Source organism: Oncorhynchus clarkii, chromosome 21 (genome assembly GCF_045791955.1).
Source record: "Oncorhynchus clarkii lewisi isolate Uvic-CL-2024 chromosome 21, UVic_Ocla_1.0, whole genome shotgun sequence".
Taxonomy (NCBI): domain Eukaryota; kingdom Metazoa; phylum Chordata; class Actinopteri; order Salmoniformes; family Salmonidae; genus Oncorhynchus; species Oncorhynchus clarkii.
In genome coordinates, this window is record NC_092167.1 from 29,183,429 (window position 1) to 29,305,324 (window position 121,896).

The 121,896-nt window shown below is 42.1% G+C and overlaps 5 protein-coding genes and 4 non-coding genes across 11 annotated transcripts; 2 read left to right on the forward strand and 7 right to left on the reverse strand.

The window, feature by feature from the left end:
- Positions 1–1,287: 1,287 nt before the first annotated feature.
- trnaw-cca (transfer RNA tryptophan (anticodon CCA)) lies at positions 1,288–1,359 on the reverse strand. The gene has a single exon. It is a non-coding gene; the product is annotated as a tRNA-Trp (tRNA).
- An 8,593-nt stretch (positions 1,360–9,952) lies between these two features.
- Positions 9,953–15,075, forward strand: LOC139378833 (mannose-P-dolichol utilization defect 1 protein-like). The gene is made up of 7 exons (XM_071121371.1): positions 9,953–10,119; positions 10,540–10,605; positions 11,777–11,909; positions 12,007–12,092; positions 12,258–12,376; positions 12,656–12,766; positions 13,547–15,075. Exons 1-7 carry the CDS (start codon positions 9,990–9,992, stop codon positions 13,667–13,669), a joined length of 768 nt encoding a protein of 255 aa, XP_070977472.1. The 5' UTR covers positions 9,953–9,989; the 3' UTR covers positions 13,670–15,075.
- Positions 15,076–36,823: 21,748 nt separating this feature from the next.
- LOC139379386 (transcription factor Sox-19b-like) lies at positions 36,824–39,988 on the reverse strand. Its single transcript, XM_071122193.1, has 2 exons — positions 39,106–39,988; positions 36,824–37,098 (listed from the first exon to the last, which is right to left on the reverse strand). Exons 1-2 carry the CDS (start codon positions 39,726–39,728, stop codon positions 36,858–36,860), a joined length of 864 nt encoding a protein of 287 aa, XP_070978294.1. The 5' UTR covers positions 39,729–39,988; the 3' UTR covers positions 36,824–36,857.
- A 19,618-nt stretch (positions 39,989–59,606) lies between these two features.
- Positions 59,607–72,943, reverse strand: LOC139378834 (eukaryotic initiation factor 4A-I-like). Its single transcript, XM_071121372.1, has 11 exons — positions 72,849–72,943; positions 71,462–71,513; positions 71,158–71,290; positions 70,451–70,590; positions 69,726–69,894; positions 69,128–69,237; positions 68,364–68,507; positions 67,324–67,461; positions 66,291–66,380; positions 65,632–65,711; positions 59,607–65,066 (listed from the first exon to the last, which is right to left on the reverse strand). The coding sequence occupies exons 1-11, from the start codon at positions 72,941–72,943 to the stop codon at positions 64,922–64,924; spliced, it is 1,296 nt and encodes a 431-aa protein (XP_070977473.1). The 3' UTR covers positions 59,607–64,921.
- On the reverse strand, positions 65,343–65,485 carry LOC139379680 (small nucleolar RNA SNORD10). The gene has a single exon (XR_011628421.1). It is a non-coding gene; the product is annotated as a small nucleolar RNA SNORD10 (small nucleolar RNA).
- LOC139379682 (small nucleolar RNA SNORD10) lies at positions 67,751–67,886 on the reverse strand. The gene has a single exon (XR_011628423.1). It is a non-coding gene; the product is annotated as a small nucleolar RNA SNORD10 (small nucleolar RNA).
- On the reverse strand, positions 69,408–69,550 carry LOC139379681 (small nucleolar RNA SNORD10). Its single transcript, XR_011628422.1, has one exon. It is a non-coding gene; the product is annotated as a small nucleolar RNA SNORD10 (small nucleolar RNA).
- A 1,196-nt stretch (positions 72,944–74,139) lies between the features above and the next one.
- On the reverse strand, positions 74,140–90,032 carry LOC139378837 (sentrin-specific protease 3-like). The gene is made up of 11 exons (XM_071121376.1): positions 89,840–90,032; positions 88,314–89,063; positions 87,860–88,018; positions 87,082–87,193; positions 86,047–86,194; positions 79,631–79,678; positions 77,984–78,061; positions 77,580–77,717; positions 75,668–75,751; positions 75,488–75,538; positions 74,140–75,201 (listed from the first exon to the last, which is right to left on the reverse strand). Exons 2-11 carry the CDS (start codon positions 89,023–89,025, stop codon positions 75,091–75,093), a joined length of 1,641 nt encoding a protein of 546 aa, XP_070977477.1. The 5' UTR covers positions 89,026–89,063; positions 89,840–90,032; the 3' UTR covers positions 74,140–75,090.
- LOC139378835 (acyl-CoA oxidase 3, pristanoyl) lies at positions 89,963–121,524 on the forward strand. Of its 3 annotated transcripts, none has more exons than XM_071121373.1 (18): positions 89,963–90,292; positions 90,794–90,941; positions 91,115–91,348; positions 92,006–92,080; positions 92,433–92,522; positions 92,785–92,928; positions 93,106–93,194; positions 93,612–93,708; positions 94,922–95,104; positions 95,703–95,825; positions 95,943–96,063; positions 96,627–96,749; positions 97,041–97,154; positions 105,302–105,417; positions 111,499–111,673; positions 111,933–112,000; positions 112,434–112,520; positions 120,784–121,524. In XM_071121373.1, the coding sequence occupies exons 1-18, from the start codon at positions 90,258–90,260 to the stop codon at positions 120,901–120,903; spliced, it is 2,142 nt and encodes a 713-aa protein (XP_070977474.1). In that variant the 5' UTR covers positions 89,963–90,257; the 3' UTR covers positions 120,904–121,524. The 3 variants fall into 3 exon arrangements, with proteins under 3 accessions (XP_070977474.1, XP_070977476.1, XP_070977475.1); XM_071121375.1 differs by having other exon boundaries at positions 90,240–90,434; XM_071121374.1 differs by lacking the exon at positions 89,963–90,292 and having other exon boundaries at positions 90,765–90,941.
- Positions 121,525–121,896: the final 372 nt, after the last annotated feature.

A 121,896-nucleotide genomic window follows, 5' to 3' on the forward strand; every position in this document is an offset into this window, starting at 1 on the left:
CAGGTGCGACCAAGGCCAGTGTGGAACAGGTAAGGGGTGTAGCTTCCCTCTGGGCAGGTGCCTAGGAGCCTTACACTGGGCGCACACCGAGCAGGAGGAAACATAAACCCTAACATCCTTAGCCAAGGTAGGTAACCAGTACCAACCGCTCAAACAGCGCACTGTCCGACCGATCCCAGGATCACCAGAGGAAGGTGATGTGTGGGCCCAATAGATCAACCGGTTACGGACAGCTCCCACACTACTGGCGCCACCAGGCAGGAGGCTGGGAGAATGGGAGTGGGATCCATGGGCCACTCTACTGTGTCATACAGCCGGGACAATGCGTCTGCCTTCACGTTCTAGGAGCCTGGTCTGTAAGAAAGGGTGAACACAAAACGGGTGAAAAACATCCGGGCAGGATGTACTCCAGATTGCGGTGGTCAGTCCAGATGAGAAAAGGGTGTTTAGCTCCCTCAAGCCAATGTCTCCACACCTTTAGAGCCTTTACGACAGCCAGCAGCTCCCGGTCCCCCACGTCATAGTTTCGCTCCGCCGGGCTGAGCTTCTTTGAGAAGAAGGCACAGGGGCGGAGCTTCGATGGCGTACCCAAGCGCTGAGAGAGCACGGCTCCTATCCCAGGTTCGGACGCATCCACCTTCACTATGAATGCCAAAGAGGGATCCGGATTGGCCAGCACAGGAGCCGAGGTAAACAGAGCCCTCAGGTGACCAAAAACCCTGTCCGCCTCAGCCGACCACTGCAAACTCACCGGGCCCCCCTTCAACAGTGAGGTAATGGGAGTCGCTACCTGACCAAAACCGCAGATAAACCTCCGGTAGTAATTGGCAAACCCAAGAAACCACTGCACCTCCTTTACCGTGGTGGGAGTCGGCAAATTCAGCGCTTGGGTACGCCATTGAAGCTCCGCCCCTGTGCCTTCTTCACGAAGAAGCTCAGCCTGGAAATGTCTTTATTATTTTGGAATTTCTGTGAGTGTAATGTTTACTGTAAATGTGTATTGTTTATTTCACTTTCGTTTATTATCTACTTCACTTGCTTGGTGAAAACCTTTCTACTGAAAACCTGAGCTCTTCGGGCTGTGTAACTGTATTATTAATAACATAGTTTGGCAGACCCTATACACAGTCTTTAGTTATTTACCCACAACCTACAAGGCTGAAGTGAAGAGCTCAGGTTTTCAGTAGAATGGCATTTCTACAGTGTCTTAACGGTATTCAATATTCAATCACAAATATGAACATCTCATAGAATTAGTGGGGGAAGTGATTGTCGGTCAAAACAGTTTGACCCCGACGTGATTTGAACACGCAACCTTCTGATCTGGAGTCAGACGCGCTACCGTTGCGCCACGAGGTCCATGCACAAATCATGCACTTGTCACTACGTCTCTCTCGCTCGGTCTCTCGCTCGGTCTCGGTCCCTCCTTCGTCATTAAATTCAAGGGCTTTATTGGCATGGGAAACATAGTTCCAAAATAATAAAGACATTTCAAATCTCATGTTATGTCTATATACAGTGTTGTAACGACATGCAAATAGTTAAAGTACAAAATGGAAAATAAATCAACATAAATATGGGATGTATTTACAATGGTGTTTGTTCTTCACCTGTTGTCCTTTTCTTGTGGCAACAGGTCACAAATCTTGCTGCTGTGATGGCACATTGTGGTATTTCACCCAGTAGATATGGGAGTTTATCTAAATGTTTTTTGTTTTTTTCGAATTCTTTGTGGATCTGTGTAATCTGAGGGAAATATGTGTCTCTAATATGGTCATACATTTGACAGGAGGTAAGGAAGTGCAGCTCAGTTTCCATATAATTTTGTGGGCATTGTGCACATATCCTGTCTTCCCTTGAGGGCCAGGTCTGCCTTCGGCTCAATAGCAAGGCTATGTTCACTGAGTCTATACATAGTCAAAACTTTCCTTAATTTTGGGTCAGTCACAGTGGTCAGGTATTCTGCCACAGTGTACTCTCTGTTTAGGGCCAAACAGCATTCTAGTTTGCTCATTATTTGTATCGAAATGCTTGTGCTTCTAGTCCGACAGTGCAGTAATATCTAACAAGTAATCTAACAAATTCACAAATTCACCTTATACACACAATGTAAGGAGATTGAATAAGAATATGTACATATAAATATATGGATGCGCGATGGCCGTGTGGCATAGGCAAGATGCAATAGATGGTATAAAATACAGTATATATTATTGAGATGAGTAATGTAGGATATGTAACATTATTAAAGTGCCATTATTTAAAGTGACTAGTGATACCATTATTAAATCAATTTATTAAAGTGGCCAATGATTTGAGTCTGTATGTTGGCAGCAGCCTCTCTATGTTAGTAATGGCTGTTTAATAGTCAAATGGCCTTGAGATAGAAGCTGTTTTTCAGTCTCTCGGTGCCAGCTTTGATGCACCTGTACTGACCTTGCCTTCTGGATGATAGCAGGGTGAACAGGCAGTGGCTCGGGTGGTTGTTGTCCTTGATGATCTTTTTGCGCTTCCTGTGACATCGGGTATGGTAGGTGTTCTGGAGGGCAGGTAGTTTGTCCCCGGTGATGCATTGTGCAGACTGCACTACCCTCTAGAGAGCCTTGCAGTTGAGGACGGTGATATAGCCCGACAAGATGCACTCAATTGTGCATCTGTAGAAGTTTGTGAGGGTTTTAGGTGACAAGCCAAATGTCTTTTGCGCCTTCTCCACCACGTTGTCTATGTGGGTGGACCATTTCAGTTTGTCCGTGATGTGTACGCCAAGGAACTTAAAACTTTCCACCTTCTCCACTACTGTCCCGTCGATGTGGATAGGGGGGTGGTCCCGAAGTCCATGATCATCTCCTTTGTTTTGCCCCAGTGTTGAGGATCAGCGGGGTGGAGATGTTGTTTCCTACCCTCACCGCCTGGGGGTGGCACGTCAGAAAGTCCAGGACCCAGTTTCACAGGGCGGGGTCGAGACCCAGGGTCTCAAGTTTAATGATGAGTTTGTAGGGTACTATGGCGTTAAATGCTGAGCTGTAGTCAATGAACAGTATTCTTACATAGGTATTCCTCTTGTCCAGATGGGATAGGGCAGTGCGCCGAGTGATGTCGATTGCGTTGTCTGTGGATCTATTGGGGCAGTAAGCAAATTGGAGTGGGTCTAGGCTATCAGGTAGGGTGGAGGTGAAATGATCCTTGACTAGTCTCTCAAAGCACTTCATGATGACAGAAGTGAGTGCTACTGGGTGATTGTCATTTAGTTCAGTTACCTTAGCTTTCTTGGGAACAGGAACAAGGGGGGCCATCTTGAAGCATGTGGGGACAGCAGACTGGGATAGGGATTGATTGAATATGTCCGTAAATACACCATACACTTAAATACACCTGTTTTAGTTTCTTTCTATAGGAGGGGAGCAACAAGATGGAGTCATGGTTAGATTTACCGAAGGGAGGGAAGGGGGAGCCTTGTATGGATGTTAGAGTAGCAGTGGTCCAATGTTTTGCTCGAGTGGGTGCAACAATAAATATGCTGGTAGAATTTGCGTAACCTTGTTCTCAAATTAGCTTTGTTAATATCCCCAGCTACAATAAATGCAGCCTCAGGGTATATGGTTTCCAGTTTACATAGAGTCCAGTGGAGTTCTTTCAGGGCCGTTGCGGTATCTGCTTGGGGGGGTGTGGGTAAAGCGGTCGATTGTAAGGAATTCTAGGTCAGGTGAACAAAAGGACTTGAGTTCCTGTATGTTGTTATGATTACACCATGAGTCGTTAATCATGAGGCATACACCCCCGCCCTTCTTCTTACCAGCGAGATGTTTGTTTCTGTCGGCGCAACGCATGAAGAACCCCGGTGGCTGTACCGATTCTGACACCATAACCCGAGTGAGCCATGTTTCCGAGAAACAGAGAATGTTACAATCTCTGATGTCTCTCTGGAAGGCTACTCGTGCCCTAATTTTGTCCACCTTCTTGTCTAGAGACTGGATATTAGCGGGTAGTATGCTCGGAAGCGGTGGATGGTGTGCTCGCCTTCTAAGTCTGACCAGGAGGCCGCTCCGTCTGCCTCTCCTGCTGCGACGATGTTGTATTGGGTCGGCCTCTGGGATAAGAACCACGCTAATACTTTGCACATGAACGGCCGCTCATTCTGAAAGAAATTGCAATGTACATATATACGCTTGTATGTCGTTGTTGTCTCTCCTTTGAAAACACTCAATCATCCTTTAGAGATCATCAGAGTCTCTGGTTAACGATCCTAACAGTCACAATGTATTTTGTGGTTGTAGGTGGTTAGAATGGATACTTCAGAGTACCATTCGGAAATGTTCTCATAGAATAAAGGTTTCAGCGGTTGTTGGTTTTCTCGTTCTAGGTTTAAGTAATTTCTAGCTGCAGACTAGTAATTCGTGTCGTCTAGAATTTGCTCATATTCTGTAATGATCGATAGTCTCAGAGTTGAACCATTTTCAGCCGTGTAGTCAAAACTACAGCTGTATGGTCTCTGTGGCCTATAGAATTGCAGCCATTCCAACGTGGGGACTCTGTCCCGGAATTCTCTGACTTGTAGCCATTCCAACATGGGGACTCTGTCCCGGTGTTCTCTGACTTAATGTATATTTTGTAGGAAGTGGGTTTTATACTCTGTGGAAGAAGGGGTGGTTCTATGACGCTTATGTGATGTCTGGGCTCACGGGGGTGTGGCCACTGACTAGTTAATCTTTATATGAAAATCCACACTCTCATTTAAAAGGTTAGCATCACGTTACATCTTTTCACAAATAGTTTCATGTTTAATCACAAACGTTTCACAATATTTAGATGTAAACCTGACAGATGGGAAATGTACACCTTAGATACAGTTATGTGTGTTTCCTGTCCTCCATGAGATCACCAAATGAAACACACTCGTCATGACTGTCCGGTAAGTGTCCACGGACCATCCCCAAATTCTCAAAGTATAAACATTGTTTAATTATTCCAACTTTTGATGTCCAAGGGCCTCTCTGTGTTCCACAGTTTACATTCCAATCTCAAACACTACAGAGCATAGGAGCAGCGTATTTTATGACCGACCATAAAACAGTCGATTTCCCTCTCTCCCACTCTATGAGAGAGAGCATGTTGTAGAGCGGACCCCCCTTGTATCCTGATCCTGCAGATCGTCACAGGAGAGTTATGACAACAGGTAACAGTCCAACCAGGATACCAATGAGCTTTATGGCCCATGTGGCATAAACATCTCACCCTATCTACCAGCCCATAACTGGTACGTCCTACCAAACACACACCATTCTGCGACTTCTCTCACACACACACACACTAAGTAATAGGTTTGTCATGTAATAATAATAACCTGGTAATATAATAATATAACCATGACGTGGATGGAAAAAGGTGTTCCTCTGATCTTCTTGATACTACCTCTGCCATATCATTCTCATACTCACACACACACAATAATCTGAGCCATTGACGTGGATGGAAACAGAAGTGTTCCTCCAATGGGATGATTAGGTTAGAGGTGGTCCAATATTTCATCAGTCTTTACTAATGACATGCAGCTGCCCTTGAGTAAAGCCAGTGTGTCCTATGTGTGCGGATGACTCAACACGATACAGCTACATGCAGCTACTACAGCGAGTGAAATCACTGCAACACTTAACAAAGAGCTGCAATTAGTTTCAGAATGGGTGGCAAGGAATAAGATAGTCCTACATATTTCAAAAACTAAAAGCATTGTAATTTGGGACAAATCATTCACTACACCCTACACCTCAACTAAATCTTGTAATAAATCCTGTGGAAATTGAGCAAGTTTACGGTGACTAAACTGCTTGGAGTAACCCTGGATTGTAAAACTGTCACGGTCAAAACATGTTGATACAAGGGCAACTAAGATGGAGAGAAGTCTGTCCATAATAAAGCGTTACTCTGCCTTTTCAACAGCTCTATCAACAAGGCAGGTCCTACATACAGGCTCTAGTTTTGTCGCACCTAGACAACCGTTCAGTCGTGTGGTCAGGTGCCACAAAAAGGGACCTTGGAAAATAACAATTGGCTCAGAAGAAGGCAGCACGGCTGGCCCTTAAATGTACACAAAGAGCTAACATTAATAATATGTATATATATTTTTCATGGCAGCTAATGGGGATCCTTAATAAATACAAGTACAGTGGCAAGAAAAGGTATGTGAAACCTTTGGAAATACCTGGATTTCTGCATAAATTGGTCATAAAATTGCATCTGAACTTCATCTAGGTCACAACAATAGACAAACACAGTCTGCTTAAACTAATAACACACAAACAATTATACGTTTTCATGTCTTTATTGAACACACCGTGTAAACATTCACAGTGCAGGGTGGGGAAAGTATGTGAACCCTTGGATTTAATAACTGGTTTACCCTCCTTTGGCAGCAGTAACCTCAACCAAACATTTTCTGTAGTTGCCGATCAGACCTGCACAACGGTCAGGAGGAATTTTGGACCATTCCTCTTTACAAAACTGTTTCAGTTCAGCAATTTTCTTGGGATGTCTGGTGTGAACGGCCCTCTTGAGGTCATGCCACAGCATCTCAATCGGGTTGAGGTCAGGACTCTGATTGGGCCACTCCAGAAGGCGTATTTTCTTCTGTTGAAGCCATTCTGTTGTTGATTTATTTCTGTGTTTTGGATCGTTGTCCTGTTGCATCACTCAACTTCTGTTGAGCTTCAATTGGCGGACAGATAGCCTAACATTCTCTTGCTAAATTTCTTGATAAACTTGGGAATTCATTTTTCCGTCGATGATAGCAAGCTGTGCAGGCCCTGAGGCAGAAAAGCAGCCCCAAACCATGACGCTCCCGTCACCATACTTTACTTTCAATAATTTTTTTAATTGTTTAAGCACACTGTGTTTGTCTGTTGTTGTGACTTAGAGGAAGATCAGATCAGACAAATTTGATGACCAGTTTATGCAGAAATCCAGGTCATTCCAAAGGGTTCACATGCTGACCTGTGTGATGTTATTATCAACATTATTACATTAAATTAACAATCAGCCAAGGTAGTCAAGCTTTTACCATGAACGTATTTCATTTAAAGGGACTTTGATAAAGAACTACAATCAGTGTGAGTGGATTGTCTGACACAGACTCATCTCCGCGCGAGTAGGATAAGGTTTACCTAAAGTACTTCTTCCCCCTCATTGCAACGGTTAGAAAGGTAGGCTGAAGGTTGGCTGTGCAGGTGTATGTGGATAGTCTGACACAGATTCAGTCCCCTTATCTAAGGTCAGTTTTGTATTTCTTCCCCCACAAGGAAGGTAAGCAGGTGCTGACTGCTGATCCTAGATCTGTGCCTGAAGGAAAACGCTCGTTCCAAATGGCACCCTATTGTTCTGATCAAAAGTAGTGCACTATGTAGGAAATAGGGTACCATTTGGGAGACATAGAACTTTATACCAGGAGCGTCCATATGGCTCCTCCTGGTGGACCCTGATTGGTAACCAATGTCCTGCAATGATGACATCAGAGGTGCATAGCACCCCCTGTCAGCTGGCCTCCTGAACAACTGGGTCCTCACTCAGCTCCCTCCAGCTGTCGTCATCGGCGCAACGCTCAAATAGGTTCCCGGCAACAAGCCCCGTGCCCATTGTGGTTCCCTTCACCAGAAGGCTCACATCTCGCCCTGTGTGGCTCAGCGTGGGTACTATCGACATCTAGTGGAGAGATTAAGGTATTTCAATGAGGTGTAGAATACTGTACAGTAGGTATGTATACAATCAAAGTGTATTTATTCACAAGATACAACAGATGTAAACAGTTCAGCTAAATGCAAATGATGCACTGTAAACTAGGTTATTGATCAAAGTGCTGGTGAATATTCATGGAAAACCATTGAATATAGTTTTTACACACATACACACACTTGCACAAACTCAAACCACTATTCAATATGATTACTGAAGCATGCTCACTACTGTATATGGATACCAGTGGTGGCTGGTAGCACCTTGAAAATGCACTATGCAGAAATCTCACCACCATTTCCAGGTTGCAAAAATAGTTTGCCTAATTTAAGTTTATGTGACAAAACAAGCAAGTATAGTGTAGATAATCATTGTACCATCTAAACCTCTTTTCCATACCCCAAAATATGTTATTTTCAGCTGTTTGAAGCTGGTGTACAATAGCAATAGTAAAATAAGCAAAAACTAGACTTAAAAATGGGTAGCATAGAAATAGCCCACATGGAACAGATCTACTGCTGTTTAGACTTGCGTTCAATGAGAATGACAGATCTATAACTCACATTTCTCCAATAGAAATCCCACATCACACTTGTAGGCGATGTCATGGCAAAGTTGGCTAGCTAAAGCCGCATTCAAGTGCTAGTCAGAACTAGGAAACTCTGACATTTCCAACTTGCTAACTAGTTGTAGTTATAGAGCCCCACAGTGGAGGTGTCATAATACCCATAAAACCTAGCGGTCAAACAGGGAAACGGTTCCAATCATTTTTCTACCATTAATTTTCCCCCATAGGGTATTTTAGATAAGCTTAAAATAAGGGCTGTGTTTCATGTAGGCTTACCCTGGTGTGAAGTTTTGATAACCATGTAAATCTCTCTTGGACAAGATGACTTTTATCAATAAATTCTGCTCTATTTACCTGTCCTATTCAAAAATGCTAATTAGAGTAAAATTAGACATCATGCAAAACTACAAAATCCCGGCAAGCTCCTGCCTATTTATTCATTACTACATTTACCTAACATTAGATAGTTGATCCAGAGATTCTTACCTTTGCCTCGATTGGCAGTCTCGTCCAGATCATCGTGGTATTTGTAGTACTCTATGATAGCCACATTGGCCGCTAATTAGCATTTCATTTTGGGGGGTGTAAATACATTTATAAAAGTCACTTTGTCCTAGAGAGGTTCACACGGTTATCAAAATGTCAATTCAGGGTAAGCCTACACAAAACACAGCCCTTTTTTAAAAAGTGTTTCTAAAAATCCCCTATGGGAAAAATGTATGATGGAAAAACGATTGGAACCAGTTCCCTGTTTGACTGCTAGGTTTTATGGATATTATGACTCATACTGCGGTAGTACAGTATTTTGTGTTTCAAGAGCTGAATTCTGGGTATTTTCAGATATAGATGTTATGTGTTAAAGATGCTATAGTCTCAAAAGTCGACAAACGTGTAAAACTTGGTCAAAACTTGTAAAGTGGTGGTCCCATGTATCATGAGCTAAAATAAAAGAGAATTTAATGTTCTGAAATAAAGCTGAAAATGTCCCAGTTCTTCCATGCCCTGCATACTCAGACATGTCACCAATTGAGCATGTTTGGGATGCTCTGGATTGCGTACGCGTACGACAGCGTGTTCCAGTTCCCGCCATTATCCAGCAACTTCACATAGCCATTGAAGAGTGGGACAACATTGCACAGGTCACAATTAACTATGCGAAGGAGATGTGTCGTGCTGCATGAGGCAAATAGTGGTCACACCAAATGGTGGTCACACCAGATACTAACTGGTTTTCTTTTCCACACCCCTACTTTTTTTTTAAAGGTATCTATGCCCAACAGATGCATATTGGTATTCCCAGTGATGTGAAATCCATACATTAGGGCCTAATTAATGTATTTCAATTGACTGATCTCCATATATGAACTGTAACTCCCTAAAATCCATGACATTTTTGCATGTTACGTTTATATTTTTGTTCAGTGTATGTGTAACTGATATATGCAAAGGAATACTACATGTTCGTGTTTTTAAATGTATGTAAATTGTAAAGTATTTTGTCTGTAATGGCTTGTTCGTTATGTGTCAGACCCCAGAAAGACTAGCTCTCGCCATTGGCGTCGGCTAATGGGGAACCTAATGAAATCAACAACAACAACAAAAATCAGTGAGCTCCGGAACCATTATCAGTGCACATGTTTCCGTCTAGCGTGAGGGAACAGTTATTAGTTGCACACTGCCTACGTCACGTCACAGTTCCACAATGGCGAGCCCTGTTATGGAAGAACTTCCAAAGAATTCTGTGTTGGACCCACTGAAGGGGCTCCTGCTCACTTATTTCATGCCAGAATCATGTTACGACGAGTTTTTCCTCAATTTTAACTTTCTGGATGGTAAGTCAAGTTCTTACATAATTGACTGACGTTTGATTGCAAGAGCTAACTTAGCTAGTTAACGTTAGCTAGCCAGGGCTTCAACGTTGAATGGATGAGCTAGCTAGGTATCGTTAGCTTGCAAGACTTACGTTTTTAATCGATATTTCACAATGTAACTTCAATGTTATCTTTTGCGTATATCCAGTTACTGGATATAAAGAAATATATTGGACGTAGGGATCGTACCCTCTAAACAGGCTAAAAAGACAGAAGAGGAGCTAACGTTAGTAGGTAGTTGGAAGTTTTGTTTTGACAGCGTTCAGAGGCGGGGCTATCTCATGCCAGTGTTCCTCAATAATTCTAGATAGGAGAAGAACGACATATCTATCTGTTCTCTCTGATAATACCCGTTCAATCGACGATTGTTTCTGTCTGCAGTGCCATGTCTAAAGATTGTGCTGAGCAAAGGTCTGGGCATTGGAATCATCCTGGGGTCTGTGATGGGTAAGATTAAGATTCTCTTTCTCCTCTCTCTATATCTCGTTCTCTCTATTTCAATTCAAAGGCCTTTATTGGCATGGGAAACGTATGTTTACATTGCCAAAGCAAATGAAGTAGATAATAAACAAAAGTGAAATAAACAATAAAACATGAACAGTAAATATTCCACTCACTCTCAATCTTTATCTCTGTCTCTCTCTCCCTATGTGTGCAAAGCATAACTCTCTGCCCCTCGCTTATATACAGGTAACTGCCAAAATAAAGGAAACACTTGAGTAAATGATACAAAGTACTGTACAGGTGTGGTTCCTGAGTTAAAGGCCTCCGACTGTTAAATATCCATCACTAGCACATTAGAGGCTGCTGCCTATATACAAAGACTTGACATCAATGGCCACTTTAATAAATGGAACACTAGTCACTTTAATAAAGTTGACATATTTTGCATTACTCGTCTCATTTGTATATACTGTATTATATTATATTCATCTGTATTTTAGTGTATGCAGCTTATATATTCTTAATTCAATTCCTGTACTTAGATGTGTGTGTGTTGTTGTGAAATTGTTAGATATTACTGCACTGATGGAGCTAGAAACACAAGCATTTCGCTACACCCACAATAACATCTGCTAAACATGTGTATGTGACCAATAACATTTGATTTGATTAAGCAATTTACATCCCATCATGCTTAGGGTCATGAATAAAAATGCCCAGTTGCCCATTATTTTGGCTACCGTGGCTAGAAGAAGATATGGCAATGACTTTTAAAGAGGGATCTCAAAGGAGCATAGGGGGTTTAAAGTGTGTGTGTGTGTGTCTGTCACCAGATGTCAACGGAATTGATTCTGGAGCAGTGCCTAAGACGGCGTTTTCCACCCCCGTCAAATAAACACAAAATTATGGAATTTATTGTGGAAGAATGGTGCCGCATCCCTCCAATAGAGTTCCAGACACTTGTAGAATCTATGCCAAGGTGCATTGAAGCTCTTCTGGGTACTCGTGGGGGCCCAAATCCCTATTAAGACACTATGTTGGTGTTTCCTTTTTTGGGGCAGTTACCTGTAGATGGAAAGATATTTACAATAGAATTCAATCCATCAAGCGCACGTTCAGATAATACATAACATAACCCATATCTCGCTCTCTCCCACTCTCTCTCTCCCCACAGTAAAGCTGCCCCAGATCCTGAAGCTGATGGGGGCTAAGAGTGCAGATGGTCTAAGCTTCAACTCTGTCTTGCTGGAGCTGCTGGCTATTACCGGCACCATGGCCTATAGCATTGCTAACAGCTTCCCCTTCAGGTACTGTGCTAGAGTTGTACACACACACGGAGACATGCACAGACAGTCACACCCACAGACACGCACAAGTTAACATATTTGGCGTTTTCTCTTTCAGTGCCTGGGGTGAGGCCCTCTTCCTCATGTTACAGACAGTAGCCATCGGGTTCCTCATTATGCATTATGGAGGCAACACAGTCAAAGGTAAGACACACACACACACACACACACCTACCTGACGATAAGACTTGACACTCACTACTAACACTTCCTTTTGAGCTTACAATGTACAATTTTACGTTAGCATACAACTAGCTGCCCTCACAAGCAGTGGTTGACGTTCTAATTCTGTGTGTCTGCTCCCTCTAGGTGTGCTGTTCCTGGTGGTGTACTTTGGTCTGGTAGCTCTGCTGCTCTCCCCTGTAACGCCAATGCCTGTGGTCATGGCCATGCAGGCATCCAACATGCCTGCTATCATCATTGGCAGGGTATGTATAACATAATCAACGTGTTATATTGTAACAACAGCGTTCTAACGTTGTTCGAGCACCACATTGGACAATAAGTGTGTTTTAATATTTTCATGTTATTCTCTAGGATTTAATTGTGCTTTAAATAGTTCAACTGTAAAAATGTGCCCCAAAATAAATCGATAATAAAGTCGATTTGTGTTATAAAATGTGTTTTATAGGAGTTATCATTAGTTAACAAATAATGTTATCATTGTATTAATCTGTGATCATGTTTATTTCTCCCTGTGATTGCAGCTTATTCAGGTAGTGACTAACTATCGTAATGGACACACAGGTCAGCTGTCTGCCATCACTGTGTTTATGCTGTTCGCTGGCTCCTTGGCTCGCATATTCACCTCAATACAGGTATATGTGTGTGTATAGTGAATGTATACTAAACATTAGGAAAATCTTCCTAATATTGAGTTGCACCCCTCAATTGGTCGGGGCATGGACTCTACAAGTTGTCAAAAGTGTTCAACAGGGATGCTGGCCCATGTTGACTCCAATGCTTCCCACAGTTGTATCAAGTTGGCTGGATGTCCTTTGGGTGGTGGAACATTCTTAATACACACAGGAAACTGTTGAGTGTGAAAACCCAGCAGCATTTCTTGACACAAACCAGTGTGCCTGACACCTACTGTACCCCATTCAAAGGCACTTAAAATATTTTGTCTTTCCCATTCACTCTCTGAATTGCAAGCATACACAATCCACGTCTGAATTGTCTCTAGTCTTAAAAATCCTTCTTCAACCTGTCTCCTTCCCTTCATTTACACTGATTTGAAGTTGATTTAACAAGTGACATCAATAAGGGATCATAGCTTTCACCTGGTCCATCTGTCATGGAAAAAACAGCTGTTCTTAATGTTTTGTTACTTGTACATTTTTTGTCAATAAGCAGACACTCTTATCCTGAGTGACTTAGTCGGTATGTGCAGCTGTGTGTGAGTAAAGTGTGTGTACTGTATGTGAGAGTGTGGATGCGTCATAAACGGCACACTATTCTCTATATAGTAGGTAATTAGAGCGTCTGCTAAGTGACACCTAAAGGGTGCCATTTCAGGCAGTCTGTGTGTGATCCTGTCCTAATCCAACATGCCAATAATTTCTACTTTTCACTTCCTGGTTTCTCTCTACCAACAGGAAACGGGTGACTCCCTGATGGCCCTGACCTATGTCATATCCTCTTCCTGTAACGGCCTTATCGCTGCCCAGCTCCTGTACTACTGGAACAGCAGCCCGGCACAGAAGAAGAAGACAGAGTAGATAGACGGGTGCACGTGAAATTAGTTGCCTCTAAATTGGCACCCTATTTCCAATATAGTGCACTACTTTTGACCAGGACCCATAAGGCTGTGGTCAAAAGTAGTGCACTATATTGGGAATAGCGTGCCATTTTGGGATGCAGTAGAGAGTATACAGACAGGGTGCAGCTCAAATGGCCCCCTATTCCATATGTAGTGCACTGCTGACCAGGGCCATGGACTCTAATGGTACACTATGTGAAATTGGGTGTCATTTGAGATTTGCACCAATTCACATCTAGCAATTTATACACTCTGCACTCCCCTACTGTAAGCTTAGCTCTGGACCAAACATTCTATTCCCACCACCCAAACCAAGGAACTCTCTACTCTATCTGACTTCAATGATACTGTGACTACAGCCCAGTTAGACTAGCTCACAGAGAAATCATTAGTTTTGCCTCAGTGTTTTAGCTCAGGGAAGGGAAGGCTTGACACGCTTATTTCTCCATGCTGAACACTGATTCTACTAAACGCCACAGAAGTGCCGATATGGTGTAGGGTGAAGTTGCCGCTTGACGCTGACCCTGAGTCAGTTTAGCATTTTTCCCACTTATGGTTAAGGTTAGGATTCTGGGAGGGGAAGCTGATCCTATATCTGTACCTAGGGGAAACTTCAACCCAGAGCTGTCAAAACACCCACTACGGTCAGTTGTTTTTGTCGTACTCCTACACGGGTTGTCCTCGGACCATAATCTAGAATGAAAACGCATTCCAGAACACAACCAGGAAGGTAACTATTCTAGCTATAATCAAGGGGTCAAGCAATAGAGGTTTACTGTGAAATTCTCTGTCCGTGTGTTTAAGTTAAATGTTCGAATTTTAAGTTGTTGAAGCTTTGTTGACTGAGTGTAATCTAAAGCAGCCTGGTCTCAGATCCTTTAATGCTTGTGCCAACTTCATTGCTGTACTTGGTAAACAATGTTTGGCGTGACAAGAGTTACAAGGATTTGGCATTATTGCACAAACAGACTGGCACACAGGCTAGATCAAAATAACAACTGAACCAAATGGTTCAAATTATCAGTCCAAATTATGTTTGTCTGTGTTTCTTTGTGCATATAGATGCTGCATTTGTTTAATGATAAATCACATATTTTATTGAATTCAATGAATGAGTCCACAATACTAAATAATTCATTCCAATTTGATTCAGATTAAACCTGGGAGCAGAAATGTGGGGTCGTTATGGTTTTATGTTGAAGTCCAATTTCTCTGTTTAGTTTTAGTTTACTTGTTGAGATTCAACTTCTCATGTTAAGATGCTGTTTGCGCTTGTATGCGTCACATGCGAGTGTTACAGTTCTGAACATGGTAGGAGTTTATTTGAATGCAAAAATGTAATAATCTGTTTTGTTTTTGTTGTGACTGCTCAGGTGTTTGTAGTTTTCTAGTATGTTTTCAGAACTCCAGTCCAAGAGAGCCTGTGGGTTGTGCAGGCTTTCATTCCAACCCTGTAGTAGCATCCCTGATTTAGCAAGTTATATGATATAATGAAATAAAACTCAACTCAATTATTTTCATTAGGTTTCTTGTTTAAGGAAGGGCTGGAACAAAAGCCTGCATACCCATTGTTCCAAAATGATTGGGTGTCATTCATTTTCACACCACTAGATAGAGACAATTGTTCACCCTCTATTTTGTTCACTCACTACTAGTTCTCCAAAGTACAGGAATTTACAAAATATTAATGCAACTTGCAACAATTTTAGAGATTCTACTGAGTTACAGTTCATATAAGGAAATCAGTCAATTGAAATTATTTATGCCCTAATTTATGGATTTCATATGACTGGGAATACCAATATGCATCTGTTGGTCGCATATACCTTAAAAAAAGGTAGGGGTGTGGATCAGATAACCAGTCAGTATCTGGTGTGACCACCATTTACCTCCTTCAGCGCGACACACATTCTTCGCACAGAGTTGATCCGGCTGTCTGTGGAATGTTGTCCCACTCCTCTTCAATGGCTGTGCGAAGTTGCTGTTATACATGTTGATCCAGAGCATCCCAAACATGCTCAATGGGTGACATTTCTGGTGAGTATGCAGGCAATGGATGAACTGGGACATTTTCAGCTTCCAAGAATTGTGTACAACTCCTTGCGACATGGGGCCATTATGTTGAAACATGATGTGATGGTGGCATTTGAATGACTATGGGCCTCCGGATCTCGTCACGGTATCTCTGCATTCAAATTGACAGTTTGTGCTGAAATTCTTCGGTTGTGCAAACCCACAATTTCATCAGCTGTCCGGGTGGCTCGTCTCAGACAATCCCACAGGTGAAGAAGCTGGATATGGAGGTCCTTAGCTGTCGTGGTTAAAATTGGTCTGCAGTTGTGAGGCCGGTTGGACGTACTGCCAAATTCTCTAAAATGACATTGTAGGCGGCTTATGGTAGAGCCATAAACATTAAATTATCTGGCAACAGCTCTAGTGGACATTTCTGCAGTCAGCATGCCAATTACCACATCCTGAAAAATTTGAGACATCTGTGGAATTGTGTTGTGTGACCAAACTGGCCTTTTATTGTTCCCAACACAAGGTGCACTTGTGCAATGGTCATGCTGTTCAGTCAGCTTCTTGATATGCCACACCTGTTAGGTGAATGGATTATCTTGACAAAGTAGAAAAGCTCACTAAAAGGGATGTAAACAAATTTGTACAGAACATTTTAGAGAAATAAGCTTATCGGGTGTATGGAACATTTCTGGGATCTTTTATTTCAGCTCATGGGACCAACAACTTTACATGTTGCTTACATATTTTTGTTCAGTATGGGAAAATTTGTCTCTGCTTATTCTCTTATTATTTTTCCCACAAACTTTATCATTATTTTCCAACTCTTTTGTGATGTAATAAAATGTTTTCTATTTTTCTGCATGCCCTCTTTACCATAACATTATTTGTCACTACCCCCCCCCCCCCCCTCCCCCATTGAATAGACCCTTCTCTCCTTTCCTTTCTCAAGTCCCGTGTGTGTCGTTCCATCGGCCCCCTGCCTCTCTGTCCTCAATCACACTGACATCATCAACACCCCCCGCAACCGAAAAGTCCCACAATTGGACAACGGAAGTTTCTTAAGAAACAACTCAAAACACAATTTTTTTGTGTGAACAACAGACTCCAAAAGTTAATTAAACTTGATAGAAGGATTGTGCTGAAGATATCTGTAAGATACACTTGTTTATTTCCACATTAAGCCACAACAGTGACCATCTTTCTCTCTCTCTCTCTCTCTCTCTCTCTCTCTCTCTCTCTCTCTCTCTCTCTCTCTCTCTCTCTCTCTCTCTCTCTCTGCAAAGTACATCTTTCTCTTTTCATCCCTTTTCTCTCATCGGTTTCCCTCATGCTTTGTTTATCACTCACTCACCAACTTCTGTCCTTTGTTTCTATGACGGGAACGAAAGAGAGGAGCCAAACCACATGAGAGGGAAGAGAGCGAGTAAAAGGGGTAAGCAGAGAAATTATTGTCTTGGAAAGAAAGAGAGAGAAACGGCGGTTGTAGCAGGCCAAGGAGTAGGAGAAGCAGGAGGGAGATCGACAGAGGCAGGCAGTTAAGAAAAGGAGTTTGGAGAAAATAAAAATATTTTTTTTCATTGAGAGAGAGGGTGGGGGGGGGGCCCGGGAGGCATTTCTGATGGTGATTGTGCAGCGGCGATGGCAAGCTCCAACTTTGTTAGGCCGTATCACCTGTGAGATATAGATGCATCTTGGGAGGTCTGACTGTGCTTTAGAAGAGGCCAGTTTTGTTCCACTGCGCTCAGTTCACACACATACACACACTCATCGCCTCCTTTAATCTCTTTAATGTGTGGGCCAATCTTTATCTACCTGCTGATTGTTAGGCCTGCATTTCCCATCTCCCCCTATCTGGCCATCTGTGAAACACCCCACCTCTGGCAGAACCTGGCGGAACACGCCATTGCCCCACCTCAGCGGTGGTGTTTTGGTGAATGCCTCAGCTGGCTGATAAGGGTAAAGCCCTTTCATCTCCCCAATGGTTTAGTCTGTTTACTCACAGGATTAAGATCAAGTGTAGCAAACTTTTCCTCTTCCTTGTTCATCCTCTAATCACAAAAATGGATGTTTGCACCAGATGTGTTTCAGTAAGAACACACACACACACACATGCAAACAAAAACACATACGCATACACGCGGGGTTCCCGAGTGGTGCAGGCTGTATCTCAACCGGCTGTGATCGGGAGTACCATAGGAGCGGCACACAATTGGCCCAGCGTCGTTCTGGTTAGGCGAGGGTTTGGCTCGGGGGGGGCTTTACAAGTAGGCAGTCATTGTAAATAAAAATGTGTTCTTAACTGCCTTGTCTAGTTAAATAGAAGTTTTTTTAAATACGCTAGAACTAAAAAGGCTTGTCTCCCAAAAACCATCCCACCACTCTCTCTCTTGCTCTCAGACCTGTTGAACTCTCCCACCCCTCTCGCTCTCCCTCTCTCTTTCGGACCTGTTGAACCCCCCTCTCTCTCCCCCTCGCTTTCCCTCTCTCTCAGACCTGTCTACCTCAGGGTATGTCTCTACTAGCTCATTAGGGTTACCTGTCACTCTCTCACTCAGAGGTTGGCAAACAGTTCCTTCATTAGCAGCATTATACCCCTGTTGAATGTCTCCTATCTGCCATAGTTACACGCCACAGCTATGTAAAACAGATTTACCCAACCTGGGACACCTCCAGTCCTGACAAAGGCAGCAACACTTTCTATGATCAGTCTGTGAGTGTACATACCACCCATGGTCTTGACAGACTTTGTAAAATGCTAAGCTTGTTTTTGGTTGTTTTGGCTATTATCTGAAAAATAACATCCGTGACACTTCTCAAATAGCGATCATTTTTTATTTCAAATGTTTTTCTCATATTTCAAACCACGCATTCAACAGGTGATTTTTTTTTTTTACAATGGTCGGCTAATCGATTTCGTCCCATTTATATCCACGATTATATATTTTGACATTTTTCATACAGTATCTACATCGTAATGTTACTGTTCTGTGAAACAAACAACAGTTGTGGGTGAGATCACCCTCGTCATTCCTGTCAGGCTGTGAAGTCTTTTGAAGCTGCAGAGATGCGGAGATGATCCTGTGATGTTTCACCGCAGACTGGAGCCAGACTGACGGACAGTCTTGCCTTATCGTTCGTGAGTTCCTTGAATTAGCTCGGGTGCTGCAAACAAAGCGGCACTAAATAGTACTATGCTAGGTAGGCAGGTAGGCCTCATGCACATACACACACACACACAATCAGCAGAGATCTTGCTTCTTTGACAGCATTTGTTGAGAGATGTGGGAGGGAGCAAGCAAACACACACACACACACACACACACACACACACACACACACACACACACACACACACACACACACACACACACACACACACACACACACACACACACACACACACACACACACACACCTCTCCCTACCGCAAAAGGGGAAGAAAACCGTCACTGTTTTTCCATAACCTGTTAGGCCTACCTGGTTCACTCAGACCTGCAGTGGTGGAAAAAGTAACCAATTGTAATACTTGAGTAAAAGATACCTTAAAAGAAAAGGACTCAAGTAAAAGTGAGTCACCAAGTAAAATACTACTTGAGTAAATATACTTTTTAAATATACTTAAGTACAAAAGTAAATGTAATTGCTAAAATATGCTTAGGTTTAAAAGTAAAAGTATAAATAATTTCAAATTCCTTATAATTAAGTAAACCAGGCAACACAATTTTCTTGTTTTTGATTTATACGGATAGCCAGGTGCACTCTCAAAAATTCCGGATATAATTTACAAATGAAGCATTCATGTTTCGTGAGTCCGCCAGATCAGAGGCAGTAGGGATGACCAGAAATGTTCTCTTGATAAGTGTGTGAATTTGACCATATTCCTGTCCTGCTAAGCATTCAAAATCTAACGAGCACTTTGGGGTGTCAGTGAAAATGTATGGAGTATGACTGATGACTTACATGACCCTTGGACCTATATTATATTACGTAATGTTAGGTGTGTAACCATAAAAAATGTGAAGATACCTGTGGTAGACCCAACACTTTATTTAACCTTCTTGATGACTCCCAATAGACCTACCCAAACGGCAGGACATACGAACGAACGCCTTTCCCTGAAAAAACTAAACTGTTGGAGGAATATGTTGCTCATGTCTATGGCCAAGGTATTGGATAGCACATCACTCAGTCAGCCCTCATAGCTCCAAAAGCTCCACTGCTAAGTATAGACCTAACAGGGCAGACAAGTAGACGAGAGTGGGGTAAGTTGAGCCAAAGGGTTAGTTAAGCCACTCTTTGTTTCTAGAAAACCATAAACAATATGAATTTTGTGAACAAATATTTAGGAAGAGGTCATGATTTCATAGAGTCTGTGAATTCAGAAACCACATGGAAAAGGTGATTAAGCAAGTTAGAACTAAAAAACAGATTTTCACAAAGTCAAATGTATTTATTGTGTTATAGGTTTCATGATGCTTGTATCTAAACCAAAGTAAATAGTTTTAAGATTGTCTTGTACATGAGTTGGGGTCTCTATACACTACAATGTGAGTAGTAAAAATATTAGAAAGCACTACTTAAGTTTTTGGGGGGGGGGATTATCTGTACTTTACAATTTATATTTTTTGACAACTTTTACTTTACTACATTCCTAAAGAAAATGTTGTACTTTTCACTCCATACATTTTCCCTGACACCCAAAAGTACTTGTTAGATTTTGAATGCTTAGCAGGACAGGAAAATGGCCTAATTCACACAAAAGAACATTCCTGGTCTATTCGAGCAGCAACAAGGGATGAAAAAAAAGACAATGACACTGAAAGAGGTACATTGATTAGAAAATAACATGTACCTGTGCTTAAAATCTCTTATGGATTAGCCCCTTTTTTTCAATTTTCACCTAAAATGACATACCCAAATCTAACTTTCTGTAGCTCAGGCCCTGAAGCAAGAATATGCATATTCTTGGTACCATTTGAAAGGAAACACTTTGAAGTTTATGGAAACGTGAAAGTAATGTAGTATAAGATAACACAATAGATCTGGTAAAAGATAATACAAAGAAAAAAAGAACCATTCTTTTGTATTTTTTTGTACCATCACCTTTGAAATGAAAGAGAAAGGCCATAATGTATTATTTCAGCCCAGGTGCAATTTAGATTTCGGCCACTAGATGACCTCAGTGTATGTCTAAAGTTTTAGACTGATCCAATTAACCATTGCCTTTTTGTACAAAATGATGTATCAAGCATGCCCAAATGTGCCTAATTTGTTTATTAATAACTTTTCATGTTCAAAATTGTGCACTCTCCTCAAACAATAGCATGGTATTCTTATTATATGCTATAGCTACTGTAAATTGGACAGTGCAGTTAGATTAACAATAATTTAAGCTTTCTGCCAATATCAGATATGTCTATGTCCTGGGAAATGTTCTTGTTACTTACAACCTCATGCTAATCGCATTAGCCTATGTTAGCGCAACCGTCCTGTGGAAGGGACACCAATGCAGAGAGAAACAACCCACTGGGCACAGACGTCAATTCCATGTTGGTTCAATGTAATTTCTTGAAATTACGTGGAAACAACTTTGATTCAACCAGTGTGTGCCCAGTGGGAAGGTCTTATCTGTTGACATGGAGTCTGAGCATGCTAAACATATCAAGAATCTCGAGGATCAGTTTCATGGGCTTAGTGTCCTCAAATGTTGAGAACTTGCCTTTGAATTGGCACATAAAAACAACATCCCTGTCTCAGACAACTGGTCAAGAAATTGAAGGGTAAGTGATATTGAACCAATATCTATATCTGAATGTAGGCATACATTTAAGATATACCACAACATTAAACTTTCACCTACCAGCACCAACACTCACAGTCATAGGACACCATCTCCCACTTACCCCATGAGGCACAATTTTACTCTGTCCCCATGCTCAATTTACCCCATATGTATGAGACCACTTTTTTTTCGACAAGCTAAGTTTTCAAAACTGTTACGTTTACATGAATTCGGATTATTTCCAGGGATACACAACATCCTGAAATACAGTATATGTAGATACCTTTGGTAGAAAGAATTGTATTTATTTATGCTGAATTTAAAACATGGCTCAACGTACCCCACTCTCCCCTAACCATAGAACGTATGCTGTTGTCAGTCATAAAACTGAATCTTATAGCCATCCATGATCAGGCTTCCCCGGTAGCCTCCCACCACCACCCACCAGCTACTCTGTTTATTACCCAGTTTTATTTGATGTGATTTTTTATGAAATCTTTAACACTGCATTGTTGGAAAAGGACCCGTAAGTAAGCATTTCACTGTTAGTCTACACCTGTTGTCTATGAATCATGTGACAAAGAACATTTTATTTTGATTTATTGCGTGACTTGGGGTACTCAGGTGCGAACCTGTGAAAATGCGGCAGATTAGGCATTCAGTGACATTGCAGCCAACCGTGTGTGAGTGCGTGTGTGTGTCATGGCATAGTTTTTGTGTCGTTGCTGCGCCCGAAACGGACGCCCACTCGCTTACCTGTGAGCAAACAACGCAACGAGCAGGTCTTTCAATGACCTGTGCAGAAAGGAGTGGTTGGTTTGTAGTCGGTCACAGACAGTCAGTGATGGGGTATGAGCTTATAGGTTTTGGGGCCTGTGTTTCTGTAGTTAACCTCCCCATGACCAGTGATAAGCCCCTAGGCCCCTTACCTACTGCAATTGTTAGGCCCCCTATCTATTAAAAGCTTATTTAAAATGTGCACATTTTATGTTCTTAAAGGGTCAATCAGCAGTTGCTACATCCATTTTTGTGATATAGACCCATTGATCCTTGAAGAATATAACTTATAAAATGCCTCATGAGTTTGGTTCAACTGCCATACCCCATCAGAACCCAAAATATAAGCTTGTTTTATTCAAATTTTTGTAAACAAAGTAAATGTAGGCTATGTAAACATAGCCTCAAAACATGATTAAAACTATAATTTGTATATAATGGATGGTCAGTCCTTGCATCCATAGCTCTGTCCATTCATTTGAGAGTGGTAACATTTCTCCTGCCCCATCCTTAGCTTTTTACTGAAACAAGGAGAAAACGCGATGCTATTGTTTCTACTGCTGATTGCCGCTTTAATATGTGTGTGGGGTTGTGTTTTGTTGGGATACTGTTGCCCAATTTTATAGCCACTTGTATTGTCCAAGTCAGCTTGTGTGTAAACCTCAAATAGCGGTTTGGATAAATTATTGGACATGTAAAAACAATATGCACATAAGGCATGAGAAGTTGTGCAGTTGCAATTGACTGTGTTCAATTGTATTATAGCATGGGTTTTCTGTGATGCTCAAATCCTTGCCAAGAGCTCTACGTAGGCTATGTGTGCGCACTGTGCGGGCGGGGTTGCAGAAAGGGAGCGTGAGGAAGGTGTTTGCTCTGCCCTGCTTTGCGTGCAAGAGAGGAGTGGTTCGTAGGCTTCAAGGAATGCAGGTAAATAATATGCGCGAGGAGTTTCCATGACGACTTCTGATGTGGTGAGTTTTCCTGCAGCACTGTTGACTAAAGAGAAAAAGTGTTTCTGTTTTTGTGTTTCGATGATTCTCAATCTCCAAGTAGGCCAGTTGGTGCACATTAATGAATTAAAAGCAGGAAAGGTTACATCCCACTGGGCAGAAATTGGTTGAATCAACTTTGTTTCAAAGTAATTTGTCAACCTAGCGTGACATGGAAAATACACTGGATTTGAAAAATCAATCAATCAATCTTTTGAGGGTGACAATTCAACCACAGGATTATGTCATCATGGTAACCAAATTTCAACATAGACAAACGTTGTTTACATTTTTTTTGAATTTGTACATTTAAAACAATGTCAGATCTTCAACTTATATCCACTTTCAGAAAAAAAACAATAGACTGGGCAGCACATCCTACTGGAAAATGTACAGTGCATTCAGAAAGTATCCAGACTCCTTGACTTTTTCCCCCCAAAAAATGTTACGTTACAGCCAGTCTAAAATGTATTAAATTGCATTTTTCCCCCTAATCAATCGAAAACAATGCACCAGATTTTTGCAAATATATTCAGCTGAAGTCAAGCTTCCCACAATAAGTTGAATGAATTTTGGCCCATTCCTCCTGACAGAGCTGGTGTAACTGAGTCAGGTTTGTAGGCCTCCTTGCTCTTACACTCCTTTTCAGTTCTGCCCACAAATATTCTATAGGATTGAGGTCAGGGCTTTGTGATGGCCACTCCCATACCTTGACTTTGGTGTCCTTAAGCCATTTGCCACAACTTTGGAAGTATGCTTGGGGTTATTTGCTTCAATATATCAACATAATTTTCCTCCCTCATGATGCCATCTATTTTATGAAGTGCACCAGTCCCTCCTGTAGCAAAGCACCCCCACATCATGATGCCCTGTGCTTCAAGGTTGGGAAGGTGTTATTCGGCTTGCAAGCCTCCCCCTTTTTCCTCCAAACATAACGATGGTCATTATGGCCAAACAATTCTATTTTTGTTTCATCAGACCAGAGGACATTTCTCCAAAAAGTACGATCTTTGTCCCTATGTGCAGCTGCAAACCGTATGCTGACTTTTTTTATGGTGGTTTTGGAGCAGTGGCTTCTTCCTTTCTGAGCGGCCTTTCGGGTTATGTCGATATAGGACTCGTTTTACTGGGGATATAGATACTTTTGTACCTGTTTCCTCCAGCATCTTCACAAGGTCCTTTGCTGTTGTTTTGGGATTGATTTGCACTTTTCGCACCGAAGTACGTTCATCTCTTGGAGACAGAACGCGTCTCGTTCCTGAGCGGTATGGCGGCTGCGTGGTCCCATGGTGCTTATACTTGCGTACTATTGTTTGTACAGATGAACGTGGTACCTTCAGGCGTTTGGGAATTGCTCCCAAGGATGAACAAGACTTGTGGAGGTCTACAATTTTTTTTCTGAGGTCTTGGCTGATTTCCCCATGATGTCAAGCAAAGAGGCACTGAGTTTGAAGGTAGGCCTTGAAATACATCCACAGGTACACCTCCAATTGACTCAAATGATGTCAATTAGCCTATCAGAAGCTTCTAAAGCCATGACATTATTTTCTGGAATTTTCTAGGCTGTTTAAAGGCACAGTCAACTTAGTGTATGTAAACTTCTGACCCACTGGAATTGTGATACAGTGAATTATAAATTAAATCATCTGTAGTCTGTAAAGAATAGTTGGAAAAATGATTTGGGTCATGCACAAAGTAGATGTCCTAACCAACTAGCCAAAACTAGTTTGTTAACAAGAAATTTGTGGAGTGGTTGAAAAACAAGTTTTAATGACTCCACCCTAAGTGTATGTAAATTTCCAACTTCAACTGTATATAAAAAAAAACTGAAATAGCACATTTACTTAAATGTTCAGACCCTTTACTCAGTACTTTGTTGAAGCATCTTTGGCAGCGATTACAGCCTTAAGTCTTCTTGGGTATGACGCTACAAGCTTGGGGCTTTGGCTGGGCCACTCAAGGACATTCAGAGTCGTGTCCCGAAGCCACTCCTGCATTGTCTTGGCTGTGTGCTTAAGGTTGTTGTCCTGTTGTCCTGATTTTCATCAAGGATCTCTATGTACTTTGTTCCGTTCATCTTTCCCTCGATCCTGGCTAGTCTCCCAGTCCCTGTTGCTAAAAAAACATCCACACAGCATGATGCCACCACCATGCTTCACTGCAGGGATGGTATTGGCCAGTTGATGAATGGAACCTGATTTCCTTCAGACCAAAGAGTTCAACCAAGGTTTCATCAGACCAGAGAATCTTGTTTCTCATGGTCTGAGAGTCCTTTAGGTGCCTTTTGGCAAACTCCAAGCTAGCTGTTGACTTTTACTGAGGAGTGACTTCCGTCTGGCCACTCTACCATAAATGCCTAATTGGTGGAGTGCTGCAGAGATGCTTGTCCTTCTGGAAGGTTCTCCCACTTCCACAGAGGAACTCTGGAACTCTGTCAGAGTGACCATCGGGTTCTTGGTCACCAAGGCCCTTCTCCCCCAATTGCTGTTTGGCCAGGCGCCAGCTCTAGGAAGAGTCTTGGTGGTTCCAAACTTCTTCCATTTAAGAATGATGGAGGCCACTGTGTTCTTGGGGACATTCAATGCTGCAGACATTTTTGGTACCTCTCTCCAGATCTGTGCCTCGACACAATCCTGTCTGGGAGCTCTATGGACAATTCCTTCGACCTTATGGTTTGGTTGTTGCTTTGACATGCACTGTCAACTGTGGGACCTTATATAGACAGGTGTGTGCCTTTCCAAATCATGTCCAATCAATTGAATTTACCACAGGTGGAGTCCAATCAAGTTGTAGAAACATCTCAAGGATGATCAATGGAGTATCATAGCAAAGGGTCAGAATAATTATGTAAATAAAGTATTTCTGTTTTTATTTTGTAATAAATGAGCAAAAATGTCTAAAAATGTGTTTTCGCTTTGTCATTATGGGGTATTGTGTGTAGATTGATGATTGAAAAAAATGTAAAATCAATTTTAGAATAAGGCTGTAGCGTAACAAAATGTGGAAAAAGTAAAGTGGTCCAAATGCAATGTATGTCTGTCTATTTACAGCTACCCTCTGGTCTCCTATCCAGGGTTTTAAGGTTGGTGCTCTCCGGAATCTTTGGGATGTCCCTTCTCCATTGAAGTTGAAATGTAAAATGGTTAAGGTTTGGGTAGGGGTTAAAAACTTATTTTGGCTGCAATCCCAATACCGGGATCGATATGACAACTACCAGTGAAAATAGAGGGCGCCAAATTCAAACCACAGAAATCTCATAATTACAATTCCTAAAACATACATGTGTCTTATATCATTTTAAAGGTAATCTTGTTGTTAATCCCACCAAAGTGTCCTATTTCAAATAGGCTTTTCAGCGAAAGCACTACAAACGGTTATGTTAGGTCTCCACCAAACCACAATAGGCACAGCCATTTTAAAGCGAAATATAGCATTCACAAAAAGCAGAAATAAAGATAAAATTAATCACTAACCTTGAATTATCCATCAGATGACACTCATAGGACTTCAATTTACACAATACATGCATGTTTTGTTTGATAAAGTTCATATTTATATCAACAAATCTGAGTTTACTTTGGCTTATTAGATTCACCAGTTCCAAAAACATCAAGTGATTTTGCATAGCCACATCGTTTCAACAGAAATACTCATCATAAATGTAGATAATAATACAAGTTATACACATGGAATTATAGATATACCTCTCCTTAATGCAACCGCTATGTCAGATTTCAAAAAAAGTTTACGGAAAAAGCAACACATGCAATAATCTGAGACGGCGCTCAGAACAGAAGCCAAATTAGCCGCCATGTTGGAGTCAACAGAAACCAGAAAATACATGATAAATGTTTCCTTACCTTTGATGAACTTCATCAGAATGGAGTCCTAGAAATCCCAGGTCCACAATAAATGCTTGATTTGTTCGAAAATGTCAGTTATTTATGTCCAATTAGCTACTTTGGTTAGCGCGTTTGGTAAACAATTCCAAAGTCACAAAGCGCGTCCACTATAACGTGACGAAATGTCCAAAAGTTCCGTAACAGTCAGTAGAAACATGTCAAACGATGTACTGAATCAATCTTTAGAATGTTGTTTACATATATCTTGAATAACATTCCAACCGGAGAATTAGAATGACTTCAGATGACCGGTGGAACGCAGGTCCTTCCCCTTTGAACGCGCATAGTGAATACATGGCCATAAGAAGTTAAGGTTAGGGTTAGGGATTAGGGTAGGATCATCCCAAGTACACCGGATAACACTGACCAGGGTTTTAACTAGGCCCAGCCCAGCTTAGCTATGATATTTGTCACTGACTATTACCAATGTGCTATCGTGAGAAACTAAATATATTCACTGTTGCTATAGTAGTCATTCCAAAGTGTACACTCTTGTTTCTTTGGCTGTCCCCATAGGAGAACGCTTTTTGGTTCCAGGTAAGAAACAAAAAGGGTTCTCCTATGGGGACAGCCGAATAACCTTTTTAGGATCTAGATAGCACCTTTTTTTAAGAGTGTAGGTTTAACAGACTAAACAAAATGTGACCATACTTTATCACACATCATCAATAATGCTATTTAGGCCTACATAGCATTTGAAAGTCATCAACATTTATTGTTTCAATATAACCAAAGATTCTTCTAAAAAATAGACAAAATAGGCCTAGGGTTTCAAGCTTCGGTTGATTTAAAATGTTAGGATATTTAGGGAATTGTGAATTGTGAATATTTAGTGAATTGTGTCGATGCATCAAAATATCAACATTTGAAGCAGCTGTATCTTCTGCTTGGATAGTTACAGTGCCTTGCGAAAGTATTCGGCCCCCTTGAACTTTGCGACCTTTTGCCACATTTCAGGCTTCAAACATAAAGATATAAAACTGTATTTTTTTGTGAAGAATCAACAACAAGTGGGACACAATCATGAACGACATTTATTGGATATTTCAAACTTTTTTAACAAATCAAAAACTGAAGAATTGGGCGTGCAAAATTATTCAGCCCCTTTACTTTCAGTGCAGCAAACTCTCTCCAGAAGTTCAGTGAGGATCTCTGAATGATCCAATGTTGACCTAAATGACTAATGATGATAAATACAATCCACCTGTGTGTAATCAAGTCTCCGTATAAATGCACCTGCACTGTGATAGTCTCAGAGGTCCGTTAAAAGCGCAGAGAGCATCATGAAGAACAAGGAACACACCAGGCAGGTCCGAGATACTGTTGTGAAGAAGTTTAAAGCCGGATTTGGATACAAAAAGATTTCCCAAGCTTTAAACATCCCAAGGAGCACTGTGCAAGCGATAATATTGAAATTGAAGGAGTATCAGACCACTGCAAATCTACCAAGACCTGGCCGTCCCTCGAAACTTTCAGCTCATACAAGGAGAAGACTGATCAGAGATGCAGCCAAGAGGCCCATGATCACTCTGGATGAACTGCAGAGATCTACAGCTGAGGTGGGAGACTCTGTCCATAGGACAACAATCAGTCGTATATTGCACAAATCTGGCCTTTATGGAAGAGTGGCAAGAAGAAAGCCATTTCTTAAAGATATCCATAAAAAGTGTTGTTTAAAGTTTGCCACAAGCCACCTGGGAGACACACCAAACATGTGGAAGAAGGTGCTCTGGTCAGATGAAACCAAAATGTAACTTTTTGGCAACAATGCAAAACGTTATGTTTGGCGTAAAAGCAACACAGCTCATCACCCTGAACACACCATACCCACTGTCAAACATGGTGGTGGCAGCATCATGGTTTGGGCCTGCTTTTCTTCATCAGGGACAGGGAAGATGGTTAAAATTGATGGGAAGATGGATGGAGCCAAATACAGGACCATTCTGGAAGAAAACCTGATGGAGTCTGCAAAAGACCTGAGACTGGGACGGAGATTTGTCTTCCAACAAGACAATGATCCAAAACATAAAGCAAAATCTAGAATGGAATGGTTCAATAATAAACATATCCAGGTGTTAGAATGGCCAAGTCAAAGTCCAGACCTGAATCCAATCGAGAATCTGTGGAAAGAACTGAAAACTGCTGTTCACAAATGCTCTCCATCCAACCTCACTGAGCTCGAGCTGTTTTGCAAGGAGGAATGGGAAAAAATTTCAGTCTCTCGATGTGCAAAACTGATAGAGACATACCCCAAGCGACTTACAGCTGTAATCGCAGCAAAAGGTGGCGCTACAAAGTATTAACTTAAGGGGGCTGAATAATTTTACACGCCCAATTTTTCAGTTTTTGATTTGTTAAAAAAGTTTGAAATATCCAATAAATGTCGTTCCACTTCATGATTGTGTCCCACTTGTTGTTGATTCTTCACAAATAAATACAGTTTTATATCTTTATGTTTGAAGCCTGAAATGTGGCAAAAGGTCGCAAAGTTCAAGGGGGCCGAATACTTTCGCAAGGCACTGTACATATGTGCCACTAACTTAGTTTGGCTTTAAAGATGCAGTCTGGGATCTTAAGCACAACAAATTTGTAACATATTGTACGAATTGGATTCGTACACTATCATATGAATTGCAATATAGATATACAGTACAAGTCCAACATTTGGACAAACCTACTCATTCAAGGGTTCTTTATTTTTACTTTTTTCTACATTGTATAATAATAGTGAAGACATCAAAACTGTGAAATAACACATATGGAATCATGTAATTACCAAAAAAGTGTTAAACAAATCAAAATATATTTTACATTTGAAATTCTTCAAAGTAGCCACACTTTTCCTTGATGACAGCTTTGAACACTCTTGGTATTCTATCAACCAGCTTCACCTGGAATGCTTTCCCAACAGAGTTCCCAAATATGCTGAAAAATTGTTGGCTGATTTTACTTCAATCTGTGCTCCAGCTCATCCCAAACCTTCTCAACTAGGTTGAGGTCGGGTGATTGTGGACGCCAGGTCATTAGATGCAGCACTCATCACTCTCCTTCTTGGTCAATTAGCTCTTGCACAGTCTGGAGGTGTGTTGGGTCATTGTCCTGTTGAAAAACAAATGATAGTCCCACTAAGCTCAACCAGATGGGATGGCGTATCGCTGCAGAATGCTGTGGTAGCCATGCTGGTTATTTGTGCCTTGAATTCTAAATAAATCCCAGACAGTGTCACCAGCAAAGCACCCCCACACCATCACACCTCCTCTTCCATGCTTCACGGTGGGAACCACACATGTTGAGATCATCCTTTCACCTACTTACTCTGTGTCTCACAAAGACACGGTGGTTGGAACCAGAAATCTCACATTTGGACTCATCAGACCAAAGGACAGATTTTCACCAGTCTAATGTCAATTGCCCGTGTTTCTTGGCCCAAGCAAGTCTCTTATTCTTATTTGTGTTCTTTAGTAGTAGTTTCCTTGCAGCAATTCGACCATGAAGGCCTGATTCACACAGTCTCCTCTGAACAGTTGATGTTGAGATGTGTCTGTTACTTGTTACTTTATTTACTTTATTTGGGCTGCAATCTGAGGTGCAGTTAACTCTAATGAACGTATCCTCTGCAGCAGAGGTAACTCTGGGTCTTCCTTTCCTGTGGTGGTCCATCATGAAAGCCAGTTTCATCATAGCGCTTGATGGTTTTTGCAACTGCACTTGAAGAAACTTTAAAAGTTCTTGACATTTTCACGGATGGACTGACCTTCATGTCTTAAAGTAAGGATGTACTGTCGCTTCTCTTTGCTTATTTGAGCTATTCTTGTCATAATATGGACTTGGTCTTTTACCAAATAGGGCTATCTTCTGTATACCACCACTACCTTGTCACAACACAATTGATTGGCTCAAACACATTACGAAGGAAAGAAATTCCACAAATTAACTTTTAACAAGGCACACCTGTTAATTGAAATGCATTCCAGGTGACGACCTCATGAAGCTGGTTGAGAGAATGCCAAGTGTGTGCAAAGCTGTCATAAAGGTGTTTTGATTTGTATAACACTTTTTTGGTTACTACATGATTCCATGTGTTATTTCAAAGTGTTGATGTTCACTATTATTCTACAATGTAGAAAATAGTAAAGATAAAGAAATGTGAGTAGGTGTGAATGAATAGGTGTGTCTGAACTTTTGACTGGTACTGTATATATTATTAAACTATTTTGCAGGACATAACATATCATACAAAATGGATGACGTAGTATACAATTGTATGACGTAATACACAATTGGATGATGTTTTACCTCATGAGCACCACTTTCAAATTACTGGCTGAAAATATACAAAGTTCTGGAGCATCACTTTAATTCCAGTTTGTCTTAATTGATATATTGGATTCATGATCTCCATTTCAACCAAATATCCAAGTTAAATAATAGGACAAAATCAAACTTTTTTTCAAGTGCATCCCACTAGGCAAAGATGTCAATTCAACTTCTATTCAACTTCTATTCCACTTTGGCTCAATGGAAATCTGTTGAAATTATGTAAAAAGCCAGTTGATTCAACCACTGTGTGCCTAGTGGTATTTTAAGTGTGATTTTATTATATTTAGTCCTTTTATTTAGATATTTGGTTGAGATGGAGATGTGAATCCAACATATGAATTATTAATTTGTAGACAAACTGGAATTAAAGCCAGACTAAATCAGTGGCACAGATGGAACCTTCCAAGCAGAAGATGCATCTCCTTAATATTTTAATATTTGGTTGCGTTGGCAACCATACAGTTACATTTCAATTTTAAAATACAATAAATAGCCTATTAACAAGTTAATAAATTATGTGTTGGATTCACATCTTCAACTCAACCAAAAATAAAAGTTAAAGAATGGGATTAAGCCAGTGGCTCAGATGGAGTCTATCCAAGCAGTAGATACATTCATTTTAAAAGTTGGTATTTGGTTGGCTTGTCAACCAAACTCAATTCAATATTTATTTTGTAATACAGTAAATAGACATTTGGTTGACAACTAAACCAAAAGTCAGACATTGTTTTTCCATTGGAATTTGATTGTGCTTTTAGGCGGTTGACAGCATAGTGATAACACATTGGAAATTCAATTAACATTTGGCTGTATTTTGAATGGGTGAATATAGGTTTTAATCTCATTGATCAAGATCTCAACCAAATATTACTCAATTATCCACGTTGAAATGACGTGGTGTACCCAGTGGGATAGGCCTATGCGGCAAAATGTGTTTATGAGTAAGAGACGTTTCAGACAGTATGAGACAAGGCAAATGTCAACTTGCTCATTGATCAAATAAGAGAGACCCAATTAGACCTACCAGTCGTCGCGCGTGCATTAATTTAAAGCAGGATATATCACAGCAAATGAGTTTAGGTTTATGAGTAAGAAATGTCTCAGCATCAGAAAAAGCAAATGTCAACTTCGACATAAAAAAAAAAAAGAACTGAGCGTATTGTAACCTGCCACCTGAGTCATAGAGAATACTTTCTGATTACCACAGCTTCTCATAATTCTTTAAAAATCACACCGCCAGCATCTCGCACGCACTTGTTTAGCCCTGGCTCACCAAATCCATGGCAACCACTTGTTGAAGCCTCACTGCCCGTTGCTAAGATATTGAATTTATTCTTCCAGAAAATCATCCTACCCCCATGTCCGCTCACCAAACTCAACAACCCTCGGAACGCACAGGCTGGCCATCATCTAACTTCCGTCATGCAGTGGGACAACAAACTTTTTTACACCTTTATTTAAATAGGCAAGTCAGTTAAGAACAAATTCTTATTTACAATGACGGTCTACCCCGGTCGATGCTGGGCCAATGGACGATGCCCTGTTGGACTCCCAATCATGTCCGGATGTGATACAGCCTGGATTCGAACTAGGGACTGTAGGACTCCTCTTGCGCTGAGATGCAGGGAGCCCGAGTGGACATTTGTCAATTTATACAGATCAATATACATGAATGCTGTCAAAAGTATGAGCCTACACTTTTAAGTTTAAAAGGGTCCTTGCTACACAGTTCCACCACTCATGCCATCTGGCTAACCATTTGGCGCAAACAAAATGTTATCTTATCTCCCCCTACATACACAACTTCCCAATTAGTGTGTTTCAATTATTGCACTCTTATTTAGGAATAGACCATATTGTTCAAATCTCCAACTGCTTGGCCCAAATTAATATTCAGAGGGGTGCACGCGGTCATGGGCCGGGGCTAGTGTTTTGTGGGCCAATTTACGCACTTTCTTGGCTAGTTTCGCAGCCTTGAGTTCAGAGTTGCCAGGGAAACGACAGGCCGTGTTGGTAGTTAGTTGGGTCTTGAATGTCATATTGAGAGAGGGAGAGATGGTGGGTTTACCCCCCTCCCTTGCCCCACTCCACTCATATCTTCCCCATAGCTCTCCCATCCTCCCCTCCCCTCTACCCTGCGATTAGCCTGCGCAGGCTCTCCGATTTCCATGAGAATGGCGACGGGCGGTGAAAGGGTTAAGCCTGATCTGGAGAGAAGAGGAGATAAAGCCCCCGAATGCAACGCTAATTTTCTGCTCGGCGGGGGGGCGAGAGAAAGGGAACAAAGCTCTCCGGGGGAGTCGCCGAAGACTCCGCGGCTTTACTATGTGCACCTGCGAGCTCAAAAGCTAGGGACAATGTGCCTCCGAAACGGGCAATTATGAGTGGGCCAGCCACCCGCTTTCTCTCCGGAGAAGGGGAGGGGTTGGGCAAGAGGGGGGAGAAGTGAAATTTAAAAGACGGGTAGAAAAGTAAATGATCGACCCTAAATCATTCTAATTCCCCCCGCGCCTCTCCTACACCCCGGACGCCCCTGTCCCATCTCCCCAAACGTTTTTTTGTCCGCCTCCTTCCGAAGTTTTATTTTAAGCATCCCAAGCATAATGGTGTCCACCTGTGGTGCCACTGTTTAAACGTAAAACCCGGCTCGTTTTGATTGAGCGCCTGATGTCAGGCCTATGGTTATTTTCTGTAATGATCGAGGACAGATGAGGTCACTCAAACAGCTGAGTGGCCAAAACTGAATAGGAACAATTGATAACGCGTTGTAAAACATTAGCAGTCACTTTTGCTGGTTTTAAAATATTGGATTAAGTAATTGCATTCTTTTTTCTCAACTTTGCCTGACAAAATATGCTCCAAATGAGCCCCATATCAAAAACCTTCAGCGATGGATGAATCGACCTACCAATCTGACGTGTAATCTACGCATTATGCATACTGGCACAATTGTAGCTTGTGCCAGGAATTTCCAAAGAATAGCCTGTAAATGGTGCGTCATCATTCTGAAAATGCTATACTGATTTACATTTTTTTTTACAATGGAGTGCACTTCTAAAATGTAAACGTTTAGAGAACAAAAATTGCTTAATGTAAAAAAAAACACTGCTGAAAAGATGCAAGGAAAATATATGGAGACCAGAGGATTTAAAAACGTTTTAATACTTGTCATCCATGCCACATATGAAAATGAGTTAAAAATACCCTTAGTATAGGGGCCTTAAATTGTTTATTTATACACAATGCACATCAAATGTTGCAAGACTCTCAAACAAGGATTAGACAACTAAATAAATTCAAAAAAAAAGTTACATTTACACACTTGGATTGCAATAAAACATTATTCCTTTCATATAAATTATAGTATTTAAACCCAACCAAAAATAATTTGATTTATTCCCTTTTTTTAATGCAAGTTCTTTAGTGGACTTTACAATACTAAAAAGGGATTGTTAGAACATGACAGTTCCAGAATGGTTGTAATTTGATGTGGTTCTACCACTTCCACAGCCTAAAAATGTACCCACTTGCAGTTTAAGACTGCAAATAATTCTAAAATTGATTCTAAACTTTTAGCAGCACTGGTTTACTATTCATAAATTAGTTAAGAGGGTGTTGTCAGATGAAACAAAGACAAATTACATTTAACCCTCAAGTCTTGTTACAACAGGAAACTTGAGACAACTTTATGCCAACTCCTTTGTCAGTCATTTTGTAGAATTATAAAAAGGAAAGTGGAATGTGTTATCTGAAGACCTTAAGCAGCAGGCAACTGAAATATGAAACTGAGAAGCTGGAGAACATGGAGACACTTATTGTAAAATTAATAGATTTTATTCTCTACCATTAGTTGCCCGGGCAGAATGTAGTAACTGTGCTTGGTTGGATAAGTAGAAATCCATACAAACAGTTGCCGAGCTAGAGAAAAATCATTCAAATGTATTTTGTAAAAATAAAATTCAATAGAATGCAGCATTTGTATAAAATGTCTCAGTTAATTGTATTCTATGAACAGTTAAAACCTGCAGAATACAACAGGGGTATCTGAACAATAAACATTATGAACTTGGGACAACTCCTAATAGCATTTACAAAACAAGTTTTTTTTATTTTTATGGATGACTAATGCAAACAATTATTGTCAAATGTAAAACTCGTTGCAGCAGCAGGGGGTTATGTTAAAGGACAGCGCAAACTATTAGAGTTGTGTTTATTAGTCCAATGTTGATACAGTCCCCAAAAGTTTTGCATGTCAGCAGTCAAAATATGATTTTCTAGAGGCAAAGTGTCACTTGCCACATGATACAAAACATAATGTGGCAAGTGACCCTTTTCTTCTTGAAAACTTGACTGCTGACATGCAAAACATGTGGGGACTGTATCAACATTGGACTAATGAAAAGAAGAAAGAAAATAGCAAAAGAATGAGTGGATTTTTCCTTCAACTTAAAAAATAAAAGTTGAAGACAAACCAAAATGTATTGGCATGGGGTTTGGACATACAGTACAACTAAACACACCAGTTCATCTCATATACTTGTTTCCATTGGATCCAATGAACTCATAAGATTGACATGGTATAGTCTGGACATCCTAGGAAATTGGATTGGCTTTAAAAACAAGCGCGTTTACTCACAAAGCAGTAGAAGGCACCAAGTGGCCATACTTGTATATTTAAAAAAATAAGTCACTTCATTCAAGTTATACTCTGTGCATTTCTCCTGTGGTCTCCCCATTTCACTGCACTAGCAAGCAGTTAGTTGATTTGAGATGTTCCGAGAGGCCCCATTGGGCCACACAAACAAAACCAGTTAAGAAATCACAATCCTCAGAATCCTTGTCATGTGGTCATGTGATTTGTATGTCACTGGCCGAACACAATGGAACAATTGTGAACATACTACAGTCACGTGCTTTGTGACATACATAGGGGCCTGGGCGTTTTTGAATGGAAGCTTTTGATGTCAAGCTCAGTTTGTCAAAGAGGGGAAAAAAATATGTACACAAAAAAACATTTAATCATCATAATGTCTATGTACAGTACAGCAGTCCATCATAATGTGAAGTTAATTGAGAAGGGTCTCCGTCCAAGAAGTGGATTGGCAACTGAACGAAACAACCTAGTCTTGGGACAGAGGACGGATGGACGAGGGGGGGGCTCATCATTGTAGTCAAAATGCAGAGGTAGAAAAATAACCTTTTTATATAAAGTCACGTTTTTTATAAACGCAACACGGGACCATAATGAGTGGGTCTGCCAATGTTGTGCCCAGCGTGTGTGACATAACTGGTGTCCTTGAGCCTCTCCAAGCCAGCACACTCACATTGAGTCCCAGTCACTATCCCCACCAATCCCTAGATATGAGTGAGAGGCACAGTCCCACTGAGATAGTGTTGCTGGACGCTGTAGCCGCCTCTCTGGGAGACCGGGTCAGTGGTGTCCCCTCCGGGGATATACATACTGATCATATCCCGCAGGTCCCCCTGGAGAGGCCCGCGGTGGTGGTTAGGTCCACCAGTCGGGGAGTGAGACACTGGCTCTGGCTTCACCATGGACATGACTGGCTGCTGGTGGCTGCTGCTGTAAGACATGGGGCTGAGGAGGAGGAGGGGGGGGGGGATGCTGTTATTGACTAAATTATATGAATGTTATGCTACAGTATGCCATGTCGGGCCTTGCCACTAAATTTCAGGTACACACGTAACACATAGCGCAGACCCGATTAGACTATTCTACATGACAGACAATCATGTCGTAAAGAACAGACCGATTATGAAGTATTCCATTTTTCAGTTCTTAAATTTGCAACAAGGTCAATATTTTCTTTGGGATATTAGAGTGGATTTGTCAAATAAAGAGTGCCGATTCATATTGATTCCAAGACAGACCCATCTGAACTAAATAATTACTCCTGCATGACAGTCAGAAGAGGAGCATGCAATAGATTATACTGGGTGCAGACAGACATGCATAGATCTGATGTGAGGGAGAGCCCATGGAATCCACCCTGTCTGTTTACAAACAGCATGGGATGGGGATTGGGGACAGGACAGGTCCAAACTAGTTAGGCCACCAACTACAGCACCATGAAGCAAACAGCAGATATTCGCAGTTAAAGAAATCATAAACCAACTAAAGATATCAGGGTGAGGAATTATTTTACATTGGAAGCATGAAAAAGCGGTGTGAATGTGTTAATTATGCATAAAAAATTTAACTAAATGAATCACTGGTGTCTCTGCAAGAGGCCTTGGAAGAAGGCACTGGTGCAGACTAGAGGATTGTGGGTAAAGGACCACACACAAAGCTTTCCCATGGAGTGGGCCTCTACACATGCTCTACAATCCACAGGCCTGAAAACAAGTAAACAACCTACACTTAACCAATTGTATGTTTTTAAAAAATGCAGTGCTTTGTGTTATGTTCCAAGTGTGAAACTGTGCGCTGTTATTTTGGCCCGGTTTCTTGTTAGAGATTTTTAATCTCGATGAGACTAGCCTGGTAAAATAAGGTTAAAAAAAAAAGTACAAAATATTAACCCAAGTTCTAAAGACATAAGGTAGAATGTTGTAATAAATTATAGGTTAAATGACAGGTCAAACTTTTAAAAAATATATATATATATTTTATCCTTAAAAAAATGTGTAGTATATTTACCATTTCTGAAAAACTAAAATACAAAGTAATCTTCTGAAAAACAACAATTGGGAGAAAGACAAAACAAACGTTATGGCTCTGTGCTGGATGGGTGAGGGTTGTGAGTCATGGCATGGGTTCTAATTCATCTTAGTTTTAAACAGGCAAATCCAGTTAGTGTTTGTTGCCAATCAGATTATAAATGTTCAGAAATTCATCAAATGTGTGTGAGTCAGAATGTTGGAAGTGTTTTAACAAACAAGTGTTTAACTAAATTTGAGCAACTCTGGTAATTCAAAACCCATCATGCTCATTATCTTGAAATACACTGACAAGGCATGAAGCTGGCTGGACCTGTACTGATTGTATACTGCATTAACTAATAAAATGTATCAAAATGCAGAAGTAAAGTTAAATATTTTATTCCATGTTGGGCGATTAATAATTTATGGTCCATTAAAAACAGCAGGCTATATCCTTTTTTTATGTGATAAACTGCAGTAATTGAAGTAATGTGATTTAACAATAAGTCTTGATTTAGTGCAACATTGATTCTGCAGCAACCACTGGTTTAAAGCAGAGAAAGTGGGTGTCTTCAGAATAGCTCAAATCTGATCACAATAACGAGAAGATGGAAATTGGCAAACTTCAGGCTGCCGAGCCACTGACAAGTTTATAATTGGTTCCAAATCAGATAAGAAACGTTGTCTAGGCTACATAAAAGGGTACATGCTTTCAAATGTTGAGGTAAATTAAATATTGAGGGTGACCTTTTCATACAATACGCAATAAACTCAGCAAAAGCAGGTGTCAGATTAAAAAGGTGGCAACTGGCGAGCGAGCACTGTGATTAAACTCTCGTTATCAAAACTGGATTTACATGAAAGCTATAAAACATTGTCCTTCTCAATTAGGCATTAGAATCAGAACATGCGGATTGGAATTTAGAACTGTAGCATATTCTACCTGTAAGTGTTGGCGCCGTTCATATATGTCTGTGCTGCGGTCATGGCCTGGGGGTACTGGAGCGCGGACAGGTCGTAGCGGTGCAGCTGCTGAGTGTAGCCCAGGGCCTCGCTCTGCATCCCGGCGTAACCTCCCGCCGGGCCCCACCCGTAACTCTCCATCCTTGGGCTCCCACCTTGGCCCTGCGCGGCGGCCAGCAGGTTCCCGGCAGAGAGAGGGTACTTTCCCATCTGGTTGTCCTTCTTGAGCAGGGGCTTGGATTTACGGCGTGGTTTGTACTTGTAATCGGGGTAATCCTTCATGTGCACCGCCCTGAGGCGCTTTGCTTCGTCAATGAATGGACGCTTCTCAGCATCAGTTAGTAGCTTCCACTCCGCGCCCAGCCGCTTGCTGATCTCAGAGTTGTGCATCTTGGGGTTCTCCTGGGCCATCTTGCGGCGCTGGCCCCTAGACCAGACCATGAATGCGTTCATGGGTCTTTTGACCTTGTCCATGGGGTCCCCGCCCGGGGGACACAGGGATTTGGACCCCGGGTGAGAGTTGCCGGTGACCGGAGACATGGCGGTTTGGTGCGACTGCTGTTGCCCAGAGGGCTTCAACTCGTGTTCCATCATGTTATACATAGTTGTCTGGAACTTGTAAAGTGTCTCAGTTCAAAATAAATCAAGTTAAAATAAAAAAATAAAATAAAAACGAAGTAAACAGTCACAGCCGTTTTCACCTTACCTGTCGGCTTTTGGTCGGGTGGTTTTCCGTTCTAGAATGACAAGTGGAAACCGAATGCACAAAGTGTTCCAAATCAACTAATTAGAAGACACACCCGATTCAAACAACGGGGAATAAATTACGAGTCGGTGTGTGAAGCGGTCATTAGGCTACATAAATCAAGCGAGATAAAACCTGAGGGATTGTTTGCGCATTTAAAATAAAAAATAGAATTTAAAACCCCTTCAGTCTGTAAGCCTATTTCTTTCTGCACAGGGTTGCAGACAACCACCTGTAGAGACTCAATTCTGTAAACTGAAGAGTCCTGCGTGATGACAAAAAAAGTGATTCCATTTCAATCGTGCGGTTTTTCAGGAGATAATTGTATTCGAAGGGTCCGGACCAATCCTCGAGCGCGATAGGCTTCCCCGTGCGCGCGCTCATTTGCTTAACTATAGGAGGGGGCGCGAGCTGCATGCGCTGGAGGCACTGAGGAGTGGAGCACTTGTTGATGAGCGATAGAAAGTGTGTGAGGGACGGGGTGATTTTCAATGAGAAAAAGTAATAATCCCGCACACACTCATTTAAAAGTGTGACTTCTGCTGTAATTATTTGGAATAAAGATTTTTAAATCATGGCCTTTGCAGTTTGGCACACAGCCAGCATGCGCATAAATGGATGTTCATAAAATCGTTTTACTTTTTGTGCTTCCACGATTACGAGCAAAACGGACCAAATGTAAACAAATGATCAAACATGAATACATTTTAACATATTTAATCTACTTTTGTTTTCATCATAATTTTTAAGACAATCATTTAAAGGCTATTTTATACAAGGATACTTTTATTGCGCTTGGAACAAAATTCACACAATCCTAATTCAGTCCACAACAACAGCCACAATGACAAATTACGTTTACCAAATTAGTTTGTTGTGTCTGTGAGCGTGTCTGCTCGTTTTCTAGACGTCTGGCATCGTTCAAACGATTGTTAGCCTATAAAGACGTTCATGACTTCTATACATGGTATTGATACGCTTACAATGGCGCACAGAATCACGGTGGGGTTCCACGAGAACGAGGAAAAGGTCTGTTGGTTCGTCCAAATAGAAGCTTTTCTTATGCTGCAGTTCCAAAGGAATAGGTCTTTGTTAATGTTTCCCAAACCTACGAGGGGCATGCTGTCTCTCTATTTACCCCAGTACCCAACATCATCCTTCCTTTCATACCATTATTTTGAAAGGAAAGGATACAGACCTGTCAACATTCAAGTGAGGTCGAGCCTGTAACTACAGGTCTATGCTCCTCTTCAAGCTCCATCAAAAAGTAATACATGGATTAATCGCGAAAGTGGTTATCTTTGGATAATATAGACCTAGTGTATACAGTAAATTGGTGCTTTCATTTTACCAATATATTCAACGCACTTCTAAAGGGATTTTTTGTACTTTGAAACAGCTCATGGTGCTGTCAGGTCACAGTGAAGTTTAGAATCTACTGACAGTCTTTAGTTGCTCTCTGAGGTTTCTAGGATCCAGGTGACCCATGGGAAGAGCTCAGGTGAGAGAGGAGCAATAGGTGAGACAGTTTCTGTGAGTCACCTGGCTGCCAGACGTTATAACCCGTTGGTGTGTGTATGTGTGTTCCCCCAATAGGTGAGACAGTTTCTGTGGGAGTAACCTGGCTGACAACACCTGGCTGGCAAACATTATAAATTGCTCTCTCTCTCACTCTCAATGTCTCTCTCTCTCTCTCTCTCTCTGGGTACCTCAGTGTCTGCAAGAGTTTAAGTGCATGTGCTTGATGGCAGGTGTGTTGAAGAGTGTTTTGTGTGTGTGTGTGCAAGTGTGTTAGAGGGAGAGAGTGTGTTTGGTGCAGGTGTACAGTATGTTACATAAGAGTGTGTGTTTGTGTGTGTTCTGTATAGGCCTATGGAGCGCAGGTGTGTGTGATTGTGCATCTTGGTGGGGGCGTACAAGCCTTGGAGTGTGTGCAAATGAGTGAGAGAGTGTGTGTGTGTGTGTGTGTGTTTTGTGTGTTTTAGGCCTTTGGGTTGCAGGTGTGGTGTGTGTGTGAAAATAGTGTGTGTGTTCTGTATGGTGCAGCCAGGTGTGTGATTGAGTGTGTGTGACTGTGTGTGAGTGTATTGTATGGTGAAGCCAGGTGTTGGTCTTCTCTGTTCCTGACTGACAGAAACGCCCAGACGCCAATCACACCGGGGATTGTGGGGCTCCACTCTGCCGTTTCCGTCTCCAAGACAACCCCTTTGGAATCTTTTGCAACACTCCCTCCCTTTCTCCTCTCCTCTTTTCCACTCTCTCTCTCTCTCTCTCCCTCTCTCTCTCTCTCTCAATCTGTTTCTTTCTTCTTCTTTCTCCTTTTTTTGTACAAAAACAACTCGCCAACTCAGGACCTCTGCCTCAGTCACACACTCACACTCACACTCACACACACACACACACACACACACACACACACACACACACACACACACACACACACACACACACACACACACACACACACTGTAAATGCACCACCCACCACTTTGCCTAGGCCACTCTTTGTCAATGTTAAAATCCTGTTTTCAAGTCCTTGAAAGTTAAAATCTGCAGCAGCAAGTTGCAACAAGGTTTTCCATTCCTACTGCTTGACAAAAGTCCAAACACTCACACCATTGTCCCGGGCCTTTGCCTCAATACTAATCGACTGGTGCGGCAGCACCTGTGCTATTGTACTATATGTTTACTATTAGAGCTCACTAATCACTTAAATATGGTGTTAGTTCGCATTTCTACACATAGGCTACATCAAATAAAATAATATTTTATTTGTCACATACTTTGTAAACAACAGGGGTAGACTAATAGTGAAATGCTTACTTACAGGTATTTTTCCAACAATGCAGAGTTAAGATAAAGATACAAAAAAAATAGAAATAGAAATAGTGACAAGGAATAAATACACAGTGAGTAACGAATAACAACAAACACCTACACCATTGAGAGCATCTTGACTGGCTGCATCACTGCTCGGTATGGCAACAGCACCGCCCTCGATCACATGGCGCTACACAGGGTGGTGCGGACAGCCTAGTACATCACTGGGGCCTAGCTCCCTGCCATCCAAGACCTTTATATCAGGCGGTGTGAAAGGAAGGCCCAGAAAATTGTTAAAGACTCCAGCCACCCAAGCGCCACAGACTGTTCTCTCTGCTTCTGCATGGCAATCGGTACCGGTGCATCAAATATGACACAAACAGGCTCCTGAACAGCTTCTATCCCCAAGCCATAAGATTGCTAAATAACTCACAGAATGGCTACACAGACTGAGTTGACCCTTGTATTTTATTTTTACATTGTCTCTGCACACTCAAGGACTCTACACACTCACACACAATTACACTCCATCACACACATAACATGCACACACATTTATACTGACTACACAATCGCGCACACACATACACTCACATACAATCATAATTTATGCTGCTGCTACTCTGTTTATCATATATCCTGATGCTTAGTCACCTTACCCCTAAACATATCTACCTCCATCACTCTAGTATCCTTGCACATTGTAAATATGGTATTGGAACTGACCCTGTACAGTTGAAGTCAGAAGTTTACATAAACTTAGGTTGAAGTCATGAAAACTCGTTTTTCAACCACTCCACAAATTTCTTTAACACATTTTTTTCCTACAATTGTTTACAGACAAATTATTTCACTTATAATTCACTGTATCACAATTCCAGTGGGTCAGAAGTTACACATACACTAAGTTGACTGTGCCGTTAAACAGCTTGGAAAATTCCAGAAAATAATGCCATGGCTTTAGAAGCTTCTGATAAGCTGATTTTACATAATTTGAGTCAATTGGAGGTGTACCTGTGGATGTATTTCAAGGCCTACCTTCAAACTCAGTGCCTCTTTGCTTGACATCATGGGAAAATCCAAACAAATCAGCCAAGACCTCAGAAAAAACAATTGTAGACCTCCACAAATCCATTTCATCCTTGGGAGCAATTTCCAAATGCCTGAAGGTACCACGTTCATCTGTACAAACAATAGTACGCAAGTATAAACACCATGGAACCACGCAGCCGTCATAACGCTCAAGAAGAAGACGTGTTCTGTCTCCTAGAGATAAACATACTTTGGTGCAAAAAGTGCAAATCAATCCCAGAACAACAACAAAGGACCCTGTGAAGATGCTGGAGGAAACAGGTACAAAAGTATCTATATCCACAGTAAAACGAGTCCTATATTGTCATAACCTGAAAGGCCGCTCAGCAAGGAAGAAGCCACTGCTCCAAGACCGCCATAAAAAAGCCAGACGACAGTTTGCACCTGCACATGGGGACAAAGATCGTACTTTTTGGAGAAATACCCTCTGGTCTGATGAAACAAAACTAGAACTGTTTGGCCATAATGACCATCGTTATGTTTGGAGGAAAAAGGGGGAGGCTTGCAAGCCGAATAACACCATCCCAACTGTGAAGCACAAGGGTGGCAGCATCATGATGTGGGGGTGCTTTGCTACAGGAGGGACTGGTGCACTTCATAAAATAGATGGCATCATGAGGGAGGGAAATTATGTGGATATATTGAAGAAACATCCCAATACATCAGTCAGGAAGTTGGTCGTAAATGGGTGTCCCAAATGGACAATGACCCCAAGCATACTTCCAAAGTTGTGGCAAAATGGCTTAAGGACAACAAAGTCAAGGTATTGGAGTGGCCACCACAAAGCCCTGACCTCAATCATATAGTTCAGCAGAACTGAAAAAGCGTGTGCGTGCAAGGAGGCCTACAAACCTGACTCAGTTACACCAGTTCTGTCAGGGGGAATGGACCAAAATTCACCCAACTTATTGTGGGAAGCTTGTGGAAGGCTAGCCAAAATGTTTTACCCAAGTTAAACAATTTAAAGGCCATGCTATCAAATACTAATTGAGTGTATGTAAACTTCTGACCCACTGGGAATGTGATGAAATAAATAAAAGCTGAAATAAATCATTCTCCCTACTATTATTCTGACATTTCACATTCGTAAAATAAAGTGGTGATCCTAACTGACCTAAGACAGGGAATTTTTACTCTGATTAAATGTCAGGAATTGTGAAAAACTGAGTTTAAATGTATTTGGCTAAGGTGTATGTAAACTTCCGACTTCAACTGTATATATCTTCATACTTTCTTGTGTTCTTCTTATTTCTTGTGTGTTTTTGTTCTACCTTATGTTATTTTTAGTGCTACATTAATATTGATTACTGCATTGTTGGGTTTGGAGCTTGCAAGAAAGGCATTTCCCTGTACTGTGCATATGACATTAAAAAAAATACATTTTAAACTTGAACAATAACGAGTAAAAGTAACATGGCTATATACAGGGAGTACCAGTACCGAGTCGATGTGCAGGGGTACGAGGTCATTTAGGTAGCTATGTACATATAGGTAGGGGGAAAGTGACGAGGCAACAGGATAGATAATAGACAGTAGCAGCAGAATATGTGGTGAGTTTGAATGTGTGTGTCAGTGTGAGTGTGTGTGTGGCGTCAGTATGTATGTGTGCACGTGCTATGTGTGTGTGGGCATATGTAGTGTGTGTGTTAGGATGCCACTGTAAGTATGTGTGAGTGTGTGGGTAGAGTCCATTGTGTGTGCATAGAGTCAGTGCAAGAGAGTTAGTGCAATAGAGGGTCAATGCAGGTAGTCCGGGTAGCCATTTGATTAACTATTTAGCAGTCTTGTTTCGTATTCCTATAGCTTGGGGGTAGAAGCTGTTCAGGGTCCGGTTTGTTCCAGACTTGGTGTACTGGTACCGCTTGTCGTGCGTTAGCAGAGAGAACCATCTATGGCTTGGGCCTTCCTCTGACACTGCCTGGTATATAGGTCCTGGATGGCCAACCACTGTAGCACCTTGCGGTCGGGTGCCTTGCAGTTGCCGTACCAAGTGGTGATGGAGCCAGTCAAGATGCCGTCAAAAGTGCAGCTGTAGAACTTTCTTGACGATGCTTAGAAAAAGCAGGGAGTTGTATATCCATGTCCGTTGATAGGATAGTCTCAAACGGAGATCATCTAGTTTGTTCTCCAGTGACTGTACATTTTCCAACAAACCAGGGCTATGGCGGTCTACTTGCTCACCAATGTAGTCAAGACGCAGCCTTGCTTGCCTCTCTTTCGCCGCTGCTTCCGCTTTCGATTCCCGGGGAACAGGGCCTGGTCCGGTTTAAGCAGAACATCCAGAGTTGAAGTAAAAATCTTCATCCAAATCGAGATTAGTGATAGCTGTTCTGATGTCCAAAAGCAGTTTTTCGTGATAGAAAATTATGAGGGAAACATTACAAAGATCAATGTAAAAAAAACACAAAATAGCAGAATTGGTCAGTAGCCTGTAAGACAGTAGCTATCCACTGCACCGCCATCCTAGTGGTAGTGTGCTTTAGGATGTGAGTAAAGACTACACGGTCTATATACTGTCTGTGACTTTGGCTGTTGTTGTGAACTCAGACTGATCGGAAATCAGTTGGATCACATTTCTCAGTGATTTATGTTACAATTGTAGTGGTTTGTAGCCTATAATGTACCCTTTCAGTTAATACTGTCGATACAACACAACTATGGGGAGGCGCACTCTTGTGACTTCCATTGAAGAACTAAAATCTCGCCTGACAAGGCCATTGGAATTCGTGACTCGCTGGAAGCCCCGCCTTCCACTGGTGATAAGCATGAGGCTCGGATTTCTTCCTTAAATTCTTCTACTCTTCACCTCGATGTGAGCAGGAACGATTCACGCTACTAAAAACAAACATTTTTGGAACACGAGACTATCTCACTTGGCGCCAACTTAACTGTCCATTTGTGATAGAGCGTGCTCACCCCCTGGACGTTTGTTTTTGTTTTCATAGTTTTCTAATCACAAGCAAATTAAAGAATAACAAATTGTTTGTGATAAGAAAACAGAGTAAGATGGCAAAAAAATGCTTTTAGACGACAAAGGCTAAGCCGGGTACGGGTTTTGCGACCATGTTCCCAGTCATGAGGTTATTTTGTTTCACCTTGAAGCGAGCTCAGGTGGCCCTTGCTTGAACCAGTCCATATTCACATTGCCAACGGCTGCATTCAAACTCCTTGGATAGACAGTATTCTTGAGAAATTTGGGGTTACCAATGGCGACCTTCCTTTTCTGGATGCCAGTACCTCGGTCGAGTTGCAGGACACATGTAGGGATTTGGAGCTGTGGTCCGAGGAGATGGAACTGGCCTCCCAGCAGGGCAATAGTGAGCCGGCTGACTCAGTCTTCCACGGTGACGCACAGGGCCCAGGTTTGGATGAGGACATGGTGTCCCTTGCAGGCTCCGAGTGTTTCTCAGTTGATGAGGAGGATTTAGTTGCATCTTAGCCATCTCATGCTATGGGTCTAGCTCCGTTGGCTAACACAGGTGTGGCTAATGCTAATCCCACACTACATCCTACATGGTGGCTTACATCTACAGGCAGAGAGGGGGGGACCCGGTCTCTCCCCCTCCTCACATTAGTGTGCTCCCTGTGGCTGTGGAGCGGTGCATACTTTCTCTTGCTTCAGGTGATGCATGTTTTCAGGTACCTCAGCTTAGGTGTGGATCTGCTATTCAGGGGAGGCCCTCTCCCTTAAGAGTGGAGGTTACACCCCTGGGTGGTTACCCAGATATGGAAGAGGTTTGGCAGGGCCGACGGAGATCTTAACACATCGCAAGAAAACATACAGTGTTGTCTGTTTTTCACGGTGAGAGACCTCTGAGTGATCCTTTGGGAATGGACGCTCTGGCGCACCAGTGACCTCGGACCCTCCTTTACACATTCCCCCCTGTGGAACTGATTCAGCCAACTGTGGAGAGGGTGTGCTGACAGGTCTTATCACTGATTCTTGTGGCTCCACATCGGCCCAGGCAGCCTTAGTTCGCGGATATCATTTACCTGTTGGGCGGGGGGTCCCACTAATACTAGGGATGTGAGAAATTGACAACAGATATACTAGATATTATCTAGCGTGTCCTGTGTTGCATATAATCTGACTGAGCATACAAGCATACAAGTATCTAAGTATCTGACTGAGTGGTGGTAGGCAGCAGCAGGCGCGTAAACATTCATTCAAACAGCACTTTCGTGAGTTTTGCCAGCAGCTCTTCGTTGTGCATCAAGCATTGCGCTGTTTATGACTTCAAGCCTATCAACTCCCGAGATGAGGCTGGTGTAACCGAAGTGAAATGGCTAGCTAGTTAGCGCGCGCTAATAGCGTTTCAAACATCACTCGCTCTGAGCCTTCTAGTAGTTGTTCCCTTTGCTCTGCATGGGTAACGCTGCTTCGATGGTGGCTGTTGTCGTAAGAGCGAGGAGAGGGACGGAAGCTATACTGTTACACTGGCAATACTAAAGTGCCTTTAAGAATATCCAATAGTCAAAGGTTAATGAAATACAAATGGTATAGAGGGAAATAGTCCTATAATTCCTATAATAACTACAACCTAAAACTTCTTACCTGGGAATATTGAAGACTCATGTTAAAAGGAACCACCAGCTTTAATATGTTCTCATGTTCTGAGCAAGGAACTGAAACGTTAGCTTTCTTACATAGCACATATTGCACTTTTACTTTCTTCTCCAACACGTTGTTTTTGCATTATTTAAACCAAATTGAACATGTTTCATTATTTATTTGAGGCTAAATTGATTTTATTGATGTATTATATTAAGTTCAAATAAGTGTTCATTCAGTATTGTTGTAATTGTCATTATTACAAATTAATAAATTGGATGCCACGGAAGGAGAGTTGTATGGCATTGAAGCTCGTCTGGAGGTTAGTTAACAGTGTCCAAAGAAGGGTCAGAAGTATACAAAATGGTGTCGTCTGTGTAGAGGTGGATCAGAGAATCACCAGCAGCAAGAGCGACATCATTGATGTATACAGAAAAATGAGTCGGCTTGAAAATTGAATCCTGTGGCACCCCCAAAGAGACTGCCAGAGGTCCGGAAAACAGGCCCTCCGATTTGACACACTGAACTCTGTCTGAGAAGTAGTTGGTGAACCAGGCGAGGCAGTCATTTGAGAAACCAAGGCTGTTGAGTCTGCCGATAAGGAAGTGGTGATTGACACAGTCGAAAGCCTTGGCCAGGTCGATGAATATGGCTGCACAGTATTGTATTTTATTGATGGCGGTTATGATATCATTTAGGACCTTGAGCGTGGCTGAGGTGCGCCCATTACCAGCTTGGAAACCAGATTGCATAGTGGAGAAGGTATAGTGGGATTCGAAATGGTCGGTGATCTGTTTGTTAACTTGGCTTTCAAAGACCTTAGAAAGGCAGGGTAGGATAGATATGGGTCTGTAACAGTTTGGGTTTAGAGTGTCTCCCCGTTTGAAGAGGGGATTTGGGTGAAGGAGAAATGGGGGAGGTTTGGGCAAGTTGCTGTGGGGGGTGCAGGGCTGTTGACCGGGGTAGGTGTAGCCAGGTGGAAAGCATGGCCAGCTGTAGAAAAATGTTTATTGAAATTCTCAATTATCGTGGATTTATCAGTGGTGACAGTGTTTCCTATCCTCAGTGCAGTGGGCAGCTGGGAGGAGGTGATCTTATTCTCCATGGACTTTACAGTGTCCCAGAACTTTTGGGAATTTTATGCTACAGGATGCAAATTTCTGTTTGAAAAAGCTAGCCTTTGCTTTCCTAACTGCCTGTGTATATTGGTTCCTAACTTCCCTGAAAAGTTGCAAATCGCGGGGGCTATTCAATGCTTACGCAGTACGCCACAGGATGTTTTTGTGCTGGTCAAGGGCAGTCAGGTCTGGAGTGAACCAAGGGCTATATTTGTTCCTGGTTCTACATTTTTTTTGAATGGGGCATGCTTATTTAAGTGAGGAATGGTGGGGAAAGCACTTTTAAAGAACAACCAGGCATCCTCTACTGACAGAATGAGGTCAATATCCGTCCAGGATCCCCGGGCCAGGTCGATTAGACAGGCCTGCTCGCTGAAGTGTTTCAGGGAGCGTTTGACAGTGATGAGGGGTGGTCGTTTGACCGCAGACCCATTACGGACGCAGGCAATAAGGCAGTGATCGCTGAGATCCTGGTTGAAGACAGCAGAAGTGCATTTAGAGGGCAGGTTAGTCAGGAGGATGTCTATGAGGGTGCCCATGTGTACAGATTTGGTGTTGTACCTGGTAGGTTCATTGATAATTTCTGTGAGATTGAGGGCATCTAGCTTAGATTGTAGGACGGCCGGGGTGTTAAACTGTCCCAGTTTACGTCACCTAACAGTACAAGCTCTGAAGATAGATGGGGGGCAATCAATTCACATATGGTGTCCAGGGCACAGCTGGGGGCAGAAGGTGGTCTATAACAAGCGAAAACGGTCAGAGACTTGTTTCTGGAAAGGTGGACTTTTAGAAGCAGAAGCTAGAATTGTTTGGTCAAAGACCTGGATAGTATGACAGAGCTCTGCAGGCTGTCTCTGCAGTAGATTGCAACTCCGCCCCCTTTGGCAGTTCTATCTTGTCGGAAAATGTTATAGTTAGGGATGGAAATTTCAGGGTTTTTGGTGGCCTTCCTAAGCCAGAATTCAGACACGGCTAGGACATCCGAGTTGGCAGATTGTGCCAAAGCAGTGAGTAAAACAAACTTAGGGAGGAGGCTTCTGTTAACATGCATAAAACCAAGGCTTTTACGGTTACAGAAGTCAACAAATGAGAGCGCCTGGGGAATGGGAGTGGAGCTAGGTGCTGGTAGGATGGGGGTATGGTAGGATGTGAATACAGTGGAGGTAAACCTAGGCATTGAGTGACAATGAGAGAGGTTTTGTCTCTAGAGACATCATTTAGACCAGGTGAGGTCACTGCATGTGTGGGAGGTTAAACAAACGGGCTAGCTAAGGCATATTTAGCAGGGCTGGAGTCTCTATAGTGAAATAAGACAATAAACACTAACCAAAACAGCAAGGGACAAGACATATTGACATTAGGGAGAGGCATGCAAAGCTGAGTGATCATAGGGACCAGTGGGAGGCTAGGCAAGCTGGAGACACGGCGATTCAGACAGCTAGCGGGTCGGGGCTAGCAGAAGGGCCTTAGGGGGGACGTCGCGACGGAAGAAGTCTGTTGTAGCCCCCTCAACGGTTACATTGGCAGACCAGTCGTGTTGGATTGGCAGTAAAAGGGTCCAGGCCAATTGGCAAAATAGGTATTGTAGCCCAAGAAATTGGCTGATGGTCCTCTTCAGCTACCAGTCTGATATGCTCTAGACAGCTAGTAGGCCGAGACTAGCTGATGGGCCTTCAGGGGACATCGTAACGGAGGAGCCTGTTGAAACCCCTCGGGCGGATTACGTGGGCAGACCAGTCGTGGTGGAATCGGCGGGGCTCCGTGCTGGGCAGTAAAAGGGATCCAGGCCAATTGGAAAAATATGCATTGTAGCCCAAGGACTGGTTGATGGACCTTTTCAGCTAGCCAGGAGATGGGCATAGCAAAAGGCTAATTCCAGGCTCACTGGTGCTTGCTTTGGGACAGAGACGTCAGCCAAGGGGTAGCCACTCGGATAGCAGCTAGCTAGCTGCGATGATCCAGGATAAAAAAGTTGAGCTTGCGGTAAGAAACCGGAGATGTGGAGAAAGAGCAGTCCGGTATGCTCTGGGTTGAAACGCGCTGTGCAGACTGGCAGGAGTTGACCAGGCTAAGGTTAGCTAATGACTGCTAGCAGTGGCTAACTGACTATTAGCTAGTTAGCTGGCTAGCTTCTGTTGGGGGTTCCAGTTCTAAAGTATTGAAAATAGCAGATCCATACCACATTGGGTGAGGCGGATTGCAGGAGAGTATGTTGAAACTGAGGTTAAAAATATATATTTTTTAAATATATATATATACGAAGGGAAAAAAATATATATACACGGGACACGACAAGTCGAAGACAAACACGTCTGAACTGCTTCGCCATCTTGGAACAAGAATGAGATGCAACACTTTGCTCTCACAGAGTCACACACAGTATCTGCACATGTGTACGGGTTCGCTTCATGCTGTTCAGTTTCTGCATCGAAGTCATATCACTGATCTACCTTTAAATTACACACATTTCCCCAGGTGTTTATAGCCTATCGTCTAGTTAGGAATTTTTCTTAATGTTAAGGATCCCAATTTCCTTTAAATGTTTAAACGTTCACACCCCTAGTTGCAACTCCCTTTGCCAGGGACCTGTTGTTCCAGGCACACGGGTGTCAGAGATTTGGTTCCTATGGCCCTGGCCCCTGGCCAATCTGATGGCTACAGGTTTGCCTCTGAACATTAAAGCTACTATTCAATCTGCAAGGGCACCCTCCACGAGAGGGGTGTATGCGTATAAGTGGCAGCCGTTTGAGCTCTGGTGCCCTTTTATAAAGGACTTGTTCCTTTTCAGTGCTCTGTGAGGGACATCTTAGTGTTCCTACATGAGCTTTTTGAAGCAGGTTCAGGCATCCTCCACTTTAAAAGTGTACATGGTCGCTAAATCAGTGTGTCATGTGGGAATTGACGAAGCCACACAGGGTGCCCACCCCCTGGTTGTGCGATTTCTGAAAGGTGTGCGCTGCCTCTAAACCTATTCCGCAAACATAGAATTTGGCTCTGGTTTTGGAGGCGCTGTTTGCGCCCCCCTTTGAGCCTCAGGAGTCAGTGGACCTGAAGATCCTCTCCTACAAGATATCCCTGCTAATGGCTTTTAGCCTCGGCTAAACATATTTGGGACCTCCACGGGTTATCCGTCCACCCTTTCTGTACTCAGATAATTGCTGCAGCCCCCTCAGCACCCCTACTTCCCACGGCAGGGCTTCCAGCGAGGCTCAGATTTCATTGGCCTTGTCAGGCGTGAATTCAGTTCTTCAATCAAAGTTGCGAGAGTGCAACTCCCCATAGTTGGGTCATCTTTATGAAACTGACATTTGTCCCCAAAAAAATCTCAAGTGTAATTTTTCCCAAAATGACCTCTTGGATCACTGAGATTACTTATCCATTTCATAATAATAATAATTATTGTTTTCAAATCAGATATGCATTTTACCACAATATCCACAAAATTCTGATTACCGTAACTGACAAAAAAAAGTAATAAGCAAATGAATTTCTAATATTTTTTCCCGTTGCTCCCCAAATGAAAAGGCCTGACTTAAACATAACACTGAAAATACAAATATTTTAAATTAAAGTATCCAATTATAATAAAATGAAATCAGACTTTTCCCCAGTTTTAGCTTTTTAGTAATTTCAGTAATGATAAGGCCATGTGAGGTAATGGGGTTGTTTGAGAATAAGATCCTCATTCCGAAGGCATATAAACTTTATTTACAAACTGATTGGAGTTTTTACAGGAACTTGAAAAAGTGTTAGGGTAATGAGACACCTTTTGCCACATTTCAGGCTTCAAACATAAAGATATAAAACTGTATTTTTTTGTGAAGAATCAACAACAAGTGGGACACAATCATGAAGTGGAACGACATTTATTGGATATTTCAAACTTTTTTAACAAATCAAAAACTGAAAAATTGGGTGTGCAAAATTATTCAGCTCCTTTACTTTCAGTGCAGCAAACTCTCTGCAGAAGTTCAGTGAGGATCTCTGAATGATCCAATGTTGACCTAAATGACTAATGATGATAAATACAATCCACCTGTGTGTAATCAAGTCTCCGTATAAATGCACCTGCACTGTGATAGTCTCAGAGGTCCGTTAAAAGCGCAGAGAGCATCATGAAGAACAAGGAACACACCAGGCAGGTCCAAGATACTGTTGTGAAGAAGTTTAAAGCCGGATTTGGATACAAAAAGATTTCCCAAGCTTTAAACATCCCAAGGAGCACTGTGCAAGCGATAATATTGAAATGGAAGGAGTATCAGACCACTGCAAATTTACCAAGACCTGGCCGTCCCTCTAAACTTTCAGCTCATACAAGGAGAAGACTGATCAGAGATGCAGCCAAGAGGCCCATGATCACTCTGGATGAACTGCAGAGATCTACAGCTGAGGTGGGAGACTCTGTCCATAGGACAACAATCAGTTGTATATTGCACAAATCTGGCCTTTATGGAAGAGTGGCAAGAAGAAAGCCATTTCTTAAAGATATCCATAAAAAGTGTCGTTTAAAGTTTGCCACAACCCACCTGGGAGACACACCAAACATGTGGAAGAAGGTGCTCTGGTCAGATGAAACCAAAATTGAAATTTTTGGCAACAATGCAAAACGTTATGTTTGGCGTAAAAGCAACACAGCTCATCACACTGAACACACCATCCCCACTGTCAAACATGGTGGTGGCAGCATCATGGTTTGGGCCTGCTTTTCTTCAGCAGGGTCAGGGAAGATGGTTAAAATTGATGGGAAGATGGATGGAGCCAAATACAGGACCATTCTGGAAGAAAACCTGATGGAGTCTGCAAAAGACCTGAGACTGGGACGGAGATTTGTCTTCCAACAAGACAATGATCCAAAACATAAAGCAAAATCTACAATGGAATGGTTCAAAAATAAACATATCCAGGTGTTAGAATGGCCAAGTCAAAGTCCAGACCTGAATCCAATCGAGAATCTGTGGAAAGAACTGAAAACTGCTGTTCACAAATGCTCTCCATCCAACCTCACTGAGCTCGAGCTGTTTTGCAAGGAGGAATGGGAAAAACTTTCAGTCTCTCGATGTGCAAAACTGATAGAGACATACCTCAAGCGACTTACAGCTGTAATCGCAGCAAAAGGTGGCGCTACAAAGTATTAACTTAAGGGGGCTGAATAATTTTGCACGCCCAATTTTTCAGTTTTTGATTTGTTAAAAAAGTTTGAAATATCCAATAAATGTCGTTCCACTTCATGATTGTGTCCCACTTGTTGTTGATTCTTCACAAAAAAATACAGTTTTATATCTTTATGTTTGAAGCCTGAAATGTGGCAAAAGGTCGCAAAGTTCAAGGGGGCCGAATACTTTCGCAAGGCACTGTATACTGTGTTTGTAAGTAATACATATTATAGTTTCACGTAAACTTCAACTAGTATACAATTTGTATAATTTATATACAAACTACAGAAACATATTGTAATGAAACAGCAGGGAGCAGGTCTCGAACCCTCGACCTTCGAGCCCGAGGTCCGGCGCGCTATCGACTGTGCCGCAAAAGCATGCTCTTGTGGATAAACCCAGGGTCGTTACAATATTTTGTTTTTTATTCAAATAAGTTAGGTTTTTCTAAAGTAACATTTTATAAAATTACCCAATAATTTAATCCGAACGCATTTCGGATATGAGAATTTGGGGTGAAATGCACAACTTTTCGGCTAAAATCTATTTTTAAAAAGACACGGCCAAAAACTAGAAGTCTTAGTTCTCAGAATGATAGCTGATTTTAGATGCATCATGGTTCCATGAGAATCACCCAGTTGTGTTGTACCTCGTTTCCCTCTTTCAGGGAACAGTAGTTATAGTCATAACATTACCTTATGTGGGCTACATAATATACGTTTTTTTTTTTACTTAAAACATAATCTCTTTGGTATAGGTATAAGATTTCTTTCATGGTGTTAGTGCAGGGGTTCTTAAACTGTTTCAGCCTGGGACCCAAATTAGAAATGTTGTGTTTTCCTGGGACCCAAGCTTAGGAAAATATGCAACTATACGTAAATATAGGTATATTTCATTGCCCTTAGGCCTAAAAAAAATGCAATATAGACAAAAACAAATAACAATGAAATAATCCAGAATTATTTTCATGTTTATTTTTCCCCATTAAAAACACTCTTACATACCTGTGTAGGTTGGAACTGTTGCTGTTAAAATACAATAAATACATTTAATTCTGAACTGGAATAAACGGATTGATCACATCACACAGATGTAGACCAGAAAACACACACATACACACAGTCCTAATCAGAGGTGTGTGGCTGGTTGAAGTTTTCAACAAGCATGTCTATTCTGGGTTCAGTTTTTGACAGTGCAACACTGAGGTGATGCTCAGCATTGACACCGTTTCTGTACTTGAGAACCCTGACTTGCATAGGTATGAGGTGCCAAACTGGGTCTGAACATCTTACTGCTTTCTCAGTCAGGCAGGAGACTGCTTCCTGCTGCAGATCAGCAAATCAGAACTGTGCAAGTGTTCGTCTCAAAAAGCATCTTGCAGTTTATTCCAGTTCAGAATAAAAATGATTACTTGTAACAGCAACAGTTCTAACCTAGACTTGTTTTCAAATATACTTTCTACAGTAAAATGTACAGTAGGCCTGAATTTTTCATCTGTACTGTTTCTTATCAGTAGCTAGTTAGCTTGCTTTGGGTATCGTTAGCAAATAGTTGTGTAACATTACAAGGCCAGGGGATTGCTTGAAAGAAACACTCACATCTACTACTATGAGAGATAGTACTCCCTTATTTCTGCTTATCATCACCCGTTATAAAATTACAACAATGCCTTGTTAGTTGACTTACTTTTCCACTTTCGAAGCAGTTTCCTGAAGCATTCTGCCCTGTTCTGAAATAACTCCCTGAGTTTACCGTCATGTTGTGTCTGGATGTTTGTGCCTGGACGTGTCGTTTTATTAATTTGTTCGTTTTGAGAAACTCATTATTAAGCACTTCCCCACACAAAAAAAACATTGTGGGCGCAACTAGTTATTTCCCAAAGTTTGTATGAAAGAGACAAAAAGTCATCACTGTATATGCATTTCATGACGATTGAGCTCAGTCAGAAATTGTGGCTAGCAGGAGTCCATTTCATGACTGCGTTGAGTGATGGTGAGCGGGAATAACAAGTCAGTGGTTTGAACCACAGCGCTGCAGCGTGTGGGTCGCGGAGTGATCTTCAAGAACACTGCAGAAAAAAGATCCGGTAAACCGCGAAGCACATGGGCATCTCCCTCTACAACCTCTTCTCCAAACTGAGCAGAGACCGCTGATAAGCAGAGAGCGCACTGAACCGAGAGCCCAGTTCCACTTGGCCAAATTAATTCAATTAATGAAATAATTATACATTTACGTTGCATGGTGGGTCGCGACCCATACTTTAAGAAACACTGTGTTAGTGGTTTGTAGTCTATAATGTTACTTGGGTTTGTAGTCTACTAATGTTCACATATGCCTAAGGCTAAAATATGACACCATTCTGTATACTTCTGGCCCTTCCTTGGACACTGTGCTATCTAACCTCCAAATGAGCTTCAATGCCATACAACACTCCTTCGGTGCCCTCCAACTGCTCTTAAACTCTAGTAAAACCAAATGCATGCTTTTCAACCGTTCGCTGTCTACACCCGCACGCCCGACTAGCATCACCACCCTGGATGGTTCCGACCTAGAATATGTGGACATCTATAAGTACCTAGGTGTCTGGCTAGACTGTAACCTCTCCTTCCAGACTCATATAAAACATCTCCAATCTAAAATCAAATCTAGAGTCGGCTTTCTATTCCGCAACAAAGCCTCCTTCACTCACGCCGCCAAACTTACCCTAGTAAAACTGACTATCCTACCGATCCTCGACTTCGGCGATGTCATCTAGAAAATAGCTTCCAATACTCTACTCAGCAAACTGGATGCAGTTTATCACAGTGCCATCCGTTTTGTTACTAAAGCACCTTATACCACCCACCACTGCGACCTGTATGCTGTAGTCGGCTGGCCCTCGCTACATATTCGTCGCCAGACCCACTGGCTCCAGGTCATCTACAAGTCCATGCTAGGTAAAGCGCCGCCTTATCTCAGTTCACTGAGATAGCAACACCCACCCGTAGCACGCGCTCCAGTAGGTGTATCTCACTGATCATCCCTAAAGCCAACACCCCATTTGGCCGCCTTTTCTTCCAGTTCTCTGCTGCCTGTGACTGGAACGAATTGCAAAAATCGCTGAAGTTGGAGACTTTTATCTCCCTCACCAACTTTAAACATCTGCTATCTGAGCAGCTAACCGATCGCTGCAGCTGTACATAGTCCATCGGTAAATAGCCCACCCAATTTACCTACCTCATCCCCATACTGTTTATATTTATTTACCTTTCTGCTCTTTTGCACACCAGTATCTCTACCTGCACATGACCATCTGATAATTTATCACTCCAGTGTTAATCTGCAAAATTGTAATTATTCGCCTACCTCCTCATGCCTTTTGCACACAATGTATATAGACTCTTTTTTTCTACTGTGTTATTGACTTGTTTATTGTTTACTCCATGTGTAACTCTGTGTTGTTGTCTGTTCACACTGCTATGCTTTATCTTGGCCAGGTCGCAGTTGTAAATGAGAACTTGTTCTCAACTAGCCTACCTGGTTAAATAAAGGTGAAATAAATAAAATAAAATAGGTTAACCTTTCCTTTAATGATGTTAAACACTCTTGAAACTCATGTCTATACTTGCAGTAGCCTACATGCCTATATAACAACACCCTGTAACCTATCCTATTTGTAGATAATTATTCAGGAACTTTCAAAAACAACATACAACAAACTACAACAAAACCAAAGTGGATGTATAATATCAAATTTGTCAATAGAGACAATGTAGGGGGATTAGTCTGGTGTTATTGTATAAATCATTCCTCCTTTCTTGTCCATGTGACAGTTTCGGGGTCATTACATATAATTATCCTCACACCTCTGCTTCTCTCTCTCTCTCTCTCTCTCTCTCTCTCTCTCAGTGCGTGTTGAGACGCATCTGCCACCCTCAAAGCAGGTGTTGATGGGCGATACATGACGTTGATATCCGCTGAAGCCTACTGTTGATGATTCTAGACCGTAGCGGTAATCTACCGCACTGCTGTTCGCTCCCCGACTACTGTTGCCGCGTTTGCATTGGTGACAAATTAGCAGCACATTTATACATGACAATGCGCAGCGCGACGGGAGGGTAACGGTGAATAGAATAAGGAACGCGTTTAGCCAGTGTGGAGTGTCGAATCTAGCACGTCATTACTAATATGTTAACGCCGAGGGAGGGATAGTGAGAGGTTTTCGCACCTCGGATAATGCGCGATTAGGGCGATCAGGGGCAATTTGGTGATTTGTTGGGGATTCAAATAAATCAATATGGCTTTACCACACTGCGATAAGAGGCTGATAATCACGTATCAACAGCCCAGAAATATTTATTTTTACCGTGGATATCAAAACATTTATTATAGTACTTTATTAAAAGTGAGTCATTCTCACAAGTGTTTTGGGATATACAGCGCCTTCAGAAAGCATTCACATCCCTTGACTTTTTCCACAGTTATTGTGTTACAGCCTGAATTCGTGTCACTGGCCTACACACAATACCTCATAATGTCAAAGTGGAATGATGTTTTTCGAAATTTTTGACAAATTAATAAAAAATGAACATCTGAAATGTGTTGGGTCAATAAGTATTCTCTCCCTTTGTTATGGCAAGCTCAAATAACTTCAGGAGTAAAAATGTGCTTAACAATAATAGCAATAATAGTGTTTAACATGATTTTTGAATAACTACCTCATCTCTGTACCTCACACATACAATTATCTGTAAGGGTCCTTCAGTCAAGCAGTGCATTTCAAACACAGATTCAATCACAAAGGCCAGGGAGGTTTTTCAATGCCTCATAAAGAAGGGCACCTATTGGTAGCTGGGTAATAAAGCAGACATTAAATATCCCTTTGAGCATGGTGAAGTTATTAATTACACTTTGGATAGTGTATCAATACACCCAGTCACTACAAAGATACAGGTGTCCTTCCTAATTTAGTTGCCCGGAGAGGAAGGAAACTGTTCAGGAATTTCACCATGAGGCCAGTGGTGACATTAAAACAGTTACAGAGTTTAATGGCTGTGATAGGAGAAAACTGGAGATGGATCAACAACATTGTAGTTACTCCACAATGCTAACCTAAATGACAGAGTGAAAAGAAGTAAGCCTATACATAATACAAATATTGCAAAACATGCATTCTGTTTGCAATAAGGCACTAAAGTCAAACTGCAAAAAATGTGGCAAAGAAATTAACTTTAAATCCTGAATACAAAGCATTATGTATGAGACAAATTCAACACAACACATCACCTAGTACCACTCTTCATATTTTCAAGCATGGTGGTGGTTGCATCATGTTATGGGTATACTTGTCATCAGCAAGGACAAGTACGTTTTTAAGGATACAAATAAACGGAATAGAGCTAACCACTGGCAAAATCCTAGAGGAAAACCCGGTTCAGTCTGCCTGCCAACACACACTGGGAGACAAATTCACTTTTCAGCAGGACAATAATCTAAAACGCAATATCAAATATACATTGGAGTTGCTTAATTAACAAGATGACATTGAATGTTCCTTGACCTAGTTACAGGTTTGACTTAAATCGGCTTGAAAATCAATGATAAAACTTGAAAATGTCTGTCTAGCAATTATCAAAAACAAACTTGACAGAGCTAAGAGGAATTTTCAAAATAATAATGTGCAAATATTTTACAGTCCCGGTGTGTAAAGCTCTTAGAGACTTACCCAGAGGGGGAAAAAAATATTGAATCTATTTTGAATTCAGGCTGTAACAACACAAGAAAATGTGGAATAAGTCAAGGGTTGTGAATAATTTCTTAAGGCACTATATGTAATTCTTGAAAGTTACATTTCTCTTTATGATTTATTTATATTAACCCCCTACAGTCATCAAATAATATTTTCCTCTGACACCCTTTACCAGAGTGGATGTCAGTCACTCAATGTGCATTTAAGAAGCGTAGCATGGCATCATAGCCATTGAGTCCCACTCAGGGCAGGGTATATCTAAACCCTATCTGAGGTTTTATTATCAAGTTAATTTGCGCCAAACCAAATAATGAGGATCAAATGCTATGGAAATCACACCCAATAACACTGGGTTTGATGGAAAGGAGGGGAAATGAGAACGAACAGAAATTAAGTGGGATGAAATCAACTAAGAAATGGGGTTAAAAAAGAAAGAAAGATAGATTATTGGGTCAGAGAAAGAAAACACGACAGAAAGAAAGGAGAGAATAAGAGGGAGAGAGTTGAAGGAGTGGAGGAGGAAAATTAGAAAAAAGGACAGAGGAGAGAGGGAGCTGGCTGAAGAAGAGAAGGGTGGTGTGTTTTTGGTGCTGATGGAGAAGGACATAGAGGGAGGGAAGGAGGGGGGTTGTTCCTCAGTCATCTCTGACAGGCCCATTGAATGGCCCTCTCTTCTCATGCTAATATTGCCTTCAGTCTCCCAGCCATCCGTCACAGCCCAGAAAGACCTTGGCAGGCCCTTTACGAACCTCCCACTTGCATAATCGAGCAGGGGGGAGAGGGAGGTGGCAGTTGGGGGTTACAGACAGATAGACCCAGAGCAGTGAAAGTGGTTCGGGTTAGTCATTGGGCCACCTACACTGTGACTGAGTGTATACGTATAATAACATACAGAAACATAACATGTGATGAGGTGTCAACCAAATGTAAATGTATAGGGGATTTGGGAAGTGGAGCACTCAGACCTGTTTGTTTGGGATGGGGAAAGAGGTGGAGTGAGTAAAGGGATGGGATGGAGGGAAATGGTGTGTGTGTCCGTCCTGGTGTGTTGAGGAATCTTGAATAAAGATGCCTTTGGGCTTGAGTAGCTGCTGCTATAATTTAGGTTACATAGGGACGTTGAGAGATGATGGTAGATGAACTAACCAACAGGCTTGCAAAATACCAACAATTAAAACGGCAAGATCATTTAAGGATGGCTGGTGAGTATCAACATGTCTCTGAATGGACCGAGTCATTCCCTCTCCAAAAGAAACACTCACAGACCCAGCAGCACATACATATGGCTTATTGGGTCTTACTGGTGTAGCTAGAGCTAGGCTTCACATTCTGATGAACTTTTGCTGACTTGGACTTGTTCACATCTAACAAAACGACATCTTGTGGTCATCAAGCAAAACTACACCTGTAAACTCAGACTTCTTATATAGGACAGGCTGTGAAAAAATGATTGAGTCCGTAGCCAATATGATATCTCCTTTCCCCTTTTTCTTAATGTATAATTGTCACACACGGGATAGCTGCAGTGAAATGTGTTGTTTTACTAGGTCAGCCATAGTAGTACTGCACCCTTGGAGCAAATTAGCTACTGATACATCTCAATAAATCACTTAATCTGAAAAAAAAAAATCTGACTTTAAAGGTTTGATTTCTGAAAGTATTTTTTACAATGCTTTTATTTCCCACACTACAAACTGGCCAACTGTGACAGGAAACGTAAGCCTAGAAAAAGTTAATGATGCCTAATATGTCAATCTGTTACTATGCATTTTCACCAGACACACTTGCAACAAATCAACCCAACTCGTAAAGTGCCATGTACATATCACAGGGAAATTACTTAAAGACGTCTGTTACAGAGGCTGTGTTTACACAGGGGGCCCAATTGCTTCAAGACAATAGGTCTAGTAATACCAAAGAATCATGGCAAAGTTCCAGTACCATGCAGGTATCACTGAAATGTAGCAATAAAGTGAATGCTTTACACTGTTTAGATCTGTTAATATGAAGTCTAATCACTAGACACGAGCAACTGGAAACATATCTACTTCCTTAAAGTTGCCATGTTTTAGTCAGCCTCGTTTGACCTTCCTCATAAATATTTACTCAATTCAATGTGTCATTTTGTAGTTAGCCTCGTCTGACCTTTCGGAACAGGATAGTACCAGAGTTAAGGCAAAATCGCAGTGGTCTATTCACAAGAAAGAGATACCATTAGTTCAAAGTAGTTTTAAAGTTCGGTAATCCGACTAGGTTGTTGCCCCCTGGTGGCGAATTTAAACAGTTATATTTTTGTAACCCACCAAAAACTGCCATTCCCTTGAGCACTGAACTTCACCCCTAGAAAATTGCTTATTCTGTGCCAGCCTGTCCAACCAAATGTGCGTGTAAAGCAGGTTGCTTGGATAAAAACTAATTTCCAACTCGCATACACTAATTACATACCTTTACTCTTTAGGAAGGCTCACTTTCATTAGGTGTACTTGTCCATAAATCATTCAACTGTCCCAATGTGAAAGTGAATATGAATGCGCTTGAACCACAATGGCAATTTATGGTGGAAAATGTCAAGTACCTGTTTGTAAACCACCGTCACCCATCAAAAAGCCTAGCAATTAAATAGATTGACAATGAGGCCCTTGATCTACTTCGAGTAGGATTAACTAGTTGATATGTGTCCAGTACAAAGTCAGTCAGGAGTTGAGCATTAGCACTGGCTCACAAAAAAAGCTTCATACTGGACAGAAAGAATGGTTTCCACAAATTAATCTGAATCTGGGAGAAGTTGATATAGGGTCTCAATATCCAAAGCATCCATTTAAAGCAAATACTAAGGTTAACCTAAATGTCTGAAATTAGATATGAATGCACATTGTAACCCACCATCACCACTTTAAAGTACAACTTAAAGTATCAAATAAGGTTGTTTGGTATATGACCTCAATGTGAGAAAGTGGATATGAATGCAACTTGAACCATGTTTAACTTGTTAAAAAGGAGAACCACCTTTTATTTAAGACCATTAAAATAAATACTATACAGAACCCAATGTAGAAAAGTTGATACATGGCCTCTGTCTCAAAAAAGGTTAATTTTCATAATCACATTTTAAAAATAGCACTGACAAATCAATAAATTCCCACATCCCTGACAACCCATCCCTCCCACCCAATGACAGCCCATATTTTTTTAGCTGTTGAAAAAAAAAAAAAAACATGTTATAATATTAATCTCTATATACTCAATCATTTGTAGTTTGGTCCTTTACGTGTAAAGACCCCCCCAACAGTTTGGTGAGGTAGGTTACAAAAGTGACACCACCCTTTCAAATCAGATTTCAAAAAAAAAATAAAGACCTGTCCTTTTGAAACTCCCACAGCAGGGTTCTTGTGACAGTTGGAAACAGGGTATGGATTGTAAATCCCCTCCATAACCTATTCTGCAGTGAGCAGTCAGTTCCCATGCAGCCCCACCAATAAGCAACAGGTTTCAAACAAAAAAATAATGCTACCTCACAACTTGGGACTATACAGGATAAAGCAGAAATATAAACAAGAGAATAGCACAGCAGAGAGCTCAGACATCAAGAGGAAAACATTTCATACTCATTCATGATTGCGATTTTTTTTCCTGCTTTTTTCTATACAATTTTTTTTATTTGTTGAAGCCCCTTAAACGAACCTTTAAATACCCACTGAGAGAATAGGGTTGGATACCAATTTCAGTATACATTGTAATCTTTAGAAGCTGTATTCTGGCAAATGGTAATGTAATAACACATCTCCAAGACCAAAAAGTCCATGGTATAGTTTGTTGCACACTTACTGAAGAACTCAAAACACCCACTGACTGTAGATCAATGATACACTTTACAATAGTAAGAACAGTGCATCCAAAATGGCACCCTATTGCCTACTGTGCATTATAGGGTATGTATGGTGCAGAATCAGACAGCCAGAGCCAGCATAAAAGCAAGTCACACCCCCCCGCCAACATACACAAATGCCACTAAATTGCACCATTGGGGATAGACTGGATATATCAAAACCATAACTTGGATAGTCAGGACAGGGTTGAGTTGGGAGGGGGCACAGAAGCCATTATAGTAATGAATGATGTGGCCTCTAACTATATGGGTTCTTCTTTAACAACCATTATCAATTCTAAACTTCAGTCTGAGTAGCGCGATTGCACCCATCATGTCAGGGAGTTGAGCTTAAAAACAAACAAACGAACCCATCAAAACAGAACACATTTTTGACTTTGGAAAGACAACGGGAGGGGTTAGGTAGGACTCAAATAAGCTTAACTGCAGACTAAAGGAATGGGCCATAAAGACCACCCCCACAGTTAAGAGAAATTTGAGTTGGGTTAGAATACTAGGTCAAGGATCAGAATCATGGTGAAACAGGATCAGATTGCAGGGGAGGGATCTAATTGTATCCCAGGTAAAGGTGGTAGGGACCAAGGAACCTCATTTAAAGGGGCAGGGGGACGTTTTTGTTCAGTGTTTGATGAAGTGGGAGGTTGGGACGGATATGGAGGGGGGGGGACCTGGGGCCGAACGAAATCCTCTAGAATGTAGAAACTAGATGAGGTCAGCCACGTTCATTGGCATCTCCTCGACGGTGGTGTTGTAGAACGTCTCGATGTCCCGCAGCGTACGCTTGTCCTCCTCGGTCACCATGTTGATGGCAACGCCCTTACGACCGAAACGACCACCTCGGCCAATCCTGACAGAGGAAGCAGAGGTTACGTTGGACATTAGGTTCCATCTAAGGTGACATGTAGTTCAAATGCAACTGTGGCAGGTCGATATAACCCTTAATTGAATGTTAAGTGCTTTTCGCCACTGGAAAAGAGCTATAGGTTCATGCTATTACATAACAATGAACCATTTACACCCCCCCAATTCGTTAGTTAAATCTTGTGAAACCATTGAATGAAACCCAACGGAACACTGAAAGGATTCGCAATGTCAACCAACTAGTATCAAACTACATAACGCTGTATTCAGCCAGTGTGGAATCTGATCATGAGTTCCAGAGCCCTGAGGTTTAGAACACACCAGCCAACAGAACGCTGACAGGCGGAACTAGAACACTCAGGGGGTTCCAGAGTCAGTTGACACGCATGGATTTCATCATTATACAGCCATAGTTTAGCATGTCAAACAGATGGCTGACCTGGTTTCAATGTAATTTGCTTTTACGTCAACCACGTGTGAAGTCAGACATATTTCCACAAAGGACAATAAAGTCTAACGCTTTATGCTGGGAGTCATAGTATTAGTCTCACCTGTGGATGTAGTTCTCCCGGTTGGTGGGCAGGTCATAGTTGATGACCAGTGACACCTGCTGGACATCAATACCTCTGGCCTGGGGGACAAGGAGAGAGATGGGGGACAGTCAGTCCCAGGTTAAAAGGTGACTAAAGACAGGCTGATGGCATTTGGGACACAGGTCACAGTACAAATAGGCCCAGTTGGCCAGTCAGTAATACTGATGTATAAAAGGTTGAAAATCAAACGCTGTAAAAGACTACTTTATAGACATAGGAGAAAGCCAAACTATTCTATGGAAATGGAGGATCATGCCAACTAATTCAACCGTTGAGCAATACCATGATACCATCTAGACTAGAGGGATAGGTAGCACTGGAAACATTGTGCAATACTTGCTATTTTGAGTCAGTCAACAGCAAGGAAAGTTAAATTAGCAAAAGGTTGTAAACTGCTAATAAGTTGTGAGTAGGGACTGTGAGCCCAGTCACTGTGGAGAGCAGATTCTAGATTCTCTACCAGAGACCTTCATTCCAGACACAGCACACAAGCTGGGAGGAGAGTTATCTCTGGACTTAAATTAACAGGAAGTGGGTGGGGAACCATTATAGTGAGACACCATCGCATGGAACAGGGAAACTACTTGAGCTCGATGTCATTGCAGGAAGTGACTTACCAGCAGGTCAGTGGTGATAAGAACTCTACTGGAGCCTGAGCGGAACTCCCTCATGATCAGGTCTCTCTCCTTCTGGTCCATGTCTCCATGCTGGAAGAGGACATAATATACACATCTTATTAGGCATAGGTTATGTGGGTGTAGCTAAATGCTTGGGTTCCTAGCTCCTACAGCATAGGTATATCTAAAAAAATATAAAAGTAAAGAGTTTAGGGTGAATGGTAAGCCATTACTATGTTTCGCGGAAAGACTTCAGGTAGATAGAGGTGATATGAATCCACAAACTACACCAATTATGGCTATGAGATTCTAGACTTGGACATTGAAGAAAATATTACTGTATGATTACAGGAGTTGGACTTGAGGTAACGTCAAACCACTACACAACATGCAAATACTGTGCCCATAGCACGAACCAGCCTATTCCTCACTGAACAGAGTTGACTGGGATGAATATGGACTCCTTCTCTCTTCCCCTGGCAGATATAAGACTCAGTGCCATTAGAGGACACTGCCTTGCCCAGTTGACAGGGGATATGAGGGCAGAGCATAGATGTATAAAAAGGAGTTATGCAATTTCTATGGGGCAGCCTCACATTGACATAGCTATGTTATTTAAAATCAGAGCAGAATTGTTAGGACAATATTCTTAGAATGTTTACACTGAACAAGACACTCGAAGCCCTAGGGAGTCTAAAATGACACATGACAGAGCAGCATTTAGTCAACTTGATTACACTTTAATCTCACTAGGCAAGTCAGTTAAGAAATGTTTATTTAAATATTATTTACAATGACCTACCAAAAGCCCTAGTTCATTTACAGGGATGATTAAAAATAAAAGCCAAAATACCACCAGGTCTAGTAAGAACATACAGAGACCGACAAGATAAATTCTCAAACCAATGCTGTAGCCCAAGTTCACTTCAAGAGAAGTGTTTATACATGCAATGATCCAACTTCTTTAAAGTCTCATTAGCCTCTTACCCAAAGCAGTTTAAGGCCACAGGCATTCAAGTTCATCGTCTCTTACCAGAGCAGAGACGGTGAAGTCCCTGGCGTGCATCTTCTCAGTGAGCCAGTCCACCTTCCTCCTGGTGTTTATGAAGATCACAGCCTGGGTAATGGTCAGGGTTTCATAAAGGTCACACAGGGTGTCCAGCTTCCACTCCTAACAGGTGAGACAGAGGAACAGATCAGGGGGATGACAAAGCAATGGAATATAGCATTGATGCACCAATTAGGCAAACCCATATTCATGCACAATATGGAGTTATGAGTGAACCCTCTCCAAAGTTCTCACTTTCAATTTACACATTTCAACTTTCTTTTACCTTAGTCTGCAAGCCAACTCAACTTATCCTTTAATCACTACAAGTCTCATGAGAAGTTATAAATCATCAAAACTAATGCCCAAGAGCCAATAACCATTGCAGGGCATTTGTCCAATAGAGGGGTGTGTTTTCAGGGCGACAGTCAGATCATGCCCCCAGAGCCCTGAGGCCCAGTAACAACCAGCTGACAGAAGGCCAACCCAGGCCACAGGGAGCCCCAGGGGATTCTGGGATCAGTTGACAAGCACAAGTTTAATAAAACAGTCTTTACCTTACTGGCAAGAGAAGTCAATGTTGACCGTGAGGGTTTACACCATGCCCATGGTTCTGTGATGAGCTAATATGACATGCTACTTAGTGGGGCTTTTGTACCCTTGGTTCAGAGACAAGACCGAATCCCAGAGCTGGCAAGGTAAAAATGTGTCATTCTACTCCTGAACGCAGTTAACCCACTGTTACTAGGTCGTCATTGGAAATAAATATTTGTTCTTAACTGACTTGCCTAGTTAAATAGAAGGTAATTTCTTTGAGTTCACTTAATTAAGTTTAACCAAATGTTCACATACCAGCTGTCAGAAGATGCGTTTACCATGTAAACGCAATCATTAAAATGAGAAGCAAATGACTGTAGGTGCAGTCAAACCAAGCCTTACTCTAAACTCACCTAAGGTCTACATCTAAATAAATAACAATCCCACCTTCAACTGATCCTAGATCTGTGCCTAAGGGCAACCCTCACCTCTTTCTCAACATTGATGTAGAACTGGCGGATACCCTCCAGGGTGAGCTCCTCCTTCTTGACCAGGATGCGGATGGGTTCACGCATGAACTTCTTGGTGACCTCCAGCACATCCTGGGGCATGGTGGCAGACAGCAGCACCACCTGGAGGGGTTAGAGGTTAAAGGCCATTAGATAGAATTAACAGATGTTACATTACTTACTTCCACTAGCTACTACCTGGTAGCATCCAATTCCCCAAATTGAGCACTCACTTTAGTCACTAGAGGGAATAGGGTGTCGTTTCAGAGAGCAATGGTCAACCACATGGAGGTTAGGCATGTTGAAGTCAATCAACATTACCACAAACAGTCTACAACAGTTCAACCTCAGGGAAGAGGCAATGCCAACCTCAATCACATGAGTGACAGGTATGGTTGAGTGTGGTGACTTGTTGTAAACTGACAGCTGTGAAGCAAGTGAATAAGTTATAAACTGCTATTAAGTCGTGAGGAGGGACAGAGAGCCCAGTCACTGTGGAGAGCAGATTCTAGATTCTCTACCAAAGACCTTCATTCCAGACACAGCACACAAGCTGGGAGGAGAGTTATCTCTGGCACCCCCATACTATAGGGAGTGGGACAGTTTCAGTGTAACGCCACCACTGCATCAAGTTCATACTCCCCTTAAGCAATTAACCATGACAAATGTTTCTAGTAATGTCAACGACAGACACATCTGTCAAATGTCTCAAGCTAAAGTCGGTACTACTCAGATTGACGTACCTGCGTGCTGGTCGGGAGCTTCTGGAAGATCTCGTAGATCTGGTCCTTGAACCCTCGACTCAACATCTCATCTGCCTCGTCCAGCACAAACATCTTGATGTTCTTGGAGGCTGGATGGAGGGAAGGCGTAGTGATGCAACTACTAATTAAACATGCATATACAAATAATTTAATTCCATCTTTACTGGTAATATCACCACTAGCAATATTAGACGGATGAAATCCCAAATTATTTTCCCCCTACTACTTCAGAACAAAAAGTGCTGAATCATTGAGCGCTGTATTCAGCCAGTGTGGAATCTGATCACGAGTTCCAGAGCCCTGAGGTTTAGAACACACCAGCCAACAGAACGCTGACAGGCGGAACTAGAACACTCAGGGGGTTCCAGAGTCAGTTGACACGCATGGATTTCATCACTATACAGCTCTATAACCACACCCGGACACTCAAACGCATAAACACCAATTCAAACTGTACAAGCTACATCTGATAATTGAGCACACGCAAAATAAAACATTGTAAAGCCTCACGCCAAGTGTAACTTCAACCCATCGATTGTCAATTAAACGTTTGGTCAACCACTAGCCCGGCACTTACCCAGGTATTTGCGGTTCAACATATCAAACACACGGCCAGGGGTCCCCACCACTATGTGAGGGGCCTCAGCCTGGAGCTTGGTAACCTCGTTACGGACATTGGTCCCTCCTATACAGGCATGGCAGGAGGCTCCCATGTAGTCACCCAGGGCCAGGATCACCTTCTGGATCTATTGAGGAAGGAGAAAAAAAAAGAAAAAGCATTAGCTAGAGGGGTATCGTTTTGAGTTCTGATCGGTGATGTTTGTGTCAGAGGTGCAACTAGAATAACTGAGTTGGTATTGGTTTGAAAGAATGTCAGTTTAAGTGACAAGGTTAATTAATTCCCAATTCATCTGGCATCGGAGTATTGTGAAGCATGTGTAGCCCATTACAGGGAAAAGTCTTTGGCCTGGTCGACTTGTACATGTCAGGTTTGGCCAGTACATTTCTGTTATACGCTATACAAACTGTTATAATGTACAGGTTTTATAGATCTATGCCCATAGCATGAACCAGCCTATTCCTCACTGAACAGAGTTGACTGGGATGAATATGGACTCATTCACTCTTCCCCTGGCAGATATAAGACTCAGTGCCACTAGAGAACACCGCCTTGCCCAGTTGACAGGGAACATTAGGTTACCACACACAGGAGGCAACGAGTTTAGAATAGTGTGACATTACTTATAGTGTAATCTAGTTACATTTCTGTCAAGTAACGTGCCCATTCCCCCCAGGACATACCTGCTGAGCCAGCTCTCTGGTGGGGGCCAGGACCAGGGCTTGGGTGCCCTTCAGCTCCATGTCAATCTGCTGCAGAATGGAAATGGCGAAGGTGGCAGTCTTCCCAGTACCAGACTGAGCCTGTGCAATCACATCATAACCTGGGAACAGGCAGGATGGGAGATTGTCAATGTCAGCTTGTTATATATAAAAAAGTGGCATACTATACAACCCCCCCCCCGTTTGCATTTACTATACCATTAACAGCACAGCTATTTTGCGATGACTTGAACACATGCTTTTTACTAGCACGTCAGCTAACAAGCATACACATTTAAGTATAACGAACCACCCACTACCAGTTTTTCAGAGTTAAATTCTCTGTAAATTAAAGTAAAAATGCACTACATTTGACTGGCCGTTACATCTGTGCCCATAGCATGAACCAGCCTATTCCTCACTGAACAGAGTTGACTGGGATGAATATGGTCTCATTCGCTCTTCCCCTGGCAGATATAAGACTCAGTGCCATTAGAGGACACCGCCTTGCCCAGTTGACAGGGGGCTTTAAGTAAAGCAGAAGTAGTGACTTTAGTTCCCTTGGCTTAAGTGAATGTTAGAGGTCTTTAAGGTGACAAGTTCATGCTTTCTTAAGAGTTGAACTCACTCATAAGGTTAATAACATTTAGACCCAACCATCTGAAGTGTGAGTGTGGTTGAATACTCACCCTTGATACAAGGGAGGATAGCCCTCTGCTGGATAGCAGAGGGTTTTTCAAAACCATAGGCATAGATTCCCCTGAGCAGCTTCTCGCCCAAGTTCATCTCATCAAAACTGTCCACGATTTCATTCCAGTTGCTCTGTAGAAAGTAGAATATAAACATGACCATACACTTATCCAGTGCGACTTGATGACCTACTGTTTTAGCATCGAATTAAGCTGATAAAACACATCAAGTTGGAATTGGCACTCTTGAATCGCTTTTCTTTTCCATCCAATTTAGCAGCTGTAACAATGAAGCATTACTCACCTCAATGATCCCATCTGGCTCCATGCCCTCAGGGCCATTATCTCTGGGAGGTCTGAAAAAAATATATATTTTAAATATGACATTAGCAAATTCCATAAGGGACAACAGCAAAAAATCCTACACATTTTAACGTAAAGCTGCCTTTAAGCTTGAAGACAAATATCGTTACTTATAGGCTACACTGGACAGGCGATACTGTTCAAGTGAGAAATTGTTTCTGGTGGAGACGTAATTTCTACTAGAAAAAAGATTACACTAAAGTCAGTTAACCGTTTCATAACAGTTTTGTAAGTATTGCTAAACGGACGAATTGCACAATGGAGACTGTGTAGAGTAGAACACGTAGAGAGTGGGCGGGAGGCATTTCCCGGAAAAACGCCCATGGTCGAAAGGCGGCCATTTCTTTTTCAGATATTTCAAGATGGTCGTTTACCAAGGCCCGAATTCCAGTGACGGCTAGCAGCATGCGTAAACGACGACTGAACGTGTAAAATACTTGTTTAAAATTACTTATGTGTTCAAGAACGGACTTAACGTAATATTACAATTGAAAGTAATCTCTGAAAATAATTATGGTTTACATGCGCTGGTAATCTACATGTTAAGCATTAGCCTGCTAGATAGCAAACTAGGCCCAATGTCGATCACTCCGAGTGAATTGGCAACCAGATCAATATTAAGTCAACAAATCGCGAACATTTTTTAAACACAATACCTATCCACTTGGGATGTGATAAATATGTCAAACAAAACTAGCAATAGCAGGACAATAAGGCCTGCCATTGTCACGCCGGTAACTACGACCATGTGCGTGACATTTCCACCCCCCGCCCTTTGCTCGAGCCATCCTGCTGGACCTGACCAAGATCTTTCGATTAATAAATATATCGACGTATTTTCAGAAGTGAGGCTCACTAAATTCACATTACAACACAGAAAAGCCACAACAGGTACGCCTATTCCGGAAAGGCCTAGGCTAAACCAGGCTCAAATCAAGTTCGTCACTCACGTGCTTGCCGAGAAGCCGGCACCGCAGCATATCGTACTGAAAATTGGCTAACGTTTTCCGCAGCGGTTTTCCAAACATAAATACAAGTTTAATTCGTACGCTTTCACAGCAGAAAATAAAATGCTGTCGATCGATGTTATATTACGAGTAACTCGTTACCTAAAAAAGGCCGAATTGAGGGACCTTTACACATAGCTGACGTTAACGTAACCTACCTACATATAACGTTAGCATACAGGCTAGCCAGATATCTAACAAGTCAAATAGGTATACATTTTCAAATAGTATGCGTTACGATAATACATATTTTTTCTTAGAAATTACAATTTGATGAATTTTATGCAATACAGTTCTAAAAATGTGCGTTCCTTACTGTACCTGTCTTCATATTCAGCCGACATTATCACAAAGGAAGAGAATGTGGCAGAAACCTTATATATACGTCTACGTGTTGAGCAAACTAGAGATTTCATTGCAGCAGTGCCCTATCAATCAACTTTGACTCCACCCGTTTTGTTATATCATTGGCTAACTCATACGTCATTATAAAGTGATTGGCAGCTTAATCGCGTTTATTTACACTAAAGTAGGCGGGATATAATACATAACCCTCCCGTCGCATGTAACTATTGGGCAAAAGCACGCTTGAAGTCAGTTTTCATTGGGTATTTCCTTTGCAACGTTGAACGCGCTCGAACACTGATCTTAGATCAGCGTTTCCGATCATGTTAAAAACTTCCAACTTTCTAGAATGAGATTTCTGAAACCGATGCAGGAACAGTTCATTTAGCACCACATATCACCAGAGCCATCCCCTGCAAGTCTATACGTCACTCCATTGGGCTCTCGAGTGGCGCAGCGGTCAAGGCACTGCATCTCTTCAGTGGAAGAGGCCAGCCCCTGGTTAGAATCCAGGCTGTGTCCCATAGGGCAGGGCACAATTGGCCCAGCGTCATCCGGGTTTGGCTGGGGTAGGCCATTATTGTAAATAATAATTTGTTCTTAATAAGTCATACCTAGTTAGATAAACATATTAAAAATATAAATTTAGCAAATTACAGTAATAATTAGATGACATGTCGCCTGCTGTGTTGCAATGAACACGTACTTGTACCCTGAACTTTTTTGGAAGAACATGAGTCATTTACAGCATCACCACCTACCTAGACTACCCTCTATTTTTAGTAATGGAGATAAAACTTATCTAATGACTAACATTGTCTGCTTTGGTAACTCGCGCCATAAAACAGCTGTGACGGTCAACCTCCACTCTACCTTACCCTCTAATATTGGTTCAAAAAGCAAACCACACTGTGTTAGAATTATAATGACTGGAACTATAGAAGTCAGTATGAATCTACCTTCCACATCCATGTGTAACTACTAGAAGCTAGCACTTGGCCACTACCAGCAGGAAGCAAACTTTTGCTGCGATTACATTGCTCCAACAAAATCTTGAAATATATTTAGTGTCATTTAGGTACGCATGAATAGCTTTGTCTTTTTAGATAGGATCACCCAGACAGACAAACAAACCCGCACGCACACAACCCAGAACATCTAGATGCCACACCACAGTACTAGAGAAATCATCCTCTTCCTCTATTCACACTAGCTAATAAATACATTATACAAAGCATGAAAGAAATTCAACTTTCATTTCTGTTCCTTGCTGTGTACTTGTTTATTCTGATCAACCATAAATGCTTTTTAAAAAAAGGTATAAAAACAATCAATTATGTTCCATCAAACGTCTGCTCGAAAAACAATATAAAAACAAAACATACCCATCAACAATGTCTCTTTTAGTTAGAGGGGAAAATGTAATACCATAAATGCGTGCCAAATGTCACCCCATTCCTTATATAGTGCACTATTTTTGACCAGAACCTTATGGTCAAAGTAGTGTACTATAAAAGGGCATAGAATGCCATTTGGGAATCACGGTTGTTTATAGCCAACATGGTCCAACCAATGACTCCAACAGGACATAGTAAGATTTTGTTTTTATTTTAAATCAAAATAAAAACCATCACTGCCCTCAAAAACACCATGTACAATAAGCATAGCAACATGTTTTTTACTGACAAAGATTTTTTAAAACAGAACATAAGTGAAGATTGGTTGTTATTCTCGCTTGTCTGCTTGGGGGGTTCCTGCACCAGTATGGTGATAAGTCCATTTCACCACCAGAGTATAGTAGACTTGGTTTGCATCCGAAATAGAACCCTATTACCTATATAGTGTACTGCATTTGTCCAGGGCCCATGATCAAAAGTAGTGCACTACATATGGAAATAGTGCCTTTTGGGATATAATCGAAGACTTGGCCTCTGTCAATCACAAGGTAACAAACATCAAAATTAAATAAAAACTAGGGTCATGGGAGAAGGAAAAAAAAAAAAGAGGGGACAGATAACGGGGGTCGAAAAGATAAAAGGTCCACTTGTAGTTGTAAAGTCTCTGGATATCAATGTTGTCAAGAGGAAAAAAATGTTTCCTTTGAAAAGTTGGTTCCTTTCTTTCAGTCACTAGCTAGTTTAGAATAGGTCATTATAACCATCCCTCGCTTCCTCAGAATCCCCCACTTCATTGTTAAAAATCCTCAAAGGGCGTGGTGTCACAGCGAGAGCTTGCAGTGACAGAGTTCTTTGTACATGAGTCTCCTCAGTTTGGGCATGTCCTGCTGGCCGAAGCTGAACGGCTGACCCAGGGCTAGAGTCTTGCAGTACTGGAAGGAACACCGACAGGTTAGAAATCATGCATACCCCTAGTGCTGGACACAAAGGCCCCGAAAGCAACATCCAGGCCCTCTAGCACCAAATCGCTCTACATCCCCATTCAGAAGGCAATGTTAAGCAGTTACAATATTAAAGCTATCCAATCCTAAATCTAAACGAGTGACAAGGTCTTGGGAGTAGGGACTTGGCTTGATTTAGAATTCAGCACACAAGTGTGTAGTACAAGAACAGCTATGGACCATGGCTCTCTGATTCTAAATCAGGACTTAGACCTACCTGAAGAACAAACGCCCCACAGTCACTGTCATTGTTCTGACGGCCCACATTCTGAAACAGAAACAGTAAATGCACTCAGAAAATACCATCACCAATGTCAAACAAACAAAATCTGTTGTTCATTCATGTAAAGCAATTGTTGTTACACTACGAATCAGAACTGAAGACAAACCGACTCACCATTTTGAAATAGCCTTTCCACCCTGTAAGGAAATCTCTCTGGTCTTTCTTGACAGCCTCCGCCTGCAGATACTTTGCAATATGCTGAGGTGGAAAACAAAATAGCGAATTTCGCTTAATTTCAAAGACGACCAAATAAACACCCAAACAGACCACTCTGAACAAGGTGAAACAAATCAGATGCTGTAACAAATAGAAATCAAGATGCCACAACATCCTAAATAAACTCAGCAAAAAAAGAAACGTCCTCACTGTCAATTGCATTTATTTTCAGCAAACTTAACATGTGTAAATATAACAAGATTCAACAACTGAGACAAACTGAACAAGTTCCACAGACATGTGACTAACAGAAATGGAATAATGTGTCCCTGAACATAGGGGGTTCAAAATCCAAAGTAACAGTCAGTATCTGGTGTGGCCACCAGCTGCATTAAGTACTGCAGTGCATCTCCTCCTTATGGACAGCAGCAGATTTGCTAGTTCTTGCTGTGAGATGTTACCCCACTCTTCCACCAAGGCACCTGCAATTTCCCGAACATTTCTGGGAGGGGGGGGGGGGGGGGGGGGGGTGGCCCTAGCCCTCACCCTCCGATCCAACAGGTCCCAGACATGCTCAATGGGATTGAGATCCGGGCTCTTCGCCGGCCATGGCAGAACACTGACATTCCAGTCTTGCAGGAAATCAACCATATTGCTCGTTATGTGCGTGGTGGCATTGTCATGCTGGAGGGTCATGTCAGGATGAGCCTGCAGGAAGGGTACCACATGAGGGAGGAGGATGTCTTCCTTGTAACGCACAGGGTTGACATTGACTGCAATGACAACAAGCTCAGTCCAATGATGCTGTGACACACCGCCCCAGACCATGACGGACCCTCCACCTCCAAATCGATCGCGCTCCAGAGTACAGGCCTCAGTGTAACGCTAATTCGGTCGACGATAAAAGCGAATCAGACCATCACCCCCGGTGAGACAAAACTGTGACGTCAGTGAAGAGCACTTTTTGCCAGTCCTGTCTGGTCCAGCGACGGTGTGTTTGTGCCCATAGGCAACGTTCTTGCCGGTGATGTCTAGTGAGGACCTGCCTTACAACAGGCCAACAAGCCCTCAGTCCAGCCTCTCTCAGCCTAATGCGGACAGTCTGAGCACTGATGGAGGGATTGTGCATTCCTGGTGTAACTCGGACAGAAGTAGTTGCCATCCTGTACCTGTCCCGCAGGTGTGATGTTTGGATGTACTGATCCTGCGCAGGTGTTGTTACACGTGGTCTGCCACTGCGAGGACGATCAGCTGTCCGTCCTGTCTCGCTGTCTTAGGCGTCTCACAGTACGGACATCGCAATTTATTGTCCTGGCCACATCTGCAGTCCTCATGCCTCCTTGCAGCATGCCTAAGGCACGTTCACGCAGATGCGCAGGGACCCTGGGCATCTTTCTTTTGGTGTTTTTCAGAGTCAGTAGAAAGGCCTCTTTAGTGTCCTAAGTTTTCATAACTGTGACCTTAATTGCCTACGGTCTGTAAGCTGTTAGTGTCTTAACGACCGTTCCACAGGTGCATGTTCATTAACTGTTTATGGTTCATTGAACAAGCATGGGAAACCGTGTTTAAACCCTTTACAATGAAGATCTGTGAAGTTTAGATTTTTACAAATTATCTTTGAAAGACAGGGTCCTGAAAAAGGGACATTTCTTTTTTTTTTTTTTTTTCTTTTTTTTTTTAAAACAGAGGCTACATGTCAGAGAAGAAAAAAGGTATGGCACAAAACAGAACGTTCACTCAGATTTTAGCAAGCAACATTTCTCTGTGTGACCCATGGTCAGGTCTCACTTGGGAATAAGGTGTTCTGACCGTAACTGGACTGCCAGGTTAAATTAAGGTTAAATATGCATTTGAAAGATGGCTGTCTCACCTTTGGGCAGCGTCGGTTGAGAGTGCGTTGGGAGTCGAAGTAGGTGATTGCCCTACGGGGGATGTCTACGCTGACCAGGGACCAGTGGACCTCCAGGTGGATAGGGATCAGGAGGAGATCCTTCTTGAAGATGTCCACCTGGGAGGGAAGAGGTTAGGAACATGTTCAGGCGTTGGTGGTTTAAGGCCCGGGTCTCTATGCGTAACAGATTTTCACCCCTCATTGTATTTGTGACAGGTGCACAAATGTCAATTGGTTCACAATTTGTTGCATATTTAGTTAGAATGCAAATAAACTGACAACATGATTGCTTGATTGAGAAAGGATAATGCAAAGCGGGTATATTGAGGACAACGCAACAAAAAAAAAACTATTATATAACAAATATCTTTATGGTTGCTTACATTCTTTGTCCATCGTTTGACTCCATCGTAGCCTTTCGTCCTCAACTTGTCGTAGAAGAAACTGTTGAAGAAGTGAACCTGAGAGAGAAGGAAAAAAAGACAGATGCTACAGATGTTCTCCTTCACTGAATATACAGTGGCAAGAAAAAGTATGTGAACCCTTTGGAATTACCTGGAATTCTGCATAAATTGGTCATAACATTTGATCATCTAAGTCACAACAATAGACAAACACAGTGTGCTTAAACTAACAACATACAAATTGAATATTTGTATATTGAATACATAAATTAAAACATCCACAGTGTAGGTTAGAAAAAGTATGTGAACCCCTAGGCTAATGACTTCTCCAAAAGCTAATTGGAGCCAGGAGTCAGCTAACCTGGAGTTCAATCAATGAGACGAGATTGGAGATGTTGGTTAGAGCTGCCCTGCCCTATAAAAAAAAAAAAAACTCAAAATTTGAGTTTGCTATTTACAAAAAGCATTGCCAGATGTGAACCATGTTTTGATCAAAAGATCTCAGAAGACCTAAGATTACCACTTGTTGACTTACATAAAGCTGGAAAGGGTTACAAAAGTATCTCAAAACTGTGGATTGATGAACATCAAGGTTAAGGCAAATGGTCAATCAATTGAGAAAGTTCAGCACTGTTGCTACTCTCCCTAGGAGTGGCCGTCCTGCAAAGATGACTGCAACAGCGCAGAATGCTCAATGAGGTTAAGTAGAATCCTAGTGTCAGCTAAAGACTTACAGAAATATCTGGAACATGCCAACATCTCTGACGAGTCTACGATACGTAAAACATTAAAAACTAGAATGGTTTTCATGGGAGCACACCACGGAAGAAGCCACTGCTGTCAAAAAAAAACATTGCTGCACGTCTGAAGTTTGTAAAATAGCACCTGGATGTTCCACAGCGCTACTGGCAAAATATTCTGTGGACAGATGAAACTACAGTTGAGTTGTTTGGAAGGAACACACAACACAATTCCCAAGTTTATCAAGACATTTTGCAGGGGAATGTTAGGCTATCTGCCAATTGAAGCTCAACATAAGTTGGGTGATGCAAAAGGACAACGACCCAAAACAGAAGTAAATCTACAACAGAATGGCTTCAACAGAAGAAAATATGCCTTCTGGAGTGGCTCAATCAGAGTCCTGACCTCAACCCGATTGAGATGCTGTGGCATGACATCAAAAGGGCAGTTCAACAGACATCAAAACTGGAACAGTTTTGTTCAGAGGAATAGTCCAAAATTCCTCATGACCGTTGTGCAGGTCTGATCGGCAACTACAGAAAACATTTGGTTGAGGTTACTGCTGCCAAAGGAGGGTGAACCAGTTATTAAATCTAAGGGTTCTCATACTTTTCCCACCCTTCACTTTGAATGTTTACACAGTGTTTAATAAAGACATGAAAACATATAATTGTTTGTGTTATTAGTTTAAGCAGCCTGTCTATTGTTGTGACTTAGATGAAGATCAGATCAAGTTATATGAGAAATTTCTGCAGAAATACAGGTCATTCCAAAGGGTTCATACTTTTCTTGCCACTGTACTGTATTCAGGACAAATATTATGGATGTTGTTGAAGTAGTATATCGTGGAAGTATGTTGTATTATACATTTAAAATGATTCCTACCTTCTCGGACACCGAGTCCATCACAAGGTCACCATACATGTTCATGACCTAAAGAAGAGACATTGAATAAACAATGCACAATGCCCTGCTTTTAATCTGTTCAAAAGTAACAGATATTTGCATACAGGGCTCAATCTTAACTAGACATACCCACAAATACAAATTTTGCATAAGTCATGCAATATTTCAATGCAGAAAATGCTAGATGTATGCAGAAATTCTGGTTACAGATCAAATCAAGTCACATGCGCCGAATACAACGTAGACCTTACAGTGAAACGCTTACTTATGAGCCCCTAACCAACAATGCAGTTTTAAAAAAATTGAAAAAAGAAAAAGAAATAAAGTCATTAGAGCAGCAGTAAAATAACATTAGCGAGACTATATACAGTCGTGACTAAAAGTTGAGAATGACACAAATATACATTTTCAAAGTCTGCTGCCTCAGTTTGTATGATGGCAATTTGCATATACTCCAGAATGTTATGAAGAGTGATAAGATGAATAGCAATTAATTGCAAAGTCTCTTTGCCATGCAAATCAACTGAATCCCCCCAAAAACATTTCCACTGCATTTCAGCCCTGCCACAAAAGGACCAGCTGACATCATGTCAGTGATTCTCTCGTTAACACAGGTGTGAGTGTTGACGAGGACAAGGCTGGAGATCACTCTGTCATGCTGATTGAGTTCGAATAATAGATTGGAAGCTTAAAAAGAAGGGTGGTGCTTGGAATCATTGTTCTTCCTCTGTCAACCATGGTTACCCGCAAGGAAACACATGCCGTCATCATTGCTTTGCACAAAAAGGGCTTCACATGCAAGGATATTGCTGCCAGTAAGATTGCACCTAAATCAACCATTTATCGGATCATCAAGAACTTCAAAGAGAGCGGTTCAATTGTTGTGAAGACTGCTTCAGGGCGCCCAAGAAAGTCCAACAAGCGCCAGGACCATCTCCTAAAGTTGATTCAGCTGCGGGATTGGGGCACCACCAGTACAGAGCTTGCTCAGGAATGGCAGCCGGCAGGTGTGAGCGGATCTGCACGCACAGTGAGGCAAATACTTTTGGAGGATGGCCTGGTGTCAAGAAGGGCAGCAAAGACGCCACTTCTCTCCAGGAAAACCATCAGGGACAGACTGATATTCTGCAGAAGGTACAGGGATTTAGATTGCTGAGGACTGGGGTAAAGTCATTTTCTCTGATGAATTCCCTTTTCGATTGTTTGGGGCATCAGGAAAAAAGCTTGTCCGGAGAAGACAAGGTGAGCGCTACCATCAGTCCTGTGTCATGCCAACAGTAAAGCATCCCGAGACCATTAATGTGTGGGGTTGCTTCTCAGCCAAGGGAGTGGGCTCACTCACAATTTTGCCAAAAAACACAGCCACGAATAAAGAATGGTACAAACACATCCTCAGAGGGCAACTTCTCCCAACAATCCAGGAAGTTTGACAAACAATGCCTATTTGAGGATAATGTGGCACCTTGCCATAAGGCAAAAGTGATGTGGCTCGGGGAACAAAACATCGATATTTTGGGTCCATGGCCAGGAAACTCCCCAGACCTTAATCCCATTGAGAACTTGTGGTCAATTCTCAAGATGCGGGTGGACAAACAAAAACACACAAATTCTGACAACCTCCAAGCATTGATTATGCAAGAATGGGCTGCCATCAGTCAGGATGTGGCCCAGAAGTTAATTGACAGCATGCCAGGATGGATTGCAGAGGTCTTGAAAAATAGGGTCAACACGGCAAATATTGACTCTTCGCATCAACTTCGTGTAACTTTGACACTTATGACATGCTTGTAATTATACTTCTGTATTCCATAGTAACATTGACAAAAATATCTAAAGACACTGAGGCAGCAGACTTTGTGGAAATTCATATTTGTGTCATTCTCAAAACTTTTGCCCACGACTGTACAGGGTGGTACCGGTTAGTTGAAGTAAAATGTACACGGAGGTAGAGTTATTAAAGTAACTATGCATAGATAACAGAGAGCGGCGTAAGAGGGGGAGGGGGGGGCAATGCAAATAGTCTGGGTAGCCATTTGATTAGGTGTTCAGCAGTCTTATGGCTTGGTGGTAGAAGCTGTTTTAGAAGCCTCTTGGACCTAGACTAGGCGCTCCGGTACCGCTTGCAGTGCGGTAGCAGAGAGAACAGTCTATGACTTGGGTGGCTAGAGTCCTTGACAATTTTTAGGGCCTTCCTCCGACACCGCCTGGTATAGAGGACCTGGATGGCAGGAAGCTTGGCCCCAGTGATGTACTGGGCCATTCGTACTACCCTCTATAGTGCCCTTCGGTCAGAGGCCGAACAGTTAACATTACCAGACAGTGATGCTGTGCACCTGTAGAACTTTTGAGGATCTGAGGACCCATGCCAAATCTTGTCTCCTGAGGGGGCATAGGCTTCGTCGTGCTCTCTTCACAACTGTCCTGGTGGACCATGCTAGTTTGTTGGTGATGTGGACACCAAGGAACCTGCTCTACTGCAGCCCCGTCGATGAGAATGGGGGCGTGCTCCATCCTCTTTTTCCTGTAGTCCACAATCATCTCATTTGTCTTGATCATGGTGAGGGAGAGGTTGTTGTCCTGGCACCACACGGCCAGGTCTCTGACCAACTCCCAATAGCCTGTCTCGTCGTTGTCGATCAGGCCTACCAATGTTGTGTCATCAGCAAACTTGATGGTGTTGGAGTCGTGCTTGGCCACGCAGTCCTTGGTGAGCAGGGAGTACAGGAGGAAACTGAGTACGCACCCAAGGGGCCCCCTTACCCCCTGGGGGGCGGCCCATCAGGAAGTCCAGGATCCAGTTGCAGAGGGAGGTGTTTAGTCCCAGGGTCCTTAGCTTAGTGATGAGCTTTGAGGGCACTATGGTGTTGGACGCTGAGCTGTAGTCACTGAATAGCATTCTCACATAGCTGTTCCTTTTGTCAAGGTGTCAAAGGGCAGTGTGGAGTGCAATAGAGATTGCATCATCTGTGGAGCTGTTGGGGCGGTATGCAAATTGGAGTGGGTCTAGGGTTCCTGGGATAATGGTGTTGATGTGAGCCATGACCAGCCTTTCAAAGCACTTCATGGCTACAGACATGAGTGCTATGAGTGCTACAGGTCGGTAGTCATTTAGGCAGGTTACCTTTGTGTTCTTGGGCACATGCATTATGGTGGTCTGCTTAAAACATGTTGGTATTAGAGACTCAGACAGGGAGAGGTTGAAAATGTCAGTGAAGACACTTGCCAGTTGGTCAGCACATGCTCGCAGTACACATCCTTGTAATCCGTCTGGTCCTGCGTCCTTGTGAATGTTGACCTGTTTAAAGGTCTTACATCAGCTGCGGAGAACGTGATCACACAGTCTTCTGGAACGGTTGATGCTCTCATGCATGTTTCAGTGTTATTTGCCTCAAAGCGAGCATAGAAGTAGTTTAGTTTGTCTGGTAGGCTTGTGTCACTGGGTAGCTCTCGGCTGTGCTTCCCTTTGTAGTCTTATGGTTTGCAAGCCCTGCCACATCCGGCGAGGATCGGAGCTGGTGTAGTACGATTTGATCTTAGTCCTGTATTGACGCTTGCCTGTTTGATGGTTCGTCGGAGGGCATAGTGGGATTTCTTATAAGCTTCCGGGTTAGAGTTCCGCTCCTTGAAAGCGGCAGCTCTAGCCTTTAGCTCAGTGTGGATGTTGCCTGAAATACACGGCTTCTGGTTGGGGTATGTACGTACGGTCACTGTGGGGATGACGTCATCGATGCACTTATTGATAAAGGCAGTGACTGATGTGGCGTACTCAATGCCATTGGAGGAATCCCAGAACATATTCCAGTCTGTGCTAACCAAACAGTCCTGTAGATTAGCATCTGCTTCATCTGACCACTTTTGTTCTAGTCACTGGTGCTGCCTGCTTTCATTTTTGCTTGCAAGTAAGAATCAGGAGGATAGAATTATGGTCAGATTTTCCAAATGGAGGGCGAGCTTTGTATGCGTCTCTGTGTGTGGAGTAAAGGTGGTCCACAGTTGTTTCCCCCTCTGGTTGCACATTTAAAATGCTGGTAGAAATTTGGTAAAACGGATTTAAGTTTCTCTGCATTAAAGTCCATGGCTACTTGGAGTGCCAACTCTGCGTGAGCGTTTTCTTATGGCGTAATACATCTCATTCAATGCTGTCTTAGTGCCAGCCTCTGACTGTGGTATGTAAACAGCTATGAAAAATACAGATTAGAACTCTCTAGGTAGATGGTGTGGTCTAAAACTTATGGGATACTCTACCTCAGGCGAGCAATAGCTCGAGACTTCCTTAGATATCGTGCACTAGCTGTTAGTTACAAAAAAATACATAGTTCGCTGCCTTGTCTTACCAGACGACGCTGCAACGTATAACCTGCCAGCTGTATGTTGAGTGTCATCGTTCAGCCATGACTCCGTGAAGCATAATATATTACAGTTTTGAACGTCCCGTTGGTAGTTTAATCTTCAGCGTATATCATCTATTTTATTGTCCAAAGATTGCACGTTTGCTAGCAGAATGGAAGGAATTGGGGGTGTATTCAATCACCCACAAATTCTCAGAAGGCAGCCCGCCTTCCGGCCCCTTTATCTCTGCCTCCACTTCACGCAAATCTGGGCCTATTCCCGAGAAAGCAGTATATCGTTCACGTCGGGCTCGTCAGACTCTTTAAAAGGAAAAAAAGGATTATGCACGTCCGTGGTGAGTAATCGTAGTCCTGATGTCCAGAAGTTATTATCGGTCATAAGAGACAGTAGCGGCAACATTATGTACAAAGTAATTAAAGAAATAAGTTACAAACAAAGCAAATGCAAAAACAATCGGATGGGGCACATAAAACCTCTGCCTTCTTCTGCCTTCTACAGATTACAAAATGGTCAAACATGGTACAGTATTTCCTTCGGCGTCATCTATAATACATTACATCTATATACATGCATGCATAAACGGAAAAAAAGTACAGTAGATAAAAAGGACATTTAGGCACATAGAAACACCATTGGAGGATAGGTGGCAGGCTTTGGCACAGGCATTTTACAGTGCCTTCAGAAAGTAATCATACCTCAACCTTTTGTTGCTACAAACTGGGATTCAAATGGATTTAACTTTTTGTAATCTACAGTGTCAAAGTGGAAGAATAGTATTTTTTATTTATTTATTTATAGAAAATAAAACAAATATTTGATTAGGGACCACCTGAGTTAATCGATACATGTTACGAGTTACCTTTGGCAGCGATTGCAGCTGTGAGTCTCTGTGTAAGTCTAAGTGCTTTGCACACCTGGATTGTCCGATATTTGCCAATTATTCTTTAAATTCTCAAAGCTCTGTCAAGTTGGTTGTTGATCATTGCGAGACAGCCATTTTCAAGTCAGAACATTCATTGTTTAATTATGTTACCTTTATTTATCCAGGCAAGTCAATTAAGAACAAATTATTATCTTCAATGACAGCCTAGGAACAGTGCCTTGTTCAGGGGCAGAACAACAGAATTTTACCTGGTCAGTTTGGGGATTCGATCTTGCAACCTTTTGGTTACTAGTCCAACGCTCTAACCACTAGGCTACCTGCCACACCCACATACATACACACACAGTCCATGTCCCCATGTGCAGTTTCAAACCGTAGTCTGGCTTTTTATGGCGGTTTTGGAGCAGTGGCTGAGTAGCATTTGACGTTATGTCTATATAGGACTCATTCTACTGTGGATATAGATACATTTGTACCCGTTTCCTCCAGCATCTTTGCAAGGTCCTTTGCTGCTGTTCTGGGATTGATTTGCACTTTTCGCACCAAAGTACGTTCATCTCTAGGAGACAGAATGTGTCTCCTTCTTGAGCGGTATGATGGCTGCCTGGTCCCATGGTGTTTATACTTGCGTACTATTGTTTGTACAGATGAAAATTGGTACCTTCAGGCATTTGGAAATTGCTCCCAAGGATGAACCAGACTTGTGGAGGTCCACAACTTATTTTCTGAGGTCTTGGCTGATTTCTTTTGATTTTCCCATGGATGTCAAGCAAAGAGGCATCGAGTTTGAAGGTAGGCCTTGAAATACATCCACAGGTACACCTCCAATTGACTCAAATTATGTCAATTAGCTTATCAGAAGCTTCTAAAGCAATTACATTATTTTCGGGAATTTTCCAAGCTGTTTAAAGGCACAGTCAACTTAGTGTATATATATTAAAAAAAAAAAACACTTTCAGGTTTGTTTATCAGTTGGTCCCACTCGAGTTCATCGCTCACTGAAAGTGCTGATAAAAATAGATATGAATAGAGTTAAAAACAAGGCTGACATGGTATATAAAGATGTACAATTGTAACATCACAAGCCCATAAAAATAAATACACGCTTACATAGACGTTCATTTGACAAACTACAAAAGTTTTAGTAAAGGGTCCCACCCACTTGGTCATTGAGCCAATTCTGTCCATACAACGTGCTTAAGTCATCCATGGTGAGGACATGACGCTTGTAGTTGACACGGAACCCTCGTACCATGGCCGTGCCGGACGACCTCTGGTAGGACTGGATTAGGTGTTGGACCACTACTTTCCTGTTGGAAATGAGAGATGAGCTTTATGGAACTTTTACAAAAGCTTTTCTGCATTATACCACCTTGTCTTTTTGGGAAATATCAGATGGAACTATTAGTCAAGGATTACTTGAACCATAAACATTTGTTTCTCGTTAAAACTTTACACGGGGCAACAGCCGGGTCATATTCATTAGTGCACAACATAGCGAAAACAAGCGTTTCTTATTGGAGAGTCCAACTTGTCCATACCAGTTTCATTCAGTTTTCTTCCCTTTGGTTCCCAAGCCCTGGTGATGAACAGGGGGTTCCATCACAGATGGTTTACATCACGATCTTCAATTTGTAACATTTGTGTCTTGTCATAACAAAGACTAATTTCCATGAACATACTCAGAACCTGGGTGATACTAATAACATGTGGGTGGTTTCATCATGTGGGTGGTTTCCATTCCCTTTGCTCCAATTCACTCCGGCAGATTGTGTTGGGAGTGTTAAAAACAACTCATTTGGCGGTCTAAAAATCATAGAATTAGAATCATTCTAATTCTATGTCTGAAATTAGAGTGCTGCATAGAAGCTAGAAGGAACTACTCTCCAGGACAGATGGACTTGGTTTACATTCCACCTGGCCTTGGCAAAGAGCACCAGGCTTTTTATGGCCAACATTTAAAAGGAACCTCACATTAGGCAGACATCAGGGATATCAGATTGTATAAATATTAGGCTGTGTTGGTGTTGCTCTCTACAAGACATTATGATTCATCTGTGTTTGTACTGTATGTGTGGGCACTGTGTGAGAATGTGCACCTGAGTGTGTATTGCTTTGCATGTCTGTGCGTGTTCGCACATCTGCCTGTGTGTGTGAACGTGTATACTATGTGTGTGTGTGTGTACACGTCTCAGACCTGTGAGGCTGTGAGAAGTTGTCGTTGAAGATGTCTTTTAATTTCTCCACAACGTCGTCAGCGTGGATGGGGATCAGACTGCCGTACTTCTGGAGGGAGTCATCTAGGATCCCTGAGACAACGGGAAAACAATACAGAATGTTGGGAGAGTAATATGGAATCACACTGACTGTAGAGGATTCTGTGACCTTGAGCAGCCAAGGTCAGTCCTATATTCATATCCTGTTGGTAGCAGATGTGTAAAGCTAAACCATACCAACATGTACATATTACCTCAACTACTTCATACCCCCAGCACAATGATTTGAGAAAAGAACAAGCTTAATTTCTTACTTGAACTGGGCCCCGTTTCCCAAAAGCAACTTAAGGTTAAGTTAATCATTAGACCCATTGAGGTCAATTCTATACAATGTAGTAATTTCAATCTCGTCGCATCGCTGCAACTTCCCAACGGGCTTGGGAGGCGAAGGCGCCCGGAACAAGGAGTCGCTAAAGCACGATGAGCCATGTAAACCCCCCCCCCCCCCCCCCCGGCCAAACCCTACTCTATCAATGTTGGGCCAATTGTGAGCCGCCCTATGAGTCTCCCGATCACGGACGGTTGTGACAGCCCGAGATCAAACCCAGGTCTGTAGTGACGCCTCTAGCACTGCCTTACACCACTCGGGAGGCCCCCTGCCCAATTATTTCAATAGCAGGAAATCCCTGAGTTACTTAATTACATAATTTAAACTAGAAAAGGTCATTTTCCGAAGCAAAATGGTATGTTTCAGTTTACCATGCACACAGCTCATGTGTTCCTCAGTGAGAGTGACCTCCACAGGTTTCTCTCTGACGATGGAGTACGATGAGGCCTCTGGTTCCTTTTTTCCACTCTCCACCAGACCACCCATCTGACTGGACTGGTAGTCTCCTGAGTAACCATTCAACCGGTTGTCTGCAGGGACGACAAAGGTCTAGTAAGTGAATATTGTGAGATAATTATAGTATAGTTTATATAAAAATGGTGATACCTTTTGAGATGCATAGTCAGTCATTGAAACATATTAGCCCAGTGCCAACACAAGCGTTCCAATTTTGCCAATAGTGGGTATATTACATAAGAATTCTGTTTTCCAGCAAAAAAAATAGGGACTCGAGTGTACCCTCTCAGTTTTTTTGATCATATCAACAGCCCTTTAGAACACTGAGTCTTCAGTTTGTCAGATACACCTTCCATGGGATCATCTCACCTCTTTCAGACCCACCGAGCCGCTCGTCATCTGACAGTGGGCTGCTCAGACCCGGGTCCACTCCCCTCCTCTGGCGGTTGGAATACAAACTATACTGACGCCAACTCCTCGCCCTCCTGTGCCCCAGGGTGCCCACCCACTGTGCCCGGTGACGCCAGGTCTTCCAATGCTGGGTGAGATGGAGCCGTAGACCTTCATGAGAGTGGAGCTTCCTCCAGCGCCTCAGCCTGCGCTGCCTGAGCCCGTTGAGCCTGGACTGGATAGGGACACTGGGAAAGTCCCTGGCTTCAGGTTCGGCCTGGTTGTTGTCATGGTCATCCAGTGGTGATTGCAGCTGGTGATGATGATGATTCTGCTCTTGTAGGGATGTGGTGGGGACCATGTGTGGGACCTCCCATACGACCTCAGCCTCCTCTCCTTCCTCTTCAGCCGTCTGTCCTTCCTCCACATCATCATCCCAGCCCTCATCTTCAAAATCTTCCTCATAATTTTCCCCCTCCATCTCCTCGGCCTCCCAGGCCACCCTTTCCTTCTGGCCCAGCTTTAGGGGCATGGGACTGGGAATCTGGTGGGTTGAGGTGGGGTCCATCTCCAAGTGACCCCCGGAGATTGCTATACCACCACCTCCATCCCCACTGTCCTCCTGGCCCACAGCTAGGCCCAGCTGCCCCTGCCAACAGTTCTGTGCTAGGCTGCTACCACTGTCCCTCATGGTCCACGGGCACCCCACGACCTGCGCCAGCTCGTCACCTGGGGAATGAGTAAGGTGGAGAAATTAGAAACAAATGTCACATGATGCACCTCCAATGTTTTTCAGTAGGTAGGACACTACAATAATAAGCAAATATATAACATGCAAAGCAAGTGCATAGAATTCTGCAAGCATGACTGTAACCACATTGGTTTCTGCAACTCATTAGGGCATAAAACTAGTACATTACTTTCCGGTTAGCCCAATTCTTGTAAGCAGCTCAAAGCTTCTAAATTTCAACATAGCGTGCATTGAAGCATTTACATCCTGTGCCTTGCGAACGCCTTTCATTTTGGTAGTCATTAATTGTAAAATTCAGCTGCGAGCTAGCAGGCTGCACTTTATATAAGAAACCTTTGAACTGAAAACAAAAGATAATTATTGACGATGCAGAAAAGTGAATGATATGTCATAATGTATTCAATGTTGCTCTCAGGCGCTGGCAAGGTTGCTAGTTAACTCTGCAGTTGATAGCTGTCGTTTGCAGCTAACGTTAGCAGCTGATAACTAGCTAACGTTAATGGGATAGCAATGAAACATGTCCAGCTTGCTTCGACAGGACCGACGTTTAACTAAATTTAAACTATCAAAACTATTTTACAGTTTGGCATGCACATTGTATAAGCAATGCATTAGTAACAAATTAAGCGAAAAACGATGCTAGCTACTTAGCAAGGATATAGCTACCTAGCTACTTCGCAAGCTAACATTAGCTAAATAGCAACATAAACTGCCTGTCGTTTTTGTCTCAAGTAAAATGCAACCCCGCACTCACCGTTAAATTGCAGTTTAGTGCAAATGTACTTCTTTAATACAGTTAAACGTTTGCGTAGTGTTTTAAATTATTTTTGGGACCAAAACAGACGCGACTTTTCTGTTAAACCTCATTCAATGAAGCAGACACTGATGTAGTAAAGCAATCGTCACCACCACTCCCCCCCAGCTAACATTGATCGCTTTCCGGACTTCCGGTTTCAAGAAAATAACATCGCTTTTAACAGAAAGGAGGCAGTAATACATTTGTATTTTTTTAATGATTTTTATTTTCATTTCACGTTCAAATACAACTATTGAAATAAATGTTTGATAGTCTATAAGAGGTGCAAAGGAAGAAACAGTGAGGCAAGGCGAATTTATGCTAAAAACCCTCGACTGACAACACACGAAACCCGTCGCACTGCATCGCGTCATTTATGACCTATCTTAAGCGGTGCAGGGTAAGGTGCAGGTAAGAGTAGCACATTTTCGGCATTTTCTAAGATTTTGCTTCTCACGAAGTTAGAAAAAAATGTGTTATATAAGCTATGGATGTGCTGCATAATAGAAAATAGACATTATACGCAGTGGAAGCCGTGAAATTATGACACGCGGTGAGTTCTCATGCAGTGAGCTGTGTTCTATTATGAAAGTTTTTTGTTTATTTGCCTGTTGGTGTCAACAAAATGGCACGTTGATGTAGTCTAGGTGATTGTGACAATTAATATTATGAGGGTGACAGCTATTTGCTGGTAGAGCAAGTCTACGTGATGTCATGCATGGTTTTGTCAGAAATTGACCCTTGCTCTACATAGCTGATTGTCTGGAAGGGACTTTTGAACTACACAACACGTGTCCTCCACTGCCATTGCGTGCTCTCTCTCTCTGCAGGTTCTTAATAATGTTATCCAGCTAGCTAAGCATCTTGTTCTTTTTATTAAAGTGCCTCACATAATATAATGAGTGTCCACAGCTACACCAAGGCTAAGTACGACCGGAGTGACGAGATGGGTCTGCCTGACTTCCCTAGTGGACCTCTGGACATATACAGGAAGAAAGCATCCTTCAACTGGAAAGAGATGGTCATGTTCCTTGAGGGAGAGGACATGCTAGCATTTAAGGTAGGCTTTGTAATGAGCATTAAGGGTAGGCCATGTCAGAGCCTTCTATTTGCAAATAGAAAGCTCTGGGCTATGTAAAGAAAATCTGACAAAGGAAACTGACTGTTAGACCTATTCTTAGAGGAATATCTTACACAAGTCACTTTATAATATTTTCTCCCACAATTCCACAGCAACACGTGTTCCGGATGTTGGAGAATGACCCTATCTTCGCCCGGCAGTCCGGCGAGGACATGTCAACGGAGAGGATGCGTGAGGTCACTTTCAGACGGTGTAAACAGCTGTTCCGGTATGACTTCTTGACACGCGATGACATCATGGCGAACCCGTGGAGGACGGTAGTGCTCAATGACTGTCTGGGCATGTACGATTGGTCATTGGGCGCCAAGTACTTCCTCAACAAAGGGGTGAGTTTAGATGGATGGAGGGAGAGAGAGTTAGATAGATAGTGCTCAAGAACTGTCTGGACATGTACAGGTCACTGGGGGTTAAGTTCTCCCTCAACAAAGGGGTGAGGGTTGTCTGTAGTTACGACCCTAAGTTTTGGTGTTTTATTAGGATCCCCCATTAGCTGCTGCGAAAGCAGCAGCTACTCCTGGGGTCCACACAAAACATAAAACATGTCTATTAATGTTCTGTATTATGTCAAGAACATCTCAAGGAAAGAACTACATCATTTTTTTAAGGCACACGTAGCCTACATATCAATACACACAAACTATCTAGGTCAAATTGGGAGAGACGTTGCGCCGTGAGGTGCTGCTTTACCTGTTTAAAAAAAAAAAAAGTTTGCTGTTCATTTGAGCAATATGGAGTGGAGTTCCATGCATTAATGGCTCTATATAATATAATACTGAATTTGTACTGGATTTGGGGACTGTGAAAGTGAGTTAACCCACTCACTTTGATGACCTCCCATACAAGTCTATCTATTGCCTCTAAGCCTTGACCTTTAGTCATATGCATGTTGTTGAACCTCTGTACAGTATGACATTATGCATGTATCTTCTCAAGAGTAATGATATGAGAGGTTACAGTATAATCACATTCATGCTCCGTTTCAGATGTTTGGTGCGACTGTGGCCAACTCCGGATCCCAGAGACACAGCCAGTTTGTGCAGGATACAGAGGACATGATGGTAAACAAACAATCATCAGCATTCACATGAATTGATATCTCCCTTTCAAATGTATTGGATTCAATGTAAACACATCTTAAAAGTGATTTCATTGTTCTTTATAGTGGCAGGTTATTGCCTTTCAGTGTGTTATGTAAATATGCTCTTTGACCTCTATGCTGCTAGCTATGCATAGACTCTCACTAGAATGCTGTAACTAAAATACTACTTCTTACACAAATGGTTATTTAATAGCATTTTTTAATTATACAACAGACAATTTCTCTATTTCAAAAAACATGTATCCCAGTCACACAAAGCTGTTGAAATACAATGTCCTATGCTGCACCTGTTGTTGTTTGACTGTCCACAGACGTTTGGATGCTTTGCATTGACAGAGCTGAGCCATGGCAGCAATACCAGAGCTATGAGGACCACAGCCAAGTATGATCCCAGCACACAGGTGGGTGGGACACAGTTCACCGCAAGGCCTCTGACTCCATTAGAACCGTATTCTATACGGAATATTGAGTTATTTCATCTGTAGATTTTGAATGTGTCAGTCTCCTTTTTTATTTTAATGCCTTTTGTTTGTATCTTGCAATTCAGCTTTTAGCTGTGTATGTATACACAATCAAATAAACCTATATATATATATATATATATATTATGATTGTTAGTCTGTACTAAGAATACACTATACTCAAGTGAACTCTCTCTTTCAGGAGTTTGTGATCCATTCCCCGGATTTTGAGGCTGCCAAGTTCTGGGTGGGGAACCTGGGGAAGACGGCTACACACGCTGTGGTGTTCGCCCAGCTCTACACCCCCGACGGAGCCTGTCACGGCCTGCACTCCTTCATAGTTCAGGTACAGTGAGCTTATTTAAATGAACCGTTTGCATACATGTACTACTTTGTGTCCTCGGAGTTAGCAATCCTTTATGATTTTCCAAAAACAAATCTTACATTTTAAAACTAAAACATGCTTCTACTATCTTTGCTGGTGAAACTGTGATATTGTAACCTAAAAGAATGTGTTTGACAGGTCAGGGATCCCAAGACTCTGCTGGCGATGCCAGGAGTAATTGTTGGAGATATGGGCAAGAAGCTCGGCCAGAACGGACTGGACAATGGGTAAGTTCAATACCATATGTTTTATTGCAAATTTAAACAATGCATTTCTCCTCATCACACCACTGCATTCTATGGCATTCAGTCAAAATGAGCACCAGTAATAATATTACTAAAGAGAGAGTAATATTCATTGTGAACTTTGGTGGTGACACTTCGCAAGACCACCAGAGGGCAGTTGAATCCTACTTTTAAATTACCCTAGAACTTCCACAATGTCCTATGGAACAGACGTTTCAACCATGAGAATGTTCTTTTTAATGAATGTTTTCATATTCTCTTCCAGGGTGTGCAGGATTTCTACAGTACCCGTGCTTAGAACTGGGCTGTACTCTATACATCACCACACTAACTATGATTTGAAATGTATTCCTAAGATAGACCTGCACAAAAGTCTGAGCCTTTTGTTTCCCGTACCAGGTTTGCGGTGTTTCACAATGTCCGAATCCCTCGGGAGAATATGCTGAATAAGACCGGTGATGTCACCCCTGAAGGACACTACGTCACACCTTTTAAGGTGAGGAAACACACACACACGCATTAATAGCTTTTGTTCCTCTCTGGGAAAAAATATATAAGGAAGGAAGTAGAAATCGCATTTTTACAACAAACTACGAGTATGACTATGATCAAATATATATATTCTGTTCTTCTCTGGCTCAGAGAAAAATAGTTTGGCGTTGTAAAGTTCTAGCCTGGATTCCAACTCCAACCTTCTAAATAACTTGGCTAGACTCTACTCAGTCGTGACAGTGATGGGATGTCAAATGAAAACGTATATACAAACATTCTGGTTCGTAGTCTTCAGACAGCCACGCCTGATCTCACAGTAAGACTCTTTAATCTGTTTTTGTTCCAAACAAACATGGATGGGTTTGACGCGACACATGTGAACGCACACACACAAACATGGATGGGTTTGACGCGACACATGTGAACGCACACACACAAACATGGATGGGTTTGACGCGACACATGTGAACGCACACACACAAACATGGATGGTTTAGACAAACATGTAAAAAGAAAATACCAGGGCTCTCTGGGTTCTCTTGAATGATGGGAACTTGGTCTGAGGAGGCTTCTGAGGACACAACTTGGTCTGAGGAGGCTTCTGAGGACACAACTTGGTCTGAGGAAACAAATAGTGACTGGGGGAGGAGGTAGGCCTTAATTGTTCTGTGGTTCGTTGCAGTTTCAAGTTTTATTAGTCATATCTATGGGATACGCATGGTTCACATTGTTCAACGGAATGCTTACTTGCATGTTCCTTCTCGACAATGCAACAGCAATAACACATAATAAAAGATAAGAATACAAACTTAAATTAAATGGCTCAGTAGTATAGAATAAGCATTTAAGTATAATACAGGAGTTAGGATTGGATCCCCAGCAACCCCATGCTGGTCAAAATTGGTACCTTTTTACTGCTGGTTTATTTGGTAATTATGAGCTGAAAGGAAGAAGGCGTGAGAAAGAAAGGGTGAGGGAAGGGTTGGAAAATGCTTCTGTACACATGAGAAATGTAAGGGGAGTTAATCTTTTGATTCAGTCTTTGAGTGGGATTTCCCTCCAGAATCAGATTTTAAGTGAATACTTACTTAGGGTTTATGCAAGAGTGTAAAACTTGCATAAGGGCTCCCAGAAATAAACTATGAAACTATAGAAAAACTGAATGTTAATATTCTAAAACTCAACGTTAATCCCTCCCTCCTCTCTCTGGCCCCCAGGACCCTAACAAGCGTTTCGGGGCTTCCCTGGGTGCCCTGTCGGGGGGCAGAGTCTCCATCTCCAGAATGGCTGTGGTCAACCTGAAGCTAGCCATGACTGTAGCTATCCGTTTTTCTGCCACCCGACACCAGTTTGGACCTAAAGACGACCAGGAGATTCCTGTCATAGAGTACCAGCTCCAGGTAATGTACAGTTATGGACCTTTCAGTTGGTTAGGTTAGGTTGGTGGACATAGGTATAAGCCAGGAGTTTCCCCCCATTTTTCCAGAGACATTCCTGAGGATATGTGTCCCTAATAATCATTCCATTGAATGTTAAATACGTTTTCTGTGGACCCCAGTGGGGTATGCTACAAAGCAGGATCAATGAGTTAGCCAGCTAATTTGCCTAAATATCCAGAAATAACTTTTTTTAGAAAGATTTACTCAACAACTAAAAATTAATGCGTTTAGCTTTCTTAATAAATCAGAAAATCGAAAGTTATTTTGTTTTTTAAAGGTACCCTGTTGTAGGCAGTTAGCCTTGTGGTTAAGAGCATTGGGCCAGTAACGGAAAGGTCGCTGGTTCGAATCCTCCAGTCAACAAGGTGGAAAAATCTGCCGTTCTTGAGCAAAGCAATTAACACCCAACGATAACTGCTCCCCGGGCGCCAATGACGTTGATTAAGGCAGCACTCCACACCTCTCTTATTCAGATGTGTTGGGTTAAATGCGGAAGGCGCATTTCGGTTGAATGTATTCAATTGTGCAACTGACTTGGTATCCCTTTGTCTGGTTGCAGCAATGGCGTCTGATCCCTTACCTGGCGGCCGTGTACGCTCTGGACTACTTCTCTAAATCCATCTTCGGGAACTTTGTGGAGTTCCAGATCGGTATGATGATGAAGGACAATAGCGACAGACAGGTAAGGAAGGGAAGGAGGGGGGGACCGAGATGGCGAGAGAGACAAAAGAAGAAATGGGGAGAGCGAAAAAGACACAAACACCCATAGTTAGTTCTGTGCGGTATGTGTTTTAACTAGGCGGAGCTGGGCAGAGAGATCCATGCCATCTCCTGCTCCAGTAAGCCCCTGGGGTCCTGGACGGCTCAGAGGGGTATCCAGGAGTGCCGTGAGGCCTGCGGAGGACACGGATACCTGGCCAGTAAGTCACACACATAATAATAAAACCCAGCCTCAACCCTAACCCTAACTTCATGTCCCCATCCTGCTTCAACCCTAACCCTAACTTCATGTCCACATCCTAGTTCAACCCTAACCCCAGCCTCAACCCTAACCCTAACTTCATGTCCACATCCTAGTTCAACCCTAACCCCAGCCTCAACCCTAACCCTAACTTCATGTCCACATCCTAGTTCAACCCTAACCCCAGCCTCAACCCTAACCCTAACTTCATGTCCACATCCTAGTTCAACCCTAACCCCAGCCTCAACACTAACCCTAACTTCATGTCCACATCCTAGTTCAACCCTAACCCCAGCCTCAACCCTAACCCTAACTTCATGTCCACATCCTAGTTCAACCCTAACCCCAGCCTCAACCCTAACTTCATGTCCACATCCTAGTTCAACCCTAACCCCAGCCTCAACCCTAACCTTAACTTCATGTCCACATCCTAGTTCAACCCTAACCCCAGCCTCAACCCTAACCCTAATCCACATCAAATCTGTTTCCTAATAATGATGCTGGATGTTGACTCCCTTGTAGTGAATCGTCTGGGGAGCATCAGAGATGACAACGACCCTAACTGTACATATGAGGGAGACAACAACGTGCTCCTGCAGCAGACCAGCAACTACCTCCTCAGCCAACTACACGCCAAACAACAAGGTTAGTGTTAACACCAGGAACACTTTGTTTCATGGTCTACTTCTAAATGCTTTATAAACCATTATGGAACTGCTTTGTATATCATTACATATCCGTTTCAGAGTAACTGTGAAATCCTAAAGACACTGGGCACATTATTTGTGTGCCATTGAAATATTTCGATTTTTCGCATGACTGTTTGTCTCACTGTTTTATGTGCTGGTTTTGTTGCTGTTTTTGTAGATGGAGTGAGGATTGTGTCGCCATAAGCTGCTTATACATGTCTTATAAACTATTATTTGTTTGTTGTAGATGGAGTGAGGATTGAGTCTCCACTAGAGTCTGTCAACTTCCTGGAAGACTTTGACAGCATTCTGCAGACCAGGTTCACGGCAACGTCGGTGGAGGAGTGCATGGACTCTGCAGGTAACAACACACACACACACACACTTGTCTCTACAGCTAGAACACACACAACTCTCTCTAGTCACTACTCTGCTCCGTGCAGAAATTGCGCATGGCCAGTCAGTTATGTAAGATGCCCAGTGTTGTAATACTACTGGAAAGCTATTTGTCATGATGCCATAGGTAACACCCACTCTCCAGTTGTCACATCTGGTAGAAGGCAAGCGAAGCCATACTGACCCTCTGAAGGACCCCTTCCCCCGCCAATGCAATCTGCCCCTGGAAGTGCCTGTTTAAAGCCGTCACAAAATCCCCATCTTTTCTATTGTAATATAGCTCAACCATAGCTTTAATTATAGAGGGCTAGAACAAAATTATCTAAATTCAAAAAAGCAATCTAAACCAACGCAAATAGAACGTGTTGAATCAAACACCGATACGTGCACACACACACCGGCTTCAGCTGTGTTTTGCATGCTGCTGTGTGACTGAATGAATGCCCTTCAGAGGTAAAAGCCATCCAGACAGCCTCAGTCTAAGAGTCTAACAGATAATGTGAACATTGGTTAAAGCCTCTTTCCTCATATGGCACACACATACATATATACACAAACACACACATCTGCAAAACATCTGGTCCATTTATTCACATATACCACAGAGGGTGCCACTGGTCTACGAGCGGCCGAGGTCTACTCTGCCAGCTAATTGGCTGAATTGGAACGAGAAAGGGGGAAAATAAAGGCGGCCATTTTGTGTACCGGATTGGGTCGCTGTCTGTCACCAACGTACTGTTTGTGTTGCCACAGTGAAGGCCAAGCAAATGCGTCTGTCTCATAAGAAGGAGTAGGTGGAGTAACGTTCAAGACACGTGCTTCAGTTGCGTTCAACACTGTATTAACTGGGTTGGTTGTTAACGCATGCTGGTGACTTACTGTCATTGTTATAGAGATGGTCATCTCGTCCTGTTATGATGGGATGCACGACCTGTGCCGTTCGAATGCAGTCGCCCGACAACGGCACCACCACAGTGCTCCCTAAAGGAGTATCTCATTCTCATCACGTTGATGACCAACTTTTGTTCTTATTTTCTCGCCACCTTTTTGATATTTTTTACTCCTTCAAAAGTGAATTATGTTAAACTTGAAAAATGAAGGTTCCTGTAAACTAAATCTTAAACTCTAAAGCTCCCCAATTAGGGCTGACCCCATTTAGTCGACTGGTTGATTGTAGGCTGTTGGTTAACCAAAATGTCTGTAGTCGAGCAGTAACAAAGAAAAATGTAATGTGGTGTACAAGATGACACCTGTCTGATTCGTGCTGAGTGGACTGATCCATTGTGGAGGGCGTGGGGATGGCAGTCCATCAATCTATGACGTGCCACTGAAATTGTTCTTATGTAATATAACCATATACAAATGGTGCAACACTACTAAAAATAATATTTAAAATAAATGTGCTTTCTCCCTCCTTGGGTAGTGGTCGCTGTCCACGGTTCTGAAACACTGCGCTGTTGAATTGCCGTCTTTTTCTAGACCATGTTGCTATGTGAAAACAGCCCTTGCCTTATTGTCTGAGAAAAGTGACGAGAGAGGAAACTTAATTAGGTCTATAATCAACAGCCTAACTGTTTAATGTGCCTGGCTTTATAAATCATCCATATACATCTACAGAAATAAGGCAGATTCTGCTTCTGTTGCCTGTTTTTTTTGAGTGTTTGTTCATTAGCCTAGTGATCCCGTTAGCACCAAACCTCATGCAACAACATGTCAAGTAAACCCTTTAACACATTCGGCTGTTTTCAACCTGTGCTTTGCTGTAATAAAGACTGTACCCTTTTTAATAATAATATTAACAGCCTCTCTGGTAATTTAGAATTGATTTAGTGCTTACACTGTTCCAAATAGTAACACTTTTTCTTGATCTCCCTCGTTATAATAATAGGTCATGTCATTATCATTAGTAGGCTTAGTATAGCAGCCTTGTATAACCACCTTTGAGCTATAGGCCTTAGAGCACATCCTGTTTCGTCTTCATACCGTAATTTACTTAGGCCTATATTTCAATACTTCTAAAGGCTACTGTATCAATCAATCATTCATTTGTTCATGTCATCACACAGCACAGGAGTCACTCATTATTTGAAATGCAGTCAGGCATTTTAGTTTTAAAATAAAGTGAGGCTTTGAATAATTGGCTTAAACAATAAATAAACCGTTGCATTTCAGGAAATTGCATTCAAGAATGAAATTAACTGTTTTTATCCTTTGCTGTAATAAAGGGTTAACAAAAAATACCATTACAACAGACTCTCTGGTGTGCTTCTACTTTATTTTGTGTTGTTTACATTGTTCCAAATGGTCAGAGAAATGATATTGTAATCTATACAGCACCCGTTTGGCATACATAATATGCACACAGCGCTTGCTCCTTAACTTATTTTTCTTGATCTCCAGTATTTTCCACAACTAGTCACATTTATTCCACACATCTGACTTTATTTTTTACATCCTGAGCAGTTTATTGATGTGATCATGATATGCTATAGGCACGGTCTGCCCGCTCTTTAGGCAGGATTAGGCGGCCGCCTATGGCAGAAAATTAATTAGGACGGCATTTTCTGAGCTAAACTGACCAAAACGCACCAACAACACACAAAACCTCACATAATTCTGCCCAAAAACCAATGGCAATTTCTCTCATCCTGGGGCATATGGGTTTTTTAGGTGAGCGCTGATGTCGCCCTTTGATAAGCAGTGCCCACTTTGTGAAAGGCAGGGGCCCAAAAATATTTTTCTAGTCCATTCTCAGCGCATCTCTCCAGGGTGCTGTTCGACAAAAGCAAATCTAAAGCGCTCCACCGATGTTCAGTCCAAAAAAAACAACTCCTATAAATCATGTAGCAGATAGCGTATGTGGCCTTTCTGTAACCTACAGGCTGGAGATAAAATGTGTGACAATGTAATGAGACCGGACACTTTTTACATCATGCAGGTTTCTCCGATCAAATAGCCTAACCTAAATGGCGCTCAATCAAATAAAAAATGAGCTGTCATGTTATCAAAGCAACATATCCTAAAACAGGACAGACAGGTCAAAGGTCAAAGTAGTCTGGACAATATGGAATGGACAATCACAATTGTTGTCCAGGAGTTTCAACCTATTGTCGTGATCATTGGTTTCAAGTTTGTATCCGCCGATTTATTGACAAGATGATCATAGTGAAAAATAAAATATTTCAGCATTTCCCGCTGTATAAACACATTGCAAATAGTCTTGCGATAACTCCTGATAAAGTTGGCCAGCTGATATTCAAAGTTTAAATAGCAAAATTGATACGTCACAGGAATCAGGACTAATAAAGCCAATGCAATCGCCTGTTTTACAAACGGTGGGCCGACCACATGGATGGGCATTCATAAAATTCCATTGCAGGCCGACATGGTAGGCTACACCCTAGTACGCACGAGCCGGTAGTTTTTTTTGTGTGTTTTACAAATGGTAGGCTTACCACATATCATGGACCGATGCCTTTTGGACGTTTTTTTTCGGTGCAGTTCCGGACTGGCCTTGATTTCCACAACCATAGACGATGGTTTTTGGTCTGGTTCATACCAAATCTGAACCAATCGTAGACGTTATGTTTGGTTCGGCCTAGACCAGCCTTGATTTTGTCCAAACATAGACTTCTGTAAATGACTTATTTTCAACTTTCATTCAGAACCAAAAAATTAGCCTGATTTCAACATCAGGAAAATACGCATTTTTCCAAATATGCCTGTCAGTGCCCTGGAAAATATATATTTGAACCCTTTAACGCATACGATCACATATATTTGTGATCCTTGTTGAGTGGTCCTTGCAGCGTACCGTTACATATTTATTTTTTTATTCCGCATTTATTATTCAAAATACAAATCAACAATTTACATTGTCACATCATATAAAACAGAACACAGGTATTAACGAGAAAATACTAAAACGTATATTTAATTTAAAAAAAATACAATTCTAGTGCAATTACATTTGTGATAAACAGTAGCAACAGAAGTATGACGCAACAAACGTGTCTGAACAGCATTGTCTGAAAAGCATCTAAACAATGTGTTTTACTGATGGTAAATAAAGGACTTCACAACTGTATCCCTACATTTCACCTTTTATTGTAAAATATAAATGCGAACTTCATCACACAGAATACATCCACAGCCAAACTCATTCCACAAAGCTGTCTAAATAACAGGTTGCGTTGATAATTTTAAAAAACAGCTAGACTGTTTACAATGTACCCCATCTCTGGTGAGCACTAGGGAGAAATGTAAAATTGTTTAGAAAAGAGATACGTGTCAACTAAGCTAACAGCAGCTAAATTCTTCATGGTGTCAGGCATGTTCGTTTATGTATGACGAGCAAAAACTCCCTAATCCCAGAATGCCATTCATTCATATAAAACGCAAATAAACAAAGTCAAAGATGGCTGCGCCCATTGCCTGGAATATTAACTTAGTTTGGCCAATTTTCGGCATATTACAACTCTTCGATGTACGCGTTAGTGTATACAAGAACCGGAGCACATGACTTGACAAGTCGTTTACCGTTTTTTTACAAATTACAAAGCAAATAAAATGTTATCACTTCCTAGAGAATCGACCCAAATTCCAACTGTAGCGCGAACACTAAACAGGGATGAAACCATTTTTAGGGGGGTTTGTGTGGGGGTTCATTTCATTTGTGAGGGGGTTACAAGTCCATGGGAGGTAGAAATGGGGGAAGGTATCGTGGGGGGATATGATGCAGGAAATATTACTATGATGGGGGATTTATCAATAAATGGGGGGCAAACACAGGAGAAGTTTATATGCTGAATAAAAATAAACCCCCTGGAAAGGGTGGTCTGGCCTGGCGATCCTGAGGTACCATAGTTACAATGTAATGCTGTGTTCAAAACAACTGGGAACTGGGAAATCTCAGACTTCAGTACGTTCAAGACAACTGGGAACTCTGGTGGGGGGGGAACTAGCTCCGACTGGTAAAAATCGTTCTGAGCGGTTATTCAACTCGGAATTCCAACTCGGCAACTCGGGCTATCAGTGTGGCCCAATCACCTGGACATGTTGAAATACTGTATCTTCACACCTAGAATAAAAACCACCAGGCTTCTGTCATAACTGTCAATCTAATTGGGGAAAAAATTAAGAATTAGAGGGGACAGTTTGGGGGGAAAACTTATCCCGTCTGAATTGTCCTGGAATAATGGACTTCTGGAGTAGTAATTACATAACCAACGTTCTCTAGTAATACTAGTCCCATGCGAATAGGTCTTTGGGCACATGCATGCGATACATACATGTGTCACCTAAAGAGTGCAAGGATTGAAGGAATTGGGAATGTTTTTCCTAAACAAATGAGGGATTTCGGTAATAGAACTTTTCAGTCCGAAATAGCTGGAATTATATTGCAGCTTCAGCAACACGGACAGCACGATAAACACTGTGGATATTCTGTGGTGTTCGCTGCAGCAGGGAGGAGAGAGTGACCGGGTGCTAGGCACAGTCACTCTGCTGTCTGTTTAAAAAATAATAACACAGCGCAGCAAGTCTGAGCCCGGCAGGCACGATCAAATCAAATTGCTGGTCGGACTCCCTCTAGTCATTTGTGCGTCTTAATTATTTAATCAAACCATGTGCTTAAAGCATCAGACAAGCTCAGTGAATATAGTTGATTTCATTAAAAACACATCGGCTGTGTCAGTATATGGAAAAATACAGGTTTAATCGATTGGTCAAAAGAACAGATTTTAGTTTTTTTTCTGGGACAGCCCTATCCCCAATATTCTCCTGTTATACAGTGCCTTGCGAAAGTATTCGGCCCCCTTGAACTTTGCGACCTTTTGCCACATTTCAGGCTTCAAACATAAAGATATAAAACTGTATTTTTTTGTGAAGAATCAACAACAAGTGGGACACAATCATGAAGTGGAACGACATTTATTGGATATTTCAAACTTTTTTAACAAATCAAAAACTGAAAAATTGGGCGTGCAAAATTATTCAGCCCCCTTAAGTTAATACTTTGTAGCGCCACCTTTTGCTGCGATTACAGCTGTAAGTCGCTTGGGGTATGTCTCTATCAGTTTTGCACAGAGACTGACATTTTTTCCCATTCCTCCTTGCAAAACAGCTCGAGCTCAGTGAGGTTGCATGGAGAGCATTTGTGAACAGCAGTTTTCAGTTCTTTCCACAGATTCTCGATTGGATTCAGGTCTGGACTTTGACTTGGCCATTCTAACACCTGGATATATTTATTTTTGAACCATTCCATTGTAGATTTTGCTTTATGTTTTGGATCATTGTCTTGTTGGAAGACAAATATCCGTCCCAGTCTCAGGTCTTTTGCAGACTCCATCAGGTTTTCTTCCAGAATGGTCCTGTATTTGGCTCCATCCATCTTCCCATCAATTTAACCATCTTCCCTGTCCCTGCTGAAGAAAAGCAGGCCCAAATCATGATGCTGCCACCACCATGTTTGACAGTGGGGATGGTGTGTTGAGCTGTGTTGCTTTTACGCCAAACATAACGTTTTGCATTGTTGCCAGAAAGTTCAATTTTGGTTTCATCTGACCAGAGCACCTTCTTCCACATGTTTGGTGTGTCTCCCAGGTGGCTTGTGGAAAACTTTAAACGACACTTTTTATGGATATCTTTAAGAAATGGCTTTCTTCTTGCCACTCTTCCATAAAGGCCAGATTTGTGCAATATACGACTGATTGTTGTCCTATGGACAGAGTCTCCCACCTCAGCTGTAGATCTCTGCAGTTCATCCAGAGTGATCATGGGCCTCTTGGCTGCATCTCTGATCAGTCTTCTCCTTGTATGAGCTGAAAGTTTAGAGGGACGGCCAGGTCTTGGTAGATTTGCAGTGGTCTGATACTCCTTCCATTTCAATATTATCGCTTGCACAGTGCTCCTTGGGATGTTTAAAGCTTGGGAAATCTTTTTGTATCCAAATCCGGCTTTAAACTTCTTCACAACAGTATCTCGGACATGCCTGGTGTTCCTTGTTCTTCATGATGCTCTCTGCGCTTTTAACGGACCTCTGAGACTATCACAGTGCAGGTGCATTTATACGGAGACTTGATTACACACAGGTGGATTGTATTTATCATCATTAGTCATTTAGGTCAACATTGGATCATTCAGAGATCCTCACTGAACTTCTGGAGAGAGTTTGCTGCACTGAAAGTAAAGGGGCTGAATAATTTTGCACGCCCAATTTTTCAGTTTTTGATTTGTTAAAAAAGTTTGAAATATCCAATAAATGTCGTTTCATGATTGTGTCCCACTTGTTGTTGATTCTTCACAAAAAAATACAGTTTTATATCTTTATGTTTGAAGCCTGAAATGTGGCAAAAGGTCGCAAAGTTCAAGGGGGCCGAATACTTTCGCAAGGCACTGTAATTATTTCCTTCTCTGACCCTTCAATGTTCTCAATGTCTCTGGTTAGTGTGTGTGTGTTCCTGCGTCTCCAAACCTTACAACCATAAAGCTTCTCATATCCTCCTAATAATCATTCCAGGATCATATGTTTGTTGTTATTCATCATGTTACACACTCCTCTGCATTCCTTGGCCCTAGAAGCTGTAAAAACAACTGTCACACACACACACACACACACATACCTGCACTCGCTCAACCCCCACTCCTTATAAAGCTAGCCCAAAAAAACAGTGTTATCATGGTCAGAAGGATTCAGGTTAGTCCCTCACTACTTCTTCTATGTGATCTGACTTTTTGATTTCTAACAGACTATGACAGGATTGTCCAAGAGCTGTTCCATGACTTGCTAGAAGATTAAGTGAATTATGGTGGATAACAAAAAGTTTAATTGATACTGTATGCATTGGAAATCTTTCTTGATACTCTTCCATAAGTTCATATTTGAAATATTACCTGATAATCTCTGAAGTCAAACTTGTTTCCTTTTTAATACGCTCATATTGTAAATATTACCTGATGAAATCTGTGTTTTTAACACTAGAAAGCTTGCTCATGTCTTCCATTTATTTAATATTGTATATAAAATAACGGAATAAATAATATTAGCGGTTGACATCTGTGTTTTTATGATCTGAAGCCTAACATATTTCCTTGTCTCTCTTTCCACCTCAGTGCCGTTGGCAGCGTATAAATGGCTGGTGTGTTTCCTACTGAGAGAGAGCGAGAGGAGAGTGGCTAAGGAAAAGGCTTCTGGCAAGGCTGACTTTGAGGCCCGCAACAACAGCCAGGTAAATAGTACACACAGACACACAACAGGAGGGGACTGAGTAAGGTCAGATAAAACACTAAACTACTGGTCCTCCACTTTCATCTCCATCATCACTTTCATGATTTTATTTGAACATTTATACAGCTGTTTTTACATTGATGTCATTGCATTTCAGAAGCTGAAAGGTAAGATCTGCTTCTCTACAGGCACGTGTACCAACCAAGTGCTTCTAGAACAGTCATTAGCTAGGTTTCCATCCAATTGGCGAAAGATTTTCATATAAAATATTCTAAAACAATATGCGCATTTTCCCACCAGAGAGGTTTCCATCAAATTGACTTGTTGCGGATGAAAGGCTGTGCGTCATGACGTAGTGCACATAAAAATAACTTTTGCGGTTAAATTCCCATGTACTGAATACAACTCTACCCATGGTTTTGTCACAAAAACTATTGCTATATATATCAAATGTGCCCAGTTTGGTCTTGTCACATGCGCTGTAGCCCAGGGGTTTTCAAACTGTAGTCCACACCCCACTAGGGGTCTGTGGTGGTACTGCAAGGGATCCGCAAAGTTATTATAGTATTTTTGGGGGACAAATTATTTTATGAATATCGCTAGCTGTAACAGAATACTATTGTGTATACCATTTTTATGTCTCTGCATCCGTTTTGAAAGAAGTTATAGGTAGTTTCACGAGCCAATGCTAACTAGCAATAGCGCAGTGACTGGAAGTCTACAGGAAGAGCATGCTAGCTTTTCCTGTTCATCCGACTCTGGGAAGTAGATAAAGTGACAGTAATCTGAGCTAATTACAGGGTTTTTTTCTGTATAGAAAATTCTTAGGCACGCTGTGGTCATTTTTAGGATGGAAAAACAGTTTGTCAACTTAAATGACAAAAAAACAGAACGTATGCAGAAAATATATTGAACTAATATATATATTTATGACCGCCTCGCCTGGTTCACCAACTACTTCTCAGACAGAGTTCAGTGTGTCAAATCGGAGGGCCTGTTGTCCGGACCTCTGGCAGTCTCGATGGGGGTGCCACAAGAGTTCAATTCTCGGGCTGACTCTTTTCTCTGTATACATCAATGATGTCGCTCTTGCTGCTGGTGATTCTCTGATCCGCCCGTCTAGCATCACTACTCTGGACGGTTCTGACTTAGAATATGTTGACATCTACAAATACCTAGGTGTCTGGTTAGACTGTAAACTCTCCTTCCAGACTCACATTAAGCATCTCCATTCCCAAATTAAATCTAGAACTGGCTTCCTATTTCACAACAAAGCATCCTTCACTCATGCTGCCAAACACCCTCGTAAAACGGACTATCCTACCGATCCTCGACTTCGGCGACGTCATCTACAAAATAGCCTCCAACACTCTACTCAACAAATTGGATGCAGTCTATCACAGTGCCGTCTGATTTGTCACCAAAGCCCCATATACTACCCACCACTGTGACCTGTATGCTCTCGTTGGCTGGCCCTCGCTTCATTCGTCGCCAAACCCACTGGCTCCAGGTCATCTATAGGTCTTTGCTAGGTAAAGCCCTGCCTTATCTCAGCTCACTGGTCACCATAGCAGCACCCACCCGTAGCACGCACTCCAGCAGGTATATTTCACTGGTCACTCCCAAAGCCAACTCCTCCTTTGGCCGCCTTTCCTTCCAGTTCTCCGCTGCCAATGACTGGAACGAATTGCAAAAATCACTGAAGCTGGAGACTCATATCTCCCTCACTAACTTTAAGCATCAGCTGTCAGAATAGCTTACAGATCATTTCACCTGTACATAGCCCACCTGTAATTAGCCCACCCAACTACCTCATCCATCACTCCAGTGTTTAATTGCTAAATTGTAAGTACTTCGCCACTACGGCCTAACCCTAATCTTACCTCATTTGCACACACTGTATATAGATTTTTTTATATTGTGTTATTGACTGTACATTTAGTTTATTCCATGTGTAACTCTGTGTTGTTTGTGTTGTACTGCTTTGCTATATCTTGGCCAGGTCACAGTTGTAAATGAGAACTTGTTCTCAATTCGCCTACCTGGTTAAATAAAGGTGTGCGTGTGTGTGTGTGTGTGTGTGTGTGTGTGTGTGTGTGCGTGTGTGTGTGTGTGCTTGTGTGAGAACTAACAATCAAATAAAAGTTAGTCAGGAACAATTGAAAATTCCCAAAACCAGGCATTCAGGCCACATGGCCATTGATTTTGTTATAATGTTTGAGCAGAGGAATACAGCATTAGCCATGGAAAAATGCATTGAATTGCAAGAAATTACCTTTTAAAACAAATCAAATGTCTAAACTCCATGCCAAACTGTGTCGAATTGCTGGAAATTAGCTACAAAACTGCAACATTTTATCTCAGCTCAATACATATAGATCTTTTTTTATTGTAAAAAATTACCTTTATAACGGCAACATTTTGGGTCGCCGGAGTGCCTGGGTGGGGGTCCCTGGGCAAGAAAAGTTTGAAAACCCCCGCTCTAGCTAACAGCTTGCAGATACAGTGCGGGTTGGCTAGCCTACATGATGAGATTGTTATGGACAAGCGCGAGATAAGCCAGGCATCAATCATCACTTCACCAGAATAAGACCCTCGATATTTATTGGAAAGGAGCGTCAAGCTCATCACCGTGCAATTTCACCACCCTTTGAAGATCATCAGAGCTTATTTCATCTGTAGCCTTATAAACTGCATTCTTTCTCGAGTCGTAGTGGGACGACCACACAATGTGTAATCGCGTGACTCCACATTTCGATATGATGGTCATTATATCAATATTTGCACATAAAGCCATTTCCGCCACCATTTCTCGCATAAATAATTGTACAAACACAAAAAGATCCCACCTTGTCTAGCGTTGAAAGATTAGTGGAATCTGTGTGAGTAGCTGGACAGGTAGGATGACTGACAGTGAAGGTGAACAGAGGAATAGAGGAATGGATGAGACTGAGGCAGGAATCCCTTTAACCATAAAGTGGTATATTTACTGAGTAGTGTGGATTCATGGACGCACAGAACTTCTGGATCAGATGTAGTTAAGGAAGAGAAAGCAGCGAGATCAGGCGATGGCAATTTCCTCCTTTTATGGAGTTGAGATCTGTCGGACATTTCCACCTGACCTAATTAGAGCGCCCCTGGTCCAGCTGAGTAAATGGCAATGAATTAAAGGAGTATTCCACCAACTCCATGGGCCTTTTCTACAAGCGTATTGTTTTGTCAACATTTGGAAAGTTTACCGACACATTTTCTGTTTCCATCAACCTGTCATGAAATGTACTCCACTTGCATAAAAGCGTTGGATGGAAACCTGGTTATTGACATTATACAGTCACGTATCAACTATAATAAGGCTTAGTCCAATGATCTCTCCTGATAATTTGTGTATTTTTAGTGCTTTATAATATAATATTTAACGTGATGGCATGGTGAATATATTTCAGCTCCATCAACTCTCTCCTCCCCACATAGTCCATGAAGGCAAGGCTCCCACATTCCAGTAGATACTGTTGCAGTCACAATACAGGATGTCCGAGAAGAACACACCCCATCACAACATGACCCCACAGCACTGCACTCTGAATTATCTAATGGTTCTATGATATAATAACACAAAACAGATGGTTTCGAGCAATGTTAAGACCGTAAAGATGCAGCTACGGTAGTGTGTAATAACGTAAATATAAACACATCTTCAGTCGAGCATGCATCCTTACGGAGTTTGACAGGTTTAGCCTTCCATTGAGCACGTGTCATTACGAATCGAGGGTCTTTTGGGTGTGCATGTTCTTGTTTCGTACAATGCAAAGTCAGTTGAGCTGTATTCAGTATTAGTTTATAGGCCCAAAATCCTAACTTGGGACTCAAACACACAATCTTATATATATATATACATACATACATACATACATACATACATACATATCAGGGCTGTTGTCAAGAGATATGTCTGTGCCTAACTCAGACTTCGGTTTTCAATCACGCGCTCATGTCAATGGGAAATATACACAGAAATTGGGTTTCATGCACACAGGTTTTCAATTTGGGAAACTATCCCAAAAAGATGACCGAGTGCAGTCCTTTTTCTCCTCTGGAAAGTCTTTGATACTCCAGGTGTGACTGTAGGAGAGGAAGTTTAGAGTAGATGAGATTGATGGAACAGAACACTGATGAGACTGCTGGAGTTTCTTATGGAACCAACATTAGGAATGTGCTGAAGTCAGGAAGACATCTGTTACCACTGACACTCCGAGAGAGCGAGGAGGGGGAGAGCGAGCGAGAGAAAGAAAGAAGACCAGAGTATTTTCTAACTTATCATGTCTCTTCTCTGCCTCTTATCTTCTCTCTTCTTTAAAGGATGCGCGTGCGTGTGCTCTTTAGAGCTGGGACGATAAACCGACAATTATCGACACCAACCACTTATCATGGACATTTTGATGTTGTTGTTAATTACTATAAAATAGCCTATAGGGCCCTGCTAGAGAAATGTGAAGTTTGAAATGAAGCTTGCTAATATGGGTGATTTTTTTTGTTATTGTGACAATTGATAGCTACAAAAATAAAAATAGTTGTAAGGGTAATACAAAAAAAATAAACTGCTGCAAATGAAATCTTTAAATGTATTGTTATCGTGGTAATTCAGTCAATTTATCTTGATATGGATTTTTGTCCATATCGCCCAGCTCTAGTGTGTGAAGAGTGAGCGTTTGCTTTGGCAGCTTCCCTAGGCCAGTTGGCTCAGCATGTATGGCTGTGGTGTTGTCCTAACCCGAACCCTGTATCCGGTTAGCTTAGAACAAGGATTAGCTAAAGACGGCTATAGTGTCAACTCACACTTGCCTAATAACAAATGCGTTTATCAGATCTATCAGAATGTGTTTTGACATATTTCATATGTTGCTGGCTGGCTCCAGTTATTGCATGGTTAATGTCTGATAAGACTACTTCATACCAATATGGTAGGCTAATTCATGATTGCCTGCAATGAAAACCCCCCATAGGAACCGAACCCACTGCGGCTAGAAAAAGGGTCCGTTGCAACCATTCAGACAGCGAAGAACCCTCTCCAAGAAAAAGGTTATTGGAGTAGAAATATTGTTCCATAGAACCATTGCGCACTTCAAAGAAATTCTCAATAACCTTTTTTTTCTAGAGTGTATGACCAAAACAAGTTTGAACTCCACTATGGTGCCACATTATGACCAAAGGAAGTTTGTTTTCATATTCGCTCTATTAAGTGTCAGTGTTTTTAGTATTTTTCTAAAATATTTGTCCATTACTGATGATTACTTCACCCATTGCAATAGAGGGACATACGGACTGACTGACCTAATGGAAGGAGGGGGGGGGGGGCGTACAGCCAGAGAGTCCACAGAGGAGGTACAGCCAGAGAGAGATCTCATACCCACACCTGGGTTCAAATAGTTGAGCCTTTGCTTGAGCCTGGTTTGAGAATGCCAGATGGGTTGGAGTTTGCACTTTTGGGACTTTTCCGTCAGTTCCTTTGGTTTTGCTGCGCAGGCAAGCTCAATCATGCTCATCAAGCTCAGCTAAAAGTATTGGAAATTAAGCAAATACTGTTTGAACCCAGGTCTTGTGTGAAATGACATGCAGAGAGGAGGCAGATCCAGAGTTCTCTCGTACCCAGACCAGGGGACTAGGCGGGGAACACAGCGACCTTGGCAGAGCGGTAGAGGAGTTCAGAGGCGTGGGAGAGGATCTGTGTTCTCTCTGCCGACATGGAACAGGAAGGGTGGGCATCGCCCAGTCAAGGCCAAACAGGGGGAGAGGCACAGACACACAATTTAATACCAGGACTGAGAATGGGGGTTATGATAACTCGAGGGGGGGTAGTGGATTGGGGTTTGTGTGCGTTTGGTTCACTCTCAAACCTGCAGTGTTTGGAAATTGGAATCTAGTAAACACTGTTTTTTTCTCTTGCTCTCTCTCTATGCGTACGTACGTTTAACTAGTATAACTTGTCACTTTTTGTCATTCCTACAGTGTTAGTACAAGTAGCTTTTTACATTTCCAAACGTTGCGCTCTCTGTGTTTGCGTACGTGTGTGTCTGTGCATATCCAGGTGTTCTACTGCCGTTCCTTGTCCATCGTGTACATAGAGCACACCGTGGTGCAGAGGTTCCACGACCAGACCCATGATGAGGACACACCGGCTGGTCTCAGACCAGTTCTTAAACAGCTCTGTGCCCTCTACAGCCTGTGGACCCTCAGCAACCACATGGCCACGCTGTACCAGGGTCAGGTTCATTTGAGTGCTGGCCGTCTTTCTCATTCAAGTTTGACTTCCCCATATTCATATAGGGTCTGATCTAGGATCAATTTATCCTTTTACATAATAATGAGTAAGATAACATGGACCAGGTAGGCCTGACCCTAGATCAACACTCCTACCCGGAAACACTTGATTCATACATCTCCCAAAGTCTGTATCCTTGTGAGAGTTAAGCACGCCTGATTATGTATTATATTCTGTGTGTTGTTGTTGTGTTCCTCCAGGGGGTTATTTCTCTGGTTGGGAGCCAGCTGATTGGATCCAGCAGGCCATCCTCACCCTCTGCTCTCAGGTCAGTTCTCATATAAACTAGGGTTGGGCGGTATCCAGATTTTCATACCGTTTCTGTACCATACCTAGGTATACACTTGGGCATGTATGTTTAATACAGTTAAAAATCTATTTTAATTTAAACGGTATTGAAAATCATACTGTTGGGATCTAGAAATACCACAGTGTTTACGGTATAAACAGAATATTGCCCAAGCCTTACATGCATAAACAAATGAGATTGGCCTAAATAACCCATTAAATGTCATGTGGTCTTGAGTTAGTGATGATTTTATTCATATGTTTGGAGGACTGAGGGGGATGACCTCATAGGTGTTTATTGGCTTGCAGTGTGCTCTCTTTAGAGCACCATCACTGTTGTCTGTGTGTATACTCTTTCTGTCTCTCCCTCCATTCTTCCCATTAGTCCCTCTCTCCTTCTCTCCCTCTAACAGCTGAAGGACGAGGCCATAGCTTTGGTGGACGCCGTTGCCCCTCCTGACTTCATCCTCAACTCACCCATTGGCAATGCGGACGGGGAGGTAAGACAAGACCGACGTGTGAAATGTCAGCGCCAGAGTCATATCTAATCCTGATCCGGTGCATTTTAAAGTACATTTTAGACACCGTCACAACTCACTATACAGAAACAAAAATGGAAATATGAACAGTTAGAATAGAAACAGAGGAGCCGAATGAGATTGTGGACCTATGACTGCTTAACTTGCAGGAACACAGAATTACAAACACACACACACACTTGTCTGGTCTTACTCATTTACCCTATTTTAATGGCTGTTTGGATAACGGATAACACTAGGCTTAATACTCATCCATTGATTAAATCATGTCTGTTTGAGTAATGCTAGTAACCTATTCATCCATGCACTCAGACAGTGCTCTTGTGTTTGAAGAGTCTGCGGAGACACAACAACAATTTTTGAGACACTGAGTTTCCACATAGACCATCACAATGGTCCAAACAACAAAAGGTCTCAATAAAACAATACAGAGTGTTCTGCTATTAACCTACTCTTAAAGGATGGAACACTTCTTTTTACTGGAATAGAGCAAGAGGAGAGTTCCAGAGGCTGCTGTCATCTTCCAGTAAACACACTGACCCAAACCTATAAACATACAGGCCCAAGTGTGTCAGCCAGGAGTGATGGTGTGTGTGTGTGTGTGTGTGTGTGTGTGTGTGTGTGTGTGTGTGTGTGTGTGTGTGTGTGTGTGTGTGTGTGTGTGTGTGTGTGTGTGTGTGTGTGTGTGTGTGTGTGTGTGTGTGTGTGTGTGTGTGTGTGTGTGTGTGTCCGCCAGGATAATGCATTACTAAGGAGGGATGATGTCGGAGTGTGTGTATGACCTTTAATTGTGTGTGTCATCTGTTTTGTTAGGAGTCTGGCTTTCAAATGCTCCCCTTGTCTTTCTGGGCTCAGAAAATGGATGCTTTGTTTTCACTCTGTGAAGACTCACAGCTGCTTTCGTTGGCAGACAGTACACACACACACACACACACACAATACTGGACCTGGAGAGAGTGGGATAAACATGCCTTCCTAGCTGAGCTGAGTAGTAGAATAAATCTGTACAATTGTAAGCAAATCTAAATAGATCATTAATCAATATATTTATCATCATTGTTATTTAATAGTGACACTAATAGTAGAACGACAGAACAGTCACAGAAGCATGAGATGGAGTTCTGTGGTAGTAGTGCTGGTGGTAGTAGTAGTGGTAGTACTGGTAGTAGCAAGAATAGTGTTTGTCTTACCTGCTTTTGCTAGTAGCATTGCTATAAAATGTTGTTGGTGTTGCTATTAATGCATGTTCACAGGTGCAAGTTTCAGAGCAGACATTTAACTGAATTAGGGTTGTTTTATGGTGTCGTTGAAGCAATGGCATTTCCTTCCAACCTCACGCAATGGTGTGAGTCTGACCCTCTCTGCTCCCTGGCTGTGTGCTGTATAAGAAACATTTAGATTTTTGACATTTAGCTTTAGTGTGTTTGAGACACACACTATATACGCAAAAGTGTGTGGACACCCCTTCAGATTAGTGGATTTGGCTATTTCAGCCACACCCGTTGCTGACAGGTATATAAATTTGAGCACCCAGCCATGCAATCTCCATAGAGAAACATTGGCAGTAGAATGTCCTTACTGAAGAGCTGTGACTTTCAACGTGGCACCATCATAGGATGCCACTTTTCCAACAAGTCAGTTTGTCAAATTTCTGCCCTTCTAGAGCTGCTCCAGTCAACTGTAAGTGCTGTTACTGTGAAGTGGAAATGGCTAGGAGCAACAATGGCTCAGCCGCGAAGTGGTAAGCCACACAAGCTCACAGAACGGGACCTCCGAGTGCTGAAACGTGCAGCGCGTTAAAATCATCTGTCCTCGGTTGCAACACTCAGTACCGAGTTCCAAACTGCCTCTGGAAGCAACGTCGGCACAATAACTTTTCGTCGGAAGCTTCCATGGTCAAGCAGCCGCACACAAGCCTAAGATCACCATGTGCAATGCCAAGCATCGGCTGGAGTGGTGTAAAGCTCACCGCCATTGGATTCTGGAGCAGTGGAATTGCGTTCTCTGGAGTGACGAATCGCGCTTCACCATCTGGCAGTCCGACGGAAGAATCTGGGTTTGGATGATACCAAGAGAACGCTACCTGCCCCAATCCATAGTTCCAACTGTTAAAGTTTCGTGGAGGAGGAATAATGGTCTGAGGCTATTTTTCATGGTTCGGGCTAGGCCCCTTAGTTTCAGGGAAAGGAAATCTAAACGCGACAACATACAATGACATTCTAGACGATTCTGTGCTTCCAACTTTGTGGCAACAGTTTGGAGAAGGCCCTTTCCTGCTTCAGCATGACAATGCCCTCGTCCACAAAGTGAGGTCCATACAGAAATGGTTTGTTGAGATCTGTGTGGAAGAACTTGACTGGCCTGCACAGAGCCCTGAACTCAACCCCATCGAACACCTTTGGGATTAATTGGAATGCCGACTGTGAGCCAGGCCTAATCGCCCAACATCAGTGCCCAACCGCACTTATGCTCTTGTGGCTGAGTGGAAGCAAGTTCCTGCAGCAATGTTCCAACATCTAGTGGAAAGCATTCCCAGATGAATGGAGGCTGTTATAGCAGCAAGGGGGGACCAACTCCATAATAATGCCCATGATTTTGAAATGAGCAGGTGTCCACATACTTTTGGTCATGTAGTGCAGGTATTCCCAAACTGGGGTACGCAATGCTGTCGAGGGTACGCCAAATAAAAATGTGATTCACTTATTTATTTATTTTTATTCACATTTTTAAACCGTGCATTTTATATTTTCCAATGGGGCTAAACACTTGGGTGAGGTTTTTTTTCTCGCCCTGAGTAGCCTCGTTTCACTGCCAAAAATAAAATGAAACCATCTAGTGTTCAGCGAAATTACAGCACAATGTCAAATACAGGCATCCTAGTCAAATAATTAACATCCAATCACGTTAACCGTTACTTTCTCGCAGGAAACCTTCACACAGACATTTAGAAACTAAACATGACAACAAATATAAAAGCAACAGATACCATTAATAAGAAGCGTCTAGAAGCGTATGGTGAGCTACCGAGTGGCTAGGACAGGCAGGCCCCATACTATTGTGGAGGACTTAATTCTTCCTGCTGCCGCAGATATGGCTGGGACAGTGCTGGGGGAAAAGGCCAAAAAAGCTGTACAGACAATGTCCTCATCAAACAACACTGTTTCACAACGCATCAGTGACATGGCAGGAGATGTTTTGAAATAATTACTGCTTCAAATACAAGCCAGTGAATTATATGCGTTACAGCTGGATGAGTCAACAGACTTGCACAGCTGGTATATGTCCGTTACTTTTATGGAGGGTCAATTAAGGAAGACATCCTCTTCTGGAAACCAGGACAACATGAGAGGATATTTTTAAAGTACTGGACAGCTTTGTGATACCAAATGGACTTTGGTGGTCAATATGTTGGTATCTGTACTGATGGAGCAAAAGCCACGACATCCCTACGCCGCTTGGTACACTGCAGCATCCACCGAGAGGTTCTGTTGACTCATCCAGCAACAGTGCCTCTTCAACCTCAGGAGGCTGAAAAAAATGTGACTTGTCACCGAAAACCCTCACTAACCTTTACAGGTGCACAATTGAGAGCACCCTGTCGGGCTGTATCACCGCCTGGTACGGCAACTGCACCGCCCACAACCGCTGGGCTTTCCAGAGGGTGGTGCGGTCTGCACAACGCATCACCGGGGGCAAACTACCTGCCCTCCAGGACTCCTACAACACCCGATGTCACAGGAAGGCAAAAAAGATCATCAAGGACAATAACCACCCGAGCCACTACCTGTTCACCCCGCTTCCATCCAGAAGTGAGATCAGTACAGGTGCACCAAAGCTGGGACAGATAGATTGAAAAACAGCTTCTATCTCAAGGCCATCAGATTGTTAAACAGCCACCAGTAGCACAGAGAGGCAGCTGCCTATCTATAGACTTGATATCATTGGCCACTTTAATAAATGGAACACTCATCACTTAAATAATGCTACTTAAAGAATATTTACATATCTCACATTACTCATCTCATATGTATATACTGTATCCTTCACTATCTATTGCATCTTTCCAGCTCTGTCACTGCTCATCCATATATTTTAGACTTATACATTCTCATCTCATTCCTTTACTAGATTGTGTTTTAGGTTTTGTTGTGGAATTGCTAGATATTACCTATTACTGCTGCACTGTCGGATCTAGAAGCATACGCATTTCACTACACTCGCAATAACATCTGCTAACCATGTGTATGTGACCAATAAAATTTGACTTGATTTTCCTGCCAAGGGAAAGCCTGAAAGAGGAGACGGACACTACAGTGAAAATGGTTAACTTTGTTAAAGCAAGGCCCCTGAGCGCTTGTGTTTTTTTCTGCATTATGCAATGATATGGCTCAGCGACCATGTAACGCTTTTACAACATACGTGCTGGTTATCAAGGGGCAAAGTATTGACACGTTTTTTTTTTAAATTGAGAGACAACTTTATGAAGCTTTTCTTTAATGACTAATTTTCACTTGTCTGACCGCTTGCATGATGACGAGTTTCTCACACGACTGGCCTATCTGGGTGATGATTTTTTTCTCACCTGAATGATCTGAATCTAGGATTACAGGGACTGTCCTCAACTATATTCGATGTGCTGGACAAAATTGAGGCTATGATTAAGAAGTTGGAGCTCTTTTCTGTCTGCATTAACAAGGACAACACACAGGCTTTCCAGCATTGTATGATTTTTTTTTGTGCAAATACACTCAAGCTTACGGACAATGTCAAATGTGATACAGCGAAGCACCTGAGTGAGCTGGTGTGCAATTACACAGGTACTTTCCCTAAACGGACGACACGAACAACTGGATTCGTCATCCCTTTCATGCCCTGCCTCCAGTCCACATACCGATATCTGAACAAGAGAGCCTCATCAAAATGGCAACATGCGTTTCTGAGAAAATGTTATTTAATCAGAAGCCACTGCCAGATTTCTGGATAGGTCTGCGCTCAGAGTGTCCTGCCTTGGCAGATCACGCTGTTAAGACACTGACGCCCTTTGCAACCACGTACCTATGCGAGAGTGGATTCTCGGCCCTCACTAGCATGAAAACTAAATACAGGCACAGACTGTGTGTGGAAAATGATTTAAGACTGAGACTCTCTCTAATACAACCCAACATTGCAGAGTTATGTGCATCATTTCAAGCACACCCTTCTCATTAACCTGTGGTGAGTTAGTCACCTTTTTTGACGAACAAATAAGGTTTTAAATGTAAGATGGCTAAATAAATAAAGAGATCTATAAGAGATCTTTGTCACTTCCCACGAGCCAATTGTGACAAAACCCACACTCATTCTTATGTTTAATAAATGTGTTGTATAGTGTGTGTTTGTGGCAGGCTTACAATGATGGAAGAAAAGAAAAACATTTGAGAGTGCGCTGACCCTGGTGCTATAGGGCGTACGCAGCTGGTGGTTGAATGTTTGAAGGGGTACTGGACTATAAAAAGATTGGGAACCACTGATGTAGTGTATTTGGTTGACTGTATATTAGGTAGAAACACATTATTTTTTTTAATTACATTGACATTTAGCTTAACACAATCCAGAGACTCATAACAAATGTGGAGCGAGGTAGATCACCACGACAACACCCACCGAAACCCATATCAAGTGTGGGCCAAGAAGTACTAACTAATAATATACCGGTGAGGTCAGTGATTTTGTGCCTGTGTCACAAATGGAACTCTATTCTCTTTTTATAGTGCAATATTTTTTCCAGGGCCCAGTGCACTATAGAGGGAATAGGGTGCCATCACCCTGCAAACATTGTGTGAGTGACTGGACCATTTAAAATTACATAAATCATGCATTGTCAAATCAACACCCTGCCTGAGGTGTTGCCAGGGAAACAGTGCTGGAGATTGAGCCCAGAAGCACAGGGGATTTCTAGAACTTCCTAGAAATTCTTATAGAATGGGGTTGGAAGCATTGAGGGGAATATACAATGATATACAGTACTATATGTATATCTATAGCTAGAAGATAGGGGTCAAATGTACCTTAAATATACTGAACAAATGGACCATAATGCTTTGTGATGACAATACCCTGAGCACATACAATATTAGTGTCTGGATACTTGACTTGTCATAAAGGCCTTATAACAATATAAATTATTAACATGACATTGTAATCATTAGTGTGGTCTGTCTATAACCCCCTGTTGAGGTCAGTAAATCATAGAGATCAGATAAGACTTGATGCTTCTTCTCCTGTGTTGAAAACACTAAACATAAATATAAAAGCAACATGTAAAGTGTTGGTCCCATGTTTCATGGGCTGAAAAATGATCCACGAAATGTTCCATATGCACAAAAAGCTTATTTCTCTCAATTTGTGCGCACAAATTTGTTTACATCCCTGTTAGGGAGTATTTCTCCTTTGCCAAGATAATCCCATCTACCTGATGGGTGTGGCATATCAAGAAGCTGTTTGAACTGGATGGTCATTACGCAGGTGCGCCTTGTGCTGGGGACAATAAAAGGCAACTCTAAAATTTGTAGTTTTGTCACACAACAAAATGCCACAGATGTCTCAAGTTTTGAGGGAGTGTGCAATTGGCATGCGGACTGCAGGAATATCCACCAGAGCTGTTTCCAGATCATTTTATGTAAATTTATCTACAATAAGCCGCCTCCAACGTTGTTTTCGAGAATTTGCCAGTACGTCCAACCGGCCTCACAACCACAGACCACGTGTATTGCGTCGTGTGGGTGAGCAGTTTGCTGATATCAACGTTGTGAACAGAGTGCCCAATGGTGGCGGTGGAGTTATGATATGTGCAGGCGTAAGCTACGGACAACGAACACAATTGCATTTTATCTTGGATAATTTGAATGCACAGAGATACCATGACGAGATCCTGAGGCCCATCGTTGTGCCATCCATCTGCCACCATCACCTCATGTTTCAGCATGATAATGCACAGCACCATGTCACAAGGATCTGTACACAATTCCTTGAAACTGAAAATGTCCCAGTTCTTCCATGGCCTGCATACTCACCAGACATGTCACCCATTGAGCATGTTTGGGTTGCTCTGGATCGACGTGTACTACAGCATATTCCAGTTCCCGCCAATATCCAGCAACTTCGCACAGCCGTTGAAGAGGAGTGGAACAACATTCCAAAGGCTATAATCAACAGCCTGATCAACTCTTCGTGAAGGAGATGTGTCGCACTGCACGAGGCAAATGGTGGTCATACCAGATATTGACTGGTTTTCTGATCCACGCTCCTACCTATTTTTTTTTTTTTAAAGGTATCTGGACCAACAGATGCATATCTGTATTTCCAGTCATGTGAATTTAATTTATTTAATTTATTTAAATTGACTGAGTTCCTTACAATTAATTTAAGTCAGTAAAATCCTTGAAATTGTTGCATTTTTTTCCAGTATAATATAACTCCTATGTTGTGACCCAAATAGTACCCTATTCCCTTTTATAGTGCACCACATTTGACCAGGGGTGCCCTCCAATGTAGGGAATAGGGTGTCATTTGGGACACGGACATACTAGCCCAGCTGTGACTGTCTTATCGAGATACTGTATACAGTCACCTATTTCAAATCACCACATTGGAAACGTGTGTGTGTGTGTGTGTGTGTGTGTGTGCGTGTGCAACATCTCAATCATAAACCTCCAGTGTTTTTATAAATATTGTCTCTAGTCAGCGTTACTCAACCAGCTCTTCTCAGAAACATCTCAGTTCATAACATAACAAACCTAGTTTAACACCGCTATAAACATAATGCTTTGTACTGTTTCTGTATGTGAAAGGTGTTTTTTGTGGTTGTTGTGACATTAAGTATGTCCGGTTTGTTAGTGATCAATATTGGATAGACGCGAGGGGATTAGCAATAGGCTATGGCATTTTTCGGCACTTCCCTTTGAAAGCCATTCTTTGTCCAAACATACTAATTAAATAAAGGTCAAAATAATAATATTGTGAGTAATGCATGATTAAGATTGGTTGATTTTGACCTTTCATAATTTTGCTTGTAATGCCAACAGTTCTTCAAGTTACTTGCCCCAATTACACACAGCAAACCGCCACTAGGATTCCAGCATGTTACTAAAAAAGAACAAATCATCAATCCAAACAGTTTGAAATGTTGTCATAGTCACACAAAACACTTTGTCCTATCAATTCTTGTTGTTTTCCTGTGTTCCAGCTCTATAAGAACCTGTGGTCCACGGTGATGCAGGGCAACAAGGTTCTAGAGCGCCCGTCCTGGTGGGCAGAGTTCACCTCAGACAAGCCTGTAGTGGGTTCTCTCCGACCCAAACTGTAGGTTTGTAGATCACGGTTCTAGAGTCCTCTGTTCCCCAGTTACACCACCCAGTTTCATCAGCCCAGAAGAAAACAAGAAGAAGCCTTCAGATTAGATGGATCTCCTTCTCCTCACTTTGAAATATGAACTTTGTATTATCAGATATGAAATTAATGACATATTGGGCCTTTTTAAGAGTGTAGAGGCAATGCAATTATAAACCACTGTCTTCCTCTGAATACGGTAAAGAATGATAATCAACTATGTTTGTGGTAATTGTTGGAATCAGTGCCTATGACGGGAAGCACTCTAAAGAGAAGAGATTGTGTTCAAGTACATTTGTTAACACGTTTCAATAGATTTGATGCCAGCTTCTTGATATGATTATGTATCTAACACTACATAAGGTTGTCTGTTTTGTATAATTAATGTAACTGTATAATTAATGTAACTATAAATTCATGTAATGTGAAATAGAGCTTATTTTGATTGCCAAATTATGCAATGAGTCCACGTATATACTTACCACACATATAATAACGTGGTAATATATAAATGTAATAAATTGTGCACATTTTGTAAAATAATGACGGAATAAAGGGTTTGTAAAATAAATAAAAAATATTTCTACTAATACAAATACATGAATTGCATTTATGGATTATTATTTCAGTGAATCAAAAACGAATTTGATATTCTCAGGTCAAGTAACCATGCATGCTTGATAAGTAGTAGCCTTGTCTGAGACCTGCTGACTTGTTAGCTCCCAAAGCCTTTTTGCTCCCCAAGCTAAAAGGTTTTAGCTCAGCTGGCTAACACTCGTATTTGAACTAGAGCTCTGCTATCCGAGCCCGATGGGGCCTACATCGGGTTAGAGAGGAGAGATTTTTTTCACAAAAAATAATAATGCTCCTTGAGTTGTTGGAGTTTTTAAAGTGATGAAAAGTAGCTAACTAACTGCTCTCTCATGTCTCGTCATTGAGCAGCGCAGCCCAAGCAGAGCCGTTGCTATGG

Bases quoted from the DNA above. Each gene is read 5' to 3' on its own strand.
- LOC139378833 (XM_071121371.1), top strand. From the start codon at position 9,990: ATGGCGAGCCCTGTTATGGAAGAACTTCCAAAGAATTCTGTGTTGGAC. The intron at 12,093-12,257 runs GTAAGACACACA...TGCTCCCTCTAG, and splicing joins TGGAGGCAACACAGTCAAAG to GTGTGCTGTTCCTGGTGGTG. The intron at 12,767-13,546 runs GTATATGTGTGT...CTCTACCAACAG, and splicing joins GCATATTCACCTCAATACAG to GAAACGGGTGACTCCCTGAT.
- LOC139379386 (XM_071122193.1), bottom strand. From the start codon at position 39,728: ATGTATAACATGATGGAACACGAGTTGAAGCCCTCTGGGCAACAGCAG. The intron at 37,099-39,105 runs GTAGAATATGCT...CCTCCTCCTCAG, and splicing joins AACGGCGCCAACACTTACAG to CCCCATGTCTTACAGCAGCA.
- LOC139378834 (XM_071121372.1), bottom strand. From the start codon at position 72,943: ATGAAATCTCTAGTTTGCTCAACACGTAGACGTATATATAAGGTTTCT. The intron at 69,238-69,725 runs GTAAGTGCCGGG...CCCTCCATCCAG, and splicing joins GTTGAACCGCAAATACCTGG to CCTCCAAGAACATCAAGATG. The intron at 65,712-66,290 runs GTAAGTCACTTC...CTTGTCCCCCAG, and splicing joins TTATCACCACTGACCTGCTG to GCCAGAGGTATTGATGTCCA.
- LOC139378837 (XM_071121376.1), bottom strand. From the start codon at position 89,025: ATGAGGGACAGTGGTAGCAGCCTAGCACAGAACTGTTGGCAGGGGCAG. The intron at 87,194-87,859 runs GTAAACTGAAAC...CCGTTGTCTCAG, and splicing joins ACACATGAGCTGTGTGCATG to GGATCCTAGATGACTCCCTC. The intron at 77,718-77,983 runs GTAAGCAACCAT...CTTCCCTCCCAG, and splicing joins TCAAACGATGGACAAAGAAT to GTGGACATCTTCAAGAAGGA.
- LOC139378835 (XM_071121373.1), top strand. From the start codon at position 90,258: ATGACCTATCTTAAGCGGTGCAGGGTAAGGTGCAG. The intron at 90,942-91,114 runs GTAGGCTTTGTA...ACAATTCCACAG, and splicing joins AGGACATGCTAGCATTTAAG to CAACACGTGTTCCGGATGTT. The intron at 93,195-93,611 runs GTAAGTTCAATA...TTCCCGTACCAG, and splicing joins CAGAACGGACTGGACAATGG to GTTTGCGGTGTTTCACAATG.